Genomic DNA, 144,179 nt, shown 5'->3' on the forward strand with positions numbered 1-144,179 from the left:
CTTTCTCTGAGATAGGGTTATTTAAGTATTTGATTTCCTCTTCATTTAAGCTGGGCAACATATATTTTTTGTAAAATTCATCCATTTCCCTTAGATTATCAAATTTATTAGCATGCAGTTGGGCAATATAAGCCTGCATTGTTACATTAATTTCCTCCTCATTCATTGTGAATTCACCTTTTTCATTTATGATACTGTTAATTTGGTTTTCTACTTTCATTTTTTTAAATCAAATTAACCATGGGTTTATGAATTTTATTGTTTTTTTCATAAATCCAACTCTTGCTTTTATTTATTAGTTCAATAGTTTTCTTGATTTCAATTTTATTAATTTCTCTTTTAATTTTTAGAAATTCTAATTTGATATTTAATAGGGGGTTTTTAATTTGTTCTTTCTCTAATTTTTTTAGTTGCATGTTTAGTTCATTGATTTCCTCTTTCTCAAATTTATTCATGTAAGCATTTAAAGATATAATATATCCCCTGAGAACTGTCTAATCCATATCCCATAATTTTTGGTATGTTGTCTCATTATTGTCATTATCTAGGATGAAATCATTAATTCTTTCTATAATTTGTTTTTTGATCCATTCATTCTTTAAAACGAGATTATTTAATTTCCAGTTAGTTTTAGGTCTATCTCTCCCTGCTCCATTATTGCATGCTATCTTTATTGAAGGATGTATTCATTATATCTGCTTTTCTGCATTTGATTATTAGGATTTTATGCCCTAGTGTATCATCAGTTTTTGTGTAAGTGCCATGTACATCAGAAAAAAAGTATATTCTTTTCTATTCTCATTCAACTTTCTCCAAAGGTCTATCATGTATAGGTTTTCTAACATTCTGTTTACTTACTTAACTTCCCTCTTGTTTATTTTATGCTTATATTTATCTAAATTTGAGAGCAGGAGATTGAGATCTCCCACCAGTAGAGTTTTACTGTCTATATCTTCCTGTAACTCATTCAACTTATCCTCTAAAAATTTGTACGCTGTACCACTTGGTGCATACGTATTTAGTGTTGAGATTGCTTCATTGTCTAGAAGGATATAGTTTCCTTCTGTATCTCTTTTAATGTGATCTATTTTTGAAGCTGCTTTGTTTGAGATAAGGATTGTTACCCCTGCTTTTTTCACTTTAGCTGAATCAAAATATATGTTGCTCCAATGATTTACCTTTACTCTTTCTGTATCTGCTTCAAATGAGTTTCTTGTAAACAATACATTATAGGATTCTGTTTTTTAATTCACTCTGCTTTTTGCTTACATTTTATTGGATAGTTCATTCCATTCACATTCAAAGTTATAATTACTAACTATTGTCTCCATGCTATCTTCTGTCTGCTTATATTTTGCCCCTTTTTTCACTTTATCCATCTTCCACAGAGTTTTGTTTCTGAATATCACCACCTTCACTGCGTTTGCACTCTTGTTTCCAACCCTTTGCCCCTTTCTTTTCCTTTTCCTATTGCCTCTTCTTCCTTTTGTCACTCCCTCTTTTACTCTCTCCTCCCCCTTTCCCCTTTTAATGCTTGAAAGGTAAGATAAGTTTCTCAGCTTAACTGAGTATATGTGTATGTTTAGGACTAATCTACCAATGTTTAGGCATTATCTGATAAGAGTAAGATTCAAGCAGTTCTCATCTTCTCCTATTTTCTTCCCCTCTATTGCAACAGGTCCCTTGTTCCTCTTTGTGTAATGTTATTTGACCCATTCAATATCCTTCATCCTCCCATATCTTTATTTTACCCCGCCCCCCCTTTAAGGAGATGTTGTTTTCAAATCATTCTATCAGAGTCACAGAAAAGTCATGCATGTCCATCACTTCTGGCTAAGTATATTCTCTCTAATTGAGTTACAGTTCTCAAAAGTTATGGGTACCTTTCTCCCAGGTGGGGACAGCCAGTTTCATCTTATTGGATAGCAATTTTTTTTCTTTACCCCGTTTTTAATTTTTCATGTGTCTCTTGAGTTTCCTGTTTGACGTCCGAATTTTCTGTTAAGCTCTGTTCTGTTCAACAGGAAAATTTGGAAATCTCCTATTTTGTTAAATGTCCATTTATCCCCTGGAAGAAAAGCCTCACTTTTTGCTGGATAGTGGACTCTTGGACACATTCCAAGTTCTTTGGAATATAAAATTCCAGGTCCTTTGAACCCTTTATGTTGATGCAGTCAGGCCCTGAATAATCCTTACTGTGACTTCTTGGCATTTAAATTGTTTCTTTCTATCTGCTTGCAGGATTCTCTCTTTTATCTAATAGTTCTGGAATTTGGCTACAACATTTCTTTGTGTTTTCATTTTAGGATCTCTTTCCAGAGAGTGTTGATGTATTCTTTCAATCACTATGTTGCCCTCTGTTTTCATATCAGGGCAGTTTTCCATCACTAAATCATACAATATTAAGTACAGGATTTTTTCTCTTCAATGTTTTCAGGAAGCTGAATGATTCTTAGCTTGTCTCTCCTGTGCTGATGAGGTATTTTACATTTTCTTATTTTTTGATTTTGTGTAACAGATTATTGTTATTTCATGATATCATTAGTTTCCACTGATTCCATTCTTTTTGTTTTTGAGAAGAATTTTCTTCATTTACATTTTCCATTGACAAATTCTATTTTTGAATGAGTTTTCCATTTTCCAGAGTTAGTTTTGAGAGAATTATTTTCTTTTTGCATTTGCCCAATTGAGGATTTGAGAGAATTATTTTCTTTTTTATTTGTCCAATTGTATTTTCCAAGGATTTATTTTCTTGTTGTGAGATGCTAATTTTCTCTTGCACGGTCTTAATTTTCTCTTGAGTTTCTTTTCCCAATTTTTCCAAATGATTTTTAAACTCCTTCCTGATTTCTTCTTTGAAATCTTTTGAAATCTTTCAGACATATTCTCCTCAGAAGTTCTAGATGTCACTTGGTTAGGATCTGATACTTCAAAATTGTTTTCAATGGGCCCCTCTCTCTGCTGGCCTTTTTTTCATTTTCCTAGGCTTTTGTGTTGAGGGGAGGGACTGGCTCACAGATGTTTGTTTTTGAAAATCCTGGAGCCTTTACTCACTGGGTTTAGTAATTCCAAGTGGGCTGGTCAGTAGGGGGTACTGTTTGCTTTCTCTGGAGTATCTGTAGCCTTGATTGCAGGCCCTCTCCCTAGTCCTGGGGTGGGGGCAGTTGCTGATTGATACTGTCATCCTTGAATAATATGGGCTGGGCCCTGGGAGGAGGTAGTTAATCTCCCTATTCAGCTGGGGATGCTCTGCTGCCCACGCAAGAGCCTGGGGTTGGTGGGAGGGGGGCTGTTACTATGTTTTTTTCTGGGAAGAGGGCTCTGCTGAAGCTAAAGATCTCATGGCCCAAAACTGAGTGGATTGATGTCCAACTGTACTCTGCAAATCTGTGCTGAAACTTATCCTCCAACTTCATTGGGGCTCCCCAGACCTCTACTCCCACAGCCACAGCTTCCACTGCTAAGTCTCGTCTTATGGCTTTACCGTGATGCTGTCCCTGGGCTGGCTTTGTGCTATCCACTCCTGCTTCACCTACAGTCCCTTGAGACAGACCTTGTTGATAGATGTTCTTCTCCTAGCTTCTCTTTCTGGACTTTGTCAATCAAATTTATGTTAAGAGATTACTTTCATATTATTTCTGAAAGGAAACAGGAGACCTTAGCACAATGCCTGTCTTCCCTCTGTCATCTTGTCCAGAAGTCCTCTAAATCATTATTGATTAGAGAAATGCAGATGTAAACAACTATGAGATGTCACCTCACACCTACCTTGACTAATATGAGGAAAAGGGGAAAATGATCACTGTTAGACAGTTTGTGAGAGAATTGGGACATCGATGCATTGCTGGTGGAGTTGTGAATGGATTCAACCATTTTGGAGAGTACTATGGAACCATGACTGAAGAGCAATAAAAATGCCCATTCCCTTTGACCCAGCAATTCCAATTCTATAGGTCTATATCCAGTAGAAATCACAAAAAAATGGGAAAAGTCCCACATGTTCCAAAATATTCATAGCAGTTCTTTCTATAGTGGAAAAGATTTGTAAATCAATAGGGAATGGCTAAACAAGTTATGTTACATGAATACACTGGAATATTATTGGAAATTATAAATGCTCAGATTCAAGTGAAGCATGGTATGAGTTACAGAAGGGATCAGAACCAAGAGAACAAAGCACACATCAACATCAGCATGATCATCCTTGATGGAAACAGCTCCTCTTGGTAGTTCAGAGAGCTAGAACAACCCCATTAGAATGGCTATTGACAATGTTTTCTACTTCCAGAGTAAGAAAAACAAAACAAAATAAAAACAAAATCATACAAATAGACAAAAATCCTTGAAATACTGATGAACCCTTTATAGATTTTTATTTCCTATATATCTCTTTCCCTTTATCCTAATTCCTTAAACCAAAAATGACTGAACTGTAAACATGCTTATCAAAAATCAAAAAAAAGAAAGTCAAGGTGAGACTAGAGAACAGATGATAAGTTAAAAAGGCAAATACATAAAATATATAAATTCATGTGAGAATTAATACATGGAAGTTATTGAATCTCATAGACTATATTTTGTAATAAATATTTATAAAATTATTTTAAAATGGGAGTTTCATTAACTAAGCACTTATATAATCTGTTCTTATAGTTGTATGACCCATTTAATAACAGAGTACTTAGGAAAAATAAAATGGAAACCTGTAAATATATAATTTTGATTTTTTTAAAGATTCAACATTTTAATTTAAACTAATTCCTTAGATGAAATTATTTTAAAAATTTCAGGTGAAAATAAACCCAAAAATTTTATAAGAAAGAAGAAGTTTCTACTGATATACCTGAAACATTAAATCTAATTAGTCATGAGATATTTCCATTCCTAAACTCTAAAGGAATACAAAAAGTGAAATTGATTTTTAAAATTTCATCTAACAGTAAATAGATCCACTAGACTTTTGATTTCAATATTAAATTGACAATTATTTTCTTCCCTCTTATTCACCCCTTCACCATGTAGTTTTAAAGAGAAATTAGAACCATTAGATAAAACTAAAGTTATTAAAGGAAAGTATCTTCATTTTGTTACTTAATTTCTTATATTAAAATGTCATTCATTGAGGAGATAATTAGTTGAAATGTCAGAGAAATTTTTCATGCTGAATATCTTGCTGTACCAACCAAAGCTGCCTATAAAAATAAGAACCTTGAAACTAAAGTTACTATTCTTACATGTAACACATTTCATTTGTTGTTCAACTTCCATGCTTGTTTTCCTTCTTATCCCTTTGAGATGCTATTTTGCAAAGCTTTCATCAGTGCTTGTGACACAACATTTACTTCCCTCATCTCAGAATTAAATCCAGTCATTTAAGAGAAAACATTTTTCCCAGTACATCACAAATCAATTTTCAGTTTATCAACAGTGAATTCAACAGCTCCTCATCAAACTTGCATTGTTTGAGAACTTATTATGTTTTCTCTTTCAGAGGCTACACTGCATTTTATGTGTAATGAGTGATATGTTCTCAAACCCTAGTATATATATATATATATATATATATATATATAAATCATATCTATAACCCAAAAAGTCATAGTGAAGTTTAAATCTTTTTACAAGAATAAATTTACATTAAAACTTTTGGGAGACTTTGTATCTATGCCTCTATTGTTTAATAAAAGTTAAATTATGCAATTATTGTTATCAACAGAAATCTATTTTCTTTCTAGTATACTGCTATCCCCTAAAGAAAAAATAATTCTTATAACAATATACAGTCAATAAAAATAAATTCTATTCGCTGAACTTCTTCCAAAAAATACACTTCTCATTGTGCAAACTATTTATCACCTTGGTATATATTATGCTCTGTCAGTACTCATTGAATTAATAAGAGATTTTAATAATTTTATTGCTGTGGTTTATATTGTTTTTGTTATAAAATTGTTCTCATAGTTCTTCTCATTCATTGTATATCAGGTTATTGTCTTCCAAACTATTTATTTTTATAACATTGATTTAATACCTTATATGCATATATATATATATACATACATACATACACTGTGACATATGTTATATCCATAATGCATATATATATATCAAAATTTGTATATATATGATAACTAGCAGTACATATTAATATACTTTCTGTTTTTTCTTATTTCATATGTGATTACATTCTATAAAATTTTTACTGTCTAAAATGATAAATATCCTCATTCCTCATATCATAACAGTCTATCATAGAGAGATATTATCTATCCTCTTCCTTCCTCTTTCCCTCCCCCACCATCTTTCCCCCCCCCCATTTCTTTCTTCCTCTCTGATTTAGGAGTATAGAAAGAAATCTACATTTCCCAACAGCTGCACTGTTTATGTTTGACAACACCATCATCATGCCTCTCTGCAGGGTTTCCTGTCATCACCCTTTTTCATCTTCCTTTGATGTGTTCCCTTCTTCCATTAAATTGTGAGCTCCTAAGGGCAAGGATCTTTTTTCTTGCCCTTATTTGTATCTCCAGAGCTTAGCATAGCTTTAGCACAGATTAAGCATTTAATAAATGTTTTTCACATTTTATTATATCTTGTGAATAAAAGGTCAATATTCCTGAATTTCTTTCCTAAACTTCTTAAAGCCAATTTAGTGACTGTTTTACTTGGTTTGTTGGGTTGCTTCCCCCCCCCTTAATTGACAAGGGCTAGCCAAGACCTTGATAAGTCATTTTAAGACTGAAATAAAATGAGATGTTTGTAAAATATTTATCAGTTAACAAAAGTGAGCTTAGCCATAACAAAGAAAAGATATCCAAAAGGGCCTGATAAGAGCAGTTTGTAACTTCTATAGCCTTTTAGTTCAGGTTTGATACTGTGATGAAATGAGTTATTCATAAATCACAGAACATTTTAAAAAGGAAGTTTACTTAGTCAAAAGAGTAACGATACAGTGTTATCACAATGCTATGTAGCTTGTTTTGGTACTATACTATCTCTATCTGTGAACGTGTTTGGACAGTTCTTCAGAGTTTAATGACTTGACTCAAGTTTTTCCATTCATATTAGAAAAGGTAATAATTTGACTGATCAGACAATTAAATAGCAGAAAATGGAGAAATGTGTGCCTTCTTTGTAATATAGATTGACCTCATCAAGGCTTGCAATTGGTTTGTACTGCAATGAGTCTGAAATAAATTTAGCTATTCAGACAAATTTGAAATTATGAGCCTAAAAATTAACTAGAGTATTATCATATTGTGTTTGAATCATTGTGTATCAACAATAGAAAGGAAAAGAAAGATTGTTTGAAAATCAGATTTTAAGGCTGAAAAAGACATTAGAAACCACTGAATATACTTTCCTTGTATTATACAGAAGGAAACTGTGACCCCCCCCCAAATTAAATGACATGAAAAATGTCACACACAAGTTCTAGCATAGTTGGCACTAGATCTAATTGTTTTTGAATATAGAAATACTTCTCTTCTGACCAAATCAATCTGCTATTCTGGTAATCAGAAATTGTTTCCTGGTGTTAAGGATACTCTGAAAATGAAAATACAAGAAGACTATAAAACTATTTGGGCAATTTTGCAAAATGAGTATAGTAACAGACTGACAATTAGATCATAGAAGGCCTGTGTTACATGCTGACCTACAATGTGAAATCTATGTTAAACTTTCAATGCACTGAAGATATATAATAAATTGAAGATAAAAGTTGATACTTTATTTCCTTATCAGAAAATGTGTCAACTGACATAATGATAAACATAAAGCAAAAGTTATATGAAGATCAGCATCTTTTGTGATTAATAATGGATTGCCACATCAATATGTTGCTGTTTTTCAAATACCTTTATAACTTTCAGACATTGGGCAGCTAGGTGGTATAGTGTATAGAGCCCAGGCCTTGAGTTTAAATCTAGCCTCAGACACTTAATACTTGCCTAACTGTGTGACCTTGGGCAAGTCACTTAACCCCATTGCCTTAAATAATAATAAAAAAATAATTGAAACAATAAGTCCTAGACATGGACTTGTCTTAGATGAGACATTAATAATTCCATCAGCATTCTTATGTGCCATGGCAAGAAGGCCTTTATTCTAACTTGATCCTTGGACTTGTCTACAAACTGCATAGATAGGCTGGTGCCAGACTCTTTCTCTAAGGTTTTATGAAGTAGAAATTACAATAGGATAGTCAATAATTGACAAGTAAGGTATTGTGTTGATAAGGATAAGCAGGAGGAACATTACAGAGTCCAGTTTAAGGGTAACATCAATACATGTCAGAAATAACTTCTTTTTCTCTAATAAATAGACAAAAGATCTCAAAAGTATCTAAAAACCTAATGTATGTGGTGGGGGTTCTTGGAATTTATACAGTCAGGAAAGCAGAGAAATAAACCTTGGCCAATATTGCAAGCAACAAATTGAAAGGTTGAGCATGCTAATCGTATTAAATGTTTCAGGTATATTTATTTATATAGACTGTAACCAAGGAACTAATCTTAATGTCAAATTTCAATAAGACAAGTATGCATTTTTTTTAGATTATTTTTGCAAAGCAATGGGGTTAAGTGGCTTGCCCAAGTCCACACAGCTAGGTAATTATTAAATGTATGAGGCAGGATTTGAACTCAGGTGCTCTTGACTTCAGGGCCAGTGCTCTATTCTTTGTGCCACCTAGCCACCCTACAAGTATACATTCTTAAAATAATAGGCTCTAGAACTAGGGGGACTTCAAAGTTTATTTAGCTTATTAAATCATTTAAGAGATGAGGGAACTATGCCCTATAAAGGTGAAGTAATTTATAGGTCACTTTCATTTTAAGCAACAAAATTAGAATTTCAATCCAAGTTCTCTCAATTAAAATCATTGTTCAGTAAAGTCAAATTATATATGAAATTACTAATACCTCTTGAAAGTACTAAAACTGAAGAATTTTCAGAAAATGTTTTTCATAGGAAATTCTTAGTTTTATTATTTATGTCTTAGGTAACACAGTGGTTCAGAGAATAACTGATTCCATGGAAACAATGATAAAAATAAGATAAGAAACAAAATTGTTCAGAAGAAGCAATAACACTGAGAGTCAAGCTCACACCTTACCCAAAATTTTAGTTAGATTTTAACAATGTTTAAAATGTTATCAATTCCATTTTCTTAAAATAAAACAAAAAAACCCACAAGGATTCATAAGTTTATCAGTTCTTATTCATAAGAAAGAATCATTAGAAATTCATCTCCCATCTCCAATGAGAGGCATTTGCAACCTGCAAATGATACAAAAATGATAAAATTTATGAAGGGATCATAGCTATTTAGTAAAGTTGTGTTGTTTTAGTATAGTTGTAAAAGTATTTTAGCTTAAGGAGCTTTACAATAGGTGGAGTCAAGGTAGCAGAATAGTGAAGTACACAGTCAGATTGTCACAATGTCTCTTTGAAAAGAAAAAGCTAAATTTATACCTCACAATGATTTCTGAAGCAGATGAACCAACAAAAGGTGAGGCAAAACAATTTTCTAACCTTAGACAGCTTGGAAGTTCAGTAAGAAAGGTGTTTTTTTTTTGTAGATGGGTCTCAAAATACAATGTAGGAAATGGAGGCAGAGATTTCTGGAATGAGGCTATAGATAGAGTGGGTTGGTGGTTGGATAGCTGGTCAAAGGAGACTGAAAGGAAACCTTTGCTGGTAGTGGGTAAGAACCATTTATGTTTTTCATACATTGCTACAGAATGCATTCCCAGGACCAAAAGAAGTAACAGTATTTGTGGCATGAATACAGCAAAAGCCCAAGGTTACAATTCCAGGGGGAGGGCAGAAAATTTCTCTGTTATACTAGAACCAGAAAGTATCATTGAAACTGAAAGGGTGAACTAATTAATTCCTGAAATAGGCACTAATCTTAAAACCTGAAGGAATATTACAGTCAAAATCCGGGTTGCAAATGCTTAGAAACAATTCAATTATATTTGAGCCACAATACACATACGATTTAAAAACTTCCACATTAAAGGATCAGAGGGTTTGGAACATGATGTTCCAGAGTGTAAAGGATATTAAATTATATTCATATAATGTATACATATATATGTATGTATTATATATACAAAACTGAGTATAATGATTTGGGGGGAAATGGCTATTTTTGGAGTGAGAATTTTCAAAAGTTCCTTATGAAAAGTACAGAGTAGAATAGAAAATTTGACTTCCAAATGCAAGATTGAAGATAAATTCAAAAAAAAATAATTGTGAAAGAGAAATCATCACAAAATCAATAATTTAAATTTTTTACATCTTTGTATGGGAAGATGATAACTATATCTCTGATTACATTGATTGTGACAGTAAAGAAGAATATATATATCCAAAGGGTGCAAACATGAGAAGATCATGGTGAAATGTTTTTAAAAAATAAAATTAAGAGAGTGGGAAGTTAGTAGAGTCAAGATGACAGAGAAAACCCAGAAAATGCCTGAATTTTCTGCAGTTTCCCTCAGATTTAACATTAAATTAAGACTGTTAAACAGACTCTGAAATGGAAAAAAAAAAGGTTTTTTTTTTATCTTGAGATAATTTAGAAGAACATTAGAAAAGGTCTAGTTACAAAGTTCAGCTTTAAAGTTACAAAATAGGTTAAAAATGAATAAAATAAAGCAAAGAATCCTGACTATAGAAAGTTATTATGATGACAATGAAGATCAAAAGACAAATTCAGAAGAAACAACAATGTCAAAGTTCCTATAGATTTAACTCTCAGAGGAGAAAATGATTTGGTCTCAAGACCAAAGAGCCTTCTTGGAAGAGATTAAACTAATTTTAAAAAATTAATGAGAGAAATTTTAAAAAATATGAAAAAATAGTTATATGAAAGGGAGTCAACAATTTGGAAAAGAAAGGTCAAAAATAGAGTGAAGCAAATAATCCATTAAAAATGCAATTGTCCTAATGGGGGAAAAAATCACTGAAGAAAACAATTTCTTAAAAGGTAGAATTGACAAATGGCTTTAAAAAAAGCTCAACAGTTAACTGAAGTAAATAAGTCCTTAAAACATTGCTCTGGACAAGAGAAAACTAATGATTCTGAGACCTCAGTGATCACACAAAATCAAAAGAATGAAAAAGAGAAGCAGAAAATATATGAAATATCTAATTAGAAAAACAACTGACTTGGAAAATAGACCCAGGAGTGATGATTTAAGAATTATTCAGCTATCTGAAAGCTATGATGAAAAAAGGAGCCCAAAGAAAATCTTTCAAGAATTTTTTTAAGGAAAGCTTCCCTGATATACTTGAACAGAGCTTAAAATAAACAGTCATTGAAAGAATCCACACATCACCTTAATTTTTGGTTGATATTTTTATTTTTCCAATTACTTAATATGAAAGTTTTTCAGCACTCTTTTGCTTACATATTTATAAGATACAAATTTTAATGCCACCCTTCCTTCCCACCCCCTCCCCTCAATGGAAAAGAGTCCAATAAAAATTGTACATATACATTTGTCTGAGATATTTGCACGTTAGTCACTTTGTGTATGAGGAATTACAATTAGAACTAAGGGAATAGAAAGAATAGAATGGAAAGGAAGGAAAAACAAGAGAATTTCTAAAAAAGTGAACATAGTACCCATTCAGATTCTGTGTCCTCCCTCCCACCATGGCTGAGGATGACAGTGGTCGTAAAGTGACAGACCTTTTCTGATATTCTTCTAAACCCAGGTCTCACAGGGTTGTGCTAGATCTCTGAACTGATGAGAGGAACCGATTCCAACACAGTTAATCAATTAACAATTCACAGTTATTAATCTGTACAATATTTTCTTGGTTATTCTCCCTTCCCTCAGCATCAGATCCTTTTATTCATTCCATGCTACTCTAAAGTCCAATCATTCTTGATTTATTATAGTACAATAGTACACTATAGCATTCATATAACCATAGCTTGTTCACCTATTCCTCTATTGATGGGCTTGCCCTCAATTTCCAATTCTTTGTCACTACCAAAAGAGTTGTTATGAATATTTTTGAAAATGTGAGATTTTTCCTATTTTTATGACTTTTTGGATATAGGCTTAATAAACTGTATTACTGCATCAAAGGGAATGATCAGTATCATTGCTCTTTGGGTATAGTCACAGATTGTTCTCCAGAATGGTTGGATTTGTTCACAACTCTACCAACAATGCATCAGTGTCTGAATCTTCTCACAACCTCTCCAACATTGATCATTTTCCCTTTGTGTCATCTTAGCCAGTCTGATAGGTATGAGGTAGTACCTCATAGTTGATATAATTTGATTTTCTCTAACCAGTAGTAATATATAACATTTTAATAGGATTACATTTAGCTTTAATTTCATCTTTTGAAAACTCTGTTCATATTCTTTGACCATTTGCCAATTGGGGAATGACGTGTAACCACAAAAATTTAATTCAATTCTCTATAAATTTTAGAAATGAGACATTTAACAGAACCCTAGGCTGTGAAAATTGTTTTGTAGATTTATTTTTTCATTATAATTTTGGCAGCATTTGTTTTATTAGTGTAAAAGTTTTTTAAATTTAATATAGCAATATCATCCATTTTGTAATGTGAAATGTACTATATTTGTTGTTTATATCACTCCCCTTTCTATAGATCAAATAGAGAATTTCTTGATCTGTTGATTTATACATGGTACTGTCATTTGTGTTTAAATTGGTGCCCATTTTGACCTTACTATATCTCACACTCTATAGTGTGAGATGCAGATTGATACCTATTTTTTGTCAAATGATTTTCCAGTTTTTCCAGCAGTTTTTGTCAAATAGTGAGTTTTTATATCAGAAGCTAATGTCATTGAGTTGGTCAAATTATTATAGTCATTTGCTCAAGGCTATACAGCTAGGTAATTATTAGTACCTATCCTAATCCATTGGTCCATTACTCTATTTCTTAATCAGTACCAGGCAGTTTTGATGACTTCTGCATTACAGTTTTACAGGTTTGTTTTTGGTGCAGCTAGTCCACTTTTTCCTTTTGCATTTTTTATCAATTCCTTTGATATTGTTGATATTTTGTTGCTCCAATTAAATTTTGTTAGTATTTATTCTTGCACTATAAAATCATTTTTGGTAGAGTGATTGGGATGTCACTAAGCAATTCAGTTTGTGTAGAATTGTCATTTTAATGCTAATTTTAAAAAACTAATAAGCTTGAGCATTTGTCAGTTGGGGAATGACTTGTAACCTTATAAATTTGATTTAGTTCTTTAAATAGTTTAGAAATAATATCTTTATCAGTACCATGAGCTGTGAAAACTATTTCCCAGATTTTGTTTTCCTTCTAATCTTGACTACATTGGTTTAATAGTGGAAAAACATTTTTTAACTTAAAAAAAGCCAAAATCAATTTTGCATTTTATAATGTGCTCTATTTCTTTTTTTGTTACAAATGTCTCTTCCCTTTTCAAAGATCCAACAAAAAGAGTATTTCTTGATCAGGTTATAGGTCTATGGTATTGTCCTATATGTCTAAATCCTGTCCCCCTTTGACCTTACGTTGAATAAGATGTGAGAAATGGTCAATGCCTAGTTTTTGCCATATTTTTTCCAGTTTTCTCTGGAGGTCTGTCAAATAGTGATATCTTATCCCCAAAGTTAATGTCTTTTGGTTTGTTAAGCAATAGATTACTATAGTCATTTTGGACTTACTTTTGCACCTACTCTAATTCACTGGTGCTCATTACTTTATTTCCTATCCATTTCTAGGTAATTTTGATGACTGCCAATTTATAATATAGTTTTAGATTTGGTGCAGCTAGGTCATGTGGATTCATTTTAAATCCTACTACTTTCCTGAAGTTGTTAATATTTATCAAGTAGATTTTTATTTGAATTTAGAGATTTCTCCAAGTATACATCCTATCTGCAATGAGCTTTACTTCCTCATTGCCAATTCTAATTCATTCAATTTCTTTTTCTTCTTTTGTTGCTAAAGCTAACATTTCAAATTGAATAGTAATGGTGATAATAAGCATTCTTGTTTCACCTCCATTCTCATTGGAAATGCTCCTAGTTTACTTCCATTTTATGATGTTTAATGGTGGTTTTAGATACTGCTTATTATTTTAAAGAAAATTGAATTTATTCATATATTCTCTAATGTCCTTACTAGTATTTTGTCAAAGACTTTTTCAGCGTCTATTTAAATAATCATTTGATTTCTGTTTCTCCTGTTGCTAATATTTTCAATTATCTTGAATATTTTCCTAGCGTTGAGCCATTTCTGATTAGCTGGTATATGTCCTACTAGATCACAGTGTATTATTCTAGCAATAATTTGTTTTGGTCTTTTTGCTAAAATTTTATTTAAGATGTTTGCATCAATGTTCATGAGGGAAATTAGTCTTTAATTTGTTTTAGCTCTACCTAGTTTAGGAATCAACAACATATTAGTGTCATAAGAGGAATTTGGATGAATTTCTATTTTTTAAAAAAGTTTATGCAGAATAGGAATTATTTTTTAGTTTCCAATTAGATCTCGGTTTATCTTTCCATGGTCCTTCATTACGGGTAACTTTTATTGCAGCATGATCTGAGAAGTATTTATTATTTCTGCCTTTCTGCACTTGATTTTAAGTTTTTTGTCCCTAGTACATGGTCAATTTTGGTGTAGGTGCCATGTACTGCCGAAAAAAAATGTATATTATTTTTCCATCCCTGTTAAATTTTCTCCAGAGGTCTATCATCTCTAAGTTTTCCAAGATTTCATTCACCTTTTTAACATACTTCTTGTTTGTTATTAGATTTACTTGGTTTTGAGAGAGAGGGAGATTAAGGTCTCCTGTCAGTAAAGTTTTACTGTCAATGTCTCCTTGTAATTCATTTAATTTTTCCTCTAGAAATTTGGATGTTATACCACTAGGTGCATAGATGTTTAGTAATGATATAGCTTCATAACCAAAGATGTCTTTTAAGAAGATGTGGTTTCCTTCTTTATCTCTTTTAATGAGATTAATTTTTGCTTTTACTTTAACTGAGATTAGGATTGCTACCCCAGATTTTTTTTTTACTTCAACTGAGGCATAATATATTTTGCTCCAACCTTTTATATTTACCCTGTGTGTAATTCTCTGCTTCAAATATGTTTCTGGTAAACAACATATTGTAGGATTCTGTTTTTTAATCCCCTCTGCTATCCACTTCTGTTTTATGGGATATTTCGTTCCATTCACATTTACAGATATGATTACTAATTGTGTACTTCCCTCTATCCTATCTTTGTTCATTGATATTTTTGTCTTTCCTTTTCTCTTATTACTCCTCACCAACATTTTACTACTGTTCCCTTTTATTATTTTCTTAAAAATTTAACTTTCAGTTTATTTTCATTTATACCTTCGCTTCCCTTTCATCAGTCCCTACTTCCCTTAACTTTCCCTTTCACAGTTCATTCCTTCCCTATAGATTCCCAAGTGGGAAGTATCTTATTCCCTCTCTGGGCTAAATCTATTGTTTAGAATTTATTCAACATTCACAATCTCCTTTCTTTCCCTCTAAAATAATAAATCTTTGCATCTTTTCCTTTGGTATTATTTATCACTCTAATGCTATTAATCAGTTATCATCAATCAGTTTAATTAGTTGATAGTTTGATAAGCTCATATTGCTATCAAGGTATCACAAACTGCTTTCTTGATTACTTGATAAACAGCATAGACTGAAATTGCATCACATTTCAATTATATTCATTTTTTACCTTACCCCCCTTTTCAAGTATCTTTCTTTTTTCTTGCTTCATCTGAGTCCCGAAATTGAAGAACAAACTTTCAATTCAGATCTGGCTGTATCTACAGGAACCTTTGAAATTCTTCTGTTTCATTGATTATACATCTTTTCCCTTGGAAGAGGATGTTCAGTTTTTCTGGGTAGATGATTCTAGGTTGCATTCCAAGTTTTTGCCTTTTGGAATCATATTTGAATTGTTTTGTTCTAGCTATTTTCTTTCTGACTTGGGAGTTCTGGCATTTGGCTATAATATTCCTGGGGGCTATTTTTTTGGATCTCTTTCAGGAGGAGATAGGTGAATTCTCTCAATTTCAATTTTACCTTTTTACTTCTCAGATGTCAGGGCAGCATACTTTAAAAATGAAGCCAAGACTCTTTTCCTGAGCTTGACTTTCAGTTAGCCCAATAATTTTTAAGTTGATATTGTTTTTATTGTTTCTTGATTCCTCTCAAAGTCATAAGGTTCCTTTAGCTCCATTCTACATTTCAAATGTGTTTTCTTCAACATGTTTTGAATCTCCTTGACTAAGCTACTGACTTCATTTTCATGTTTTTTCCTGAATCTCTCTCATTTCTTTTCCCAATTTCCCCTTTAACTCCCTTGTTTGATTGTCAAAATCTTTTTTGAGCTCTGCCACAGCCTGAACCCAACCCCTATTTTTCTTGTAGACTTTGGATATTTTATCATCTTTGGAGTGTATAATTTGACCCTTCATGGGACCAAAGTAATTGTCTACTATCAGGTTCCTTTTTTCTTGTTTATTCATTTCCCCAGTTTTTGAATTGTTATTTGAACACCTCTGCGAGGACCTCAGTTCCTTCAAGGTCTTATGAAAGGCTCTGACTGCTCTCCTGGCCTGTTCTTTGGTCTGTGAATGACTATAAGTACACTCCTCTGCCCTGGAGCTGTGAGGAGTATCCCTGTTACACTATGGTAGTATGGAAGCTCAGGGTCTGAATATGGGCAAGGCACAAGTGTCCTGTCCCAGGTATAGAGGAGAGACACCGACAGTCTCCCCCATACCTGGGAACATCTGCCAGGCAACTCTATGCTTGGCAGTTCTGTGAGCCTGCTTCCATTTCCTGAGATCTGGGCTGTGGTGAAGGCCATGACTACACTGAAAGCCATGCTGGCCTGGACTCTGCACTCACTCTGGCAGAGGTTTCTCCCTCTGATCTTCGAAGTTGTGCTTTGTGTTCCCTAGATTGACAGGAAAGGAAACTGGTTCTGCTGCCACAAATTATTGTGTCCTGGGACCCAGGCATCCTACCTGCTATTTCCAGATTGCTGAAACTTTTTCACTCCTGCTGGTGATCCTGGTTGCACTGCTGCCTCCTCTACCCATTGGAACAGAGCCTTCCCACCCATGATCGTTCAGGTTACATTGGTCTCATGAATTGCCTCACCCGATCTTTCTGTGTGTTCTGCCTCTCAAAAATTTAGTTAGAGTCATAATTTTAAGGTTTTGGGAATATTTTGTAAGAGAGTTCCTGGGAAATGCTGTTCTCATGCTGCCATCTTGGCTCCTCCCCCCTCCTCCCCCCAAGTATCTTTCAAGTACACAAAATCCTCCTCATGAGCCAAAGTATCATCCAAAGTCATATCATTTCTTGAACTATTTGAACCACTCCCCCAGGTTTATTTTCTCTAACAAGTTACCTCCCCGCCCCCCACCTCCCTTACCCAGGGTAGGGTACTTAACTCCTTGTTAGGTAAATCAAGGCCTATTTTTCACACTTTACTCCCACCTCCCAAGGTCCTTAACCCCTTATTAAGTGAATCAAGGTCTATTTTCTCTACTACTTTACCCCCCCACAGGGTACTTAACACCTTGCTAAGTGAAGCATGGGTTAAGTCAAATCCTGTTCTAATTAACTGCAAGAATCTTAAAGATCTCAAAGTACTGGGAAGCAAATGATTCTAAGTTACAGAGACATTCACTCTGGTTCTCTAAGTTTATGATGCCCTAATTAGATAAGTGTTAATACAGTAGGATTAAAGTGGGTCAATGGATCATGAGACACTTAATTAAAGTTAACACTCCTACTTTTCTTCAGGTCTTTTTGTCTCAAACATAGTGTTGTCATCTTTGCCCTCTTCAAAGAAGAGCTAAGATCCAATTATACCCATATCCTTTAGGTTCATTCTTTTCAATCATATTTTAACTTTTATCCTAAGAAAAGCAAATTTCTAAAGAATTAGAAGTGTTGTATTTTCCCTTTTAGGATTGTATACAATTGGATGATCTTAACAAACATTTATTTTGTTTTGTTTTGTATTTTTCCTTCCCTTATTCATTTACATTTTTTTTGAGCAACTCTTGATTTGTGTTATTGGCAAGTGAATTCTCTGTTCAGTTCTGGTCTTGGCATCAGGAAATTCTGGAAGTCCTCTATTTCATTGAATATCCATCTTTTTCACTAATTGTATATGCTGAAATTTTCAGGGTAGTAATTAAAGCCATTGGAATTTTTATCCTTGGGTCTCTTTGTGGAGGGATTCTGTGGATTCTTTCAATGGTTATTTTGCTATCTTGTTCCTTACATTTGGACAATTTTCCCTTATAATTTCTTGCATGATGTTTTCCAGGTTCTTTTTTGATCCAGGATTTCTGGTAGTCTGATGATTCATAGATTGTCTCTCCAGATCATTTTTTTCCCCTAAAGGGTACTTTACATTTTCTTCAATTTTTCAACCTTTTTATTTTGTTTGATGGAATTTTGTAATCTTCTAGATTCATTGGTTTCTGTTTGTTCAATTAGAATTTTTAGGGTTTTTATTTTCTACAATTAGCTTCTGTGCTTTCTCTTCCTGTTGGTTATTTTTACTTTTAATGAACCTAATTTCATTGGTCAATTTTTCTTAATTTTCCTGCAGGACTTTTATTTCTTTTTTTACCCATTTTTCTTCTTCTTCTCTGGTATTTAAATTCTTTTTTAAGCTATTCGATGAGCTTTTGAACTTGAATTGAATCTATAGACTATTATGATATTCCCCCCGAGTGATTTTTCATCACTTTCTTCTTCAGACTTATCATTGTTATCATCTTTGTCTGTAAAGTTTTCTATAGTGAGTGCTCTTTTAGTTTGTTGTTTTAGCTCTGGTCCTGTGGTATAGGTGTTATAGATCCAAACTTTCTTTGCTGGGGCTGGGGTCTGATCCCTGGCTTGTCATTGGCAAAGATATGGCCTATACAATCTAGGCCTTGCCTTTGAAGAGTTTTTCCCCCTCCTTTATGTCCAGGTTCTTAGTTAACATAATCCCCCATCTGCTCACAAAAATAGAAAAATCTCAAGAAAAATAAAGTGAAAGAAAGAGATAAAAATGTATTTCAGTCTTTGTTCAGATACCATCAGCTCTGTCTCTGGGGTGCATAAAATTCTTTATCATAGAAAAGAAGTTGCTTCCATATTTTTTCCCATAGTTGTTATTGCTGATTACTACTCCTTCCATCCATTGCTCCCACTCCCATTTATTCTTTCTTTCTCCTTTCACTCTGTCCTTCAAACGTGTGCTGAGGTAAGACAAGTGGTGCAGTGAAGAGAGCACTGGCCCTGGGGTCCTCTTCTGTAGGGACACAGTTTATTTTATTGACTAACATCATTTCTTTACTGTTCACTTTTTAAAGTACCTCTTGAATCTTGTATTTGAAGATAAAATATTCTGTTCAACTCTGATTGAACATCTATTTTGTTACTCTTGAGGACTGTTTCACTTTTAGGAGGACTATACTTAGAAGGTCAGGGCAAAAACTGATTGTACTTGAGAAAGGAAAGATTAGTTGAAAGAGGGAATTATATTCTTACTCAGATTGGTTTAGAAATTTATTTTATACTATAGGATATTAGGAAAGGAAAGAGTAAAGAAAATGAAGGGGAGGTGTTGATAGAAGAGAGGGTAAAAAAGGGAGTATAGATGTAGGAGGGGAAAGAGGAAAGTAAAAGAAGAAAGTCTGTTAGAAGTGAAGACAGATTAAGAAAAATAATGGTCAGGAACATATCATTAATCAAAATTCATAAATCATATATTTATAGTTAAGTTATACCACACATCTTCCTTTCTAGTATCTTCCCTGGATACACAATCCTCATGAACCAAAGTATCTGGCAAAGTCAAATCATTTCATTAACCATTTATAATCCCCCAAACACATTCCCTTCAATTGTAACTAATCCATCAAACAAATAAAAATTGCTTTATGATCTTTTCATGGCCAATTCCTCTAAGTACACACTCTCCCTCCAGTGCTATAGTATTCCAATTCTAATATTACAACCCCCCCAACCAAAATATCACTGTCTCTCTCTGTGTTCTTATGACACTGCAACCATAGCACTACAACCCTACTTAGCACTGTCCCTCAGTTCCTATAGTACTCCGACTATAATTGCAGGATACTTCATTTATTTCTAAGAAGGCAGCAATTAATTCCATCAAAAATAAAGAACAAGTAAAGCATAGTGTGATGCAGAGTTTTTGGCTCAGTAAGTATGCTGATAAAACTCAGATTTATGCAGTAGTAACAATTCAAATTACTTTTATGATGCTCTGAAGCCTATTTATGTGCCAAAGACCTATGGTCCATCTCAACAACTCAGTACTGAGCCACACTGATTAATTGTTAGGGACTGCTGTGTGTGGGAGCACTGTAAATTATCATCTCCTGTTGCCTTTGAGCACCAGAAACTTGTTTTTACTAAGTGCCACGGGATTGGGAGTAGATTAGGGTGTGGGAACTTAAACACTTGTATTCTGGTGAATAAACAGAGCACTTGGAGTTCTTGATAGAGTACTTGTCTCCTGCCTCTCCAATGCTTGGGAAAGATTAAGGGGGTCCAGAAGTGGGACTCAACAATTAATGACAGGGATATGACCTTAGAAAGATGGGTTGAACACTTCTGAAGCATTCTTTATAGGCTTAAATCACTTAATGAAGAAGTCATTGACATTTTACCTCAAGTTGAGGTCAATTTTACCCTAAATGAATTTCCAACTGAAAGATTTTGAATGCAATTAGACTTCTTTCAAATGGCAAAGTACCTGATGCTAATTGTGTTCCACTGAGATATACAATGTGGACAGTCCATTGCTCATCCAAAGTTGACTGAAATTTTCTAGGTTGTATGGTATGATGAGGCTATCCCCCAAGAATTCAAGGATTCTTCCATTGTCCATCTCTCTAAAGGTAAAGAGAATAGATTTTTCCTGTGGCAATAAAAAGGATATTTCTGTTTTATCAGTGCTGGTAATATTCATGTCAAAATCCTTCTCAGTAGGTTGAAGTTTGACCTGGTAGATTGATGGTCACATCTCTAATAGCCGTGGCTTCAGAAATGGTGGTGGTACAATCAATAGGGTGTTTGCTGCCCAACAACTCCAGGAAAAATGTCAGAAGCAAAATAGATGTCTGTATACAACATTACCAGATCGGACTAAGGACTTTGATGTTGTCAGTTGTGAGGACTTGTTAAAAATAATGTGAAAATTTGATCTTCAGAGAAGGTCTTCAGTATTGTACATTAATTTCAAAATGACATGCTTGCCCAGGTTCTGGATGGTGGATGATACTCTAGAGATTTTCTGGTCACCAATGGAGTGAGACAAGGATGTGTTATTGCTCCCATGATTTTTAGCATGAAGTTTTCAATCATGTTGTCAAATACCTTCTCTGAGGATGAACATAGTATCTACATGTTTTCACATAGATGGTAAATTTCCATTTAATATATTTAAAATTTAATAATTAATTCACTTTTCTCAATTATATGAAAATATAAAATTTTAACATTCACTTAAAAAAATAGTATCAAAGTCTCCCTCCTTTACCCACCCCTGTTTCAAGAAAACAAACAATGCTGGAGTGATGGAATCCACAAAAAAAGCATAGTGGACCAATTTTCCAGCTTGAGATATCTTGGAGGGACTTAAGACAGTGTCTGTCTTCAACTTGAAAAGGCTACAAGCTAAAACCAAAATGGAGGGAGTTTTGGTGCATGATAATTATTTTGAAGATGATTATGCACTCAATGTAGTCTCTGAAACTGAGATGCAACAAAGGATTGGATTAATTTTCTGTTGCTTAGGCCAGTTTTGGGTAATAATTAACACCAAGAAAACACAGATACTTCATCAGTCAGCACTACACCATCCATATTTGGAACCAGTAGCTACAGCAAAAGGAGAAGTTTTGAGCACTGAAAAGTATCATTTTCAGAGAAGTACACATCAGCAATAAGACACACATTGCCAGAGCTAGCTCAGCATTTGGGAGGTTCTGAAAGCAAGAGTGAGAGAGAAGAAATATTAGACTGATTGTCAAACTGAAGGACTACAGAGCCATGTATTGTCTTCATTGTTGTATGCCTGGGAAATCTGAAAAGTCTGCCAAAACCATTGCAGGAAACTGAATTTCTTCCATTTAAATTTTCTTAGTAAATTTGAAGATCACTTACCAGGAGATGATACCAAACACTGAAGTTCTTTCTTGAATTGGACTAGCCAGCAATAAAACATTATTAGAGTGTGATTGCAATAGTTTGGGGACATTGTTAGAATGTCAGAAGTACACTTCGCAGAGAGACTATTTTATGGTGAACTCACACAGGTCAATAGCTCACAAGGAAGTCAGAAGAAGTGATACTTGGATACCTGATGGTCTTTCTTAAGAACTTAAGAATTAATTGTAACAGCATGGAAGATACTGGCACAAAAATGACCAAGGATGGCATACCCTAATCAGAGAGGGTGTTGTGCTCTCTAAGGAAAGCATAATTTAATCAATTCAAAGAAAATGTGACATATGTAAGTGTAGAGTAAGCATCCCAGGTGTTCACATGAATTATTTTTACCAGATTTGTGGTAGAGCATCCCAGACTCACATTGTTTGATTAGCCACATTTGGTCACACCATAATTTGCCTCAAATATAGTGATGTCATTTTGGTCTTCTTTGATAACAAAGGACTAGAACCAACTAACTAAGCAGCTCCAATTATGGCACTATAACTCTTGTTTATGAAAGGATTTTCAGAAACAAAGAAAAGAGAAGAAAAAATGGAAAAAAGAAATGAGAGCCATGTAAATTTATGAAATATGTGAAAAAATGACTGAAGAAATTCAACTCCCATAAAAGTAGAAATTACCAACCAGAGAAAAAAAGGGTAACACAAAAACATTAAAATGACTTACTACAAAAGGAATACAACTCATCACAAAGTAAAATTAACCAACTGGAAAAGAAAAGAACTCATTTAAAAGTAGAATCATCCAACTAGAAATGCAAACACAAAATCTAACTTAAGAAAATAAAACCCTAGAGATTAAAATTAGATGAATAGGAACCAATGACTCTATGAAGCACAGGAATTCATCAAACAAAATCAAAAGACTAAAAAAAACCCAGAAGAAAATGCAAAGTATCTTTTAGAAAAATCAAGTGACCTGTAAAATAGATCCAGGAGAGATAATTTATGAATTATTGCTCTACCAGAAAAGCTAGAACAAAAAAAGAGCCTGGAAAATATCTTTTAAAAATTTATCATGGAAAAATTTCCCTAATATCCTAGATCAATAATACAAAATAGTCCTTGAAAGAATCTGCAGAACACCTCCAGAACTAAAAACTCCAAATAATATCATAAACAAATTCCAGAATTCTCAAGAAAGGAAAAGATACTGCAGTAGTCAAAAATAGCAATTTAAATACCAAAGAAATGCAATCAGAATGACAAGAGACTTATCAGCTTCAAGAGTAAAGTCTCAGACCTTGGATTCATCCAAGACTCAGGAGATGAATAAAAAGGTAAACAGAAAGGGGAAAAATAGTTGTCAATTAGATATTACATGTAACTTTCGAAAATTGCATTTATTTTAAGGTGGTTAAAATATACTTATAGAGAGTGCAAATATATATATATACATATACATAAATATATACATTTACATATACACATAATACACACATATCTGGAGAGAGAGTAGTATAAGATGTTTGCAAAAATGTTGAACTTTTAGCCAATATCTAAACTAATGAGGATTGAATTTAATTGAAGGGACTGTATTTCAAGGATATAGGTATAAATGAGACACAAAGCAAAGTTGATTACAAAGGTGGTGTTTCCTATTGAAACAGAGGAAGGAAGAATACTTAGAATGTCTATCCATTATTAAATTATGAAGTGATCTTACTTTACTAAATACTTTGGTTAAATAGCATTATAATATAATAAGGACTGAGGGTGAGAGGTTATATGTAAGTAGATCAAGAAGTGATCTTGCATTATGTCAATTTTTTTTCAAGAGAGTTATTTTCTTTTCCATTTGACCAATTATTTTTTAAAGAGTTGTTTCCTTTAGACCAAGTGAATATATGAAAGGGTTAGTTTCTCCAGTCAATTTTTTGTGATTTCTTTTCTATGCTTTTGACATTCTCATACACACACACACACACACACACATATGTATATATATATATATACATATATACATATACATATATATGTATATATATATATCTTTTTCCAGTTTTCCTACTTGATTTTTTAAAATCACATTTGAACTCTTCTAGGAAGACTTCTGGAGCTTGAGATAAATTCACATTCCCCTCTGTGGTTTCATATGTAGGTATTTTTCCAGTATCCCATTCTGAGATGATGTTTTAATCTTTCTTATCACCAAATTAACTTGCTATGTTAGGATTTTACTATTTTGTTGCTGTTGTTGTTTCCTTGTTTCTTATTATGTTTGACCTAATTCATATATTTTAAAGTTGAACATTTTTCCTGGGCCCCTGGGGGTGGGGCTCATTGTCTAAAATGTCTTGGGCTGGGATTCAGGGACCTGCTCACCAAGCTTTTGCACACTCGGAGATCAGTTTTAGCAGTTTTTCCACTGAATTCAGTCATCTGACATTACTTGTGCCACTCTGTGCAGGGCTTCTCTATCTCTGAATTTATAGTCTATGTAGGTGTTGGAGCCATCCACCTAGTCTGCTATGTCATTGGTCTGCTGAACTAGAACTCAGACACTTCAGTTGATGGTTAAGAGCCTCTCATTGACTTTTCCTCCCCTACTCATGCTGGGCAGTACTCAGATCCTGTCAAAGTGTGACAGACACTGTCTTATCCCTCCAAGATATCTCAAGCTGGAAAATCGGTCCACTATGCTTTTTTTTTTTTAGATTCCATCACTCCAGCATTGTTTGTTTTCTTGAAGCAGGGGTGGGTAAAGGAGGGAGACTTTGATACTATTTTTAAATGAATATTAAAATTTCATATTTTCATATAATTGAGAAAAGTGAATTAAATATTAATGTTTAAATATATTAACTGGAAAATAGGAAGCTTTACACACAATTTAACATAGCAAGGATCCTAACTCCTAATTAAGGGCAAGTAAACTTGAATTTCTAATTTTTAATTATATGACAAATTTAAATGTGAAATTGTGATAGTAAAGTATAGCTGTACATTATCTAAAGGGCAATGCTCTTATAAGATCCTACTGACCAATCTTAATGGCACAGTAGATAGAGTGCCAGACATGGAATAAGGATGACTCATTTTTCTGATATCACATCTAGCCTCAGCTACTTACTAATTGTGTGACACTGGGCAAGTCCCTTAATCTTCATTGCCTTACTTTACTCAACTATAAATTGAACTGAAGATGAAAATACAAAATCACTCTATTACCTTTGCCAACAAAATAACAAATGCTGGACATAAAGAGGGGAAACTGCTGAAATAACTGAAAAACAAATACAAAATTAGCCCAAAATAGTATAAGTGAAAAGAAACCTTGCTCTTAACCTCTGGTTAAGAGAGTACAGTCTCCAGATCCCAGATATGGAAGTAATGTAAGTGATGGGATTCTTTCTCTTGACCCCATATCAAGAATTCTTTATTATTTCTGAAAGATATACTAATACTTTCTTCACAAATTTTGACTAAGTCAGAATTTATGGGGGTGGATGTTTGAAAAGTAAATGCATTGATGGAAACTTTAGACTTTTAGGGATGAAAATTTATGGCCTATCTTCAAACTCAGTAAATCATTAAAATTTATGTGCATATTGGTGGGGAAAAACTAGACCACAGGGAAACTAGAAAGATAATGCCAAAAGTAAAATATTTCAAAAGTTATCTCCATATTAAAGATACTGTTTATCCTTTATTCTTCAAAAATTTTCCAAGGAAGTTGAATGTTTAATTGGATAAGTAATCTAAATGTTCTTTGATGCCACTTGTGTTTAATATTTTTTATTGACCTCCATAATGATTAGTTTTAAAATAATTCAGGTCAGTAATTTAAATTCTACATATTTTCTTTGATTTGCATTCAATTCAAAGACTAATTAGCAAGTGTATTGACATATGGCATATTTCTTCTCAGATAAAATTCTATATATTGTTTTCATGAACCACCTAGTTCAGCATCACCACATAGATGTTGCTTTAAACTTTTGCAAATTTGGAGACATTTGAGAATATGATGATGATGATAATGATGATGATGTTCCACAATTAAGCAAATTATAACATGTAAGCATAGTTTTCTCTATAACAAATCATTCAGGACCTCATTTTTCTAATTGATTTATAGCTCACTCTGAATGTCCAAATGGTTTCTTAAGAATTATTTTATAGAATTGTGTTTATTCCATAAAATATTCCATATTTAGAGTTGTTTAGCATTGCAGTAATATACTGCCTTTAAATATATGTGTGGCTTATGTGTATGTGTTGACTCCTATGCCAAGGATTGTTTCTTTCCTTTTTTTCCCCCACTTCATCCTTTTGCCCCCAGTGACCAAAACAGTGCTGTTAATAGCTTGTTGAATATTTAGTTTGAAGGACAAGATTTCTGGAAGGAATAAACAAACAAAAGAAAACAGCAGGTGAATGAAATTTTTATAAAGAGTATTCTGAGATAAACCAAGTACTTCCATCCCCATTCCTGGTTTAGTGTAAGAGACTGAATGTCTTAAGAAAAGAGAAGCTTTGGGAATATGTCACAGTAATTACTGGTAGGCCAGTCTTATGCCAAGAATTGTCTTATGCCAAAAATGAATTTGTCTTTATTCAAGAGCCATGTTTTTTCTGATTGACAGACACTAGAAATTTAGTACCTTCTTATATTACTCAGTGAATTCGTATACCATCTTTTAAGTAACCAAGAAAAATATATTGAATATCTATTTGTTAAGCACAATTTTAGGGGGCAGATTTAGAAAGATAACAATGAAATAATGCTTTCCTTTAAGAACCTTCTATTTTATTATTTTTTACTAAATGTATGCATATATAAATGCATAGCATGTATACACACATATATATATAAATACACATTTATGTATATATACATTTATGTATGTATGTATATATATATATGTGTGTGTGTGTGTGTGTGTGTGTGTGTGTGTGTGTGTGTGTGTGTGTAAAAGAAGCAAGAAATTAAAGCCACACACCAGAGTTCTTCTGGTTACAGACTCATTCCTAGGATAAAGGAAAATCCATTCCATAAGTGAAGCACTGAAGCTAAACAGCTCCTGGGGTTTTTCCCTACCAAAGAAAAATGAAGCCTCTACTCTGACATTCACGATACAGATCCCACCAAGAAAAAGAGAATATTCAATGAAGTTTTCATTTGTAGACATCATGGAAGGTCTTCTGTGAATGTTTGTCTCTTTGGGGGGAAAGGGGAAGTAAAATCCAGGAGGTGGGAGAGTAGGGAAACACAGCAGGAAGCTTTCAGCTACAGTGTAATCAAGATCTCAACCATTTAATAATGATGGAGGTTGCAGCAGCTAGATAGCAGGCCAACAGAGAGGATCCCAACCCCAAACAAAGACTGAACCCTGAAAGCACTGGGGTAAAGGACAGGAGTGGGTCAGGAACAATCCTCTGTTAAGTCAGACCCTGGACATAAAGGAGGAAACAGACTTCTGCAAAGGAAAGGCTGGGCCTGCATAGGCAACATCTTTACCAACAACAAGTCAGGGAACAGACCTCAGCCCCAGCAAAATAAAAGTTTAGATCTATACTCCTTATATATCAGGATCAGAATTACAGCAACAAAAATGAACAAAAAAGATAAAAGAGTGCTCACTATAGAAAACTACTTCACAGAAGTGAAGATGACAGCAAAGCCATGTCTGAAGAAGAATGCTGTGAAAAATCACACACAGGAGAAATATCAAAACAGTCTATAAATTGGACTCAAATACAAAAGCTTATCAAAGAGCTTAAAAAGAATTTGAAAACCAAATAAGAGAGGAAGAAAAAACATGGAAAGATGAAATAAAAGTCATGCAGGGACATTGTGAAAAGTTGACCAGAGAATTCAGCACCTTTAAAAAGGAAGCACAATAGGTACTTGAAGAAAATAAAATCCTAAAACCTAGAATTGAAGAGTTAGAAACCAATGAATCTACAAGACCACAAAATTCCATCAAACAAAATGAAAAGACTAAAAAAGTCGAAGAAAATGTAAAGTGCTTTCTAGGGAAAATGAATGACCTGGAAAACAGATTCATGAGAGATAATCTACAGATTACTGGATGATTAGAAAGGCTGGGCAAATAAAAGAACCTGAAAAACATCATGCAGGAAGTTATAAGGTAAAACTACCCCAATGTACTAGAACAAAATAATATAGCAATTGAAAGAATCGACCAAAAACCTTCCAGAAAGAGGCCCCAGAATAAATTCCAAGGACTTAATAGGCAAATTCCAGCACCTTCAAATAAAAGAAAGAATATTGCAAGCAGCAAAAAGAAAACAGTTCAAATACAAAGATAATACAATCTGACTAGCACAGGTCCTATCAGCCTCAACACTGAAGGATCAGAAGAAGTGGAATAACATATTCCAGAGAGCTAAGGACCCGGGAATACAACCCAAAATGTACTATGCTGCAAAATCCAGCATATATTCTTAGGGAAAAAGATATATGTTCAATGAAATACAGGACTTTCAGAATTTCCTGACAAAAAGACCAGAACACATGACTTAAGAGTTACATTAGAAAAGGAAAATGAAAAAGGGGAATAAAAAAGCAAAATTGTTTGCCCCTAGCAAAACTGTTTTAGACAAATGGTCCCTAAAGGAGAAGATTTAACAATTCTAATTCCTTAGAACTTTCCTTCTTTAAGGAAAATTAGAAGGTAAAATATAATTGAAGAGAATAAGACTAACTGATGTGGGTATAATTGGGTCTTGTCTCTCAATTGAAGAGGTCCAAGATCACATCATTATATTTGATTCAAAAAGTCTTTAAAAAATCAGGGGTGTTAAATTAAGTGTCTCATTATACTTTGACTCACTTTAATCATAAGGTGCTAAGCACCTTGTCTAATGAGGGCATCATAAACTGCTAGGTCCTGAGAAGATGTCTCTGTTACTTACATTCATTTGTAAAATTCTCAGCAAGACCTGTAGAGCCTCCCAGTACTTCAACATACTTACAGTTAATTAGATCAGCTTCTGGCTCTTCACTTGATAAAGTCTTAAGTACCCTGGGTAGAGAAGGGGAGTAAATTGTGAAGCAAAATAGGCCTGAGGAAGGGGCACAAATAGTTCAAGAAATAATATGGCTTTGGCTGCTACTTTGACTTATAAGGAGGATTGTGTGTACTTGAAAGATACTTGAAAAGGGGGTAAGGTAAAAAATGATTATAATTATAATTTGATGCAATTCCAGTCAATGCTGCTTATCAAGCAATCAACTAAACAATCTGTAATGATATCTTGAGAATAGGAGCTTATCAAGCAATCAAATAATTGAACTGTGATTGATACCTGATTAATAATATTAGAGCACTAAGGGAAAAAGCACAAATATTTATAATTTTAGAGGGTAAGAAGGGAGAATGTGAATGCTGAGTAAGTTACATTCAATAGATTTGGTTCAGTGAGGGAATAAGTTATATTCCCATTTGGGTTTAAAAATCTAACAATCTACAAGGAAGGGGGACTAGGAATGGGAAAGATAAGGGAAGAAGGGACTGATAAAAAGGAAGGGAAGGTATAAGTGTAAATAAATTGAAAATTAAATTTCTAAATGAAAAGTCAAAGAGGAAAGGTAGTAAAATTTTGGTGAAGAGGAATAGGAGAAAAGGAAATAGATAAACATAAATGGAGAGAGATAACATGAAAAGAATTACAGAATTAGTCATTTTAACTGTAAATGTGATTGGGATGAACTGTCCCATGAAAGGGAAGCAGATAGAAGAATGGATTAAAAACCAGATTCCTACATTAGGTTGTTTATAAGAAACACATCTGAAGCAAAGAGATATACAAAGGGTAAAGGTAAAAGGATGGATTATGATTCAACTGAAGTAAAAAAAAAAAAATAATCAGACACAGTAAAAACAACAATCAATCTCATTGAAAGGGATAAGGAAGGAAACTGCTTCTTTTTAAAAGGCACCATTGGTAATGAAGCTATATCATTACTAAACATGTATCCACCAAGTGGTAAAAGCTGAGAGAATTACAAGGAGAAATAGACAGCAAAGAGACCTCAGTTTCCCCTCTCTCAGAACTAGATAAATCTAATAAGAAAATAAACAAGAAGGAATTAAGAAAGTGAATGAAATCTTAGAAAACTTAGAGATGATAGACTTCCAGAGAAAACTTAAGGAGATAGAAAAGAATATACCTTTTCTCAGCAATACATGGCACCTTCACCAAAACTGACAATGTAGTATAGCACAAAAAGCTTAAAATCAAATGCAGAAAGGCAGAGATAATAAATATATACTTCTCAGATCATGATGCAATGAAAATTATATTAAAAGGTTAGGGAAAGATAAACCAATAACTAATTGGAAATTAAATAACTTCATCTTAAATAATGGGTTGGATAAAATAGCAAATAATACAAATAATCAGCAATTGTACCCAAGAAAATGATAATAATAGGACATCATATCTAAATTTATGGGATTCAGCAAAGGCAGTATTGAGGGGAAACTTTATGTCTCTAATTGCCTATATGAATAAAATAGAGAAAGAGGAGATGAATGAATTGGGTATGCAACTTTAAAAAGTTTGAAAAAGAACAAGTTGAACAACCCCAATTAAATATCAAATTAAAAATTCTGAAAATCAAGGGAGAGATTACTAAAATGGACAGCAAGAAAACCATTGATCTCATAAATAAATCTAAGAGTTGGTTTTATGAAATTATCAGTATCAAAAAATGAAAAGGGTGAACGAACCACCAATGAGAAAGAAATTAAAGAGATAATTTGGAGTTACTTTGTACATCTATATGCCAATAAATTGGCCAACTTGAGTCAAATGGCTGAATATTTACAAAATGCAAACTGCAGATCAACAGAAGAGGAAATAAATTACTTAACCCCATTTCAGAAAAAGAAATTGAACAAACCATCAATAAACTCCCTAAGAAAAAAGTCTCCAGGTCCAGATGGATTTACAATTGAATTCTACCAAACATTTAAGGAACAATTAATTCCAATTCTATATGAATTATTTTAAAAAATAGGGGAGGAAGGAGTTCTGCCAAACTCCTTTTTATGACACCAACCTGGTGCTCATGAATAATCCAGGAAGATTCAAAACAAAGAAAATTATAGGTCAGTCTCCCTAAAGAATATTGATGCAAAAATCTTAAATAAAATTTTAGCAATGGGATGAAAGCAAGTTATTACCAAGATAATACAGCATGATCAGTTTGGATTTATATCAGGCAAGCAGGGATGTTTCAGCATTATGAAAACACTCAACATAATTAAACATATCAAGTAAAACTCGTGATTATCTCAAAAGTTGCTGAAAAAATCTTTGATAAAATACCACATGCATTCCTATAAAAAGCATTAGAAAGTTTAGGAATAAGTGAAGTTTTTCTTAAAAATAATAAATAATATCTATCTAAAAATTAACAAACATTATATTTAATGGGAATAGACTCAGAAAATTTCCAATAAATTCAGGGGTGAAAAAGGATATCCATTATCACCATTAATATTAAATATATTATTGGAAATGCTAGCAGTAGCAATAAGAGAAGAAAAAGAAATTGAAGCAATAAGAATTGGCAATGAGGAAGCAAAACTCTCATCCTTTGAATATGATATGATGGCTTATTTAGAGAATTGGAGAAAATCATCTAAAAAACTCCTTGAAATGATTAACAAATTCAGCAAAGTAGCAGGATATAAGATAAACCTACATAAATCATCAGCATTTGTAAATATGAACAACAATGTCCAAGAACTAGAGCTAGAAAGAGAAATTCCATTTAAAGTAACTGTAGACCACATTAAATACAAATCGAGAAACTAGAGGAACACAATTATAAGGCTCTCCTCACCCAAATAAAGTCAGATCTAAATAATTGGAAAAACGTCAAATGCTCATGGTTAGGTTGAGCTAATATAATAAAAAATGACAATTCTACCCAAATTAAATTACTTATCCAGTGCCATACCAATCAAAGTACCAAAAATCTACTTTACTGAGTTAGCAAAAATAGTAACAAAATTCATCTGGAACAAGGATAGGGCAAGAATAGCAAGGGAACTGATGGAAAAAAAATGTAAAGGTGGGTGGCCTAGCTCTACCAAATCTAAAACTGTACTATAAAACAGTAGTCATCAAAACTTCCTGGAACTTGTTAAGAAATATAGAAATGAATCAGTGGATTAGGATAAGTTCAAAAGAAAATTTAGTAAATGACAACAGCAATCTACTATTTAACAAATCCAAAGACATCAGTCTCTGGGATAAGACTAATTATTTGACAAAAATTTTGGGGAAAACAGTAAAATAGTATGGCAAAAAAGTAGGCATAGATGCACATCTCACATAATTTAATAAATGAGGTCAAAATGGGCACATGCTTCAGAAATAAAGGGCAATACCATAGATAAATTAATAGACCAAAACTACTCTGTCTGATCTATGAAAAAAGGGATAAATTTATGACCAAACAAAAATTAGAGCACATTAAAAACTGCAGAATGAATGATTTTGATTATATTAAATTACAAAGCTTTTGCACTAATAAAATCAATGCTGTCAAAATTAGAAGAAAAGCAGAAAGCTGTCAGACAATCTTCCCAAACAGGAGTTCTGATAAAAGTCTCATTTCTAAAACATTAAGATAATTGCATCAAATTTAAAAGATCATGAGTCATTCCCCAATTGATAAATGGTCCAAGAATATGAACCGACAGTTTTCAAATGAAACTAAAGCTATATAATATATAATCATATGGAAAGAAATGCTCCAAATCACTATTGATTAGAGGAATGCAAATTAAAACAACAATGAGGTATCATCTCACACCTATTTGATTAGCCCAGATGAGAAAAAGGGATGGCGATCAATTTTGGAGAGGTTGTGGGAGGATTGGGCCATGAATACATTGCTGGTGGAGATGTGAATGGATCCAGACTTTCTGGTGACCAATATGAAACTATCCCCAAAGAACAATAAAACTATTCAAACCCTTTGACTCAGCAATTTCAATTCTAGGACTATATACAGGAGAAATTTTTAAAAATGGGAAAAGTTCTACATGTTCCAAATAGCAGCTCTTTTTATAGTGGCAAAGAATTGGAAATTGAGGGGATGCCCATCAATTGGGGAATGGCTAAAGAAGCTATGGTACATGAATGCTATAGATTATTATTTTTCTATAAGCAACCATAAGTTGTCAGACTCTAGAGAAGCACGGAATTACTTATGGATCTGATGCTGAGAGATGGGAGATGAGACAAGAGAACAATTTTACTCATTAACAACTTTATGAGATGAACAACCTCGAGGGAAACAACTCCTCTCAACAGTCCAGAAAACTTGAACAACTGTGTTAGACTGGATCATTCCCAGCTAGGAAGAATAACAAAACAAAATAGCACACCCAGAAAAAAAAAAAACACCCCTACAGAATCTGATGATCACTTTATAAAAATTCTCTTTTATGTGTCTCTTTACCTTAATCCTAATTCCTTATGCCAAAAATTACTAATTTGTAAATATGTTTAACAAAATATCTATGAAAAATGCTAACCCGACTGTTCCCTACTGAGGGAAGGGGTTTGGGAAGGAAGGTTGGAGGTAAATTTTGTAACTTGGAATATGCGTGTACAAATGGATGAAAATAAAAAAAGTAAATAAAATAAAAAAACCCACTGAGATGTGAGTTGAGGACAGGATTGTATGAACCATATATTATGTTTTCCTTAGTTATTTCTTAGAAAATGTGTTCCTTTCACTAAATCTTTTCAATTTGGGAAGAAATATTATCCCTTTTCTAAGCCTAAGTTTTTCCTTTGAAGCTCAAGTTGGTGAAAGGCTGCATTAAAGTTATAACTTTTAAAATTGGAAAATATGTCAAGAAGAGTGACCCACTCATCCTACCTAAATAAAGAACAACTCTTGCCTACTGTTTCTTTATTCTTTCCAATCTCCGATCTGCCAAATAATTCTTCCTAACTAGATTTTACATGTAGGAGGTAGATATAACAGCACACATTCTACTATCACGATTTTTGCTGTCAAATGATAGTTAAAATGTAGGCTCACCTGATAAAAAATAAGCCTGGGATTAAAGGATCCTGACTGCCTTTTCTGCATTGTATTTTCTTTTCTGAACATGGATGATTGAATTGTGTTTCTGAGATGGGAATATCTTAAAGGCAGACTTATCTCTTAAAAGAATTTTGAGTCTCTTATATGGAGTTGAATCACTACAGTAATTTCTGCATTAAAGTAAATTAACATTAATCAACAATAGTCCTAGACTGGCTTGCCATAATACAGGTGTTTGAAAGTAATTGTTTGAATAATCCAAAGTATTCAACAAAATTCACTGCATTCCTATTATTTCCAGGGTCAAATATAAAATTCTCTACTTCACATTCAAACATTTTCTTAATCTAGCCTCTAAACTTTTCTAGTCACCTCCAGGTACTTTATGATACAGTAATATTAACCTTCTCGCTATTCCTGTAATGAGTCACTGGTGTTTATTTAAAAATAGAATGTCTATCAATTCCCTCAATGGTAATATTCTAATTTTGATATAAGAGAATATCATTGCAATCTGAGAACCACTCTGTTTATTATATAGTGTTTGATTTAGACATATGCTTACTTCATTTATTATCAAACTTTAGTAAATTAAACATTTGATATTCAAGTATAGTTTCTTTTTCTTTTTTTATCTCTTAATTCTATTTTTAATTCTCATTTTTGTATAAATGTGTTTTTTTACATTAATAAAATATTCCTGTTTAAGAGTAAACAAAATACACCGCTCCCATGAATATAGACTTGCTTGGGTGATAAAGTAAAGGGGAGAGAAAAAAATTAAAATTAAAAAAGAATAATAGTAATAATTGTAGGTATGGCCAGGTGGCACAATGGACTAAGCACCAGCCATGGAGCCATGAGTATCCGAGCCCACATCCAGCCCCGTAGACCCAACAATCACCCAGCCGTGTGACATGCAAGACACCCAATCCCCAATGCCCTGCAAAAACCTAAAAGAAGAAAAAAAAGACCCAAAATAAAATAAAACAGTAATAATAGTAGGGGTGGCTGGGTGACAGACAGAGCATTGGCCCTTGAGTCAGGAGCACCTGGGTCCAAATCCGGCCTCAGACACCCAAAGATCACCCTGCTATGTGGCCCCAGGCAGGCCACCCAGCCCCATTTGCCCTGCACCCTCCCCCAAATAATAATAATAAAAAATGTGCTTCAGTCTTTGTTCCAACACCAACAACTCTGTCCTGGGTGGATCGCATTCTTTATGGTAAGTCCATCGCAAAAGTTATTTCCATACTTTTCCAACGTTACCATTGCTGATCGCAACTCCCTCCTTTCTTATTTCTCCACTACCATGTACTATATTTTCTCTCTCCTTTCACTCTGACTCTGCTATAGGGTAGCTGCGTGGCACAGCAGACAGATCCCTGATCCTGGGGCCAAGAAGCCCTGAGCCCCCATACCACCCCTTAGGCCCAGAATCCACCTGGCCCTATGGTCCTAGACAGGCCTTCCAATCCCAGCCCCTTGCAAGAAGTAAAAAAGAAAATGTGTTATATCTGACCCCTGTCCCCCCATGGTCCATCCTCTCCTCCTTTATTCACATCCCCCCCCTCCCCCTGCTCCCCGCTCCTTCTTGCTTCAGATGTCTATAACCCATTGAGTATATTTGCTGTTTCCTCTCCTAGCTATCTCTGATGAGAGCAAAGGTTCCTTCATTCCCCATTGCCTCTCCCCTTCCACATCATTGCAATAGCTCATTGTCATAATAAAAAAATCTTATTATATAAAATATTTTGGCCTATTCCCCCTCTCCTTTTTCTTTCTCCCATTACATTTCCCTTTTTTCTATTGACTCCATTTTTACACCATATTTTCTCTTCAAATTCAGCTTTCTCCTGTGCTTCAACTATAAAAGCTCCTTCTACCTGCTCTATTAACTGAGAAGGTTCATATGAGTATTATCACTGTCATTTTTCTATGCAGGAATACATTCAGTTCAATTATTATTTCCCCCCCTCTCCTCCAATCTCCGTGCTTCACCTGAGTCCTGTATCTGAAGATCAAACCTTCTGTTCAGCTCTGGCCATTCCAGAAGGAACATTTGAAATTCCCCTGGTTCCTTGAAAGTCCATCTTTTTCCCTGGAAGAGGACATTCAGCCTTGCTGGGTAGTTCATTCTTGGCTCCATTCTAAGCTCTTTTGCCTTCCGGTATATTATATTCCAAGCCCTACGAGCTTCCAATGTAGCTGCTGCTAAGTCCTGTGTGATCCTGACTGCAGCTCCATGATATTTGAATTGTGTCCTTCTGGCTGCTTGTAATATTTTCTCTTTGACTTGGGAGTTCTGGAACTTGGCTATAATATTCCTAGGGGTTGATTTTTTGGGATCTCTTTCTATGGGGGATTGTTGGATTTTCTCCATTTCTATTTTGCCCTCTGCTTCTAGAATATCAGGGCAATTTTCCTGTAGTAATTCTTTGAAAATGATGTCAAGGCTCTTTTCCTGATCATGAATTTCAGGTATTCCAATAATTTTTAAATTATCTTTCCTAAATCTGTTTTCCATATCAGTTGTGTTTTCAATGAGATATTTCACATTTTCTTCTAATTTTTCATTTGTTTTTGTTTTGAAGCATTGTTTCCTGATTTCTGGTAAATTCATCAATCTCCCTGAATTCTATTCTTTGTCTGAAGGATTTGTTCTCCTCAGAGAGTTTTCTTATCTCTTTTTCCATCTGGACAATTTTGCTTTTTAAGGCATTCTTCTCCTCAATAACTTTTTGAACTGTTTTATCCATTTGACCCAAGCTGGTTTTTAGCATGCTATTTTCTTCAGCATCATTTTGGATTTCTTTGACTGAGCTGCTGACTTCATTTTCATGTTTTTCCTGCATCTCTCTCCTTTCTTTTCCCAGTTTTTCTTCCAACTCCTTCATTTGATTTTCAAAAGTCTTTTTTGATCTCTGTCATAGCCTGAACCCAATTTCTGTTTTGCTTGGAGTCTTTAGATGCAGGAGCTTGTACCTCCTCATCTTCAGATTGAGTATTTTGATCCTTCTTGGGCTCATGAGCAAAGTATTTCTCGATGGTCTTCCTCTTATTTATCTGCTTGCTCATTTTCCCAGCCTGAGCCTGGTTTTAGGGTGCTTCCTGAGCTTTTGGGACACTCCCACAAGGGTCTCAGTTTGTCAAGCTCTATCCTCCCTCCTGGTCTGTGAATGACCATAAGCACATTCTTCTGCCACGGGGCTGAGGTGTGGAGCAGGGGTGGGCCTGCTGTTCTATGGTAGGGCCTAGACTGCTATCAGGATCTCTATGTGGTCAGAGACCCAGAGTCCCAAGTATAGTTTCAATATCATACATAAAAACAAGTGAAGTAGTCATTATACCCTGTAGTTACATCCTGAACTATTAATAACTCTATTTGAGTATTAATACAGTAGAAGCAATCTTATTTGATTTTTTCTTTTCAATTTTATTACAAGAAACTAATGAAAGAATGAATGGAGCATCTGACTTGAAGTCTAGAACACAAGTTCAAATCCAGCATCAGATAGTTACTGACCATGTGATCCTGGGAAAAATCCCTTAGTCTCTATTTTCCTTAGTTTCCTCAACTATAAAATAAGTAAAAGATAACTCCTAAGGCACAAAGTAGAAGCTATATAAATGCTTGTTCTCATTCCTTGGTTATACTGATCTTTCTAGCAATATTTAGAGTTTTATTTTTCTTCTCTTTCATGACATTTTTTCTTAGCTTTCTAATAGATATTCACAAGATGCTTAGTCATAAGTTCCCAAGTAGCTCATATTTATGCATTGGGAGAAACAACTAAAAGGCAGGAATTCTTTTAAATATGTATCTAGTCCATGATGTTGGAGAGGGGAACACATCAATATTTGCCATTGTGATTTTTCCATCCACTGATAAATCAGAACTAAGGAATTAATTAAGCATTTATTATAGATAGACCATTTTACAGATATTGCAGTAAGTGCTGGAGATGCAAAGGCAGGCAAAAATAGTATCTGTTTTCAAGAAGCTTATATTCCTATTTTAGATACAATATGCAAATAACTAGGTGTGTATATGCTATATACAGATTAAATGGAAGGTAATATTGGATGTTCAGGCTTTATCAGTTAAGGGATCAAAAAGACCACTGGTAGAGTTTGCTATTGAAAATGAGTTCTGGTTGAAGCCTAGGATTCTAAAGGGTAGAAAAGAGGAGAGAGACTATTCCAAACATATGAAACAGTCAATACAAAGGCATGGAGATATAAGGTGGAATCATATGTGAGGAACAGCAAATAAGCAAATACCAACAAGATTTTAGAGAACATAAAAGTGAGTAAAGAATTAAAAAAAATAAACTGGAAAGGTAGAGCTGTCTGCTCTGTATTGTAAGAAGTCCAGGGTTGATTTACATTGTTGATGGAAAGAAAAGCCATCACCAGTGATCAATTGGATTAGAGACTTCCCTGGATTGAGTTGTTATTCCTAGATAACTGAAATTGAGTGCAAGATTGATCATGCACTGAAACCATTCCATATTGATCAAATCTTCAGAAACTTGTACTCGCTAAGTACTTTCTTGAGAATAGTCACTATGAGAATTCAATGATTTAAATGTGACTGAATAAAGATAATCTAATTTTTTTTTCTTTTGCTATGCAATGGGGTTAAGTGACTTGCTCAAGGTCACACAGTTTGTTAATTATTAAGTGTCTGAGGCCAAATTTGAAATCAGGTGCTACTGACTCCAGGGCCAATGCTCTAACCACTGCACCACATAACTTCCCAAGAGAAGTTTTAAAAAGTTATTGTCATCTCCTTAGAAGTAAAGAAAATCAATTTGACTGACTATTCAAACAGGTAGGATTTTTAAATTCCCAGTGACATATAAGAAGCTTCCAAGTTAGTTTTCAAGAGGAAAATATGATCCTGTGAAAATATTAAAATGTTCATAAAATGTTTACTACTTTTATTTCCTTCTCTGTGATTCCCCCTTCAATTTACTTTTTCATTTGACTCACAGAACTGCTTATTTTTGAAACTTTATTTTAAAAAGTTAGATGAAAAAGAGGAATATATTACATTTCTGTTAACTCCATCACCTGGATTTCTGTATTCCATAGTCACATAGCTATTTGCCTGGTCATGAGAGACTATGACTTTGCCTGATGATTCCAAAATAAAAAAGAAAGAAACTTCATCACAGGGAATTGAAGTGTGAGACCTATTGAATTTCTCATTTCTATTACTCTTCCATATTGATATCAAATCAAAAATTCCCAAATGATTATTAATATTGCTTTGAAGTACAAACAGGGTTAATGTGCTCTTATGCAGACAGTCTGAGGAATATTCTTCACATAGTTCATTATAAAAATAGTTACATATCACCTGCAAGACAACTGAATAATTTTCCCTTACTTTGCTATTTAAACTTTTAAAACTCTGATAGAAAAATCTAAATCCTTTCTTTTTAATGTTTCTTCTCTAAGCCATTTTGCAGGTATGACCAACAAAATTATTTCTAACTGGTTGTTTATTTTGAAATGACAACACTTATTTGGAAATAGGGTTAGATATGACATAGAACTTTAAATAAAAAAATCTAAGAATAAATTACTTTTCAAGGACTCCATTTTTCTGAGACCTAGGTAGAGGTTAAGAGACTCAACATAAATTAAATCTTTGAAAACTTATTAAATAACATGCTAATAAACCATTTTAATGAGTCAGAAATGTTATCATAAAACAATAATTATTAATTTGAAAATCTCTCCCAACTTTAATCTTAAGCATAAAACAAACATAATTTAATATTAAAGTTCTTTAAGACTGTATTGTTTAATTGGTATAACCAATACCATCACAGTTAGTTTCTAGGAAAGTTTTCTGAGTTATTGTGACCAAAAATGTCATTAGCTAGGAGTCAATTGCCTGGTGATAAACTTCTATAAATTCTGTTCAACTACACTTCAATCAATAGATACATAGCTTGTCACCATATCTTTATTCAAAAAGTTCTTAGCCTTGAGGACAAAAATTGACAAAAGCAAAATAAAACAAAACAAAACAAACAACTTCTACCAGCAGAGTTCAAGAATCTATGGTTATGTCATCCACACAGTGAGGCATTAGGACATAACTTTAGTGAACTATTGTGAAAATTAAATCTAATAATAAACATTTAAATAATGAATTCTTTATTCTGTCTTTTAGGATAGAATGATGGGGAACAAGTGCTGCCTGTTTTATATTGCAGTGATATTTTGTAACATATCATGCTTGTTTTGCAAGCCTGTACACTAAGAGAAGATGAGCATCTTTTATCAATCAAACTATTAATCAATCTATTTAGCTTATAAGTATCCTTCCTTCTTTCTCTGTCTCTCTGTCTCTCTATTCTCTCTCTCTCTCTGTTCTCATACAGACATGAAATTCTAAGGGGGAAAAAAGTCTTAGTAGTATAGTTTAGAAGTCATTTTATTTGCAAAATATTGTTAAACTCATTAATCTAAATCCGGGAGTTTAAATGCAGTCCTAACTAATTTAAACCACTCAAGGCAGGATTTTCCTAAGTGTTCTTTTGCTTATCAACATCCTCCTTTTTACATGGTTTGAATTTTATCTGTATTTTTTTGTTTATTCTTTAGTTTTCTTTCCTTCTCTAGTTTCCTTTCTTCCTCTTGCTGAACACAAAATTCATTATTATCTATTTATTGTTTTTAAATATTGATGCTGACATTTATGTTTATAAAATACTACTTCAGGTTAAAGTGCTAATCAGCCAGAACTGGATTTTATTCTTAGTAATAGTAGGGAAGTTATAAGTATTTAGAATAAACTTTAGAACTTTGGACATATTGTCTTCAAAAGAATTTGTGTAATTGTTAATATCATGCATCATTCTTGGCACATTTAGAAATACATATTTTATTTTACTACTTGCATAAGTCCAATTTTAGTTCAACTTTTAAAAAGTTATGATTTTTTGCTGCCAGGAAAATTGGTAAAAAAATCATAAATATTATTGCTTTACTGCATTGAACCCATAGTATACCAAAATGAGCCTTTTCAATTTTTTTTTAAAGTTTTTGCAAGGCAAATGGGGTTAAGTGGCTTGCCCAATGCCACACAGCTAGGTAATTATTAAGTGTCTGAGGCCAGATTTGAACTCAGGTACTCCTGACTCCAGGGCCAGTGTTCTATCCACTGCACACCTAGCCACCCCCAAAATTATTTTAAAGAACTATTAAGAAAATTTAACCTCTTCCTATTTCTACCAAGATTGGCTAAGGGTATACATATAGCACAGAATGAAGTGCTTTAAAATAACATATTTGAGTATAATAAGGTTCCAGAGAAAAGCATCACTACTGCAGTTATTTAAGGACAGTGAGACAAATTTATGGTTTTCTGTGTTGGTGCTTTGCTCAAAACCTCTCAGTCCTGTAGAAGGAAGATTGAGTCACTGCCTTTGCTGTTTTATGTGTCAGGTATAACATAGCAGGGGGTGAAATGAATTCATCTTTCTGTCTTCAAGTAAACTGAAAGCAATTTCAGTCTTCCCATGTGGTCACTTGAGGTGCTTGTCATGTTCAAGCTAATGATATCAGGCACCCTCAGGTTGTTTAAGTATTCATGAAGTAATTAAATTCTCATTAACATATAAATAAAAGAAAACTGAAAACAAGTTTAGCAGGCACCTAACATCTGTTCTAATGCTTTTAAGTATTAAAATGTGCCACACACAGAAGGAAAAGTGCATTCTGTTGAGGGAAGTATTTTGCATAGATTATTTATAGAAAGTGTAATTAAACTGATTTGGCATATTAAAGAAAGTTAAAGGCAGAACATTATTTAGGTAGTTTGTTGGTCTCTGTCACCTAAATAAGGAATTAAATATAGAAATGGGAGAAGTAAATTTAGTTTGTGTTGGTTTTGTGATTCAGATAAAAATAATTGAAAATCCTTCCTTTCCAGACGTAGTCAGGTTAAAACTGTGTTTCTATAGGCAGACTTCCAACTTTGCAGCTGTAACCCACAGGCCCTTCCATTCTGAGTTATAAAATTATTTGAATGTTTTGACCAAACAATTCTTCTCACTCATGACCCATGAATTAACCTAATTCACACAAATCCAGTAATTATTTTCTTTGGTATCCTGTATATAGTACAATATACAGTTTGACTAGATGGAAAACCCTATTTATGGAAAAGGAATTGGCCTTTCCCAATAAATCTGTCCAATCTACATCATGCAACACAAATATTGCCTCTGTTCCTCCCATGCTGTGAACACTCATTTTAGCTTTCTGTTGTCATGAAAACTAGAAAACTTCTTCATATCGTGGCTTTTCATTGTTTCACTCTGGTTATGCCAAGAAAAATCAAAACTTCATGAATCATTTTCTTAAACAATTCAAAATAAGAAATGAAAGGAAAAACTTATAAACCAGTTGAACTCCTTTGCTTTATCAGAAATGAGACAATTAAAACAAATTTTCTTTCAATTTTCTGACAATATTCTCCCCCAAATTCCTTTAAAAACAATACTTTCAAACAAAAAAGAGAAAAAACAAAACTATAGGCTCTATTCATGAATTCCCTTTTTCCTTCTATTAGTTACCTCATTATTATTTCTGAATTTATGAAAATTTACATTACTAGGGAAACTGTCCAATTTATGCCATAAATGACATATTTGCTTATATGATTTATGACTCTTCATTTGATTCATGGCCCTCCCATTAATATTAATGTGTACATCAATGAAAATCTTACTGGAGCACACCATAAGATAAATTTTAATCTTATTTATATGAACAACACTAACTATGTCTTTCATCCAAATTATGCAATAAGGAATTATTCTTCTAAAAGTCTTCAAAGAGAGTGAGGACTATGTATGGGGCATACCCAGAATGGGTTTTGGAAAGTAAATGAAAGGAAAAGAAGGAAACTCCAAAAAAAAAAAAAAGAAAGTCATAGCTTTCTTCTATTGCCTTTGAAGGAAAAGTAATTGACTAAATGTTATTGAAGTCAGCTATATAACAACACAGTCTAATATTTTAAGTACATTTATGTATATTAAATTTTATGAGTATATACATTTCATTGCTCTCACTGGAACTGAATTCTATGTGAAGTTATACAAAACCCAGTTATGAAAAGCTTGCTAACATTAATACTTTGCAAACATGGGTTTAGAAGTATTTTACAAAAAAATCAATTCTTTCTTTTCCTTGCACCCATGAATTTTGTATTAACCCCAACTATATAAAGCTAAATACCATGAAAGAAAATAATTTAATGTGCCATCAAATAAAACTAACTATATTGACGATTAAAATATCACTGAAAAGTAGTTGCCATTTGTGATATCCCTAGGTGGTAGCCTTTATGACATCAAAATACTGGATGAGAAATGCAGAAATTAATCAATCATCCCAGGTCATAGGATTATAGGATCATAGTATTAGAGATGATTCTTTTCGGCTAAACAGATGACACAGACTTTCAGGTTTTTTCCTAAATTGGTGATCTGATTGCATCGATAAATGATTTAGCTTAATTTTCTAGGTTACTACCAAACAAGTGAGAAGAAAATGATATTTTTTCTTAAACAAGAAATACTATTTTTTTTCTTTCTTAGGGTAATTTCAAAGGAAACAGGTTGCATTGTATGCAACTACATAAAAGCAATATTATTTTTAAAGATAACATAAAATTAGAGTTTAACAATATGGTAGACCCTTTCCTCTTAAAATATCACCTAGACTCATCCATTACTTTCAATCCAGTATGTTTCTTTTTTATTGATATTGTATTTTACATTTTCAGTTATGAAAATTTTTCATCATTCATCCACTAGAATATTTAATTTACAAAATTTTCTTCTTCCAGCTTCCCTTTCCAAATTTATGCTCTGAGCCACAGATAATCTAGTCATTATTGTACATATACATTGTGTTTGACATGTTTACATATTAGTCATTTTGTGTATGAGGATACAGGAATAAGGGAAAAGAAGTAAAACCATGGGTTAAGAAGGAAAAACATAAGAGAATTTTTTTTAAGTGAACATAGTGTTCTTTCATATTTTGAAGTATTTTTTTCCTTCTGGGTGAGGATGGCATTGCCCATAAAAGGTCTCAAAGTGTTTTCCTTATTCTCTGAACTGCTAAGAGGAACTGCATCCAATATAGTTGATCAACTCACAATGTTGTTGTTAATGTGTAAAATGTTCTCTTTGTTCTGCTCCTTCACTCAGCCTCAATTTGTGTAATACTTTCCATACTTCCCTAGTGTCCAATCATTCAAAGTTTCTTATAGAGCAATAGTTTTCCATAATAATCATATATCATAACTTTTTCAGTCATTCCCCAATTTATGCGCATCTCCTTGATTTTTCATTCTTTAGCACTATAAATAGAGCTGCCACAAATATTTTTGAGCTGCAGGATGTTTTGCAATTTTTATGATTTCTTTTATATATAGATCTATTATTGGTATTGCTAGGCCAAAGGGTATGATCAGTTTTTAATGCTTTTTGGGCCTAGTTCCTTATTGCACTCTGGAATGGTTGGATCACTTCACAATCCCACTAACAATAAATTAATATCCCAAACCTCCCACAACCTCTCCTATATATTGATTGATTTTCCTTTTTGTCATCTTAGCCAGTCTTATAGATGTGAACTGGTACCTCAGAGTTGTTTTAATTTTTCTAATCAATAATAATTTGAAGCATTTTTCATAAGATAGTATGTATAGATTTTTTATTTATAAAAAAATGATCTGTGCATATCCTTTGACCATTTATCAATTTAGGAATGACTTGCAACCTTATAAATTTGATTCAATCCTCTATATATTTTAGAAATGAGGCCTTTATCAGAAATGTGAAAATTGTTTCTCAGTTTTTTGTTTTCCTTCTAATCTTGGCTGCATTGTATTTATTATTTAATGGAATAAGATCAGGATTGAGAGTGGGGAGAACTGGATAATTACTTTCTGTGTGACTCTGGAAAGAATATGACTTCTCTGATGATCTTTAATCTATATGGGTAAAATAGGGATCTCCATACCACATTATCTTCATCGTTGCTGCCCTACTCTTTTGCCTACTTCTCTTTTCAGGCACCCTAGATGGCACTGACAACTACACTTGCCTCAGATGGAATCATGTTTTTCTTATCATCTTTGGATCAAGAAATTCGTTACAGTTTGTAACCATCTCCCTACAATGCCACCCTGCAATGCTTTTTCATCTTTTTATGTATTGTCTTTCCCAATTAAAATATAAAGTTACTGAGGTAAGAAACTGTGTAACAATGTTTTGAAGAACAACATCAGGGAGGTGATGCCATGCCAAGCACACTAATTGGTTACTGTGAGAGGGTACTGTGCTAAATCACCAGTCTCATTTTTTATTCCAGTGCCATCTGGGTCTAATGGCCACATATGAATCAGGATGATGGGAGATGGCCTGGATGTGAGCAATCAGATTTCCGTGACTTGCCCAAGTTCACACAGCTAGAAAGTGGCAAATATCTGGGGCTGGATTCAAACTTTCATCCTCCTGAATCCAAGGCCAATGCTCTATCTACTGTACCACCCAGCTGCCTCTCAGGAGCTGTCTATCTTTCAATTATATCTCCGACATTTAGCATAGTGGCTATCATGTAGTGAACACTTTCTAAATTTTATCTAATTTATCTATCTAGCATTCATCATTTTTCAGCATCAAAATTATATCACTGTTTCAAGTTACAATTAAGTTTCCTATGTATAATTTTTATGGCAATTATATTCTGTTCCTTATTATATAAATTATATTCTACTTTCTACAATTAGATAATTGTTATATTGTAACTTACAATTGTTAAAATGTAAGGTCTAGGAAGAGAGAAAATCAAATCTTTTTTTTTAAAACATCTCTCAACTCCCAACCAATCTCTCAACAATGGTTCTGACATGTTTTCTGAGGATGAGAGTGGTAGTGACAATGATGATAAAGATGGTCAATTTATTATTGATACTTGCTTTGTTGGTTGGTGCTTGTCCTTTGTAATTGAAGACCAAAAGACATCATTATGTTAGAGACAAATTACAGTATATCAGATGATGATTGATCAGACCAATATGAGCTTGGAATGGCACAGATCAGACACAAATAGTACATATAAACACCTGAGGTATTTACTCAAGATTTAAGTAGCTCATCTTTCCTTTGAATTGCTTCAATTCTTGCTCATAGAACACAACACTTTCTCCATGGAGGGTACACTATGGTGGGAGGTACTGTGCCAGTGCCTCCCATGCTCCACAATTTGTAAACTTCCTAAGAAAGAACTTCATGGTCTCCTTGTATCACTTCTTTTGACTCTCTTATGAGCACTAGTCCTGTGTGAGTTCTCATAAAATAATCCTTTTGGCAAGTGTACTTTCAGGAATTCTAATATTTTAACCTATTGTAGTTTTATTCTCTGTAGTCGCTTTTGAATATTTGATAGTTTAACTCAAGAAAGGACATCAGTGACTGGTATTTTCTCTTTCCAAGTGATCTTCAAAATCTAAGGCAATTAAAATGGAAACAATTAAGTTTCCTGGCATGACTACCCAGGTTTCACAGCAATGAGGTCAGCACAATGGCTCTGGAAACCTTCAGTTTGGTAGTCAGTCTAAAACACCTTCTCTCCTACACTATCTTTCAAAGCATTCCAAATACTTGGCTATTTCTGAGAATGTGTGTGTGTGTGTGTCAACTTCATTTACAATGTGTACCTACCTAGAGAAGAGTACACTGCCAAGGGAAGTTAACTTATCTACAGTATTCAAAAAATTCACCATTTTCTAAAATTAATGGTTCCACATATGGATGGTGTGTGCTGGCTGATGGAGCACCTGTGTTTCTTGTTGTTAATTATTAGATCAAAATTAGCACAAACAGCAGAGAATCAGTGTATACTTCACTGCATCTCAGCTTTAGAGGCTTCATTGAGGGCACAATTATCTACAAATACCAAAGACCATGTCCCAACTCACCTTTCACTTTAGTCTTGACATGCAGTCATTTGAAGTTGAAGAATTTATCATCAGTACAGTAACTGACATTAATGTCATGTTAATCCTTATTGCAGTGGTTTATAACATGACTGAAAACCTCATGCTAAAAAAGCATGAAGCAAGGACACTTCCTTGTCTCAGTCCATTGGTGACTGGGAAATCATGAGAGCTTTGTCCACTATCCAGAACCCAGGCAAACATGACTTCATGAAATTGAGGTACAATATTGATAAACTTCTTCAGACAACTAAATTTTGATATAATTTTCCATGAGCCTTTATGATTGGCCAGTCTCAAAGACCTTAGTCAGATCTCCAAGTAGTGTATACAGACTACTGTTCTGTTTCTTGAATTTTTCCTAGAGTTGTCAGGCAGCAAATACCATATTGAATATTCCTCAACCCTTTCTGAAGCCACACTGCCTCTCAAGTAAATGACCATCTTCCAGGTGAAAATTAAGCCTATTTGAGGACTGTGACAAGAGACTTACCAGCAATGACTAAAAGAAATAACCCTGTTATTGGCACAGGACAATCTATTCCCTTTACCTTTATAAAGATGGATGATAGAAGCATTCTTGAATTCTTCAGGGATAATCTCTTTTATATCATATAACCTGGAAAATTTTAATCAATTTTTAAATGAGCAGTAGACACCCCCCCCTTGTAAATCTCAGCTAGAAAAGAAACAGTACCAGGTACTTTGTCACATGAAAGGAGCTTAATAGCATTCAAAACCTCTTCTCCAGCTGTAGCTTCAGCTAGGGATTGATTGACTTTAACTTGAGGTAAACAGCCAGTGGCTTCTGCATTGGTAGATTATGGTCTTCTGTTAAGAATAATATGTAAATTATCAGTCCATCTCTCTAGGAACATGTCCCTATCATTAATTCATGTGGCTCCATCAGCACAGAATAGTTGAGATGCACCATATGTTTTGACTCATAAATAGCCTTCAGGGCATCACAAATGCATTTTTGATTGTTACTATCTACATAAAACTGAATTTAATCTGCCTTCTTACTGAGCCAAGAGTCCTCCATTTCTCTGCGTTTCACTTGTATTTTACTATTGATGGAATTAAATGCTTTCTTTGTATTAGATGAACTATCCTGCTGGTAAACACTGTGGAGTTCTCGTTTTTCATTTAGTAGATTCTGTACTTCCCCAATCATTTTCATCATCCAGTCTTGCTGTTTTCCAGTGTTCTGGCCTAGATGAGCAAATGCAGAGCTATGCACCAGATCTCTGAAAATTGCTCATTCCTTTTCTGCTTCACTGTTGACAACTGTGTAATAGCTCAGTTTTTCCTCCAAGTTAGAAGTTGGCAACAAACTCTTCCTGCTCAGAGAGGCACTAATCTCTTGACATTAATTCTCCTAGAAATCATTTTGTTTTGGAGCCACTGCTTTGGTTGAATGTGGATATTTAGTTTAGAGAGGATGAGTCTGTGATCAGTCCAGCACTCTACACCACACATTGCCTTTGTCACTCTCACATCCTGTCTGTCTCATCTCTTTATAAGGACATAGTTAATTAGATGCCAGTGTTTGCAATAAGGGCGCATCTAATAATATAAAAAACTTCTGTTTTATTGCATTTAGATAAAAGGAAGATACTGTTTGTTATGAGAAGGTCATGAGATGCACAAGTCTTCAGGAGTAGGTAGTTATTGTTGTTGCTGTTTTCAAATTCCTTCTTCCCAAGGCCTCCCTGCCATGTCTGGTGGTCTAAATCTATTCTAGCATTAAAGTCACCCAGAATATAGTCTTTTCCTTTATTGCTACAGTGATGATAAGGGTCTCTAAGTCTTTATAAAGTTTTTCTTTGATTCATCAAGTTTTGTCATGGGGGAAGCATAGGCACTGATGATGATGGCATGGCATTTTCCTGGAAGTGGGGATCTCATTGTCATTAACCTATCATACACTTCTATATCTAGATCTACAAGTTTTAATCACAAAATCGCTGTGCTGCCCTTCACTGTGGTCATTCCAGAAAATTGTTTATTCAACACCAACTTTTGTAAGCTGACCTTTATTTACCAGTTTTCAGGGTTATTAAGGGTTATTAAGATATGATAACTGTTGAGTTTTCTTACAACAAGAACTGAGTGTCTTTCAGGTCCATTGGATCTTGTGTTGTCTATGAATATGTTCAAGTTCCATGAACCAATGGTGAGAGGAATCTTCTTTGAAAAAGCTTTTGGCTATTTTGTGTGTGTGTGTGTTTCTACTGCAATGGTGGTCTCCCCACCTGCCAGGTAATGAGACCAAGTTTGAATAAGCAGACAATTTTTAGGGTACCTTTTATAGCCTCTTTCTCACACTCAGAGTTGAGCAGTGCAATGCATTAAAGGGTTGTAAAAGGACAACCCAGGGGGCTGCTGAATTGCTTTCAGTGGGGAAGTGATCCTTTGACCTGAGGGCTGCCTGAAGATAGAGTCAATACAGTTGCCATTGTATCCACACTGTATGTTACCAAAGGATTTTAAGACAAGAATAGTAAAGTGGTATGGGCAATGTCTTTTGATGCATGCATAAATAACTACATGAAGTCATTGGCCCACTCTTTTTTCTAAAGTCATGATGGTCCAGTAGCATGACAGAGTCAAGACAATTGGTGATGCTTCTAGGTGCAGCAGATAACCTTACTGTCTTTGATGTCTAACCAAGCTTTAAGTATTCTGCAATGACCGCTTCAGCTGCCTTCATGACCATTGGAATGATGTGTTCTCTAGGGGCAGCTAGGTGGCATAGTGGATAGAGCACTAACCCCCGAAATCAGGAGGACATGAGTTCAAATCCAATCTCAGACACTTAATAATTGCCTAGCTGTGTGTCCTTAGGCAAGTCACTTAACCCAGTGCCTTAAATAAATAAATTAAAAAAAAAAGGAATGATGTTCTCATCCTCTCATTCCACCAGTGGAAGTCTTCACACTCTAACCATTAACCTGGTTTAGCCCCTCTGTTGAAATAATTTACTAGAATGGGAAAATTATGTATTCTATAGCTTCTTAGTGCCATAGGTGAGAGTTAGGTAGTTCAAATGGACATCAAATTAGAAAGCAGCCCTCAAAAAGATTCAGCAGCCCTCACACCAGAGGTACTAGACATTTTGAACAAAATCTACACTCCTTAATGACACACAAATAGACAGTTAAGGCCTATAAGTTTTAAATATAGATATCAAGATGTCTGTAGAATTTAATGTCTAAAACTGTCATTTTAAATTCCTCTTTTGTAAGACAAAAATAGATTCTTTTTTAAAATAGTGTTTTCTTTTTTCCAAATACATGTAATGAGAAATTGTAAAGTCCATTTAAAATGAAAAGAGTTCAATATACAGTGAAGGGAGCAGAACCAAGAGAACATTGTACACGTCAGCAACAACATTGTAAGTTAATCAACTATGATGTATGCAACTCCTCTCAACAGTTGAAAGATGTAGGACAACCCTGGGAGACCTGTGATGTGCAATACTGTCCACATCCAGAGGAAAAATAAAATAAAATGAAACAAGCAAACAAAAAACCGCCCACAAGCCTGAATGGATACTATGTTTACCTTTTTAAGACTTCACTTATGTTTTCTCATTCCATGGTTATCCTTCTTTTCCTTTATCTTAATTCTTCAAAGACAAAATGACTAATATATAAATATGTCAAAGATAAAAATACATACATTATTTTTACCAGGCTGTTTGTCACCAAGGGGAGGTAGTGGGAAGAGAGGTTGGGAGAAAAATGTATAACATAAATATTCAAATGGATGAATATGATAAAACTTTCATAACATATTAAATAAAATATCAATTAAAAAATAAGAAAATAATTCAATATATTCTTTCTTCTTCCATCTCTTGCCTTTTCTCTCCCTAAAAATGATAAGAATTTTAAATCTGCTACACATGTACAGCCATGTAAACCATTTCTGCTTTAATCATTTTGTGAAAAAAGAAACATGCTAAAAGAAATAAAATAGAAAAAGATAAAGAAAATGAAAATAGTATGATTTGATCTGTTTTCAGAATCCAGAGTTCTTTTTATCTTTTTAAAAAAATTTTATTTAAGGAAATGGATTTAAGTGATTTGCGCAAGGTAACAGAGCTAGGTAACTTTTAAGTGTCTGAGGCTGGATTTGAATTTAGGTTCCCCTGATTCTGGGGCCAGTGCTCTATCCACTGTGCCATCAAGCTGGCCCACTTCTTTTTTTAAAATAGCATTGTCCATCATGAGTAATTTGGAATTGTCTTAGATCCTTGTATTGTTGAAAATAGCTAAGTAATTCACAGTAAAACATCATGCAATATTGCTGTTATTATGTACAAAGATATTCTGTTTCTTTTCAATTCAGTTTGCATCTATCTAAGTCTTTTCAGGTTTTTCTGAAACAAAAGTAGTTTATTAAAGATATAGGCAAAAGGTGGTGATCAAAACATCTCTTTATTGTGCAGAAACAAACTTTATTTTAATTTAGGAATAAAGATTGCATTCTATGTTACAGGAATAGCCTTAAAAGACTTGATGAAGTAAATGATTCAGAAAGGCAACCAAATGTACTCAGTAAGACTTTCCTCTCATGGGAATTTTTCTGTTCCTTTATGAAAGCTATTTGCTTTTTTTTTTGAAAAAAAACAAACAATAATGACCTAGCTTCTGCATTTATCTTTAAATTTAAATTCAATTTAATATTTACATATAAGTCAAGTGACAGAACACTGTTGAGTAATGCATCAATATGAAATGCAAGATTACAGTGAGTGAATTCTAATGATCTTTATTCATTAGCCATATTTCACATGATTTTGAAATTAAGAAAAGATTACAGTACTTAAAGAAAAATAAATCTCTATTTGGTCAATAAAAAGATATCTGAGGCATAAGATTTATCTTAGAGGAATACATGTATGTTAGGGGGAAATATGAATTTCCTGTTCAAATTTGGTAGAAATAAATAATTTCAAAATTTTCTCTTAAAATTCAAAATCTTGGCATTTTAGGCATTGATTGCCTCTTCAACATTTTCTTAATGTACCATGATCTACAGCCCAAGCATGAACTGAATAAAATCAGAGAATAATATAAGGTTTTCGTTATATTACCTACACTTAATGATTTCAAAGTGATTTTGATAACAGGGCAAGATGTGAAAGGTACAGAGGTATAAGTATGTGAATTTAATTTGAGGAAGATTCCCTCTTCCATATTGTAAATTTAAAATGGATGCTGAATAAAACAAAAATATGTCTTTTAGGTGCTATTAAAGGAAAGTAAAATCTCATCAGAGACCTCATCAAAGGTCAAATTCTTGGGTCTATAAAAGTAAATTTCAATTATGTTGGACACATTCATAGCAATTTCTTCCACATTATATATAATCCTTGTCTATTTAGACCAAGGAGGGGAAAAAAAAACAACTGTTTTTGTGTGCTTTATTAGGCTGCTTTCAGATGAGAATATTTGAATGCGATGAGATGAAATGAAATATGTGTATGTATATGTGTGAGTGTGTGTGTGTGTGTGTGTGTGAGAGAGAGAGAGAGAGAGAGAACATATATATATATATGTATATATACATATATATATATATATATATTCATAAAATTTGGTCTCAGACACTTGTGTGACCTTGGGCAAGTCACTTAAATCTGATTGTCTCACATCCAGGGTCATTTCCAGTCTTCCTGACTCATACCTGGCCACTGGACCCAGATGGTTCTAGAAGAGAAAATGAGGTCGATAACTAAGCACAGCATCCCCCTCACTTAAATTCTATTCACATGCTTGTCTAGGTATCACCTCCCTGATGTCATGATCTTCTTTGAAAATGAAGGTTATCATTATTATTATTATCATCATCATCATCATCATCATTATTATACACATATATCCATAGTAAATGCATATTTACAGAAAAATGAAACATTCAGCAATTTAATTTTAGCTGTATAATGCGATGGTTTATTTTATAATATTTAAATAGCTAAATTTTCATTGAGAGACAGTATGGTATGGTGGATAGAGGCCTATATTTGTAGGATAGAAGACTTAACTTTGAGTTGCTTTATTTTTTAATGAAATGTATGGCACTTAACATGATTACTTTTTGTATATCTCTATATGAACTGGATAAAATTTAAAGAACCTTATAAAATGATTTCATACCAGGATTTCCCTATGCCTATGAAATCATGAACCTAGATTAATCTATCACACATTTATATTATTTGTTTTATTACCATTAATTTCATATTTAATTTTAATATTGCAAATTATTGATATTTTCAAATGAATTAAATCCTATAATCTATGATACTTTTAGGTTAGTTATTTTGATTTTACAGTCATAGTACTTCATAAATAAAAAACCATAATTCCTGCTCATTAAAAAGCATTTTAAATAAATTATTACATTATCCTAACAATAAAATAAATATAAATTCACTTTATATTTAATTTAAAAAATTGCTTAGTCACTACAGGATTCTATTCAGTGCAATGAAACAAACTGAAGCAAAACTTTTCCAATGTCAAAGTGATTTCATGATTATTAAAGTTGTTGTTGTATATATCATACAGACATATATATATATATAATTGATAATATGGTATATATATATGCATACATATAATGTGTATTAAGTTATAAGCTACCCATTTTTAAAATGATCATCACAGTGTATACTGAACATTTTAGTTGAATCAATCATGTGAAAATTAGAATGGTTTGTGACTGAAATGAACAGATGGCACCAGAACATGATCCATTCACTTTGTGCATATAGATGCAGTCTATGCCAGCCAGTTGTAGAAGCACACTGACTTTTTCACACCACTAGGGAACAGTTTAGTGCTTATAAAAATATATTGATACTGAGTCATATTTTCCCAGTGGCTAATTATTCACTGGTTGAAGGTTAAATTTTGTGGAAGCTGTATTGGCTCTTAAGAGTTTCAGAACCTTTTATAATGTTGCTTTTGTAAATGCAAAAAGGTTAATTGATGAAAGTGTGATGTACTCACTATAGTGGTCTAAATAAATAAATGTGAGGTGGACACTGAGATCATATGGTTCATTCTGGAGAATTCTGGAGTATGAAACTATGCCAAAAGAGCAATAAAAGTCATTATACCTTTTGATCCAGTCCAATTCTAGACCTATATCCAGAAGAAATCATAAAAAAATAGAATGACTTACAGGATCTGATGCTGAGAAAAGGGAGTAGAGCCAAAAGAACAATGTTCACATTAGCAACAACTTTGTGAGATGATCAACCTTGATGGATACAACTGCTCTCAATTGTTCAGAGATCTAGTACAGCCATATTAGACCAACTATGGACAATACTTTCCTCATCCAGATGAAGAAAAATAAAACAAAACAAACAAACAAAAAAGCCCTTCAGAATCTGATGAACATTATTCACTTTTAAAAAAAATTTATTTAATTAAGGTAATGGGGTTAAGAGTGACTTGCTGGGGCAGCTAGGTGTTGCAGTGGATGGAGCAACAGCCCTGGAGTCAGGAGTACCTGAGTTCAAATCCGGTCTCAGACACTTAATAATTACCTAGCTGTGTGGCCTTGGGCAAGCCACTTAACTCCAATTGCCTTGCCATAAAAAAAAAAAACATAAAAAAGAGTGACTTGCCCGAGGTCATACAGCTAGGCAATTATTATTATTATTATTATTATTATTATTATTATTATTATTATTATTATTATTTTGTGTCTTAGGTCAGATTTGAACTCAGGTCCTCCTATCTCCAGGGCTGGTACTCTATCTACTGTGCCACCTAGATGTCCCTATATTCACTTTTTAAAAATATTTCTTATGTATTTCTTTCCCTCAATTCTAATTCCTCGTACTGAAAATGACTAACCTATAAACATGTTTAACACAAATGTGTTTTTACAATATTCACCTGACTGTCATTGAAGGAAGGAGGATGTGAAGAAATGGTAGAAGGAAATTTTGTAATTTAAAAATATACATATGCAAAATATGTATGTTGAAAAACTTTTATAACATGTATTTGGAAAAATAAAATTTCAATTAAAAAAAGCAAAATAACATACCCAGTGGAATGAAAAAAAAGACCATATGGTTCACTTTAAAAATCTATCATTAATGTACCATTTTAAATAGATACCAATCCAACCATAGACCTTCATGTGGATACCACAGATGAGTGGTACAACTGAGCACTTGGTTTTGTTATTGTTTGCTACAATTTTGCTTTCTCTTATGCCAGAAGATAAAATCATTTTAAACTATGAAAAAGTGGAGGTTTTAACTTTTAGATGTCTTGTATGCCTAAAAAAGCTGGACTGTCTTATCAGTGTCATGGCAGAAAACAATCACTCCTAAAAAGATTCTAAAGATCACCTGGCAGGATAATAAAGCAGACACTGAAGTTCTTTCTCAATCTAAACTGCCAAGCATTCAAAAGTTACTATATAATAGTTCAATTATAAGTAGATGGTCATGTTGTTACTTGTCAAAAAGACTATTTCATTTATTTATCATATATATATGTATATGTACAAATATATATATATATATACATATATATATATATATATATATATATATGATTTCTCTTGACTTGTGTATACATTAAGAATTGAAAACCTTTGTTTACAATAGATTTTTTTCTTTTTGAAGAACATATGTTATGTTGTCCTGGCACATATATAAAGTTTACTTTTTATTTTAATGTTGACATGCAATAAATATGACATTGCTTATTGCCTAGGTAAGCTAGATGGCTCAATGGATAGAATTTCAGATTCAGGGTCATGAAAATCAGAGTTCAAATTTGCCTTCAGACACTTACTAGTTGTGTGACCCTTGCAAGTTACTTGACCCTCTTTTGCTTCAGTTTCCTCATGTTTTAAATGAATTGGAGAAATGGCAAATCTTTCTAGAATCTTTGCCTAGAAAACTGCAAATGGATTCGTGAAGAATCAGACATGATTTAAGTGACTCAACAATATTCTACCCCGTCTTTGAAATGTGTTGGAAGGGAAAAATCCCCAGTAAGTCACCTGTAATGTGTAAATATGATATAGAATTATAAACTATCATTATTATGGTTGATAGGATATTTGTTGGGTTTTTTAACCCAAAAAGTTATATACAATCAATACCTATGATCAATTGCAGAAGAACCAATTATGTTTCACTAGGGAAAAAAATCAATACTATGGAAAATGTATGACTTTTCATCTGTTATGGAAATCAGTAATTCTAGTGGAAAAACGAAATTAAATATTAATAAATGAACATAATATTGAAATCATTTACTATGCATTAATATTCAAATATTATACAAGAAATTAAGAATAAGTATAAATTTGGTTACATATATGATTTATCTTTACATTTATTTACAGAAAAAATAAAATCTTTTTTATTTTCATCTGACAGAGAGTACAGTTTTCAATACTGTTAATAAATTCACTGTGCCAAAAGTCTTAGTGCAGTTTTACAATTCTTATTTATAATAATAATATTGTAAAATAAATAGCAAAGATTTGAGCTTCACTAAGACATTTTGGCATCCTGTATAACTATTATTTTTCGTTAAAAGCCAATGAGGAGATACTTATTAGACAACTGCAGATTTCAAGGTCCAGATTTGTAAACAATGACTGCAAAGAGAGAGATATAGCACAGGCCTAGCTCTTCCCAGACAACTTTTCACTCTAGTTTTTGAGTGAGATCAGAAAGAATTTCAGCCATCACACAATGTATATTTGCCAAATGGGGAACAAATTACTAGAGAAGCCAAATTGAAAACACATACACACATGTATACATACATTCATATATACGTATAGATTCATTTATATAAGGGAATGTTAATTATCTGGGGAATGATTGAACAAGTTATGGTATATGAATATGATTTAGTGTGATTGTTCTGTAAGAATTCAAGGGCAAACAGATTTAAGAAATGCCTAGAATGTCTTGCATGAACTCATGCTAATTGAGGTGAGCAGAAATAGGAGAACTTATACACATTAACAGCAACATTGAGTGATGATCAGCAATATTGGATTTAGCTCCTCTCAGCAGTTCAGTGGCCAAAGATAGTTCTAACCTATATATACTAAAATGTTCACAGCAATATTTTTCTTTTAACTGCAAAAATCTAGAAATAGATTTGGGGCAACTGCCCATTGATTAGAGAATGACTGAAATATCATGATGCATGAATGTAATGAAATAAAGAAATTAGGAAGGTGAAGAATTCAAATCATCATGAGAAGACTGATATGAACTAATGCAAAGTAAATAGAACAAGAAAAACAGTAAAATGAAATATTGCAACCATGATTGTTCCTAGAGAAGAGTTGAATAATTTTTTTCCCTTCTTTATTCCTTCATTATAGAAGCATGGGACTGAAGTTTTACATTGTTAGACAGTATAATGTACGCTGCTGAGTTTTGTTAAAATTCAATTTCCCTCCCTTTTTATGTGATGTGTTATGAGTAAAGGTATGGGGTAGGGGACACGTCCATAAATTAATGTAACAAAAGAAAAAAGGCATAAATATATGTGCAAATGCATATGCAAATATATGCATATATATGCCTATATAGAAATACACTTGCATATATAAGTACAAGCATAAGTGTGTGCATGTGTGCATACACATTTTGAGCATTTATACATACACATGCAAACATATAATGTATATATATATGCATATATAAATATATAATATGATTGAAAACATTTAAAAATGTAACCATCTTCACATAGTTTATAAATAACACATGCCACATAAGATGAGCTTTAAAATTTAGTCATATTTGTTGTTCTCATAATGTGATACAACCTGATATTATAGAGATAACAACATTTATGGTTGGTTCTGTTTTTAAATGTTTTATAGCAAGTGATTATGCAACATGTACATTTATCTTCATATTACCATGACAATTTATTTGCAAATCACTGAAAAAATGAATCTAATTTGCATTATTTCTTTGGTAAAATAATCATTATATGCTTTGTTCTTATAATGTACACATTAATATGCATATTTAAGTTTTCAAAAAAATCTAGATTCTTTGTAATTGTAAAGTCATAAAATTGATGAAGGAAAACTGTGATAATTGTTTAGTTCTTGTCTTAACTTTTTGAATATCTATGAATTTTTCAGGATGGCTTCTTTTACTGCTGCAAATCAAAGCTTCTCCATGATTTCATGAGTTGCTGTGACTGAAAAATTTATCCCCTTAGGGCTAATCTTTGAGGGATAAACTTTCCAAGTATAGGTATCTGATAATAGACATGGAGATTTTCACTGTATCTATTTATTTTCTGATAATTTTCATGAATTTTTCCAGATACTATATTTTTAATGATAGTAAAGATTATAACCTAATGTCACATAGGGATATTCATTGTTTCTTTTTTTGAGGATATTAATTTTTTTAGACATACTGAAGAGTTTATTAAGAATTAGACCTACTCAAGAGTTTATTAAGAATTTAGTTTCATGTGGAATAAATAGAATTCTACAAGGATGAGAAAAAGTGAACTCCCTACATTTGGGAGAATATGATCAGATTCAGTAAGCTTTCTCAGCTTCTATACTTCACCTTTACAAGACTCTTCTTATCTGTACCCAATCTCATCTCTTCCTCCTCCCCTTTTATTAAAGAATAAAAATGTTACTATTACTTGCCAAGCTGAAAACTTTTACCTCTATTCTTTAAACCCTTCCATCCTTCTCTAGTGAACTGATCCATCAAACATTTCATTTCACCAAATGTAATCCAAGTTAATTCAATTCCATCAATTTATTCATGTGCAATGTTTAAGATCCTGTGTTAGGTTTGGATATTCAAAGATAGATAAAATAATTTATGTATTCAAGGACCGTATACTCAAAAATGTAACAAGCAAGCACATAACCACTTGAGGGATGCAGAAATGCTAACTGTATGATACAGTACTATTCTAACATCTTTAAACATATCTTATTTTATAATCAAAATAATTTTATGAGGATGGTGTTGTTACAACCTCTTTACATTTGGGAACACTGAAACTAATAGAAGCTGTGACATACCCATGATCAGACAGATAAGTTTCTAAGGCTTGTTTTGAACTCAGGTCTTCCTGACCCCAAACCCGGTGTTCTATGTCATATAACAGTTCTAGTAGTTCATTTTGGGTGGAAGTAAATTCAACTAAGAGTCATTTATTAAGGATTTTCCATGTGGCAGACATTAAATTTTAAGAAAGGCAAAAATCAGTCTCTACCTATTCTAAAGGGATAGAAAATATGGAAAGGAAAAAAAAAACCTCTGCATCATTTACAGGGAAATTGAAGGTGATCTTATAAGTAAAATATTAGCATTGAGAAAGGTGGAAAATGCTGTTTTGAAAAAAACAAAATAGAATCTTTAGTGAGCCAGGAAATATTGAGGAGAAAAAAACATCCAAAAAATAGAGGAAAAGCTGTAAAAAAGCACAAATTTAAGAGTCATTTTAAGAGTAAATTTAAGTAATATTCTGTTTCAGAAACCACATGGAGTCCACCCTTGATGAATCATAAACTATTTGGATGAGCATAATGTATAAGTAGATTGAATGAATAAGAAAGGGACAGATAATTAAAGAAAGAATGAAGGATAAATGTTTATTTTTATAGTATTGGAGGATACCTAGATAAGCAAAAATGAAGATATTTCTGCCCTGATGGATTTTACATTATAATGAAGGATGATATGACATAGAATGGAACTGAAAATAACAATGTGACTGAAGTTCTGAAAATTAGGAACGGAGTTGGAAGGATCATGAAGTTGGCTGACCTGAGCCCCTAAAAAAGTTGAGGCTCCAGGAGACCTCACCAATGGGAGAAGGAGGGTTATCCTGGCAGAGAGATATTATAACAAAAGAGAGTCAGGTCGGGATATTTATTACAGGGTGAGGAGAACCCTAATTCTGAGACAGAAGCTGAGAAATAGTTTTGAAGTCTGAAAAGATATCAACAGAGACAGGAGAGCAAGGAAGACCAATTTACCTGACCAACTCTGGAAAATAGAGGACCTAGAAGAAATTGGTATTTAGAGGAAAAGGAAAATGCCCTGGTGCTGGGATGCTTCAGGACAGGGCTTTAGAGTGGTTGCATCTTCTAGTGCAAGGGGTCCCTAGGTTCTGAGGGAAGTTCAAGGATAAAATAGAAGCTGAGACATGATACTGAAGTGGAGAGAGTGAAGGAGAAGAAAGAAGGAAATGAATGGAGAGTTTTGAAAGACAAATATTTTATATTTTACCCTATCAGTAACTAGGATCCAATGTAATTGATTGCGTTTGGAGGTAACATGTTCAGACCTGGACTTTATAAAAATTCGGTAGAATGGGGAATGTTTTAGAGTGAAGAAGGATGATGTAGTAAGACTAATCAGAAAGTATTACCATATTTCAATCAAGGTAGAGGCTGTATCAGAGGAAGGAAGGATGTATATTATGTATATTGAAAAATTCTTGCAAAAATACTGTTTTTATGTTTCATGAAAAAATCTCCATCTTAACTTTCATCTTAAAATCAACAATACCCATCATTTAATTACATGGCATTTAATTCATTTTCTATTTTGCAGTTTTTTTTCTTGTGTTCTACCATTTCGAAGTTGATAAATTTGCTTCACTCGATGTATTTTCTCTGAGAATTCCAGGAAGTTTGATATATAATTCTTCTTTTCTTTGGTCATACGTTAATTTAGTACCCTCTCTTAAAATTAAGTGCTGTTAAAATTTAATAAATATTAACAAATTAAAATGCAAACAATATTTTAGAATGCATTTTAAAAACCAAAAAAATACATATGCAGTGATTTCTCTTCAAACTCAATTGTCCTTAATTATAAATGAATGACAAAATAGTCCTTTTTTAAAAAACATCACATTCATAAAGTGATTGTCAGATGATCAATAATAGTTTTCCTGAATGTAAAAATATTTTAGTTCTTAAAACACTATTGACTGTCTTTGACAGTCATTTTCTTCTTTCATGACATTATATTTAAATGTGACAAAGTATGTAAAAAATAATTGTTTTATCTATTGTTTTATTCTTATTATTGCTTTCTCAGCTACTCAAGCTTTAAAATGAAATAACAGAATATCCCAAATATGGATTTGAACCAAATTATGGAGTAGCAGGGAAAAAAACTTATTTATTCAAAATTTATCTATTTCATAAAGTCTCATCTAATGCTAACTAAAAGTAATTTCCTTCTCTTTTTGATAATTGAAAATGATAAATTTATACTTCCTTTAACCACCTTTTAAATTTAAAAAATTAGTGATATTTTATTTTTTGAAATACATGTTATAAAAGTTTTTTTGCATCCATATGTATATGTACATGTACATGTATATGTATATATATATATATATATATATATATATATATATGTATTTAAATTACTATATTTCCTTCCATCCTTGCTTCCCACACCCCTCTTCTCAGTGGCAGTCAGGTTAATATCTCATTTATACATTTGTGTAAAACATACTTACAGATTAATTATTAGAATAATAATTAGAAAGAAAGACATGTGGTATTTTTTTAAAGTGATTGTGGGGGCAGCTGGGTGGCACAGTGGATACAGCACCGGCCCTGGAGTCAGGAGTACCTGAGTTGAAATCCATCCTCCGACATTTAATAATTACCTAGCTGTGTAGTCCTGGGCAAGTCATTTGCCTTGCAAAAACCTAAAAATAAAAATAAAAAATAAAAAGTTGTTGTGGTCATCAAAATTTGAAGGGATCTTTTGTTTGTTTTATTTGTTTTATTTTATTTTGTTTTGTTTTTCTTCTTCTGCATGGGATTAACATTATCCATAATCGATCTAATAACTCTCTGAACTGCTGAGAGGAGCTGCTTCCATCAGGGTTGATCATCTCACAATGTTGTTAATGTGTACAATGTTCTCTTGGTGATGCTCCCTTTGCTCAGTAACAGGTCCAGTAATTAATTCTATGCTTCTCTAGAGTCTAAATACTTATGGTTTCCTTTATTTTGATATTTTATTTTTCCAAGTATATGTTTTAAAAATTTTCAACATTCATTCATATACATATGTATATTTTTAAGGTACAAAATTTCCTTCCCCTCTTCCTTCCCATTCCCCTCCCTTCATGGGTGAATAGTCAGGTTAATATTGTACATACACATTATATTAAATATATTTACAGATTAGTCATTTTTGGTATGAATAATTACAATTGAGGGAAAGAAATACATAAGATATATTTTTAAAAACATGGTTGTGGTGTTCATCAGATTAAGGATGTTTTTGCTTCATTTTGTTTTGTTTTTCTTCCCTGGTTGGGGATAACTTTGTCCACAGTTGGTCTAATATAGTTGTCCTAATTCTCTGGACTGTTGAGAGGAGTTGCTTCATTCTGTGCTTCTCCAGAGGGTGACCATTTATAGTTTCATATAGAACAATAATATTCCATAGTATTCATGAACTTGTTTAGCCATTCCCCAATAGATGGGCATACTCTCAAATTCCAATTCTTTGCCATTATAAAATGCTATGAATACTTTGGAACATATGATTTCCTCTTGATATAGGCCTAGAATGGCAGGGTCTAAGGGAATGCTCAGTTTCATTGCAGTTTGGGCAATAGTGCTCTCCAGAATGGTTAGTTAGATTAGTTCATGACTCCACCAGCAATGCATTATTGTCCCAATCCTCCCACAACCTCTCCAACATTGATCATTTTCCCTTTTTTGTCACCATAGTCAATCTGATAGATGTGAAGTGATAATTCATAATTGTTTTAATTTATATTTTACTAGTTAAGAACTCTTTTTATCATATGATTGTTTCATATGATTTTTTCATATGATTGTTTATAACTTTAATTTCTTAATTTGAAAACTGTCTATTCATATCCTTTGACCATTTATTAATTGGGTAATGACTTGTAACCTTATAAATTTGTCACAACTCTGTATATATTTTAGAAATGAGATCTTTATTTTTCCCCAGTTTTCTGCTTTCCTTCTAATTTTGGCAATATTGGTTTTATTAGTGCAAAAGCTTTTTAATTTAATATATAGTCAAAATCATGCATTTTGCAATTTATAATGTATTGTATTCCTTATTTGGTCATAAATTTGTCCCCTTTCCACAGATTTGGTAGATAATTTCTAGGACTATTAATTTATTAATTTATCTATGGTGATACTATTTTGGGATAGTATGTGATATGTGGTCTATGCCTGGTTTTTCCATACTATTTTCCAGTTTTCCCACCAATTTTTGTCAAAAAACTGAGCTCTTTCCCAGAAGCTAATGTCTTTGAGTTTCTCAAATGATAGATTACTACAGTCATTTACCACCATTTCTTTTGGATCTATCCTAATCCACCGGTCCACTATTTTTTTTCTTAACCAGTACCAGGCAGTTGTGATGACTGCCACTTTATAATATAGTTTTAGATCTGGCAGAGCTAGGCCACCTTCCTTTGCATTTTTTCATCAGTTCCCTTGATATTCGTTTGTTGCTCCAGATGAATTTTGTTACTATTTTTCTTAACTTGGTAAAATAATTTTCTGGCACTGAATAAGTGATTTAATTTTGGTAGAATTGTTATTTTTAGTATATTAGTTCAACCTAACCATGAGCAATTGATATGCTTCCAGTTATTTAGCTCTGATCTGGGTGAGAAGGGCTTTGCAACCTTTAAACATTTTAACATCAGACCAGTTGTTATTGGGTTTGATTTATATCACATTTCCTTTATGAAACTGTGAACTCTATAAGGGCAAAAATCATGTCTTAATTTCCTGTTAAATCCTTCTAGTAGCTATTCTTATTTTTTTATTCATAAAAGGTACTAAAATGAATGTGTGTGATATAATAGGGATTAAAACAACAATAAACTCAAAGGATGATAGATAAATATATCTGAACAAGTTTGGCCACTTATTTGGAAGTAAGTCTAAATTTGATTCTACAAATGTACTTACATATTTAATGATTTAATGCAAAAGTCTTGATCCAAATAATTCATTGTACCATCAGGTGAAAAGGAAGAGTAACCTGTCTTTAAGAAATACCACAGCTGGGGAGAGAGAGAGAGAGAGAGAGAGAGAGAGAGAGAGAGAGAGAGAGAGAGAGAGAGAGACTGAGGGTGGGGAGGGTGGGGAGGGTGGGTAAGAGTTCCTTTTCTGTTACTTTAGGATCAGATTCTCACCATTATCACAACTTTCCATCCCTGGAAGTTTTATATTAAATTATTTACACCAGCACCACAAGTGTGGACTATTAATGATTTTTTAAAAACTTTTTTCAATCATTTCTATTTTAAGCAAAATGTTCTTTTCTCTATAGTTAAAGGTCATGTTATAACTCTTGCCTCATCTAAAAGAAATATTTAATGATTTTAGGATTCATTGGCTTTGTTGTGAAAAGTTTGAATTTCAACCAGACTTCGAAAGTTAGGAATAACTAGATGGAACTCTAATTGAATTGATGAATATTGTGTAGTAGAATGCATATAGAATTAAGAATTAACATGAATGATTGTGGCTTAGATTTCATAACAATGCACAAGTACTGGTCAATGAATTATTTTCACATATCTTTATAAAACCCAGCTAAATTTTAGTGAGGTAACTTTCTTTTTATGTATTTTAAAGCATATGTGACATTTTCTAGAATGTATTCCTCAAATTGTTTTGACATTATGACACAACTTTTGTTTTTCATAGTATAAATTATCTTCTAATTATGCCTGGGAAATAAAAAATTCTCAATAGAAGGACATGATACATAGAATTATTGTTTAACATAACCTTTTATTCACCACATTTTAATCAATCTAAGTGTTTAGATTCCACTTTTGCATAATGTTATGCTATGTTAAAGGTTTATTAAGAAAGTGGAGCTAGTATGGAACATCCATGATCATCATGAATAAGGCTACTTGATTTGCTCAATAGGTTTCAATGGAACCTGAATTAAACTCATTGTGGTCTGGATATCCCCTTGTGAGAAGGATAAAATTTGGAACTGCCATTTAATGCAAGTTATCTTAGTTTCATGCGTATATTTTGTAAAGGAACATGAAAGTAATATATTTAATCATCCAGAAAACATCTCTCAGTTTCACTTTGAGCTTTCTAAATTAGTACAGAATTCAATATCTTCATTAAGGTCGTAACATTTTATTTTATCATCAATTTTATCTTATTCTCTTCATAATTTGAGCCCCAGAATTAGTCTCCAATTTTGGTCAATGTTACTTCAGCAGAAGCACCTTAATTCTATCAAATATGTACTTAGGACCCCATAATCCTATCTCAATATAGATTAAGATCTAAATAAATATTTTTGTTTTCCAATTACCATTATTCCATATTTTTGAAAATTCCTTAGCAAGTTATTCCCAGCATGTTTAGAGAGGGTCATCATATCTCAGTCCTTCATTTAAGAAGATGTTCCTAATTTCATTATTTCCTTTGGCCAGTATTTCTGCTGTTTTTTTTTAATTATTGTCTGTTTAAGGGAAACAATGTTTAAGGAGAAAGGGAGTAAATCCATTGTACAGAGTAAACTTTTCATGAAGAAATAATGTTCATTACACTTTTCTCCAAGTACATTTGTTCCCATGGGAACAGATAGCAACTATTCTTTCATAATTTAGTACTTTTTAAAGTAACTTTTCATAATTTAGAATTTGTATTATCAATAAAAGTATACCTTTGCATTTCATAATATATAACTCTGGTCCATAAGACAAAAGAACTTCTTTTAGGCAATCTTCCAAATTTAGAATATGTTTGCTCATTTCACCATAATGATGATGAAGCTGATTTTAAGAAGAAAATTCTGTTTTATAGCTAGTTCTTTAAGGCTGGCTAAGAGCAAATCCACTGGAGTTAGAAACCACCTTGTGACTTATACTTTCTTAAGCTAAATAAAATTGTTTTTGGTGATCCCTTGATAACTTTGACACTCAATATCAGCTGAAGTGGAAAACTTGTGGCTCAAATTTTATAATACCATAAAGAAGAAATTGGGTCATATTGACTGGGGTTATTAAGGGCATAATTGAAAGCTGAGCAGGAGTAATGTTTGACTCGACTGAGGCCTTATTGAGATGTTAGGTCAATGATATGGTGATAGGGAGCTGTAAAAGAATGAAATAGGATTTTCAAATTGCAATTGAAGATTGTAACTTGGCTTACCCAGAGAACTTTCCTTAGAACATCTAATAGAGACAAATTTTAATAGTTAACTAGAGAAAGAAATTAAATTCAGGTAACAGATTGCTTTATAGTGTAAACATGAATATGTTCTGATCCCTTGTTACTCCATGTTGCTCATCTCACTTTTACTTATTTTTAATTACATTAACAAATAGGTTTTCCACTAATGTTCTACTTCTAGTCACATGTTTAACTGTGTTTAAGCAAAATTACTTTAACATCAATGTGTAGAATTGACAGGAGTGGAGAGACTTGAGATAGGGAGACTAATTGGAAAATGTTGTGATAATTGGGGTGAGACATTTTGAGGGCCTAACTACAGCACTATATAGTTGTATGAGAGGAGATAATAGATCAGATATGAGATACTGGAAAGGTAGACACAACAAGATTTAGCAAGAGATGATTGGAGAGCAATTGTAAGAATAATGCTGAAGTCATGAACCTGAGAGATTGGGAGGATAATATTCCCTTTGATTCAAAAAGGGAAGTTTGGGGGGGGAGGCAGAATTTGGGAGAGAGATAATTATTTACATTTTGGAAATGTTGATTTAGTTGTCTCTGAGACTTTCAATTTGGAATATCTGGTGGGTAATTTGTAAAGATAGAAGAGAAAGTTTAATAAATGTTATACCTACATATAAAACCATGTATAAATACAAATCATAGGAATATATTTGTGTATGTTTCTATAATATATATTATATATGTAAAAATGACATGAGATGATAGAAATATAGTGGATAGTAGACTGGTGGATAGACTAAAAAAACAAATTTGAGTCATTCACCTAGAGAAGACACTTAACCTCAAGACAATTGAAAAAATTTCCAAGAAAGCAAATTAAAAAAATGAAATGAGAAAAGTGCCTACAATAGAATCTTGGGAAACATTATTACAAATATTATATAATTTGAATTATTTTGATTTCTTTTTTGTGATTAGAAATATAATATAATAGGTTTGGCCTAAAAGTAACCTCAAAGGTCATTGAGTCCTCCATTATATATTTTTTTTTTAGTTTTGAATGTTGTTTTTTCAATTACATGCAAAAATTGTTTTCAACCTTCACCTATTTTTTTAGCATTTAAGTTCCACATTTTCTACCTCCCTCCTTCCCCCACATTCTCCAAGACAGCAAGTAATAGGAAATAGTTTATATATTTATAATTAAATATAAATATACTTTTAATATAATAGGGGCAACTAGGTGGTATAGTGGATAGAGTCCAGGCCTTGGAATCAGAAAGACCTGAGTTCAAATCCAGCCTCAGATATTTGATACTTACTAGTGAGACCTAGGCTAGGTCACTTAAGCTGATTGCCCTAAAAAAACCCAATAATTTTTAAAAAAATAAATATATTTAATAGTTTATATATATATATATATGTATATATATATATATATATATATCAGGTTGCTAAAGAATAATCAGAACTAAAATTTTAAAAAAATGAGAAAAAGAAGAAAAAATACAAAACAAGGTTTTAAAAGTAAAAATAGCATGTTTTTGTCTGTATTCAGAATCTTTAATATTTTCTCTGGATACAGATAGCATTTCCATTACTAGTCTTTTAGAATTGTACTCGGCAACTGAAATGTTGAGAGAAGTTAAGTTCATCAAAGTGGATCATCAACCAATGTTGTGCATAATGTTCTCTTAGTTCTGCTCACTTCACTCAGCATCACTTCATGGAAATCTTTCTAGGTTTTTCTGAAGTCTGCCCACTTATGATTTCTTACAAAACAATAGTACTCCTTCATATTCAAATTCCATAATTTATTTAGTCATTAAACAATTGATGGCCATTCTCTCATTTTACAATTCTTGTCCACCTCAAAAAGAGTTGTTATAAATATTTTTAGACTTGTGGTCTTTCCCCTTTTTTTTGATCTATGCAGACATAGCAGTGGTATTTCTGGATAAAATGTTATGCATAGTTTGCCTTTGGGGCATATTTCCAAATTGTCCTCCAGAAAAATTGGATCAATTCACAACTCCACCAATTGTGTATTTATGTCCCAATTTACCATATTCTCTCCAAAACTGACCATCTCCCTTTTTTTGGTATTTTTAACCAATCTAATAGATGTGAGGTTACACCTCAGAGTTGATTTAGTTTGCATTTCTCTAATCAACAATGAAATTCCATTATTTTATAAAGGAAGTAGCTAAGGTTACAAAAGGTTAAGTTACTTAACCAACAACATACATGTAGTATAAACTTTTAACACCCATCATCTAGACAATTAATCAGTGTTTTGCTGTCAATATAAAATATATTATTGTTCAATCCTCAGAGCACTCACAATATACTTTTTGTATTGCCAAAACATACAGGGAATCTATGAGAAATCATACTGACTTGTAATGGATAAACCTTGCCCCACCCCAATGGCAGCACATGCTGAGTCTACTTTCACTCTCTAACTACTTCTGCCTAATGTGTTCAAACTGAATATGATACAAAAGACACTAATCAGGCAAATGTATTCTGTCTTAGCTGATAACACATAAAGTAATAACTGCTATGAAATTCCAGGTGAAAGGAAGGTACTCTGAAGTGTACAGTTGCCTTTCTCCCTTCCTCTATAGTCTTTCTTGCTCATAGTTAACTGAGGATTGGAGATGAAATGAACTAGGCTATGATATCGCAATCTTACAAAAAAGTCAGGATGCAAGTACTGTATTCCATTCCAGTTTGTTAGAAGCTGACATAGATGAGGTATTATTGTACAACTTGAGGGACAATATACTTGACTAGGCCTTTTAATATATTGAATCAAGGTGACATGCTCCTTTGTCTATAGGATAGGGACCATTTGGAAGTGCACCCTCTGAGGAAAATACTTTGTAATAACCACTTTATGATGGAGCTTGCTTTCTCTAAGATCTGAGTTGATTTAGGGGAGATTCTCCCAATCCTCCCCATTAAAGGAATGTAAAAAAAGTATGCATTTCTTGTTTTATCTATTCCAGAAATGTCCTTTGTAAAAGCTAACTGATAATTGGTTGTATCCTATTGTTGTGTTAATCACCAGTGATAGCAATAATGATTATGGCTATTTACATTGCCTTCTGCAAATATTATCTCATTTTATCCTCACAACAATGCTGGGAGGTAGGTATTACTATTATTTTCATTTTTTAATTGACAAAACTGAGATATGCAGAGGTTAAATAACTTGTCCAAAGTCACACAATTAGCAAGTGAAAGTTATGAGCCCAAGGAACTGACAGTAATAATCCCAATCTTTCAAACATACCACTAGAATTTAGAGAGGGATACCAAATACCCTATCAGATTTTCTAGGGAGAGAATTAAGATAAGGAACCTCAGAATTCAAAGCTAGCATGAGGGGCATGGATTATCCATTATAAGTCAGTATGATTTCTCAGTAAATTCCCTGTATATTTTGACAATACAGAAGTAGAGTCTGGGAACTTACTTGCCAATATGAGTAGAAATTGGGAGGAAAAAAAAAACATTGTTTTAAAAGATTACTGAGTCAATCTATTGTTTGGTTTCTGCTGGGACCTGAATTGTCTATAAGAGTGAGAGCTGAGGGAAAAAAAAAAAAAAACCCAATAACTTATAAATAATACCAGGTGATAAAAGTTGGAGTAGGTTTGATTGGATTTTACAGAAATTATTCTATGTCATGTTTGAATCTCAAATTATGACCTACATTAATAAAAATGTATTTACTTTCCAATGCAAAACATCTTATTTTTACTATGCACAGTTTAGGCCAATAACTGACCTAAAAATGGGAAGGAATGTTCCCAAGTTCTTATTTTTGTTTTGGAATTATCAGTACAGTGTTTCCAGTGTAATTATTTTCATTTTTTTCCAACTACTCTCTATAATTAGATGTTATTAGAATATATATATAGATTAGAATGTAATAATAGTTTCTTCAAACTGCTGTGACTAAGTCTCAGGCCCTTCAATATAAATTTTCTATTGAAACTTTTCATTGTGTCTGATCTGATTTGAATTAGAAATAATGCCACCTAAAAATGGGATGCTCTATTTCCTGTTCCATTTATTGCATTTAGAAAGGGAGAATCAATAAAATTTCTATGAAGACTCAAAGATACTTTACAGAAATATAATGGCAGCTTTTACATAAGGAGTACTTTTAAGAACCATTACACCCTCTAAGTATGTTGGAGTGGTATTTTCTGAAGATGTCATACTAATCTTGTTCGATGAGTGTACTTCTTCATTTTAATCATCCTACCTGAACTTTCACAGCATTCAGATTGTCACCTACAGTTTTAATGGCTCATTGATTTTTGAAGTCATATTAGTTTCCTCTTTTGCATTTCTATCGGACTAACTGTGGGGGGTAATAAAAATTAGTGCAGTAAAAGAAGCAGCTGGCAATGAATTTATCATTCTCTCTCTCTCTCTCTCTCTCTCTCTCTCTCCCCCCCTTTCTCCTTTTCTCCCTCCTTCTCTTCCTCCTCTCCTCTCTGTTTCTCTGTTTATGTCTGTCTCTTTTTGACTCTGTCTCACTGTCTCTGTCTCTCTGTCTCTCTGCCTCAGTCTCTTTCTATGTCTGTCTCTGCCTATTTCTGTCTGTCTCTCTGTCTCTGTCTCTGTCTCTGTCTCTCTCTCTCTCTCTCTCTCTCTCTCTCTCTCCTTATTTCTCTTTAACTCTCTATGTATCTCTTCCTTCTCCTTCCTTCACTTTCATTTACATTACAGAATTGCATACTCCTTAACAAATTGCTGGTAAGTAAAGAAAACAGAAGAGTCGATTAGAGATATCTTAGGGCCAAAGAAAGCTAGAATGTCAAGGACACATTGTCTAGAGAATTTTATTGAGAAGATATCAGGATTAAAGTGAAAAGGATATGGGCAATGCTGTCCTTCAACTTTCCCTGAAATACAGAATGATTATCCCACATGAAAATCTGTTCATTTTCAACTCTTTAGATTTTTGGAAGACTACATACATATACACTTCTTAAAATTTCCTCTGTCCTTACACTTTATCCTTATTCTCATTTGCTGTTTTGATTAAAACTATATTTGATGAAGCTATCTTGCTTAGCAATGGAGTACATTTTTAAAAGTTCCAATTATATATTTAAGGTTTCTATAATTCATTTACTGAAGACAGATATTGAGGTTTGACTTGTATTTAATTTTAATATTACATTTTGATATATTCCTCAAGGAAGAGGTTTAGAGATCACTGAGAAATGCAAATATATAATGATCTAATGGTTTTATCTTGAAAAAGAGAGGTAGCAAAATAGTAAAGTCAGCATGAGAGACTAGGAAGATCCCTGGATTCAAAAACAAAGGATTTCAGTCTGGATCCTGTTTCTGCTACTATAACTTGTGTGAAATTGAACAAATGGTTTATCTTTGACTTTAGTTTCTTCAACTTTAAAATGACAGTTGTGGAATACTTTTGCCTGACATTTGATCCTATGATATCTACTCTACTTTCTTTCACCTGACCCCACCAAAATGATAAAAGGCCATCAAAGACTAAGGTCCCTTATATTCTCATTTCTTTGGTTTTTGAGACAAATCATTAAACTTTATTGAAAAAAGGTAGAAGGCATTATATACATATATATGACATTTATTTATCTTAATATATTAAAAACTAAAAGATTTAAGGAATAGACAATTTTCAGATATTATTATTTAAGAAATCAGCAATATTTATTGAGCAACTACAGGGAGAAATGGAATTCAAGGTCAGAGAAAATGTTTAGAAAGAGTTGTCAAGGGACGACTAGGTGGCGCAGTGAATAGAGCACCAGTCCTGGAATCAGGAGTACCTGAGTTTAAATCCGTCCTCAGACACATAATAATTATCTAGCTGTGTGGCCTTGGACAAGCCACTTAACCCCCATTTGCCTTGCAAAAAAAACCTAAAAAAAGAGTTGTTGAACATGATATCTAACACCTGAAACAAACCTGAACAAGATGGAAAATATAATTGGAAAAGTTTTAAGAAAATAATCAAAAATACATTGAGACTTAGATAATGTTAATTTATGATTTTCTAAAGCAATTTACATTTTCAAGCATTCTTATTTTGTGAAAATAAGTTCTTTTTGAATTTAAAAGCACAGATCTAGAGTAAATTTTATTTCATTTAGACAGTGATACTAGCAATAGTTTATAGATTGCAACCAAATGAATTTTTTCTACAGATTAAATTTTTATCTTGTTTTCCCTATGAAGTAGGATGGAATCTTTCCTCTTGATTGCATAATTTTCCTTTAAAAAGTGTGACAATTAAGCTGTTTGGCATTATTCCTGACTCTTAATATATGACTGAACCACCTCGTTTTCCCACCATGTGTGCCCTTGCTAATATTTCATATAATTTCCTGTGGTCATTACAAATTTCAAGAAGGAATAGCAATCTCAATTGATACTTATATCATCAATATGTATAACTCAATTCATACTTATATCATCAATACAGTCCCTTTGCCAATGAATCAACACCCTTCTCTTTCTTCATTTTCCATATTAATCAGTAATATTTTATGACCTCTCATAAATAATATATAATTGACCCAAATAAATAAATAAGTTCAATAGGATCTCATAATTTTTGTAAGTATGACTCTGAAATCATGGATATATTTGAAATTCTTAGCAACAAAATAGTATAATTATAAATTATTTTAAGAAAAGATTGGAATGTATGTCATGGAACACTATCGTTCTATTAGAAATCAGGAGGGATGTGAATTCAGGGAAGCCTGGAGGGATTTGCATAAACTGATGCTGAGTGAGATGAGCAGAACCAGAAAAACACTATTTACCCTAACAGCAACATGGAAGCAATGATCAACCTTGATGGACTCGCTCATTCCATCAGTGCAACAATCAGGGACAACTTGGGGCTCTTTGCAATGGAGAATACCATCTGTAACCAGAGAAAGAATTGTGGAGTTTGAACAAAGACCAAGGACTATTACCTTAAATTTAGAATTCTGATCTTCCTATCTCTTATACTTTATGTTTCTTCCTTAAGGATATGATTTCTCTCTCATCACACTGAATTTGGATCAATGTATACCATGGAAACAATGTAAAGACTGGCAAATTGCCTTCTGTGGGGGGTGGGGGAGGGAAGTAAGATCAGGGGGAGAATTATAAAACTCAAAATAAATAAAATCTTTAAATAAAAAACAAAAAATTTGAAGATTAAAAGACAAGGAATAGAGGATATAGATAATAAAATCTTGTTTAATAAGACCTCAAGTGAGAGATGACCAAATGATGAATAAGGAATTAAGTTAATAGATATGAAAATGGGGAAGGATTTTGAATATTTTATAGAAGGAAGTAGCAGGTCTTTTTGAGTACCTATAGACGATTAAAGGTGGCAAAGAAATCATCAAGGTTGTGGACCTATTATTCTTCAGTTTTTCCAATTTTGCTTCTCTTTATTTTAGCTCTGAGAAAGAAGTGATAAGGATGCTCTAGCATTTCTGTCACTGGCCTTTGTACTCAATGTCTGACCATACTAATCACAAGTATGACAGGATAAAAAACTGAAAATTCTGCTGTCCTCTCCATAAGTTCCCATTGCTGTGGGATCATCTTTATGGTGGCTCAGTCAAATAACATTTTTGTTCAAACTGAGCCATCTTATCTCTGATTGCCACATACCAGCATACTGTGACTACTGTCACTTCCCAACAATCAGTACCAATATTACTTTGTTTCCAATTGTGAAGCATCTTGTCTTCAGGGGTTTGAACTGCACTTTTTAGAGGATCATTTCCCTGTTCACATAAACTGTATAGCTATTGCCTTTTGCTGTGTATTTTCAAGGATGAAAATAGTAGAAATATAGAATAATTTCAACTAAAAATGTCTTTAGAGAGTAGTTTATGCTTGTAATTCTAGAGATAGGAAAATTGAAACTTTTGAAGGTAAAATAACTTAACTAAAGTCAGATAGCTAATTAGTTGAAAAAGTAGGTTTTAATTAAAATCAAGTCAACAATCATTTATTATTTATTCACTTACTTAGGACTATTGAGAGTTTCCAAAGGAAAGTAAAAATGTAGTCCCTGTCCTCAAGGAACTTGCATTCTGATAGTAGTGAGATCTTGGTAAAACTGAGAAGACACAGTATATAAACACAGTTATCCCTTCCACTTGGCATTTTTTCCCTGTTGTATGTTTGGTATATCACAGGTTGACAAAAGAAACTAAATGGGAAATTTTGGTGAATATTTTAGAAATTGCAGATGAAAAATAATCAAGCAGGCAACATAAGATCTATGAAAAAATACTTAACCCAGAAAAAGTTTAGAAACTCAGAAATGCATATATATGTATATATATATATATATATGTATTGCATAGTATCACTATATATTTTATCTTTTAGTACCATAATAATTCAAATTTCTCTGTTACAAAGGGAAGGTCAAAATATTTTATACAGATTTTTTCAGATCATGGAGGTGACATGTCACTCACTCTCACAATGCAGAAGGGATAACTGTAGAGGAAATTGACTCGGGGATGGAAGACAATAGCAGCTAATTGAATTTTAGTTTAAACCTTAGGAAAAAAGAATAATAGGTAAAGTGGCTAAACATTCAAAATACAACTGAAAATCTGAGGAAAATGCAGAGCTTAAAGGAGGACTGCAATATGCAAAGTATAGCCAACAGAATTTGTATCTGAAAATATTTGGATAACAAAAGGTTTAGATGGAAGTAAAATTGAAGAAGAGTGGAAATACAAACTATGTCCAAATGTTGAAGAACTTTAAATGGCTGAAACCTGACTTTTCTTTTGCTCCCATGGATTAAATGAAACCACTAGATTTCGTTCAAGGAAAGTGAAATGGTATTGCCTATGCTTTAGAAAACATAAACACAGCACTTGATGAAATGATTATTTGGAGTTAGGAGAGATATGAGGCAGAAAGAACAGTTAACTATTTTAATAGTTAATAGAAGATATGATGAGGGTCTGAAATATGATAATGGAAAGAATCTTATTTACATAAGAGATGTTATGAAGGTTGAAGCATCAAGACATGGTGACAGATTGTATACGTGGGTTGAATATGAAGGAGAATCTGAAGATGACACCTAGTCATGAACTGAGCTGACAGGGAAAATGATAGTATCCTTGATAATAGCAATGATGTTTGGTGGAATAAAAGAGTTGTACAGAAGCAATGATTTCTAATTTGAATATGAGGCATTTTTAGAATCCTATCGAACTTCTTATTTGAAATGTCTAAATGATATTTGATGATGTAGGACTATGATTCAAGAAAGAAGAAATCTAATGATATTCATACTGATAATAATTGAACCTATGGGAGCTGTTGAAATAACAAAGAATGATGGTATAGTTTGAAAAGAGAATGTATGACGAACCAGAATCCTACAATATACTGCTTGCAAGAAACATATTTGTAGCAGAGAGAGACACATAGAGTCAAGGTAAAAGGCTAGAAAAGCTTATGTCATCCTTCAGTTACAAAGAAGGAGTAGTAATCCTTATCTCAGATAAAGCAATTGCAAAAATAGAGCTCATTAAAAAGGGATAAGAAAAAACTATATCCTCCCCAAAAATGCCATTGACAATGAACTAATTTCAGTACTAAACATGTATCCACCAAATGGTATAGTCTTCAGATTCTTAGAGGAGAAAACATACTGACAGCAAAGGCATACACAGGAATTCATATACAGCAAAATTGTACTAGTGGGGACTTCAACTTCCCTCTCTCAGGATTAGAGAAATCTGACCACAAAATAAACAAGAAGCAAGTTAAGAAAATGAATAGAATGTTAGAATAGAATAGCTAGACATGATAGACATCTGGATAAAACAGAATGGAGACAGGAAAGGAATACATACATACATACATACATACATATGTATATGTATGTATATATATATATATATATATATATATATATATTCTATTAATGGCACTTCACAAAAAAATGACCATATATTAGGGAATAAAAACCTCATAATGAAATGCAGAAAGGCATAAATATAAAATACTTTTAGAGCTTGATGCAATAAAATTTCATGCAATAAAGGACCATGCAAAGATAGATGTACAATTAATTGTAAACTAAATAATCTAATTTTAAAGAATGAGTGAGTCAAATAACAAATTAGGGAAATAATAATTTCATCCAAGACAATGATGATAAGGAGACAGCATACTAAAATTTGTGGGATACAGCCAAAATATCTATTTAGGGAAACATTATTTCCCTAAATGTTTGCATGAATAAAATGGAGAAAGAGGAGATCAATGAATTAGACATGCAACTAAAAAGCTAGAGAAAGGACAAATAAAAAATGATCAATTAAATACCAAATTAGAAATTTTAAAAATTAAAGGAGAAATTAATAAAATCAAATGTAAGAACACTATTGGATTATTAAATAAACTTAAGTTAACTTTATGAAAAAATACAAAAAAAATTATTGATTAAAAAATGAATAACAAAAAACAATTACCAGTACCAAAAATGATAAAGGTGAATCATCAATGAAAAAGAAATTATAATACAAATTTGAAACTATTTTTGCCCAACTCTACAACAATAAATTTGGCAATTTAGGTGAAATGGATGAATATTTACAAAAAAAGAAGCTGCACATGTTAAAAGAAAAAAGAAACTAAACAGTTATATGACTCCATCTCAGAAATAGAAATTGAACAATCCATCAATGAACTAAGAAAAGAATTGTTATTGCCATATGGATTCACTAATGAATTCTAACAAACATTCAAGTAGCAACTAGTTCCAATTCTATATGAACAGTTTGAAAAAATAGGAGTTTTGTTAGATTTCTTTTATGACATCAATATGATGCTGATACCGAAACTAGGAAGAGTCAAAAGAGAGGGGAAAAGTAGAGAACAATTTCCCTAAATTTTTAAATAGCAAAGCTGTTATTGCAACTTAACACTAGTATAATACACTATGATCAAGTAAGATCTATACCAGGAGTGCAGAGTTGGTTCAGTATTAGGAAAAGTATCATTGTAATTTACAGTATCATAAATAAACCTAACAGAAATTATATGATCATTTCAATAGAGGCTGAGAAAGCTTTTGACAAAATACAACAGCCTTTCCTATTAACACTATTCCTATAAAGACTACAGAGCATAGCAATAAATGGAGCATTTCTTAAAAGGATAAACAGAATCTGTCTAAAAGCACTATTAAGCTTCTATGGAACGGGGATAAGTAGAAACATTCCCAATAAGATCAGGAGTGAAACAAGGATGAAGGTTATCATCACTATCTTTTAATATTGTATTAGAAATATTAGCTTTAGCAGAGAAGAAAAAAGATAAGGAATTACAAAAGATAATAAAGAAAACAAAACTCTCACTCTTTGCAGATAATATGATGATACTTAGAGAACCCTAGAAAATCATATAAAAACTACTTGAAATAGTTATTCACTTTAGCAAAGCTGCAGGATATAAAATAAATACACATAAATCATCAGCATTTCTTTATATTATTAGCAAAACACAACAAGAAATAGAAAGAGAAATTTCTTTTAAAGTCACTGTAGACAACATAAAATACTTAGAAAATCTACCTGCCAGACCAAACTCAAAAACTAATTGAAATAAAACAAAACAAAACTGTAAAACACTTTACACACAGATAAAATCAGGTCTAATTAACCAGACAAATGTCAATTGCTGATGGGTAGACCAAACTAATATAATAAAAATAACAATTCTATCTATATTAAATTACTTATTCAATGCCATACCAATAAAAATTCATATGGAAGAGCTAAAGGTCAAGAATATCAAGGGAAGTAATAAAAAATGCAAAGGAATGTGGTCTATCTATACCAGATCTAAAATTATATTATAAAGCATCAGTCACCAAACTGTTTTGATACTAGCTAAGAAATAGAGTGATGGATCAATGAAATAGATTAATTAGTAAATTGCAATAGTAATCTCCTGTTTCATAAACCCAAAGAATGCAGCTTTTGGGATAAGAACTCACTCTTTGACAAAAATTTCTGGGGAAACTAGAGGACAGAATGAAAGAAATTTGGCATAGACCAACATCTCACACACTATACTAAGATAAAGTCAAAATGGGTGCAGGAATTAGACATATAAAAGAAGATATCATAAACTAATTAAGATACAAATGGATAAAAAAATAAATTTAAAAAAAGAAAGGTAAACTGAGGGGGGGAGCCAATTAAGAGAGCCAAGAAGAGTTTACCTGTAAGATCTATGGAAACAGGAGCAGTTTGTGATCAAAGAAGAGAACAGAGAACATTATATAATGCAAAAATGGATAATTTTGATTACATTAAATTGAAAAAGTTTTGCACAAATAAAATCAATGCAGCCATGATTCAAATGGAATGCAATAATTAAAAAACAATGACAAAAATATCCTGACAAAGGATCTATTTCTAAAATATACAGAGAACTGATTCAAATTTTTAAGAATTTGTCATTCCTTAATTGATAACTGACCAGAAGTTATGAAAAGGCAACACAGATGAAGAAAATAAGTTATCTATAGCCATATAAAAAGAAGCTCTATGTCATTATTGATGAGCGAAATATAAATGAAAATAACTCTAAAATGCTACCTTATACTATAAGTTTGACAAAAAAGGAAAATTATCAAATTGGAAGGTATTTGTGAAAAATGAAACACTAAGTCATCATTGTTTGAGTTGTGAACTGATCCAACTATTCTGGAGAGCAATTTATATATATATCCCCAAAAGTCATTAAAACTGTGCATACCCTTTGAGCCAGTAATACCAATCTATGTCTATAATGCAAAGAGATCATGAAAAAGGGTAAAAATAATTCACAATACAGAAATATTTATAACAGCTCCTTTTGCAGTAGCAAAGAATTGGAAATTAAGGGAATGTCCTTCAATTGGAGAATGAATGAACAAATTGTGATATTTGAATTGTGGTATTGCTCTTTAAGAAATTGTGAGGGACAGCACTACATAATAAGCCTGGCAAGAGTTGCATAAATTGATGCTGAAAGAAGTGAGCAGAACCAGAAGAAGATTATATATACACTAACTTAAACATTGGGTGATGATCTGCTATAATGGACTTGGTCAAATAAGCAGTACAATAATGAAAGACATTTCCAAAAGACTTGTGATAGAAAATATGATCCAGATCTGTGGAATTTAAATGCAGACCAAAATTTAGTAACTTCAATTTCTAAAAGCTGTCTTATATATTTTCCCCTCATATTTTTTTCCAATTTGATTTGATTCTCCTTTCACAATGTGATTAATATGGATCTATTTTAACATGGTTATACATGTATAACCTATTATTAGACTGTTTTCTGTCAAGGTGAAGGAGGAGGAAAAGGGGGAGGGAGTACAATGTAATATTCAAAACTTTGCAAAAATGATTATTGAAAATTGCCATTGTATATAGTTGAAAAATAAAGGTACAAAATATTTTTAAATCTTCATATCAAAATATTGATAATTTTAGAACAGTAGAAATCAAAGAAAAGAGGATGCTTGGATAAACTTTTTGAGAAGTCCTAAGTGATTCAAAAGGAAATATTGAGGTTATGTAAGTGCATTGAACATAGATTTCTTCATTTATCATTATGAAGACTCAGTCATTTTGATTATGGAAGCACTAAATCTAAGCATTAAGCTAAGCCCTGCATGAGTTGAATATAAAATCTTCTGACCTCCACATAAGTCCCTGGCTTTCCTTAAAGCATGCCTATAGAAGACCTTATCTGATGTCTTCAGATGATTCTCCTTGCCCCAAAAACACTTAACTTGTATTTGATTTGTGTCTCTGATTGTGTGTATAAATGTACAAAAATGTAATATATATACACATATCTAAAATTAATTTAAATTTATGCATAAAAATTTAAACTATTCACTGTAGAAAAGAAATGAGATAATCTTCACAATCAGCAGTTCTGATAAAGGTCTCATATTTAAAATATAGAGAGAATTGCATCAAATTTATATGGTCACAAGTTATTCCCCAATTGATAAGTGGTCAAAGAATATAAACAGATAGTTTTCAATTGAAGAAATTAAAACTATATATAAGCATATGAAAAAGGCTCCAAATCACTATTGTTTAGAGAAATGCAAATTAAAACAATAATAAGATATCATCTCACACCTATTAGATTAGCCCAGATGAAAAAAAAGGAAAGATGATCAATGTTGGAGAGGTTGTGGTTAGACTGGGACAATGATGCATTTCTGGTGGAGTTCTGAACAGATCCAACCTTTCTGGAGAGCAATATGGAACTATATGCCAAAGAGCAATAAAACTGTTCAAACCCTTTGACTCAGCAATTCCAATTCTAGGACTATATCCAGAAGAAATGTTTAAAAAATGCAAAAAATCCTAAGTGTTCCAAAATATTCATAGCAGCTCTTTTTGTAATGGCAAAGAACTGGAAATTGAGGGGATGTACCTCAAGTACATTAATACTATGGAATATTATTATTATATAAGAAACCATAAATGGTCAGACTCTAAAGAAGCATGGAATGACTTACAGGATCTGATGCTGAGCAAAAGGAGGAGAGCCAAGAGAACAATGCAAACATCAACAACATTATGAGATGAACAACCTTGATAGAAGCAACAATTCTCAGCAGTCCAGAGGGCTAGGACAACTGTATTTGACAGATTATGGACTATATTATCCCCAGGTAGAGGAAGAAAAAAAAAATGAAACAGAGAAAAAACCACCCCTACCAAATCTGATGAATACCTCATAAAAATTATCTCTTATGTATTTCTTTCCCTTAATCCTAATTACTCATGGCAAACATTACTAATGAATAAATTTGTTTAAGAAAATATGTATCTAAAATGGTAACCTGACTGTTCCCAATTGAGGGGAGGGGATGGGAAGGGAGCATGGAGGGAACTTTGTAACTTGGAAATACACATGTATAAATGGATGAAAATAAATAAATAAAAATATCCAAAAAAAAAGAGAAAAAAAATGAGATGGAGATTATAATATAGTTATTTATATATTTATCTCTCTATCTAGATATCTGGGAAGGAATAAGCAAAGAGAGGGGAAAAAAAAGAAAGTCCTGACATCAAGGAGCACACTCCATCTTTCGCAGTGGTACCAAAGAAATCTCCCAAGTGCATTAAATATCCCTCAGTGGGGTGCCCATTATATAATGGCTTTCTTATCCTGACATTCTAGTTTCTAATGGTTTGACTGAAACCTCCTCTTATAGTTTTGTGTCATGTTCGTCTTTACATAATATATATTCTAGTCAAACTGAACTACTTGTTTTTTCCTGCTTCCTCCACTTCCATAGCTTCACTAAGGAAAGTTACCTTTACCTAAAACAATGCTCTACATCACTATTTAATCATACCCAATTCCCCTTCCCCCACCCCAGCCACCTTTGCCCCAAGGTGAAAATGTTTTTTTGTATTTCAGATTTCTCATATTTCAATGCCTATATCACTTGCATTTGTTACTCTTGCTTTTTATTTATTTGCCTGCAATTTTCTTATCTTAGATTATAAGGTCCTTGAGGGTTCAGTTTTCTGTATTTTAATCTACCTCTTTATCCATAGTGGATAAAACAATGTATTGCGAATATCAAGCATTTAAGAAATCTTAGTTCATGAATGTTATAAACTTTGGTCCTAATGAGTATTTTACACATGATCTTTCTCTTTCAGTGATAACCCTTATTTAATCCAAGGTATTTGTTGATACATTTTAGTTCGGACTTTATTTGGATCTACAAATTCAAAGTGATTCTTTCAATATCAAAGTTCTCTGGTAAAACAAACTCTTACATTCTTAAAAGATGAAAACTCAAAAGCTAATAGCTTTAATTAGCTTATTGTGCTGGCGGAATAGTATCATATTGGTTTCCTGATGTCTAAATCTTCCCAAGTCCAAAGTCCATCCACTTATGTGGCAATCCTCTTGCAGTTAAATTTTTCCCAACGTAGCCAATCACATTGAAGAGTTTGTGAAAATTGGACTTTCCAGCAATTTTGTTCTCTATCAAAAAAAAAACAAAACAAAACAAAGCAAAACTGAATGAAAAGTAATCAAGCCTTCAAAGACTGAGCTAAATAGCCACATACCATATTTCCCCATGTATAAGATGCACCTTTTCTAAAAAAATTGGCATCTAAAAACTAGGAGTGTTTTATGCAGGGGTTATAGATTGTTTTCCTTGCATTTGCTGCTTTTTCATGTTTGTTGTCTTTACATTTGTTACCAGTATATTGTTTTTCATTCGTTTCCAGTATATCAAGTTATGTTTTGCCACATTCTGCCCAGAAATGGCTCAGAAAAGACTTTTATACAGTGCTGAATTCAAATTTAAAATGATCCGGTTTGCAAAAATAAATGGAAATGGTGCTGATGAATGTCAGTTTGATCCTCCTCCAACTGAGAAAACAATCTGTGATGACTATAAGAAGAAACCCTACCACCCCAGCAGAAGAAAGCCATGAGAAGAATATCAGCCAAATGGCCTGAGTTAGAGAGGGAATTGAAGAGATAGAGATGGATGGAAGAGCAAATGGCCCTTGGAATTCCGGTGTCCACAGGTTCAGCAGGAGACCAGAAGAATTGCTGATGAAAAAGAAGTGACTGATTTCAAAGGAGTTCACAACTGGTGCTTCAGGTTCATGAACGGGAAAAGACTGAGGGTGCATCCATGCATCAGAGTCAACCCAAAATATGCCTGAAAGCTATGAGCAGACAATCCATGAATTTCATGATGAATAAAACTTGAGTTCAATAACTTTATACTTTTTTTTTCAAATTTTAGGCCCAAAAATAAAGGTGCATCTTATACATGGGGAAATATGATAACTAAACTAGGAACAGCAAACAAGTGCACCTGAAAGAGAATACCATTGCTGAACCAGTCTAGATTGGCTGACTGGACTATCAACTTCCTGTTGCCCTGATTCGAGAGGATACTTGCCCCTATCAGAATATTGACAAGCTTTAAACAACTATTTGAGACATCTCTTTTACCACATGCAGACAAGATGTTTTAGAAAATTAAGGAGTTGTTTAACCACAAGTGCCATTACTTGATGGGATCTCACAAGTAGACTCTCTCCACTAATCACAGTCACTGAAGTCTTTGCATTGTGGCATAACTAAGGCTTCTAACACATTTTTCTCAGTCTAATAAAATCTAGATAAAAAACTAAGTCCTGCAATGGTATAGTCTTTGAAGACTGGTTGCAGTATATTGATAGGAATTGCTTATAAGGATAAGGGACAAGCTAAGTATAACTTTGATTCAAGAAGGAAAGTTAAGGGAGAATAGGCATATTGATTAAAAGGTGATTTCAGAATATCATGGGGAAAAGGAAAGGAAGAATAGCATCAGAAACTGAAATCTGGAAGAAAACTTCTAGACCAATCTCCACTTTGGAAGCTGAAGCCCAGGGAAGAAGTTTAAATGACTTTAAATTTAATATATGAGTCAGCAATTGAATACTCTTCTTTTTACTTCATTTCTTTTTACTGCATCATATTATATCTTATATAATATCTTGTCTCAGCCAGTAGGCAATGATAAAATGCAAAAGTCTCAAAAGATTTCCTTCTTATACATGAATTCTGTTCTACAAATACAGTAAGATAGGCAAAACCTTTCTAATGTTCAGTCTACAAAATATGGGGCTAGATTTCACAGCAGTCCTATTTCCTTTCATGGTTAGATCATTCTGGATCATTGCCCCAGGTTTTTTTTTCTTCCTGACAAAGAATTACAGAATTTCCAAAAAAGTATAAACTGATTTTTCTCAGGTTCAAATCAAATGGGATTGAATCAAAATAGAACACAAGTTCATACAATGGGGAATGAAATATAGTAAATTTAATTTTTCTGTGTCTGACTTCCAAAAAGCGTTAACTAGCCGACACATTTTCTCTTTACTGAATGGTTGCATTTGAATGAAAGAGATATGCTATAAACCCCAGGATGGGGGCAAATCTTAGACCTTCCAGATGCAGAGGCAACATGTGATCCATGAACACATGGTTATTTTTTTTTCTTTCCTGCTTTTAAGTGGAGGATTTTGAGAGCATAGAAAACATTAGAGACAACTATGTCCCTGTGAGTTTTGAACAGAATTGTGAGCCATCAGAAGGCCAAGAGCTGTAATCTTTGCCAGAGCCTGTGACCAGATGAATTGAACTGAAAAATAAAACTATGACCCAGACAAATAGTGGATTCACCCCGCCCCTAAAGGCAATAGGGTGATACTTTCCTTCTACTTTCCCCAATTCAGAAGTGAACTTAGGCAAATGTTTGTACCAATTATTCTGAGTCCATTTTCCATAGCGACTGAAATTGCATAGGAGAGAGTATATTTCTTGGGATATGTGACTATGTTTGTGCAGCTATGGGTGTGTATGTGTGTATGCATGTGTGTTTTGGAGAGAGATTGAGACATTTTAGCTTCCATTTTTCTTATATGTTCTCAGTAAATTGCCCTGGGTAAAAAATAATCGATTTTGATTGTCTAAGTGATACTAAGGGACACTAATCACGGAAAGATATTGACCAACTAAAGGTGATACAACTAATGAGTCATTTACATTGGGGAAATGCACTGTATCATTATGACTGCATTTGTGAAGAATCATTTTGATCCCTCAAGAAATACCTGTTAGACCCCTAAGGATGATACATAGATTTTTCTAGATTCATTTTCTGGGAACTTATCAGGGATTGAAATAAGGTACCCTATATTTTATACAGATTATATGGTTAAATTTAACTGTATACAGACAATATTAACTAAATATAATTGTAATTATCTTTGCCTTATGATTTTTTCTAATCACAATTCTCAATATTTTTCCAAGATAAGATTATTTGAAAAGCATAGAAAAGCATGATGGGGAAGAACTAATTTCCTTTCTATATGAGACAATGAGAATAAATGTGAACAATTAAATATCACGTTCTTCTTGATTTATGTTTTATGGGAATCCCTCTATCATACATTTCTTGGAAAAAAACACAATATTCTATCAGATTCATTGAAAGAGGAATTAATCACAAAATTCAGGGCTATTGCTCTACCAAAGGGTAATGTGCTCCCAGTCCAGAGGTATCCCAATGTCTGCTGGTGTATGTGGCATCCTAGGTTATCATTTCCTGGAAATTCTATGGAACATCTCATACATCTACACCTGTGGAGAATGTAAAATTCTTTCCTTTTGAAGTCTAGTCTTTCTTCTTTATTTATTAGTTTTTTTAGTTTTTTTTTTTTTTTTTGCAAGTCAATGGGGTTAAATGGCTTGCCCAAGGCCACACACAGCTAGGTAATTATTAAGTGTCTGAGGTCAGATTTGAACTCAGGTACTCCTGAATCCACAGCCGGTGCTCTTTACACTGAGCCACCTAGCCGCCCCAAGTCTAGTCTTTCTTGAAAAAGGTCTATTTCATTGTATTGTCTTAGGAATCATAATTTGTGTTTTGGATATTCATATTTTAACTTCCTTTTAATAATCTTTGCTTAATGTTTAGTCTTTGTGTGCTTTGTTCTTATGGAAACACTCATTATATTGTGAAATAGTTCATGTGACTTTCCATTGTTTTCTGAATTCCTAATTTGTTATATAAGAATATCTTAATTCATTTATATACATTTTGTTCAACAAATCTTTATGATCATCTCTTTATTACCACAAAAGGGTTTCTATAAATATTTTGTTATATATTGGTATTTTGTTTCTTTCTTTGACTTTTGAAGAAAGTGCATTAGAAGGATAAATTACTTGAGTCAAATTTCCAAAGGGTTCCAATGAAATTTCCATGAAGATAATGCACTAAGCTGTGCAGCTTTAGGAACAGTATGAGCAATTAGTTATGAAAGTATATAAACAGCTTAGACTTAGATATATAGTAATTATTGGCATGGAGTAGTGGATGGGGGAAGGAAAAATAGATAAGCATAGATAGATCATCATTTATTCTTTCATTTTTGATACTTGATTCCTATAGTAAAGTCATAATGTCTACGCAGTATTTCATGGGTACTCATAGGTAGTAATCATGACAATAAAAATGTAATGAATTAATAAAAATTTAATTGGGTCATTTTAGCACTATAAGTAACATTTATGAATATTTAAAACATATAGCTGTTCAAGAATGTGTGAAGCTCTCCACTATATTGCACACTCTGTAAGAGGTAGGATCTTGTCTTTTCTAATTTTGTAGAAGTAGTTTATCTTCCCTGGGCTTTACATTTAGCATATAATTAATTCATCTGTCCCCAACATGCTAAATTGATTTTCCTAAATTCAGTCCCCTTTTTAACCTCCTCCATCAATGAATGGCAATGAAACCCCATTCTATCTTGGACTAAATTTAACGTCATGTAAGGAAATAACAACATATAAATCTAATAGAATAATTTTGAGCTCTAAGAAATGATGAAAGGGAGAATTTCTGACTTTCATGAATTAATCCAATAGAAGTGATTAGAAATAGGATATTTAACAACAAGAACATTATAAAAACAAAAAAATTCTGAAAGATGGGAACCCTGATAATGCAAGACCAAACATGATTTCAAAAGATAAAAATGATTCTATAGTTCCTTCCTTTCTTTTTTCCTTTCCTTAACTTTAGTCATTGGTTAAAAGTAGGAGGAAAAAATAGAATAATTATTAATTTAAAATTAAAAAAATAATTCAACCCACTTTTGATAGAGGAAAGGTGAATTCAAGGTAATGGATGAAACAAACCTTTTGGGATTTAAATGATATGTTTATGTATTTTTCTTTGTCTTTCCCCCTTCTTTTCCCCCTTTTCTCAGGTGGAAAACAATGGGGAAAAAGAAAATGAGAAAAAATAAATACTTGCTAATTGAATATATATATATATATATATATATATATATATATGCACTGTATAACAATGTTTGACACCATCTGAGGTTTTCTTGGCAAATATATGGCAGCAGTTTGCCATTTCCTTCTCCAGCTCATTTTATAAATGAGGAAATTGAGGCAAAAAGGGTTAAGTAACTTGTGAAGATTCAGTTGGTAAGTGTCTGAGCTCATATTTGAACTCATGAAGCTGAAACTTCCTGATTCCAGGTTTATCATTTTTTCCCCTCTGCCCTCCAGCTGTCCCAATGCTTCTCATAGGTATTAGCAAATAGCAAGTACATTATATAGGCTTATTTATTAAATGATAAAAGTTCAATATAAAAGAAGTGATTGTTGCTACTTTGTGTTTATTGTCAAAATAAATGACTGAGCAGTAACATTTATTTTTAGTGAATTTTGATGGCTTAAGTTAGCACTAGATTACTATATCCATTAGCAAAAGAAATGTACTTTTTGTAAGCTTACAATTAAACAGTCTCAATTCTATGTTCACTTATAAAAGACAGGAAAAAAGGGTTTAGGTATTTTTCCTGTTTTATTTCAAACAAGAGTAAAATGTGTATTTTTTTTTTTTGATTTGTGTTGTTTTGGTTTTTCTTACAAGGCAATGGAGTTAAGTGGCTTTCTCAAGGCCACACAGCTAGGTAATCATTAAGTGTCTGAGGTCAGATTTGAACTCAGGTACTCCTGACTCCACAGCTGGTGCACTATCCACTGCACCACCTAGCTGCCGCTTAAAGTGTGTATTTAAAATAAAATTGTTTTTGGACAGAGTCATCAGGCTTTCTTCTGAGACAGGTTTAAACCTGCTTTTTTTTAAAGAATAAGTTCAGAAGTCACCAAGTTAAAAAAAAAAACCATTGCCACCCCTCAAAATAATAAACAAAAATACACACACACACATACACACACACACACAAACACACAAACTTCCCTCTTTCAACCTATGCGAAGAATAATTGAATCAAAACCACCAATGCTTATGGAAAAGGCAAGAGAATTGACTTGCCCTTAAATCTGCATTCATGATTCTTAGATTTACATTCATGATTCTTGTGTGTTATTAGATGAAAGTCTCCCCTTTCTAGAAAATAAACACCATATAGATGAATTTTCTTCCTTGTAAAGGCAAGTACTATTTCATTTCTGTTTTTGTTTCTTTAGTATTTAACACAGTACCTGTAACATAGTATTTATTCAATAAATACTTGTTCATTCATTCATTCATTTGTTCATGAATTTATTTGTTTTATTCTTATTTTTTGTAGGATATTCCTTTTTCAATTAGAAAGTGTTTTCAGGGTATCATTATAGTTCTATGCTGAATCAAGTCACTCTCAGTTCCCTTATTAATTTCTTATATCTTCAGAAATACTTTAAGAAATTTTGTAATTTTATTTTATCTTAATCTAGCCAATGGAGTACTAGTTTACTAACTGCAGTGATAGCAAGAAAAATTATGATAGAATATATATCATAACAAAGCTTTGGCTAAATAGCCATAGTGATATATATATATATATATATATATATATATATGGAAATTAGTCAATAAAGGAAAATAATAGTGATTTAGAATACCAGAAAATAAGAACCTTAGAAATAAATGACTATTCTATTAGAGGGTGTATTATTTTTTGACACATGGGAGCATTATAACTATCAATTCAGTGTTTTGGGTGTGTGTGTGTGTGTGTGTGTGTGTGTGTGTGTGAGAGAGAGAGAGAGAGAGAGAGCAGTGAGACAGAGATGGAGTTAAAGAGACACAAAGACAACCAACATAGAGAAAGATAATAAGAAAGCAAGCGAGCGAGAGAGAGAGAGAGAGAGAGAGAGAGAGAGAGAGAGAGAGAGTTCATAAACCTAGGTATAACCAGTGTACCTGAAGATAGGAATTAAGAAATGAACAGATAAGTTTGCACTATGGAGACAGGCAGTTAAGATAATTAAACACTGTCAGTGGATTTATCAAGTTATTTTACTGGGATTATCAATATCTGTCATTTAAATAAAATTAATCTATATATGTGGTACAAAATATAGTTGAATTAATTCTTCTCAAGAAAAAAACGTACTGTTCTCAGTTTTAATTTAAGGTGCACTTAATGGATATCAAACTGAGCTTCTCTTTAAAGATTACATTCATCTAATTGACAAAAGTGCTGTTCTTTATAGTCATCACAGTGTGATTCAATTTACTGGGAAAGGCAGGAAGCCATTATAAAGAATTTCACAGTGGGATTGAAGACTTATTCCCAAACAATCAGTATCTATATTTGTAACCTGTGTGGGATCTAAGTAAAAGTTCCATAAAAAGGGGTAAATGATAGATAAAAAAAATTGAACCAATATATAATTTATTATGATATAATTGCTTTCAATTATAACTATCTATTTAAGAAACTGTATACCCTCCCCCCCAAAAAAATTACTATTGGTCAGTTCAAAAGTTAAAAACCAGTTTTCAATTCAAGTTTTACAATCAACTTTTCTTTTTGTTTTTTTTTGAATGAAATAAAAATTTGAGTGGATTAGGCCACTTTGAATAAGCCAATGCCCTATACCACTACAGAACATAATTTCCTTTGTTACTTTCATGATATAATTGTTGGAAGGTTGAGTGGACATTGGGAGGTTACATGAATATTATAGGGTCGAATAGGAACTATGTGTCAGGGTGAGGCTAGAATCCAGGTCTTCATAAAGCAGAGGAAAAACTCAATTCTCTATACCAATTTGACTCTCATTTTGTAAGATAGGTGGCACATTGGATATAGTACTTGATTTATAATTTGGAAGATCTTATTTTGAATATTTCTAGACACTTGTGAGTTATGGGATCTTAGACAAGTTAATTGCCATCTGTAACCTTTTACATATGTAAAATAGTTAAAATAACAGCACCTAACTCATAGAGCTGATTTGAGGAACATTTATAATAGACTTTTAAAATTTTCAAGCATTTTCTAAATGTTGCTATTGTTATTATATTATGATATGCATAGAAGACTTATAAGAAACACATATGAGCCTGATAAGAATGACTATATGAATGTTGGTGGTCCCACATATGAATCTGATGGGACCACCAAGAACAAATGGGTAGGATAAAAACTCTTCAAGAGGAACTAATTGCAAAGTAACTGGATAAAGATGAAAAGAGTTTCAGAGAATACTAAATCTCCATATTCAAGAATTTCATCTACAAGTCTTTTCAAATTCAGGTGGCTCAGGGGATAGAGTGTCTGGCTTGGAGTCAGACATACTCATTTTCTTGACTTCAAATCAGTTCTCAGATGCTTCCTGTGTGATCCTGAGCAAGTCACTTAAACCTAATTGCCTCAGTTTCCTCATCTGTAAAATGAACTGAAGAAGGAAATGATAATCCACTCCAGCATTGTTGCCAAGAAAATTCTAACTAGTTTCATGATGAATTGGGTGACTCAAAGTACTGAATAACAATAGCAATGTTGCATCACCTGCTATCAACAAGCTTTCATTCTAAGGGAATTAAAAGCTCCACTGCCTACATTCCCAAGAGAATGGAAGAAATAGAAAAGAAGAAGATAAGTATCAAAGTATCATGTCCCCAGTATACAACTTTTTGAGTTAGAGAGTTTGAGTGGGGTAATTTCATAAGTGTATGGCAGGGCAGAGTTCCTTATAAGTAAATTTGATACACAGATAGAGATGCACACATTTCTAATTTATATGCTTTTGATATGCTTAAAGAATTGCTTGGGAATTCCTGGACAGAGTCCAGTTGTTAGTGAGAAGTTAGAGAGGAGCTGGAAGTTTTCCAGAAATAACTGTAAATGAAGCCTCTAAATAGGTCCTAAACAACAGAACCCTCAAAAATAGTGAAACAACTTTACAACTCAAGGTATTTTGAGGGGACTTCAGGAAAAGGTCTGTCTCATGCAGGAGTAGTTCCCAGTGTAACCTGGGATGTGGGAAGTCAACAAGAGGCTCTTTGCCACAGCAAAGTTTGGGAATGTGGGTGCAATAGGTTTGAACCAGGTCTTGCTACACTAACTCAGGGAACAAACCACAAGCAGCTGAGATACGAGAGCAGAAAGTCAAGGATCAATTCCCCAGTCCCCAACACAAAAAGCTAGAGATTGTACTCCCTGTGCCCCAGAAGCAGAGTTCAACTTTCAAAATTAGCATAAAAACAAAAAGAGTATTAATCATAGAAAGTTATTATGGTGACAAGAAAGATCAAAATAGCATTTCAAAGAAAACAGTGATAAAATAGCTATGTGAAACCTAAAATGGGAAGATAAATTGGTCTCAAATCCAAAAAGTCAAGTTGGAAAGTTCAAAAAGGATTTTTAAAAAGTAAAGAAAAGAGGAAGAAGAAACATTGAGAAAAGAAATAAAAATCATGAAGAACTATGAAAAACTGGAAAAGGAACCAAAAACAATTGTTTGAAGAAAACAAGATCTTTAAAATTAAAATGTAAACAACTGGATGAGGAAAACAACTCCTTTAAAAGAAAAATTAAGCAACTGGTAAAACAGATAAAAAGGCTAACTGAAGAAAATAGATATCTAAAACTTAAAATTGGAAAGATGAAGACTAAAGTCTCCATTAGACACCAAGATTCCATCAAAGAAAACCAAAAAATGAGAAAAATAGAAAAATATGTAAAGAACCTCTAAGGAATGATGACTGAGCTAGAAAAAAGATCCAGTAGAAGTAATTAACAAATTACTGCAGAAGCTCAGTGGCACAGTGGATAGAGGATAAGCATTGGAGTCAAGAGGACCTGAGTTCAAATCTAACCTCTAACCCTCATTACTTACACAGCTGGGTGACCTTGAGCAAGTCACATAACTGCATTGCCGAGCACAAATCCAAAAAAAATGCACAAATTATAGATTTAGTTGAAAGTCACAATCAAAAGTGCCTGGACAATGTCTTTCCAGAAATTATCAGGGGGAAAGAAAGGGGAGGGGGTGGATATAGGAGGGCAAATACACTGAAAGGAGTGGTATTCAGAAACAAAATACTGGAGAATACAGATGGGGGGAAAGGGAAAAATCTAAACAGAGGGAAGATAGCATGGAGGGCAATAAAGAGTTAGTTGTTATAACTTTGAATGTGAATGGGATGAACTCTCCCTTAAAATGTAATTGAATAGCAGAGTGGATTAAAAACCAGTATCCTACAATATGTTGCTTACAAGAAACTAATTTGAAACAGATACATATAGAGTAAAGATAAAAGGGTGGAGTAAAATATATTTTGCTTCAGCTGAAGTGAAAAAAGCAGGGGTAGCAATCCTTATCTCAGACAAAGCAGTTACAAAAATAGTGTTAAAAGAGATAAGGAAGGAAACTATATCCTCCTAAAAATTACCATGGACAATAAAGTGATATCAATAATGAATATATATGCACCCAATCATATAACATCCAAATTCTTAGAGGAGAAGCTGAGAGAACTACAGGAAGACATACTCAGTAAAACTCTACTACTGGGAGACCTCAACCTCCCACTTTCAGATCTATATAAATCGAATCATAAAATAAACAAGAAAGAAGTTAAGGAGGTAAATCGATTGTTAGAAAAACTAGACATGATATAATTATGGGGGGGGAATGAATGGGGATAGAAAGGAATATACCTTTTTCTCTGCAATATGTGGCACTTATACGAAAATTGACCATGTACTAGGAAATCAAAACCTAATGATCAACTGCAGAAAGGCAGAAATAGTGAATACATCTTTCTCAGATCACAATGCAATAAAAGTAATATGCAATATTGGGCCAAGGAGATATAGACCCAGAAGTAATAGGAAACTGAATAACCTCATTTTAAAGAATGAGTGTATCAAGCAACAAATTATAGAAAGAATCAATTATTTTATCCTAGCTAATGACAGTAATAAAAGAACATACCAAAACTTATGGGATTCAATCAAATCAGCTTCCAGGTTATATATTATAGCTTTAAATGCTTACATGAATAAATTAGAGAAAGAAGAAATCAATGAACTAAAGATGCAACTAAAAAACTGGAGAAATAGCAAATTAAAAATCCCCAGTTAAATACCAAATTAGAAATTCTAAAAATTAAAGGAGAAATTAATAAAATTGAAAAACTAAACAACTCTTGAATTAATAAATAAAAGCAAAAGTTGGTTTAATGAAAAAACCAATAAAATTGATAAATCTCTGATCAATTTGATTAAAAAAAGAAGAAAACCAAATTGCTAGTATCATAAATGAAAAAGATGAACTCACCATCAATGAGGAGGAAATTAAAGTAATAATTCAGAATTATTTTGTCCAACTCTCTGTCAATAAATTTGACAATCTAAATGAAATAGATCAATATTTACAAAAATATAAGTTGCCCAGGTTAAATGAAGAGGATATTAAATACCTAAACAACCCTATCTCACAAAAAGAAATTCAACAAGCCATCATTGAACACCATAAGAAAAAATCCCTAGGGCCTAGATTTCACAAGTCAATTCTACCAAACATTTAAAGAACAATTGGTTCTATATAAACTCTTTGGAAAAATAGGGGAAGACAGAACTCTGCCTAACTTTTTTCTATGAAACCAATATGGTGTTGATACCTAAACCAGGAAGAGTTATAACAGAGAAAGAAAATTATGGACCTATCTCCCTGATGAATATAGATGCAAAAATCTTAAATAAAATCTTAGCAAAATGATTACAACAAGTTATCATTGGAATAATACATTTTGACCAAGTAGGAATCATGCAGGAATGCAGGGTTGGTTCAATATTAGGAAAACTGTAAGTATAACCAATTATATCAACAACAAACCTATCAGAAATTATATGATCATACCAATAGATGTTGAAAAAGCTTTTGAAAAATACAGCACCCATGGACTACCTAGAGAATCCCAATAAATCATCCAAAAACTAGTGGAAACAATCAGCAAATTTAGCAAAGTTGCAGGATATAAATGAAAACCTCATAGATCCTCAACTTTCCTATATATGACTAACAAGATACAACAGAAAGAAAAATAAAGAGAAATCCTATTCAAAGTAACCTCAGACAATAAAATACCTGGGAGTCTATTTGCCAAGGCAGACTCAGAAACTTTTTTGAAAACAATTATAAAACTCTTCTCAAACAAATTAAATCAGATTTAAATAACTGGGCAAACATCAACTGTTCATGGATAGGTAGAGATAATATAATAAAAATGACAATTCTACCTAAACTGTTTAGTGTCATACCAACAAAAATTCCAAAAAATTATGAGTTAGAAAAAGTTGTAAGTAATTCATATGGAGAAATAAAAAGTGAAGAATTTCCAGGGTCTTAATGAAAAAAAGTACAAAAGAAGCAGGCTTAGTCCTACAGGATGTAAAATTATATTATAAACATCAGTCATCAAAACTGTCTGGTATTGGCTAAGAAATAGAGTGGTGGACCAGTGGAATAGACTAGGTGCAATTGCATGAAATGATTACAGCAATCTGCTGTTTGATAAATGCAAAGAGTCCAGCTATTGGGATAAAACCTCTCTCTTTGATAAAAAAAAATGCTGGGAAAATTGAAAGTTGGAATGGAAGAAACTTAGATTAGACCAACATCTCACACCCTATTCCAAGATAAGATCTAAATGTATGCAAGATTTAGACATAAAAAAAATACTATAGGCAAATTAGAAGACCAAGGACTACTTTACTTTTCAGATATATGGAAAGGCAAGCAGTTTATGACTAAGGAAGAGATGGAGAACATCACTAAAAACAAACAAGGTGATTTTGATTACATTAAATTAAAAAGCTTTTGCAAAGACAAAACCACTGTAACCAAGATCAAAAGAAATGTATTAAACTAGTAAATAATCTTTATAACTAATGTTTCTGACAAAAGAATCATTTCTAAAATATACAGAGAACTGAGTCATATTTAAAAAAAAATTCCCCAATTGACAAATGGTCAAAGGATATGCAAAGATAATTTACAGATGAGGAGATCAAAACAATCCATAGTCATATGAAAAATTGCTCCAAATCATTACTTAATAGAGAAATGCAAATTAAAGCTTCTCTGAGGTACCACCTCTCACCTGGCCAATATGACCAGAAAGCATAATGAACATTGTTGAAAGGGTTGTGGGAAATCTGGTACACTATTACATTGTTGGTGGAGCTGTGAACTCATCCAACCTTTTTGGAGAGAAACTTGAAACTATGCCCAAAGGGCAACAAAAATGTGCATACCCTTTGATCCATCAATACTACTACTGGGTCTATACCCTGAGGAGTTGATGAAAAAGGGTAAAAACATCACTTGTACAAAAATATTCATAGCAGTCCTGTTTGTGGTGGCAAAGAGTTGGAAATTAAGTAAATGTCCTTCAATTGGGGAATGGCTTAGGAAAATGTGGTATATGTATGTCATGGAACACTATTATTTTATTTGAAACTGTGAGGGATAGGAATTCAGGGAAGCCTGGAAAGGCTTCAATGCACTGATGCTGAGAAGAGCAGAACCAGAAAAACACTGTATACTCTAACAGCAACATGGGGGCAATGATTAACTTTGATGGACTTGCTCATTCTATCAGTGCAGCAACCAGGGAAAATTTGGGGCTCTCTGCTATGGAGTATATCATCTGTATCCAGAGAAACAACTGTGGAGTTTTAACAAAAACCAAGGACTATTATTTTAAATTTAGGGAAAAAAACCTGGTATCTTATTGTCTGATCTTGTTATGATTCTTCCTTAAGGATATGATTTCTCTCTCATCACACTCAATTTGGATCAATGTAAACCATGGAAACAATGTAAAGACTGACACATTGCCTTCTGTGGGGGTTGGGGGAGAGGGAAGTAAGATTAGGAGAAAAATTGTAAAACTCAAAATAAATAAAATCTTTAATTATAAAATAACAGTATTTAAATAACAGTATTTAAAATAACAGTATTTAAAAAAATAAAATATATCAAGAAAGTATAAAAAAAATCAAGAAAATATTCTAGAAGAAGATATAGTCTTTGAAAGAATCATCAATCACTCGCAGAAAGAGATCCCTAAATAAAAACTCCAAAGAACATTATAGCCACATTTCAGAATTATAAGCTAATGGAGAATAGACTACAAGCTGCCCAAAAGAAACAATTTAAATATCAAGTAGTCACAGTCAGGATTTCACAGTACTTATCAGCTTCAATATTAAAGAATAAGGATCTCATATTTCAGAGGATAAAGGAGCTAGGATTACAACCAGGAATCAACCCCATGGAAAATTCAGAATAATTTTTTAAGGGGAAAAGGTGATCAAAAGATCAGAACTGAACAGAAAACTTGATCTTCAAATAAAATATCCAAGAGTTGCATAAAAAAGGTAAAAGAAGAAAATAGTCAATATGACTAAATTGTTTATATGCCAGAGCAGATAGAGGGGAAGGTAATACTTACAACTCTTGAGAATTGCATTTCTAGTCAGACAATCAAGAGAAACATAGTTAGACAGAGGGTGTGCCTTGAATTGATTATGATGTCATCATACTTAGAAGTCTTGAGAATTATATTTATATTAGGATAGTTGAAAGGAGCACAATTAGATAAAGGATGTGTATAAATTGATTATGATGTCATGGTAATAATAACTCAAGAATTATATTAATATTAGAAGTTAGAAGAAACATTCTTAGCCAGAGTGTGTAGGTATAATGTGATGAAAATGTGATGATACTTTTTTATTTTTAATAAAGATTTTATTTATTTTTGAATTTTACAATTTTACCCCCATTCTTGCTTCCCTCCCCCACCCCCAACAGAGGGCATTCTGTTAGTTTTCACATTGGTTCCATGTTATACATTGATCTCAGAATGTGATGACAGGGAAATCATATTCTTAAGGAAGAAAAGTAAAGTGTGAGATAGTAAAATTACATAATAATATTACATTTTTTTGTAATTTGACAATAATAGTCTCTTGTTTTTGTTCAAGTCCATACTTCTTTCTCTGGATATGGATGTTATTCTCCATTGCAGATAGCCCAAAACTGTCCCTGGTTGTGGCATTGAAGGGATGAGCAAATCCATCAAGGCTAATCATCAGCCCCAAGTTGCTGTTAGGGTGTACAATGTTTTTATGGTTTCGCTTGTCTCACTCAGCATCAGTTCATGCAAATGTTTCCAGGCTTCCCTGAATTCCCATCCCTCCTGGTTTCTAATAAAACAATAGTGTTCCATGATAAACATGTAACACAGTTTGTTAAGCCATTCCCCGATTGAAGGACATTCACTTAATTTCCAATTTTTTGCCACCACCAACAGAGCTACTATAAATAATTTTGTACAAGTGATGTTTTTACCCTTTTTCATAATCTCTTCGGGGTATAGACACAGCAGTGGAATTGTTGGGTCAAAGGGTATGCACATTTTTGTTGCCCTTTGGGCATAGTCCCAAATTACTTTCCAGAAAGGTTGGATGAGTTCACAACTCAACCAACAATGTATTAGTGTTCCAGATTACCCTCATTCCTTCCAACATTGGCCATTGTGCTTTCTGGTCATATTGTTCAGTCTGAGAGGTGTGAGGTGATATCTCAGAGAAGCTTTAATTTGCATTTCTCTAATAAGTAATGATTTGGAGCAATTTTTCATAGGACTATGGATTGCTTTGATTTCCTCAGCTGTAAATTGCTTTTATATATCCTTTGACCATTTGTCAATTGGGAAGTGGCTTGTTTATTTGAAAATTTGACTCAGTTCTCTGTATATTTTAGAAATGAGTCCTTTGTCAGAAATATTAGTTACAAAAATTGTTTCCTAATTTACTATATTTCTTTTGACCTTGGTTATATTGATTTTGTCTGTGGGAAGGATTTTTAATTTAATGTAATCAAAATCATCTAGTTTGTTTTTAGTGATGTTCTCTATCTCTTCCTTGGTCATAAACTGCTTCCCTTTCTATAGATCTGACAGATGAACTAGTCCTATCCTGTAAAATTAAATCCAGGTTTTTTTTTCTTTTCAATATTTTTCAGGAAGTTCAATAATTCTCAGATTCTCCCTTCTTAATCATTTCTCGATGTCAGTGGTTTTGCTGATGAGGTATTGTTTTTTCTATTTTTTGATCTTTTGTTTTTTTTAACACAATCTTGTTGTCCCATAAAGTCATTAGTTTACATCGATTCCATTCAATTTTTTTTAGAGAAGAAGATTTTTCCTCATTTATCTTTTGCAACTCCTTTTCCTGTTGGCCCATTCTGTTTTTGAAGGACTTTTCTATTTGCCCAAATGTAGTTTTGAGAAAATCAATTCCTTTTTGCATTTGCCCAATTGAGGATTTGAGAGAATCATTTTCTTTTTTCATTTGCCCAATTGAAGATCTAAGAGAGTTATTCTCATTTTGTATTTGTCCAATTGTATTTTGCAAGGCTTTATTTTCTTGTTTCATGATGTTAATTTTCTCTTGCAACATTTAATTTTCTCTTGACTTTCTTTTCCCAATTTTTTCCAATTGCTTTTTATACTTTTTCCTGATTATCTCAAGGAAGTCTTTCTGGGCTGGAGACCAATTCATATTCCCCTTAGCAGTGCTAGATCTCTCTGGGTTAGAATCTGTCTCTTCTAAGTATTACTCCATGGGGTCTCCTTTTCTCTGACCTTTTTTCATCTTGTGTTGGGGCAGGGACTGGCTCTCAGAGGTTTGCTTTTGAAGATTCTAGAGGCTTTGTTCACTTGGCTTAGTAAATACAGGGACCAGCCAGTAAGGGGTGCTGGTTGCTTTCTCTGTAGTGAGGCCCTCAGCAGCAGGGTCTGAGTTGACCTTGAATACTGTGCTGGGCCCTGGAGGAGGGAGTTAATCTCATTCTGTTTAGTGAATTCTGTTGCCTTGAGGGGGTGGTGGTGTTGGGCAATTGTTTATTGTTTACTCTAGGCAAAGGACTTTGCTGAATGTGTGAAAGGAGCTCAGGAACCCAGCCCAGTTGGTTTTTCTTCAGGTGTGCTCTGAGACTCTGTGCTGGAACTTACCCTACTGCAGCTCTTCTCTACCTGGACAAAGACTATGCAACTAAAGTTGGATCTCTAACCCCCCACTCAACGAAGTCTCTATGGCTGAGGCTGGCCCTCTGACTTCCCCCATTTTCCCAGCTGCCATCCCCTGCTCTGATCTCCCTTTTCACCCACTGTCCCCTGAGACAGACCTAATCGGTAAGTGTTCTTTTCCTAGATTCTCTTTCTTGATTTTCTTGATTAAATATCTATTAAGATGTTTCTCTCATGTTATTTCGGAGGGGAAAGAGAGAGCACCTATCACAGTGCCTGTCTTCTCTTAGCCATCTTAGCCAGACATGTGATGATACTCTTGAGAATTATATTTGTATTGGGACAGTTGACAGGAATATACTTAGGCAGAGGGGGAGGATATAAGACAGGTTAAAAAATAAATATAGGAAATATAGGAAAAGAAGATTATACTGTGAAAAGAAGCCAGAGAGAAATGAAGAGGCATAAAGGATCTATTCTATAGAGGGAAAGAAGGAAGGTTTTGAGCACTGAGTAAATCTTATACTCAATAGACTGACTCAAAGAGGAAATAACCTACATTCATAATTAGGTCTATAAATTTATTCTTCTCTACAGGGAAGTAGGAGAGGAAAGGGGAAAGAAAGAAGAAGGAGGTACTGATAGAAGGGAGGGAGATGAGGGATCAAAAGCAAAATCTGTTGAAGAGGGAGAAGGTGAAAGAAGAAAAGTACAGAAAAGGGGAAATATAGGATTAAATTAGGTTCAGAAGAAACAATAGTAAATGATTTTAGTAATCCACTATTTGATACACCCAAAGACTGGAGTTTCTAGGATATGAAATTGTTATATATGAGAAAAACTGCTACAAAAAACAGAAAAGAGTCTGGGAGTAATCAAGCATAGCATACAAGTGGACTGCATCCTGTGTCCATTTAAACTCATCAAAAGACCAATGGAATCAAGATTAGAAGCAAAGCAGAAACCTGAGAAACATTCTCATCTAGTGTTTTGATAAAGGATTTATTTCTAAAATATGTAGAGAACAGAATCAAATTTTTTTAAAAATAAATGTCATATAGACTTCTAGGGCAGAGTCAAGATGGCAGCATAAAGCTAACCTAATCCGGGAGCCTTTTCTTACCAAAGTAAAAGGCAGCCTCTCCTCTGACATTCACACTACAGATCCCATCAAGAAAAATAGAAGATTCAAAGAAGTTTTCAACTGTAGACTTCTTGGAGGATCTTTAGTGAATATCTGTCTCTTTGGGGGAAAAGAGGAAGGAAAGTTTAGGAGACAGGAGAACAGGGAAAGCCAACAGGAAGCTTTTAGCGACAGTACAATCCAGGTCCCAACAGCCTAATAATAATAGAGGTCCTGGCAGGTAGAGAGCAAGCCTGCAGGGAGTATCTTAACCCCAAACAAAGACTGAACTCTGAGAGCACTAGGGTAAAGGACAGGAGTGGGTCACGTACAATCCTCTGTTAAGTCAGAACCTGGGATATAAAGGAGGAAACAGACCTCTGCAAAGGCAAGGATGGGACTGCATAGGCAACATCCTGACCAATGAGCCAGGGATCAGACTACAGTCCCAACAATATAAAAGCTTGGAACTCCACTCCATATATTCAGGAGGCAGAACTACAACCACAAAAATCACCCAAAAAACTAAATGAGTGCTCACTATAGAAAAATACTTCACAGATAAAGATGGCAGCAATGCCATGTATAAAGAAGAAAGCTGTAAAAAATAACACAGGAAAAGTATCAGAACAGTCTATAAATTGGTCTCAAATACAAAAGCTCATTGAAGAGCTTAAAAATAATTTGAAAACCAAAAAAGAGAGGAAGAAGAAAAAATGGAAAAAAATGAAGGTCGTGCAGGAAAATTGTGACAAGTTGACCAAAGAATTTGATTCCATTGAAAGTAAAAATAGCCAACTCTAAAAAGGAAACACAGAAGATAATTGAAGAAAATAAAATCTTTAAAATTAGAATTAAACAGAGACTAATGAATCTACAAAATTATAAGATTCATCAAATGGAAAAAAAAGATTGAAAAAATTGAAGAAAATGTAAAGTACCTTCTAGAGAAAATGAATGACCTGGAAAACAGATCCAGAAGAGATAATCTATGAATCAGTAGACTACTAGAAAGCCTGGATCAACAGAAGAACCTGAAAAACATCATGCAGGAAATTATAAGGAAAACTGCCCCAATCTACTAGAACAATTAACAATATAACAATTGAAAGAATCCGCAGAAACCTTACAGAAAGAGACTCCAGTATAAAAACTTCAAGGGCTGTAAAAGTCAAATTTCATAACCCTCAAAAAAAAAAGAGACTATTCCAAGCAACAAAAAGAAAACAATTCAACTACACAGTAAACAAAATCAGACTAACACATGACCTATCATCTTTCAGAGAGCTGAGGATCTGGGATTATAACCCAAAATATACTATCCTTAGAATTTCAGTATATACTGTCAGTGAAAAAAAATAAATGTTCAATGACATACAGGACTTCCATAATTTCCTGACAGAAAGACCAGAACTGAACAGAGAATTCAATGACCAAATGCAGAACTGAAGAGAAAGGTAAATGAAAAAGGGGACTGAAAAAACAAAATCATTTTAAACAAATGTTATTCCCTAAAAAGGGAGATATAACAATTCTAATTCTTTAGAGCTTTTCTTCTCTAAAGAAAACTAGAGGGTAGCATTTAATTGAAGAGAATGAACCTAAAGGATAAAACCCAGGAAGATAAAGATAAAGTAAGCTTCAAACAAGGGTGTTGACTTTAACCTAAGTGTCTCATTAAACTTTGACTCACTTTAATCACAAGGTACTAAGCAATTTATCAAATGAGGGCATCATAAACTGTGAGGTGCTGAGATACACTATTACTTACAATCATTTGTAAAGTTTTCAATGAGACCTCCAGAGTCTCCCAGTACTTAGAGATATTCAAGACTCTTACAGTTAATTAGATCAGCATCAGATACTTCACTTAACAAAGGGTTAAGTACCCTGGGTGATGAGGGAGGTGTAAAGTGTGATAGAAAATAGGCCTGGGGGGCAGGTGAACAAATAAATCAAGAAATAATATGGTTTGGATGATGCTTTGGTTTGTGAGGAAGGATTGTATGTACTTGGAAGGTACTTGGAAAGGGGGTAAAGTAAAAAATGATTATGAATATAATTTCATGCAGTTTAAGTCAATCTTGCCTATCAAGCAATCAAGCAGACAATCTGTGATGTTATCTTGATAACAATAGGAGTTTATCAAACAATCAAATAATCCAATGTGATTGATGATACCTGTTTAATAATATTAGAGCACCAAGGGAAGAGGTACAAAGATTATAATTTTAGAGGGAAAACAGGGAGAATGTGAATGCTGAGTAAATTCTATTCAATATATTTATCCCAGTGAGGGAATAAGATACTACCCACTTGGGGTTAAAAATCTAACTTAATCTACAGTGGGGGGGGGGGGGGCAGGGAATGGAAAAGATAAGGGAAGAAGGGAAGGTACAAGTGCAAATAAACTGTAAGTTAAATTTCTAAAAGAAAAGTCAAAGGGGAAAGATAGTAAAATTTTGGTGAGGAGGAATAAGAGAAAGGAAAGAGATGAATATAGATGGAAAAAGATAGCATGGAGGGAAAAAGAGAATTTGGTAATCTTAACTGTAAAGGTGAATGGGATGAACTGTCCCATAAAACATAAGTGGAGAGCAGAATGGATTAAAAGCCAGAATCCTACAATATGTTATTTACAAGAAACAAATTTGAAGCAGAGAAATGCACAGAATGTAAAGGTAAAAAGATGGGGCAAAATAAATTGTGCCTAAGCAGAAGTAAAACATTCAGGGTTAGTGATCCTAATCTCAGACAAAGTAGAAGCAAAAATCAATCCCATTAAAAGGGATAAGGAAGGAAACTGCATCTTCTTAAAAGTCACCATTGGAAATTAAGCTACATCATTCCTAAACATGTATACACCAAGTGGTAGAACATCCAGATCCCTAAAGGAAAAGCTGAATGAAATACAAATAGAAATATACAGCAAAATTTTAATAATGGAAGACTTCAATCTCCCTCTCTCAGAACTAGATAAATCTAACAACAAAATAAACAAGAAGGAAGCTAAGAATGTGAATGAAATCTTAGAAAACTTAGATATGATAAGCCTCTGGAGAAAACTTAATGGATATAGAAAAGACTATACCTTTTTCTTGACAGTACATGACACCTACACCAAAACTGGTCATATTCCAGGGAATAAAAACATTACAATTGATTGCAGAAAGGCAGATAAATTAAATGCATACCTTTCAGACCATGAGGCAATAAAATTTACATGTAATAAGGGTCACAGGAAGATAGAAAACTTCTTGGAAACTAAATAACTTTCCCATTTATTATGATTTATGCTGGATATAGAGCTAGAATTTAAATTGCTGGGTCAGTTTTATTGCTCTTAGCACATAGTTCCATATTGCTCTCTGGAATGGTTATATCAGTTCACAACTCCACCAAAAATGCATTAATGTCCCCTCTCTAACATTGGTTATTTTTCCTCAGAGTTGCTTTAATTTACATTTCTCTCATCAATAACGATTTGGACCATTTTTTTCACATGATTATATATAGCTTTAATTTCTTCATTTAAAAACTTGTAGTCATATCCTTTGATCATTTACCAATTGAGGAATGACTTGTAACCTTCTAAGTTTGATGCAATCTCTATAGATTTTAGAAATGAGACCTTTATCAGAACTCCTAGTTGTGAAGATTGTTTTCCAACTTTCTGCTTTCCTTCTCATTTTGGTAGCATTAAATTTATTATTGCAAAAACTTTTTAATTCAATACAGTCAAAATCATGCTTTTCTTGTTAGGGCAAAAATTTATCCTGTTTTCCATATATGTGATAGTGTATTTCTTGGTCTATGAGTTTATCAATGGTATTGTCCTTTGTGTCTAAATCCTGTACTCATTTTGACTTATTTTGATATTGAATGTGAGATGTCAGTCTATGCCTAGTTTTTGTCATACTATTTTCCACTTTTCCCATCAACTTTGTCAAATAATGGGTTCTTATCCCAGAAACTGTCTTGGGGTTGGCTAAACAGTAGATTACTATAATCATTTACTTCTGTTTCTTTTGAACCTATCCTAACCCACTGATCCATTACTCAATTTTTTAACCAGTACTTGGTAGTTTTGATGACTGCTGCTTTATAGTATACTTTTAGGCTTGGTTGAGCTAGGCAACCTTCCTTTACATTTGTTTTTATCCGTTTTCTTGCTTTTCTTGACCTGTTGTTGTTACTGTTTTTTCCCAGTTCAGTAAAATAATTATTTGGTAGTTTGATTAGTATGGCACTGTATAAGTAATTTAATTTGGGTAGAATTATCATTTTTATTTTATTACCTCCACTTTACCATGAGAAATTGACATTTTTACAATTATTTAGATCTGATGTTATTTGGGTGAGAAGTTCTTTTTAATTGTGTTCATATTGGAAGGTAGAATCTCAAGAATTTAATGTTGTCTACAGTTTCTTTAAATGTATTTTTTTCTGTCTCTTGCTCTTGGGGTTTGTTGTTCATATACAAATGTATTGATGATTTATGTTCTTTTAATATCCTGATACTTTGCTGAATTTGTTAGTTTTTAACGGGAATTTTCTGATGATCTTCTCAGGTTCTCTAAGTAAACCATCATATTATCTACAAAGAGTGAAAGCTTTGCTTCCTCATTGACAGTTCTGATTCCTTCAATTTCTTTTTCTTCTCTTATTACTAACTATTACTTACTATTGAATAGTAATAGTGATAATGGGCATTCTTGTTTCACCCAATCTTATTGGAAATGCTCCTAGTTTATTCCCATTATATTTAATAATTTTTGATGGTTTTTGATAGATATTCTTTATTATTTTAAGGAGAACTCCATTTATTACTAAAATTTCTATTGTTTTTAATGGGGATGATATTGCATTTTATCACAGTTTTTTTCAGCAGCTATGGAAATAATCATTTGATTTCTCTTGGTTTTGCTATTGATATGTTCATTTATATTGAATGTTTTCCTAATATTGAACTTACCTGGTATAAATGTTATCTGATCATGGTGTATTATCCTAGTAATTGCTTGCTGTAATCTCAATGCTAAAATTTTATTTATGATTTTTGCATCAATGTTTATTAGGGAGATAAGTCTATAGTTCTTTTTGTGTTGGTTCTTACTGTTTGAATATCAGCACCATGTTTATATAAAATAGGAATGAATTTTTCCTTTAATATTGATATTTTACTTGAAAATCTATCTGGACCTAGAGACTTTTTCTTAAGAAATTTACTGATAGCATCTTCAATTTCTTTTTTGTCAAATAGAGTTATTTTATTTTCTTTCCTCTTCTTTTAATTTGGGCATTTTGTATTTTTTGGAAATATGCATCTAGTCCTGTCTTTTGTCCTGGTGATCCCAGGGTTCAGACTTTGTCGGGGTCGGGACACTTCCTACTGTATTGCTGTTTAGTTGCTGGAACTACTGGGACCTGGACTGCACTGTGGTTAGAAGCGTCCCAAAGCAGACTTCCCTGTTTTCTTGCCTTGTTCGACTTTACTTCTCATTTTCGCCTAAAGAGACAGAACTTCATCAAAAATCCTCCATAATGTTTACTAATTAAAACTTCTTTGGATCCTCTCTTTATTTTGGTGGGGTCTGTTGCTTTAATGTCAATGCAGAGGCTTCATTTATCTTAGGAAAAGTTCCTGGAGCCTGTTAGGCTGCCATTTTTACAATGCCCAGGAAGCCCCCCAATGTTTCAATATCACTCTTTATGTCTAAATCATGTACTCATTTCAAACTTATATTGGTATGGGGGTGAGATGTTTGTTTATTTTTAATTTCTACCTTACTATTTTCCTGTTTTCCCACCAGTTTTTGTCAGATAGAGAATTCTTAGCCAAGAAATTTGAGTCTTTGAATTTATCAAACAACCATTTACTCTAGTTATTTACTACTGTTTTACTGTCCCATTTTGCTATTTCTCAACCAATTCCTAATGGTTTTGATGATTGGTTTTAGTTCTGCTATAGCTAGTTTACCTTTCTTTGCATTTTTTTCGTTAATTCCTTTGATGTTCTTGACCATCCAGATGAATTTCATTATTTTTCCAGTTCTGTAAAAAATGAAAATTTTATTGATATGGCACGGAATTAAATAAATTAGGTAGAATTTTCATTTTTATTATATTTGCTCATCCTACCTGTAAGGAAATTATATTTTTCCAATTACTTAGATCTTTATTTGTGAAGTGTTTTGCAGTTGTGTTCCTATAGATTCCGGATTTGTTTTATCATGGAGATTCCCAAATATTGTCAACAGTTATTTTAAATGGAAATTTCTTTCTTTCTTTTTCTTGCTGTTGGGGTTTTTAGACAATATAAAGAAATGCTAATTTATATATACATATATATGTATATATAAATTAATTCATTGTTTGCCACTGTGCTAAATTTTAATTATTTCAAGTATTTCAAATTGTTTATCTATGCTTCTTTAAATATGTTTGTCCTTAATACTTTTTAAAATTTTATTTATTTATTTTTCATCCATATGCACATGTATATTTTAAGTTACAAAATTTCCTTCCAACCTCTCTTCCCTGCCCCCTCCCCTCAGCACAAATGCTGAGCACCAAATGGTCAGTTTAGCATTATGCATACATATTTTGATAAACATGTTTACAGTTTAGTAATTTTTGGTATGAGGAATTAAGATTAAGGGAAAGAGATACATAATAGATAATTTTTATGAAGTATTCATCAGATTCTGAAGGGCTTTGTGTGTTTGTGTGTGTGTGTGTGTGTGTGTGTGTGTGTGTGTGTGTGTGTGTGTTGTTTTGCTTTGTTTTTCTTCCTCTGGATGGGGAGATAACATTGTCCATAAGGCAATCTAATACAATTGCCCTAACTCTCTGGACTGCTAAGAAGATTTGCTTCCATCAAAGTTGTTCATCTCACAATGATGATGCTGAAGTGTACATTATTCTCTTGGTTCTACTCCTTTTGTTCAACATCAGCTCTCGTAAGTTGTCTAGAGTGCAGCCATTTATGATTTCTTAGTATTCCATAGTATTCATGCACAGTAACTTGTTCAGCCATTTTCCAATTGATGGGCATCCCCTTAATTTCCAGTTCTTTGCTACTACAAAGAGAACTGCTATGAATATTTTGGAGAATGTATGATTTTTCCTTTCTATTATAATTTCCTCCGCATGTAGACCTAAAATTGGATTTGCTGGGTCAAAGGGTATGAAAAGTTTTATTGCTTTCCATAAAAGTCATCCTTAATTTTTGAAGAGGACCATTACATCAGGAAGATGATTTCCTGACAAGCACATGAATTGTATTTGAGTGAAGGAGTGTTGTACTAAGTCACTAACCTCACATTCTCCTTCAGACTCATCTGGGTCCAGTGGACAGATGTGAATCAGGATGACTGGAGATGTCCCTGGATGTGAAGCAATCAGATTTAAATGATTTACCCAGAGTCACAAAGATATTTAAAGTGAAGTAACAGAGGCCAAATTCAAACTTCCATCTTTTTGACTCCAAGACTTATGTTCTATCTATTGTACTTAAGTATAAAAAAAATTATTTTTTGCATCATAGAATATATTTGGTAGGACTGCTTTGCAAATTTTTTCAACTAAATTTTATAGTACTGGACTTGTTCTTTAATTCTTTTTTGTAATATTTTTGTGAATCATCTGGTGTACAGATTATTTTCAATAATTCTTTGATTGTTCAATTCAATTTTCTAAGATTTTATTAATTAATATTTTGGTTCATTTTCTATTAATTCATATTTGGCAGAAATTTAATACTTCTTAATTTTATTGACATATATTTAGGCAAAAGAATTTTTAATTACTTTAACATCATGTTCTTTGGTTGTTAATGCACCCTTTTTATTTTTTATATTGGTAGTTAGTTCTTTTCTACTTTTTTAAATCAAATTGAGCAGAGGTTTATTTTATTGCTTCTCTTTCATAAAACTATATTTTAGTTTTATTAATTCAGTTTTTATATTCACTTTTATTTATCTCTTCTCTGATTTTAAAAATTCTATTTTGGTATTTATTTATTTGGGTCTTTTTTAGGTATAGGCCCACATTACTGATTTTATCTTTCTTTTTTAACTATAAATGACATTTAACTATAAATGATAGCTCATTGCCTATAGCTGCTGCATCTTTGCTATTTCCATCTTTATGTCCCAAATCCAGTGTTACTTAGACTTTCTCTTGCTGCTCACTAATTCCCAAACCAAGGTCCACAAACTTTCCATTCATTTTTCCATATCTTTCTAGCACTGGAAATTTTTTAATTACTCTGACTTTTTTTTAGTTATGCCACTAAGAATTCAATTTGATATGATTTTTAAAGTTGTTTAGATGGACTCAAAGGAAGTGTTCAACAAAAGTGCTTATATCATTTTACTCTATTGTTTCTATTCTACACAATGAGTGTATAACTTTGGGAGTGTTTGAATGCAGGTCTTCCTGAATTTAAGATCTGTCTCTCAATCCTATCCTAAGCAAATAGAAATGAAGATATTTAAAGTTAATTGAACTATTATTAGTCTAATTTTAGATACTTAAGTATATACATAATCAAAACCAGTTATCTAAAATCAGATTAATTAATAAAACTCAGATTTAAGAAAAAGTTTTTCATGAAGGTCTGATATGTGGCATCATATGGTACTTGAATATTTTTAAAAATTCAATAACTATATATACTTAAAATTATCTGAAGAAAATAATTTGTGTGTGTATGTGTGTAGGTAAAAGGGCTGAAAAGACCTCTAGAAGAATAGTTCCTGAGCTGTAATTTAAAGAAAATCTATGATTACAAGAATGACAGTTAATGAAAGTGAACATTTCAGAATTAGAGGATAAACATTACAAATTACTATATGATGGACTCAAAGGAGGAAACAATAAGTATTTTCAACTCCATTATAGAATCAATTCTATATAGCTAAATCCAAGAGAAAATCAAGGAATTATAGTATGCCAATCTAAACCTTGGTGCAAGCATAAATAAAATACTTGATCTGTACTCAGGAAGATTCATCTTTAAAAGTTCAAATCTGGTCTCAGACATTAACTGATTGTTTCACCCTGGACAAGTTATTTAAACCTGCTTGCCTCAGTTTCCTCATCTGAAAGATGAACTGGATAAGAAAATGGTAATTTCATTGTCTTTGTCTAAAACAAAATAAACCAAACCAAATCAAAGGGGAAAATGGGGACATGAAGAGTTAAGATGATTAAAAATGACTGAAAAACAACAAATCTTAACCTCAAAATGTCACTGTTTCCTCATCCTTAAATAAGGTCACAGAGAAGGAAAGGGGTATGCTATACAATATCTATAGGGACTTCTAAATCTCAATCTAAGATTTTATAATCCTTGAACTGCTCAGATTCTTGTGATAATTACCCCACACTATTTATCTATTGGAACAAATCATGGCAAATAATGAAGTATTTTATTGTTGTTGTTAGATGTGTCTTTTAAACAAATAACAACATTGATTCTGTTATTCTAAACACTTCTCCAAAATAATTTTGATCTTTCAATTCAATTATTTTATAGCAATGTACATGAGTTAATTAGTTAAGTAGTCAGAGGTCCTAATATAAAAAGCAAGATTAGTACTGATTTCAAAAAGATACTAAGAAGCAATAGAACAAATTGCAAAATCAAATTCAGTTTAATTTTTATAACTATTTTTGTAAACAGGTCTTGTATAATGATTAATGTCTGCTCTTTAGCTTTGTCATGGGAATAAGTTTGAAACATGTCTTTAAAAAGGCGTTGATTTGAAAGGGAATATTCATTTAAAGATTTAATAGAGTGAGATTCACCAAGCAAAGGTTCACATGGAAGTAATTCATGCTTTTATTTATGCCGTTAACAGATGCATCCACAGGCTGAAACTGAAAGCCTCAGAATGCTGTTTTGACATTAAAGAGCAACAGATTCAACTGCAATGTGTTAATTTGTTTTCACATATGCTTCATTGTTTTTTTTTGTCTAAAATTACAAAGATTTTCTGTGTCTAAACTTGTGAAATGGCTTGAGATTTTTTTTCTTGCATTCTTAGCGACTGACTTTTTGTTATTAGCAGCAATACATGTTATCACTGACCCAGATCACAATGTAGTTCATTTTTCTTAGGGTATTAATTTTCAGAAATATGGAAATTCCATTTGAAAGGATTATTCTAAGAGTAGGAAGGACATAATGAAATAGCAGGTATCCCCAAATATCTCACCCATTTGAATTCCATGATGGTAACACAATAACTTGCAAATTAGCAAAGTACATTCTTGCAAATGATAATTCATCTATATGCAACATTTAATTTAAAAACATATGACATATATTCTTTGCCATAGTCCTTTATTTCCCAATATATCTCCACTCTGAGAGCAATCATTAAAAAATAAAAAAATTAGCAAAACAAAATGACAATTCCAAAAAAGGCAGCCATCATATGCAATTTGAGAAGTGTTTTCTCATATCTCCTTTATGAGATTTTTATATTTAACTAATTATTTTATAGTATTGAGTTTCAATTGCTTAGATGTTCTTGTTTTTAAATTACACTGTTGTCCCAGTTGATAAATGGTCAAAGGATATGAATAGACAAGTTTTCAAATGAAGCAATTAAAGCTTTCTCTCTCTCTCTTTCTCTCTCTCTCTCTCTCTCTCTCTCTCTATATATATATATATATATATATATATGTAAATAATCATATAAAAATAAAAATGCTCCAAATCATTATTGATTAGAGAATTGAAAATTAAAACAACAATGAGGTATCAATCATCTCATACCTATTACATTAGCCCAGATGAGAAAAAAGGGAAGATGATCCATGTTGGATAGATTGTGGAAGGATTGGGACATTGATGCATTACTGGTGGAGTTGTGAATGAATCCAGAACAATATAGAACTATGCCCAAAGAGTAATAAAACTGTTCATATGCTCCATCCACTGTGCCACCTGGCCATACCTATAATTATTACTATTATTTTTTTAATTTTAATTTTTTTCTCTCCCCTTTACTTTATCACTTAAGTGAGTCTATATTTTTTTGGGAGAGGGGATATTTTGTTTACTCTTAAACAAGAATATTTTATTAATGTATAAAACCACATTATTTGTACAAAATGAGAATAACTAAATATTAAATAACCAAACAAATAAATAAATAGCTGTTCATACCCTTTGAACCAGTAATTCCAATCCATTCAGAAGAAATTACAAAAAAGGGAAAAGTCATACATGTTCCAAAATATTCATAGCTTCATAGCAACTCTTTCTGTAGTGCCAAAGAATTGGAAATTGAGGAGATGTCCATCAATTGGGCAATGGCTAAACAAGTTATAGTCTAAGAATACTATGGAATACTATTGTTCTAAAAGAAGCCATAAACTAGAGAAGCACAGAATGTTTTAAGGGATTTGATGCTGAGTTAATGCAGTAGAGCAAAGAGAACAATGGTCACATTAACAACATTGTGAGTTGATCAACCTTCATGGAAACAGCTCCTCTCAGCATTACAGAGCTAGGACAACTGTATTATACTAGCAATGGACAATGTTGACCTCATCCAGATGAAGAAAAAGAAAACAAAACAACCCTTCAAGAATCTGAACACTTTGTAAAAGTTATCTCTTATGTATCTCTTTTCCTTAATTGTATTATTTTCTCAGATTGAAAATAACTAATCTGTAAATAAGTATATGAAAAATATGTATGATACATAAAAAGATGTATGTACAAGGTGGGGGGTTGAGAAGGGTGGATGGAAAGAAATTTTGTAACTTAAAAATATACATTTGTACATGGATGAAAATAAATAAATAAATGGAATTTAAGAAAATAAATTGCAGAAGACGGAAAGCTTCCCACTTTCCGATTTCATGTTCAGCTTAGGGTTTCTGTCTTTGGCCCTGCTTCCAAATGCAGTCTGAGAGCTTGCTCACATAAACTTGATTTTCCTTGTGTGACAATGCTTATTAAGTGCAAGTTTGGCTGGGCTTTCAGACACTAGAAATTTTTTGAGCAAGGCCCCAATAACTTCTTGGACAGTGTTGGTACTGTTCATGAGAAGTGTATTCATGCAGCCATCATTATTGGCGGAATTCTCATCTGGGTTCCGAGAAGTCCATGCAGTGACAGGTCTGCACAAATCTATCTGAGCTTTGATGAAACCAGTATTAATCCCACTGGAATTCAAGGTCATCATTCAAGGTCAACAGCTAAATTGTAGTTGTGAACCTTCTGTTTGATTTCATCTTTGCTGAGACAATTGTTGGTTCCTTTTCTTTCTAAGCATCTCTCTGGCTAAGGTGAAACTTGCCTTGGGGAGGTCTACTGAAGAAGGAGGTCGGGGCAGTGAAGAAGTCCTCCGTGTCCTCCTCCAGGCTGCTGTAACCACTGCTCATACTGCTGGTCCAGTGGCCTTGGCAGGGGTAACAGGGAACTCTCGCCCGCTGGAGCCCCTGGGGTGCAGTGCAGGGAGAGTTGAGCTCTCACTCTCACTCTTCTGGAGCTACAGAATTTCTTGCAGAACCTGGACAAGGAAGAAGATGAATAGCAGCAGAACCTCCAGAGGCACTGTACAACTTACAACACAAACTGGAAGAAACAGGGAAGCTGAATCAAACAGCAATCTTGTATCACTCAGGAATAGTGCAGGCTATTTGAAAAAACTAAATAAAAATTTAAAAAGCAGGAAACTCAAAGCACGCTCAGTACAATCGACAAGGAAAGTGCTAGATGAGCTGGTTTCCAGGGTACAGGGTACATCTCCCCAACTTTTAGATTCAATCCCATCACCTGACCCCAGTGACCCATTGTAGAGACCTGCAAGCTGATCATGCTATGATACCGCCCTAGTATCTTCTGTTGGTGGGTGGTATCACCCCCTCCCCGCCCCCCCCCCAACTGTTAATCTGTGGTAGATAGCTAATAGAACCATAAGATGCTTTGGAAAATGAAGGATAGAGTGTGGTTTTCTCCTATACTTTGTTCTTTTTTTCTAACGATTTTATGACTCTTAGGCCACGAATGTACAGATTGGTTTTTAATAGCTGAAAGAAAAATCCAATCTGAACTGTTTTAAGCATCAAACTGTTTTTTCCTGTTGTTAAAGTTTATAATTTTGCATGAAAGCAGTCCTGTATAACAGAAGTCTTAAGGAACCTAGAAAATTTTGAGAAAGTGTTGAAGGATTTGCCCAAGTTTAGTGATTTGCCCAAGATCTCATCCTTCATAGGTAACAGCTTGGCCAGCAAAAAAACAGGGATCAGACCACAGTCCCAGCAAAATAAAAGCTTGGATCTACATGCCATGAAACCCGGGAGCAAAAACTAAAACAGCAAAGATGAACAAAAAATTAAAAGAGCGTTCACTATAGAAAACTACTTTATAGACAAAGATGACAGGAAAGAGAAGAGTAAGTTAGAAAGAAGGCATGAACAGAGATGGTGATCTTTTGGTGGCCAGCAATAGAATTTTGAAGAGTTTGATTAGAATGTATAACAGGATGTGGAATTTTAAAACAATACATTTTTAAGTTGTAAGATGTTATACACACACACACACACACACACACACACACACACACACTCATATATATGTATATACATATATATAGGAGAGATTTGGGAGAGCAACTAATGCAAGGGAGCAAAGAAAATGCCAAATCCCTCCTGAGGTTGCCATGAAAACTGAGCGTGGATCGCTTTTATAAACCTTGGCCTTTGTCTAAGTAGAACAGCATCCTCAGGCAATTTGGGATGCTCTGCTTGAATCCCCTTGGTGTGGAATGTTAGAGCTGTTTGGGGCAACATCTATAAAGAAATAGACCTAAACCTGTGCAGTTCACAGGAATTGTGAACATTTTGTGATGCACCTTTTCATTTTAGAAATGGTTGCCATTGTGCAGCTTCTGAGTATGTTTCCTAGGAAGATCTATCTTTGTTTTCAGCAGGAAAAAACTAGAGGAAATGAACTATTTTACCTGGTTTCTCATGAAAAGAAATAGTCAGGTCAGAGGCATCATCTGATTATTTTCTAGCCTCATAAGACTAAAAATGCTTACTCCAATTGTAACTTCTCTTCTTCCTACTCTTTCCTTTCTTATTCCTTTTTTCCCTTTCCTCTCTTCTTTGGAGTCTGTGATATTCCAGTGCAGAACCAATGTGTTATGATGCCAAGTTCTCCTCTCCCATTCAAAGGGGAAAAGTATGGGGTTTTTTTGACCTCCAATGTAACTGCACTCTTACAGAAACAATTATTTAAACAACCAATGTTTGTTCCAAGCAACCAAAGAGAGGAATGGGTGGGCAATAAAAGCCTTCAGTTTCCAATCAGTTTTGGGAAATTTCTCACTCTTTAGTAGACTTAGCAAATATATGGTTTATTCCAGTGGAAACATGAAAAAATTAAATAAAAATTGCTTTAGCTCCCAAAGACCCATGATGCCATTTTTAATCTAGACATAATTTATATATTTTAATTTTATTTTTATTTAAGGCAATGGGGTTAGGTGACTTACCCAAGGTCATACAGCTAGGCAATTAAGTGTTTGAGACTGGATTTGAACTCAGGTCCTCCTGACTTCGGGGCTAGTGCTCTATCCACTGAGCCACTTAGCTGCCCCTCTAGACCTAATTTATGATCAATTTCCAAGTAATTGTTAATACTTTAGTGACACCTCTTTTGAAACTCTATAATGGTTCAGTCCTGTGCCTCTTCATCTGCAAGCTGTGCCTTGGTACTTCCTTTTCTCATTTCCAGATTTTCAGGCTGAATGATGAAGAACAACCATTTTTGTCCATTTATGGGTTATTCAGTACTACATAAGTAACAGACATAATCATATGTTCTGAAACTTTTAAGGAAGAGTTTTTTTTAATGAAGAATGATATAAAATATGTTTGCCACACCATGTCTTTTTAGTCTGCATGAATCTATGTAGTTCATGAATGAGGTTTTCAACAGACACTTTATTGTAATATTCAGGGAATGTTGTTATTTTTCTTTTATTATACAGACCACAGCATGGGTTTGAGTGTTATCTTAGCAACCACCACCTGGGTTTTGACTAACCTGTTCCAGTTCAATGAGAAGTTTATATTTCTGACTTTTCCTATTTGAATGTTCTTGGTATCTAATAGTGGTAGCTGAAGGATATATGTGAATTATCTTTTTTTTTTACTTGAAGTAAATTATCTTTAAAACTAGGCATCCTCATTTTATATTATCCAGAAAACTCAATGGTTGTCATATGTGCACTACAAGTCATGGTATGGAAAACACTATATTGAAACATGCAGGTCTAGAAAGACCAATTTTGTTATGTCCTCTATTCCCCCCCCCCCTCCCCAGCCAAAACCAGTTACTGCAGCAGATTTTAAATGTTTAATAAAAGAAAAAAATTTTAAGGTCAGATCTAGCTAAAGAAATGGTTTGAGTATGTTTTTTATCAATTGTTATATTAAATGACCTAAGCTTTGCTGTGGTGTTGTTGATGTTCTATGCATAATGGTATAGGAAAGAGGTTGAAATGAGGTGGTGGTAATCCACACAAGCATTTTAAATTGTAAAATTAAAAAAATGTTTATTTTTTAAAAGTTATACTATTTATAATTTTGATAAGTTTAATTTTATTTGATAAGGAAAATATTTCCCCCTTAAAATTGTTTCTGAAATGGCAAATTTTGGTTCCTCTTATTAAAGCTGCAGTTGTTGTTTGTTTAATAAACAAATAAATTGCAGATACTTCTGGAGCTGAACCAAGATGGCTTCACGAAGGTAACATGCTCCTGGAGCCTTTCCCTACCAAAGCTAAATGAAGCCTCAACTCTGACATTCACACTAAAGATTCCACCAAGAAAAAGAGAAGATTCAAAGAAGTATTCAACTGTAGACATTGTGGAGAATCTTCAGTGAAGCTCCATCTCTTTGGGAGAAAAGGGGGAGTAATGTCCAAGAAACAGGAAAATGGAGAAAGGCAGACATTTAGCTACAATGCAATCCAGGTACTGACAGCTTAATAGTAATAGATGTCCCAGCAGCTACATAGCAAACAAGAAGAGAGGATCCAAACCCTAAGCAAAGTCTGAAGCCTGAAAACACCAGGGTAAAAGACAGGACTGGGTTGGGAACAATCCTCTTTAAGTCAGAACCTGGACATAAAGGAGGAAAGAAAAATCTCTGCAAAGGCAAGGCCTAGACAGAATAGGCAAGAGCTGGCCAACAACAAACAAAGGATCAGAACCCAGTCCCAGCAAAATAAACTCTTGGATCTATACACCATGAAACCCAGGAGCAGAACTAAAACAGCAAAGATGAATGGAAAAAAAAGCCAAAAAAGTGCTCACTATAGAAAACTACTTTACAGATAAAGATGACAGCTATGCTTGGTCTGAAGTAGAAAGCAGCATAAAAATCACGCACTGGGGAAGTATCAAAACAATCTATGAATCGGACTCAAGTACAAAGGCTCATCAAAGAGTTTAAAAAAGAATTTAAAAACCAAAGAGAGGAAGAAGAAAAATGGAAAAAAGAATTGAAAGTCATACAAGAAAATTGTGAGAAGTTGATCAAAGAAATCAACTCTGTTAAAAGTAAAAATAACGAAACAGCAAAGAAAACACAGAAGTTAATTGAAGAAAATAATATCCTAAAAATTAGAATTGAACAATTAGCAATCAATGAATCTACAAGATTACAAGATTCCATCAAACAAAATGTAAAAAAAGCTGAAAAAAATTGAAGAAAATATAAAGTACATTCTAGAAAAACTGACCGTACTAGAAAATAGATCCGGGGAGACAACATATGAATCATTGGATTACTAGAAAACTTGGACCAACATCATGCAGGAAATGATAAGAGAAAATTTCCTAAATCTACCAGAACAAGATAACAATATGAGAATTGAAAGAATTCACAGAACCCCTCCAGAATGAGACCCTAGCATAAAAACTCCAAGGGTTAAAATAGTCAAATTCCAGAACCATCAAATAAAGTAGAGAATTTTACAAGCAGCAAAAAAAGAAAACAATTCAAATACTAAGGTAAAAAATTCTATTAACAGAAGACCTATCAGCCTCAACATTGAAGGATTCATATTGGAATATGGAATAACATATTTCAGAGAGCTAAGGACCTGGTGTTAAAATCTAGAATGTACTACCCTGAAGAATTCAGCATATACTGTCAGGGAAAAGAGATGGATGTTTAATTAAATAGAGGACTTCCAGAATTTCCTGACACAAAGACAAGAACTGAACAGAGAATTCAATTGCCAAATATATGACTGAAGAGTTGCATAAAAAAGATAAATGAAAAGGGGACAGAAAAGCAAAACTTTTAAACAAATTTTGGTTGACTATCAAATTTTATACTACCCTAAAAGGGAAGATATAAAATGTAAAATTCTTTGGAACTTTACCTCTCTAATGATAATTAGAGCATAGATTATAATCAAAGAGAATGAGCCTAAAGGATATGTGTACGATTGCATCTTGTCTCTTAATTGAAGAGGTCCAAGATGTCAGCACTATGTTTGAGACAAAAAGCCCTGAAAATAAACAGGGATGTTAACTTTATCTTCAGTGTTTCATTATACTTTGATTCACTTTAATCACAAGGTGCTAAGCACTTTGTCTAAAGAGGACATCATAAACTGGAATGACCTAAAACAGTCACTATGTTACTTACAAATCATTGGTAAAGTTCTCAGGTGAAACCTCCAGGGTCTCCCAGTACTTAGAGGTCTTCAAGATTCTTTCAAGTAATTAATTAGATCAGGGTTTTAATTAACCTGTGCTTCACTTAATAAGAAGTTAAGTAAAGGGGGGAGAAAAGAGGCCTATTTTCAATTAACAAGGCGTTAAGTACATTGGGTAGGGAGGGAAGGAGGCAAAGTATGAAAGAAAATAGGCCTGGGGGAGGGGTAAAAATAGTTCAAGAAATGATATGACTTTGGATGATACTTTGGTTCCGGAGGAAGATTGTGTGTAATTGAATGATATTTGGAAAAAGGGGTAAGGCAAAATTATTATAATTAAAATTGATGCAATTTGAGTCAATGCTATTTATCAAGCAATCAAATAAACAATCTGTGATATCTTGATAACAAAAAGCTTATCAAACATTTTAATTCAACTGTGAATGATGACACTTGATTTTTATTATTAAAGCAATAAATAACTGCAAGGGAAGAGGCATGAAGATTATAATTTTAGAGGGGAAAGAAGGGAAAATATGAATGCTGAGTAAATTCTATTCAACACATTGAGCCCAATGAGGGAATAAGATACATTCCCACTTGTATTTAAAAATCTAACTTAATCTACAGGGAAGGGGGAACTGGGAAAGGGAAATATATTGGAAGAAGGAACTGATAAAAGGGAAAGGGAGGTATAAGTGAAATTAAACTGAAAGTCAAATTTTTAAAAGAAAAGTCAAAGGGGAAAGGTAATAAAATTTTGGTGAAGAGGAATAAGAGAAAAGGAAAGAGAAAAGTATAAATGGAGAAAGAGCATAGAGGGAAATACAAAATTAGTAATCTTAACTGTAAATGTGAATGGAATGAACCGTCCCATAAAACATAAGTGGATAGCAGAATGGATTAAAAGAACAGAATTCTACAATATGTTGTTTATAAGAAACACATTTGAAGTAGAGAAATACACACAGAATAAAGGTAAAAGGTTGAAGCAAAATATATTTTGCTTCAGCATAAGTAAAAAAATCTGGGGTAGTGAAACTAATCTCGGACAGTCAAAATTTAATCACATTAAAAGGGATAAGGAAGGAAACTAGATCTTCTTAAAAGAAACTATTGGAAATGAAGCTATATCATTACTAAACATGTATGCACATGTTTATTGGTAGAGCATCCAGATTCCTAGGGGAAAAGTTGAAATTATTACAAGGAGAAATAGAGAGCAAAATATTAATAATGGGAGACCTCAATCTCCCTCTCTCAGAACTAGATAAATCTAGCAGCCAAATAAATTAGCAGGAAGTTAAGAAAGTGAATGAAATTGTGGAAAACTTAGATATGATAGACCTCTGGAGAAAACTTAATGGGGATAGAAAAGAATATAATTTGTTCTCAATAGTACAAGGCAACTTCGCCAAAATTAACCATATCCTAACAAAAACGTTAAAATCAAATGCAGAAAGACGGAAATAATAGATACACACTTTTCAGTCTACAATGCAATAAAAATTACATGTAATAAATGTTCAGGGAAAGATAAACCAACAACTAATTGGAAATTAAATAACTTTATCTCAAATAATGTGTGGATCAAACAGCAAATAAAAGAAATAGTCAATACTTATATCCAAGAAAATGATAGTAATGAGGCATCATAACAAAATTTATGGGATGCAACCAAGGCAGTTTTGAGGGAAAACTTTATATCTCTAAATGCCTGTATAAATAAAATAGTGAAAGAGGAGATCAATGAATTGAATATGCAATTTAAAAAGCTATAAAGAGAACGGATTCAAGATGTCTAAATAAGCAAAATTAGAAATTCTGAAAATCAAGGGAGAGATTAATAAAATGGAAAGCCAAAAAAAAGATCTCATAAATAAAACTGAGTTGGTTTTATGAAAAAAGTCAATAAAATAGATAAAACTTTGGTTAATCTGATTTAAAAAAGAAATAAAATAACCAAATTACCAAAATCAAAAATGAAAGGGGTGAACTAACCTTCAATGAGGAGGAAAATAAAGAGATAATTCAGAGCTACCTTTCCAAACTGTATACCAATAAATTGTATAACTTGAGTGACATGGATGAATATTTACAAAAACACAAACTGCCAAAATTAACAGAAGAGGAAATAAATTTTTTATATAATCCCATTTCAGAAAAAAGAAATTGAAGAAACCATCAATAATCTCCCTAAGAATAAGTCTCCAGCTCCAGATGGATTTACAAGTGAATTTTACCAAACATTTAATTCCTATTGTATATAAACTATTTTAAAAAGAGGAGAGAAATAAGTTCTGCCAAACTCCTTTTATGACAACAACATGACACTGATACCTAAACCAAGAAGATCCAAAACACACAAAATTTTACACCAATCTCCTTAATGAGTATTGATGCAAAAATCTTAAATAAAATTTTAGCAATGAGACTACAGCTAGTTAATACCAGCTCAATATACTATGATCAAGTTGGATTTATACTAGGCAAACAGGGATGTTCCTACATTCGAAAAATACTCAACATCATTAAACAAGTCAATAGGATAATCAACAGACATCATATGATCAACTCAATAGATGCTGAAAAAGCCTTTGTTAAAATTCACCACCCATTCGTACATTAAAAACACTAGAAAGTTTAGGAATAAATGAAATTTTTCTTGAAATAATAAATAGCATCTATATAAAATCATCAACACATACTATATTTAATGAAATAAAGTCAGAACATTTCCAAAAAATTCAGGGATAAAACAAGAATGTCCATTATCACCATTACTATTCAATATAGTTTTGGAAATTCTAGAAGTAGGAATAAGAGAAGAAAAAAGAAATTGAAGGAATTAGAATTGGCAATGAGAAAACAAAACTTTCACTCTTTGCAGATGATATGAGGGTATACCTAGAGAACCCAGGAAGATCATCTAAAAAAACTCCTTGAAATAATTAATTCAGCAAAGTAGCAGGACGTAAATTAAATCCACATTAATCATTAGCATTTCTATATATGAAAAACATAGTATAAGAAATAGAAAGAGAAATTCCATTTAAAACAACTGTAGACAACATTAAATGCTTGGGAAACTTCTTCCCAGGATAATCCCAGAAACTGTATGAACACAATTATAAAATTCTCTTCAACCAAATAAAGTCAAATCTAAAAACTGGAAAAATGTCAAATGCTCCTGTTAAGTTGAGCTAATGCAATAAAAATGACAATTCTCCCCAAATTAAATTACTTATTCAGTGCCATACCAATCAAACTATCAAATAACTACTTTACTGAGCTAGAAAAATAGAACAAAATTAATCTGGAGCAACTAAAATGCAAGGGAGGGGGGTGTCTAGGTGGTACAGTGGATAGAGCACCAACCCTGGATTCAGGAGTACTTGAGTTCAAGTCTGGCCTCAGACACATAATCATTACTTAACTTTGTGTCCTTAGGAAAGCCACTTAACCCCATTGCCTTGCAAAAAGCTAAAAAAATTAGAAAGGGAACTGATGAAAAAATTTTAAAGAAAGGTGATCTAGCTCCACCAGATCTAAAACTACATTATAAAGCAGCACTCATCAAAACTGCCTGGTACTGGTTAAGAAATAGAGTATTGGATCATTGGATTAGCATAGGTTCAAAAGAAACTGCAGTAAATGACTACAACAATCTACTATTTGACAAACCCAAAGACATTAGCCTCTGGGATAAAAACTCACTGTTTGACAGAAATTGTTGGGAAAACTGGAAAAGAGTATATCAAAAACTAGGCATAGATCCACATCTCACATCCTATACCAAAATAAGGTTAAAATGGTTATAGGACTTAGACGTAAAGAGTGATACCATAGATAAATTGATAGAGAAAAATATTCTATTTACCTAATCTATGGAAAAGGGATAAATTTATGACAATTCAAGAATTAGAGCATGTTATAAGCTGCAAAATGAATGATTTTGACTATATTAAATTAAAAAGCTTTTGCACTAATAAAATCAATGCTGCCAAAATTAGAAGAAAAACAGAAACCTGGGAAATAATCTTTATAACTAGGAGTTGTGATAAAGGTCTCATTTCTAAAATATATAAAAAATTGCATCAAATTTATAAGATCACAAGTCATTCCCCAATTGATAAATAGAGGATATGAACAGACAGTTTTCAAATGAACAAATTAAAATTATATATTGTCATATGAAAAAATGCTCCAAATCACTATTGATTAAAAAATACAAGTTAAAACAACGAGGTATCATCTCACACCTATTAGATTAGCCTAGATAAGAAAAAGGGAAAGATGATTATTCATTGTTGTGCAAGGATTAGGATACTGATGCATTGCTGTTTGAGTTGTGAATGGATCCAAATTTTAGAAAAAAACAATATGAAACTATTACTAGAGTAAGAAAATGTTCACAAACTTTTATCCAGTTATTCCAATTCTAGGACTATATCCAGAAGAAATTGTAAAAAATGGGAAAAGTCCTACATATTCCAAAATATTCATAACAGCTTTTTTTTTTGCAGTGGCAAAGAATTGGAAATTGAGGGGCTGCCCATCTATTTAGGAGTGGCTAAATAAGTTATGGTCCATGAATAGTATGGAATACTATTCTATAAGAAACAATAAATGGTTGGACTCTAGAGAAGCATGGAATGACTTAAGGAATCTGATGCTGAGTGAAAGGAATAGAGCTAAGAAAACAATGTACACATCAGCAATGTTATGAGATGAACAACCTTGATCGAAGCAACCCCTTTCAACAATCCAGAAAGTTAGGACAACTGTATTTGACTGGTTAAGTGGCTTGCCCCAGGCCATGCGGTCAGGTAATTATTAAATGTCTGAGGTCACATCTGAACTCAGGTCCTCCTAACTTTGGGGCTGGTGTTCTATCCACTGCACCACTGAGCTACCTTAAAAGTTTCCCTTTTTATCATTGATTTAGGCCAAACTATTTTGTGCTCTTATTTGTAACTAATTTTTGAAAAATGTTTATTATTAATAATATTCACTGGTATAATTCCTCCATGGAAACTGGATTGTTCAGTTGAGTTCTAGTTCTAGATTCCCAATGTATCTGAACTGCCACTGGAGACTGCAGAGAAAGGCAGTAAAATTTCTGAGAGGTGAAAAATTACTAATGTTTTCCTTTCGCTTAGGGAATCAGGCTATACTAATTTATATATATATATATATATATATATATATATATATATATATATATATATATAAGTATATATATATATATACATGCATATTTGTTTTTATGTAGTAATAAATTCAAATTAATTTCATTCTTGGTATGGTAAAATTGATTCTGATGTGTTAATAAAGGTTTGCAGTGTTCATAACTTCAAAATTGTAGAATGCTAAATGATTGGGCAATGACTGCATAACAATTGGATTAATATTTTTATCAATTATAATAATTGTAATAAAAGATTGATTATGTTCAACAACACACATCTTGTTACTTCATGTATGTAGCTAGGGTTCATTTCATTAAAACCTAACCAGTGAGTAAATTTAATCAATTAATTCAGTGACAGAAAAAAATAAGTATTGGGGATAAAGGGAAAATAATGGGATCATAGTCTTAAATGTGAGAGTTTTAGATGTTACTGGATTTAGAACTGAAAGGGATCTATTACATGTCTATCCAGACATATAATCTAATCATTTGATTTGAGAAATGAGAAAAATGAGAGTCAAAGAAGGGAAATGAATTGACCATGTTTGTATAGACATCAGCTTGGCAAGCTAATATTCATAATTGTATCCTCAGGTTCAAAACCTATCATTGACCATATTTCAAGCTAAGTATTTGGTATAATGACAAGGATAATTGTCAATTGTGTTTTAGATCACTTTTGTGAACCACAGAAACCTGTAGTCAGTGTGGAATAAAAGTACTATAAATCTAATTTTCTTGTGATATCTCTTTTTAGAGTAATTATATACTCCAGGTTTTGAGGAAACAAAAAGATCTTTTTTTTGCCCTGAAGCTATTTTGCTTATTCCTTGAATCTCTCAGTTGTATCTTCTAAAAATATATTCTCTTACCTGTCAAGATAAACCCAAGAAATATATGAACACAATTGTAAAACACTTTTGTTCTCACAAATTCAGATCTAAACGATTGAAAAAATATCAGTTGTTCATGTGTAGGCCAAGTCAATGTAATAAAAAGTGACAATTTCTTCTCATGTAATTCACTTATTCAGTGACATATCAATCAAGGTGAGTGTATTAAACTGTCAGATTTCTCACAGGGTCTTTTCCCCCCTGACCTTCTCTTCCCTCCTCCTGCCTTACCAGACAAACAATTCTTAGTAAGAAAGTTAAGGAATATTTCTCAGAATGTATCTCATCTTAACCCCTGGCCATATGTCCATCTGGCAGCTGGGTCTCAAGGGGAAAATATGTTTTCATTTAAACTTGTTTATTTGCTCCACAATTCACTGCTTTGAATTCTATTTCATGCCTAGATTTTAAGACCACATTCTCAGCCAATAAGAACAAGGTCAGCTGTGGACTAAGGTTGCATTAGGGACCTTATGTATTGCTTCTGCTGTTTGTACTTAGGGTCTCCCTTTTACTATTTGCTTGGAAGTGATGCCTGCTTCTTATAAGAAACAAATAAAACATTTTCTTTGCACTTTTAGAGGTCTCCAAAAATTATTGGATGGGCTATGTACCACACAAAGGTACCAAAAATTGTGTGATAGTGCTAGAAAAAAATAACAAAAGTTCATCAGGAAGAGCAAAAAGTCAAGAATATTAAGGGAAGTAAAGAAAAAAATACAGAGTGGTCTAGCAATAGTAGACTCCAAATCATATTATAAAATAGTAATCATAAAAAAACTACCTGATGCTTGCTAAGAAATAGAGTGGTGGATCACTGTAATAAACTAAATTCATGAAGGGCAGCTAGGTGGCAAAGTGAATAAAGCACCAGCCCTGGAATCAGGAGGACCTGAGTTCAATTCTGTCCTCAGACACTTAATAATTGCCTAACTGTTTGACCTTGGGCAAATCATTTAACCCCTTTGCTTTAAATAAATAAAGTCAAAAAGATAAATTAGATACACAATACACACTAGTAAATGAATATAGTGACCTAGTGTATTCCAAAGACCTTTGGAATAACAATTTATCACTATTTTACAAAATTTGCTGCAAAAACTGAAAAAGTAAGTTAATCATAAGAGTATGTAATAGTCTGTTTTCCTTTCAGATACGTGGAAAAAAGGAAGAATTCACTTGCAAACAAGAGATAGATAACATTGTAAAATGAAAAATAGATACTCTTGATTATATTAAATTAAAAAAACTTTTGCATAAAAAAACCAAAGCACTGGATTTTAATAAAGCCTGGAAAATCTTGAATGAATTGATGCTGACTGAAATAAGCAGAACTAGAACATTTTACAAACTAACACTAAGACAGGGTGATGGTCAACCATGATGGACTTGTTTGTTCATTTCAGCGGTAAAATAATCAAAGACAATTTTAAAAGACTTTTGATGGAAAATGTAATATATATCCAGAGAAGCAACTGTGGAATTTAATTGAAGACTAAAGTTTATTATCTTTAATTTTTAAAAGTTGTATTATGTATTATATAATTTTTTCCCTCAAATGTTTTGTCTTCAGTTTGGATCTGATTCTTTAATCCTTTAGGGAAAGGACCTGCTTGTCCACAATATGTATAGCAACCTTTTTTTTTTTTTGACGGCAGATAATTACAAGTTGAGGGGATGGTCATCAGTTGGGAAATGGCTGATGGTATATGAATAAGAATGAGCACTATTTTTCGGTAAGAAATCACAAGCAGGAAGACTTCAAAAATGGTTACAAAGACTTACATGAACTGATGCTGACTGAAGTAAGCAGAACAAGGACATTGTACACATTAAGAGATAATCAACTTTGATGGCCTCAGGTCCTCCCAGCATTTCAGTGATCAAGAACAATTCTAAAAGACTTGTGATGGAAAATTGTATCCTCACTCACAGATTTAGGAATTTGAAAGCAGAGCAAAACATACTATGTCCACTTTTTCAACCTTGATTTATGTCTTTTCTTTTTTACCCCGTGTTTTGTTTTTCTTTTTGTTCTAATTCTTATTTCACAACATGACTCATAGGCACATGTTAGACATGATTGTGTATATTTAACTTATATCAGAGTATTCACTATCATGGGGAGAGGGGAGGGAAGGGAGGATAGTAGAAAAGTGTGAAACTCAAAAACTGACAGAAAGGGGAATGTTAAAAATTATCTGCATGATAACTGGAAAAATTAAAAACTATTTAAAAACAAATAATAAAATTGTTGAATATAATTGGGAAAAAATAAAATGCTATTTAAAAAAAGAAATCAAGTTATTTAATGTTATGTTGTTTTCTTTTAGTTCCTGACCTTATTTTGATTAATGATGTTTAATACCAAAAAAATCTGATCATATCTATATTCCAGGTTTAGACTTATGTTGAGAAGGTCTGGTCTTGCTTTGTTTGACATTTGGAAACCATTGCTTAAAAAATCTATATATTCAGAAAAGTGAAAAAATAAAATAAAAATACATTATTTCCAAAAGTTTAGCATGTTTATGAAAACATTAATCTTATCTTAATATCATCTAAAATAGGAGAAAGATTTGAGGCAAGTCATTCAGAAATTGAAAGTTAAGCCTTCCCAACACAATTTGTTTTAACTATTTTCTAACAGAGCATGTCAAATTAAAATAGTATAAGCAATGTTTATTATTGCAAAGGTTTTTTTTAAAAAATTATTTAATGTAATGGGGTTAAGTGACTTGCCCAAGGTCACACAGCTAGTAATTATTAAGTGTCTGAGAAGGGATTTGAACTTAGATCATCCTGACTGCAGGACTACTTTGCTGTCCCCTCAAGAGTTTATTTTTTTTTAAATCAATAAATTTAATTAAGGGGAGAAAAGGACCAGAGAATTTAGAAGCAGAGAATTTGTCAGGGAGAAGACAGATATTGGTAGCAAGGGCCATGAGAATTGAAGAAGAAAGAGGAAAGGAAAAGAAGGAAATAAAGGTATGAGAGCAGATATAGAAGATAAAACTCAAAAGGCAGAGACAAGACGTATGTCTAGAAAACTTAAGAACCACTTATGGTCATTTAGTGCTGAGTGAGTAGGAGAAAGATGCTAATGAGATACTTAATGCCTTTCCTTTAACTAGCAGCAGATGGAATCAGCCTGAAGCTGTGAAAATAGCCTAGGGCAATCCAATAAATGGGAAAGGACAGCAAGGGATGCTTAGAGGAGTATCTGAAATTGAAGTCAGTAAAATGGTTTAAAATGCTTTTTTTTTACTTCCCTTAAATCTCCTTTTTAAAACATTGACATCTTTTGATATCAGGAGTATCTATTCCTATATATATATATATATATATATATATATATATATATATATATATATATATATATATATATATATGTATATATGGTTTTCCCAATGATTATAGTTTTATCTGCTTATTTTACGATATTGTGACAAATGAAAAAATCTGAGGAACATAGTTTTGGGGGCAATTACTAATAAATGTATTATTAAATATGACTAGTAAATAATAGATTAAGCTTAGTGACTTTCTCTGCAAACCAAAGTTAAACTTTAGTATCCTCCTCCCTTGAACTTTAAATCTCCTTAGAAAGTGGGTGTTTCAGACAGGAGAATGTCAACTCTGATTGACTAAAAATTAATGAGAGAATTATTATTATAATGAGAGGTATGATTATTCTAAGGTGATACAGGGGAGTGGATCATATTACTCTTTGACAGAAATTCATCTCAATACCTAGACCATAATATCTCTAGCAGTCTATACAAATTTTGATTCTACCAAGACCAATTCAGTACTTGGTTAATGGACTACATTTCATCCAAATAAGGCTTTTAACCCTTTAATCAAATTTAAGTTTTGCTGGTAAAGGTGAGATGGTACCCAAGACTGAAGAGAATGGTAACTCAGTCTTATCATCAACCCTGTCCCATAGAAGCAACTTTGACATGGACTCTTTTTTTTTTTTAGGTTTTTGCAAGGCAAATGGGGTTAAGTGGCTTACCCAAGGCCACACAGCTAGGTAATTATAAGTGTCTGAGACCGGATTTGAACCCAGGTCCTCCTGACTCCAGGGCCGGTGCTTTATCCACTGCACCACCTAGCCGCCCCGACATGGACTCTTAATGAAGGAATATAAAGGGGAAAAAAAAATTCCTCAATCCCCTGCTCTATTAAACAATGATTATTAATAATCATTTTTGTCAATACAAAAAAAGACAAAATAAAAATGATAAATTCTTCTAAGTCCTTTCTATATGTCCGCTATCTTTCTGAATGTTTGGGCAGGTTTCAGTCTTCATTTCATTTCCAATTGAAATATTCCAAAATATTTAAATTTAAAAGCAGATTAAAGGGGCAGCTAGGTGGCGCAGTGGATAAAACACCGGCCCTGGAGTCAGGAGGACCTGGGTTCAAACCCGGTCTCAGACACTTAATAATTACCTAGCTGTGTGGCCTTGGGCAAGCCACTTAACCCCATTTGCCTTGCAAAAACCTAAAAAAAAAGCAGATTAAGATATACAAGGAAGACAGCTTTCAATTGAAACATATATACATATATATATATATATATATATATATATATATATATATATATATATATAGTGGGCAGTTTACATATAGAAATATTATTTTGAAGTATTCAAATATTCTTTTTAGTTGATTTAAGAGATTTTTAGCTATATTTTTCTGTGAAAATAAATATGATTTTGACAAAGTTTTTGATTTCCTATTCAGAAAATGTTTTTCTTTCAAAATATATCTTAAGTTTTTTATTTTTTCTTTTTTTAAAAAGAATTTTGAACTTTATAATTTTCCCCCAATCTTTTTCCCTCCCCCACCCCCACAGAAGGCAGTCTGTTAGTCTTTATATTGTTTCCATGGTATGCAGTAGTCTAAGTTGAATGTGATTAGAGAGAAATCATATCCTTAAGGAAGAAACATAAAAATAAAGAGATAGCAAAATTACATAATAAGATAAGTTTTTAAATTTGGTCTTTGGTCAAACTCCACAATTCTTTATCTGGATATAGATGGTATTCTCCTTTGCAGATTCCCAAAAAGTGTGCCTGATTGTTGCACTGATGGAATGAGCAAGACCATTAAGGTTCAACATCACCTCCATTTTGTAGTTAGGAGGTACAATGTTCTTTTGGTTCTGCTCATCTCCCTCAGCATCAAGTCATGCAAATACTTCTAGGCTTTCTTGAATTTCCATTCTTCCTGGTTTCTAATAGACCAATAGTCTTGCATAGCTTATATATATCACAGTTTGTTAAGCCATTCCGAAATTGAAGGACATTCACTTAATTTCCCATTTTTTGCCACCACAAACAAGGCTGCTATAAATATTTTTGTAAAAGGGTTATTTTTACCCTTTTTCATAATCTCTTCAAAGTATAGACCCAGCAGTGGCATTGCTGTATCAAAGGGTATGCATATTTTTGTTGCCTTTTGGGCATAATTTCAAATTGCTCTCCTAAAAGCCTGGATAGGTTCACAGCTCCACTAAAAATGTATTAGTGTCCTAGATTTCCTACATCCCTTCCAACATTAATCATTGTCTTTTTTGGTTTTTATATTGGCCAGTCTGAGAGGTATGAGGTGGAACCTCAGATATGCTTTAATTTGCATTTCCCTATTAGATACTTAGAGCATATGACTATGGATCACTTTGATTTCCTCATTTGTAAATTGCCTTTGCATATCCTTTGACTATTTGTCAATTGGGGAATGGCTTGGTTTTAAAGGTTTGATTCAGTTCTCTGCATATTTTAGAAATTAGACCTTTGTCAGAAATATTAGCTGCAAAAATTTCCCAATTTACTATATTTCTTTTGATCTTGGTTACAGTGGTTTTGTCAGTGCCAAATATTTTTAATTTAATGTAATCAAAATTATCTAGCTTGCTTTTAGTGATGTTCTCCATCTCTTCCTTGGTCATAAACTGCTTCCCTTTCTATAGACCTGGAAGGTAAACTATTCCTTGATCTCGTTTGCTTATAATATTTTTTTTATGTCTAAATACTGTATCCATTTTGATCTTTTCTTGGTAGAGAGTGTGAGGTGTTGTTAATCCAAGTTTCTTCCATTCTAACTTCTAATTTTTCCAACAGTTTTTATTGAAGAGAGTGTTTTTATCCCAATTATTAGACTCTGGGTTTATCAAACAGCAGATTACTATAATTATTTCCTGCTATTGCACCTAGTCTATTCCACTGATCCACCACTCTAATTTCTCAGCCAATACCAGAAAGTTTTGATGACTGATGCTTTATAATATAATTTTAGATCAGGTAGGGAAAAGCCATCTTGTTTTGAACTTTTTCTCATTAAATCACAGGAGATTCTCAACTTTTTATTTCTCCATTTGAATTTACTTACAATTTTTTATAAGTCATTACAGAACTTTATTGGAAGTTTGATTGGTAAGGCACTAAACAAGTAATTTAATTTTGATAGAATTGTCATTTTTATTATATTACCTCGTCCTATCCATGAGCACTTGAAATTTGTTCAGTTATTTAGATCTGATTTTATTTGTGTGAGAAGTGTTGTAATTGTTTTCAAAAAGTTTCTGAGTCTGCTTTGACAGGTAGACACCAAGGTATTTTATATTGTCTGAAGTTATTTTGAATGGGATTTCTCTTTCTAGCTGTTTCTGCTGCATTTTGCTAGTCATATATAGAAATGTTGAGGATTTATGAGGGTTTATTTTATGTCCTATTATGCTGCTAAATTTTCTACTTATATTTAGTAGTTTTTTAGATGATTTTTTGGGATTCTTCTAGGTATACCATCATGCCATCTGCAAAGAGAGAGTTTTCTCTCTTCATTCCCAATTCTAACTACTTCAATTTCTTTTTCTTCTATTATTACTGAAGCTAAAATTTCTAAAATGATATTGAATAGTAGTGGTGATAATGAGCCTCCTTGTTTCAGGCCTGATATTATTGGCAATGACTCTAGCCTCTCCCCATTGAATATAATGCTTGTTGATGGTTTCAGATAGGTACTGTTTATTATTCTACGAAAAAAAAAATTATTCCTACACTTTCTATTGTTTTTAGTAGAAATGGGTGCTGTATTTTGTCCAAAATCTTTTCAGCATCTACTAATATAATCATATGATTTCTGATAGGATTATTATTGATATAATTAATTATACCAACCATTTTCCTAATATTGAACCAACTCTGCATTCCTGAGATAAATCCTACTTGGTCAAAATGTATTATCCTAGGGATAACTTGTAGTGGTTTTGCTAAGATTTTATTGAAAATTTTTGAATCTATATTCATCAGGGAGATATATCTATAATTTTCTTTCTCTTTTAACTCTTCCTTGTTTAGTAGCAGCAGCAGCACCATATTGGTGTCATAGAAAGAGTCAGGCAGAGTTCAGTCTTCACCCATTTTCCCAAAATGTTTATATAGAATTGGAACCAGTTTTTCCCCAAATGTTTGATAGAATTCACTTGTGAATACATCTGGTCCTGGAGAATTTTTCTTAGGGAGTACAATAATACTTTGTTAAATTACTTTTTCTGAGAAAAGGGTTATTTAGGCATTTAATTTCCTTTTCCTTTAACCTGGGCATCTTATATGTTTAGAAATATTCATCCATTTAACTTACATTATAAATTCTATTTGAATAGAGTTGGGCCAAATAATTCCAAATTATTACTTTATTTTCCTCCTCACTGGTGGGGAGCTCCCCTTTTTCATGTATCATCCTAGCAATTTGGTTTTCTTCTTTCTTTTTTTAATCAAATTGATCAAATCTTTATCAAATATGGTGATTTTTTTCATAAAAGCAACCCTTAGTTTTATTTATTAGTTCAATAGTTTTCTTACTTTCAATTTTTTACTTTATCCTTTCATTTTTAGATTTTCTATATTTGTATTTAATTAAGGGTTCTTAAGTTGTTCTTTATCTGATTTTTTATGTACATATTTAGTTCATTGATTTCCTCTTTCACAAATTTATTCATGAAAGCATTTAAAGACATAATATATCCCCTGACCTTTGTCTTGGCTTTATCCCATGGGTTTTGATAAGTTGTTTCATTATTGTTATTATGTAGGATGAAATAATTTATTCTTTCTATAATTAGTTATTTGGTCCACTCATTCTTTAAAATGAGGTTATTTAATTTCCCATTAGTTTTGGGTCTATATCTCCCTGGTCCAATATTGCATGTGATTTTTGTTACATTATGATCTGAGAAAGATGTATTGACTATTTCTGCCTTTCTAGATTAATTATTAGGTTTTTATGCCCTAGTACATGGTCAGTTATTTTTTTTAGGTTTTTGCAAGGCAAACGGGGTTAAGTGACTTGCCTAAGGCCACACAGCTAGGTAATTATTAAGTGTCTGAGACCAGATTTGAACCCAGGTACTCCTGACTCCAGGGCTGGTGCTTTATCCACTATGCCCCCTAGCTGCCCCTATGGTCAATTTTTGCATGAGTGCCATGTACTATAAGAAAGAATTTACCTTTCTATCCCCATTCAGCTTCCTTTATAATGTATCATGTCTAAGTTTTCTAGCAATCTTTTTATCTCCTTACACACTTTTTGGTTTATTTTTATGGTTAGATTTATCTAAATCTGAGAGTGGGAGGTTTAGGTCTCCCACTAGTAGAGTTTTGCTGTCTCTGTCTTCTTGTGACTCTGTCATCTTATCCTCTAAGTATCTGGATGTTATACAATTGGGTGCATATATATATTTAGTATTGAAATTACTTTATTGTCTATGGTACGTTTGAGAAGCATATAGTTTCATTCCTTATCCCTTTTAACACTATCTATTTTTGCAGCTGCTTTGTCTGAGATAAGAATTGCTACCCCTGCTATTCCACTTCAGCTGAAACAAAATATATTTTGCTCCCACTTTTTACCTTTACTCTATATGTATTAACCTGCTTCAAATGAGCAGCATATTATAGGATTCTGGTTTTTAATCTACTCTGCAATTTGCTTACATTTTAAGGGAGAGTTCATCCCATTAACATGAAAAGTTATAATTACTAACTCTTTATTGTCCTCCATGTTATCTTCCCCCATTTGCATTTTCCCCTTTTTTCCATTATCCTGATTTCCCAGTATTTTTTTCTGACTACCACCACCTTCAGTTTATTTGCCCTCCCATATCCAACTCACCTCCTCTTTTTTTCCCCATTTTCCTTTCCCCTTTCTTCCTTCCCTTCCTTCTAGTGGTTCCCCTTTTCCTTCCCCCTCCCCTTTCCCCCTTTTAATACTTGAAAGGTAAGATAAGTTTTTTAACTCAACTAAGTGTATATATATGTTAACTTTAAGGCAGATCTGATGAGAGTAAAATGCTGGGGGTCCTCACATCTTCCCTTCTTCCTCTTTATTGAAATAGATACTTTGTACCTTGTAATGTAATTAGATTTACCCCATTCAGTCTCTTTCATTCTCCCATCTCTTTACTATACCCTTTTTAAAAGAGGTATTGTTTTCAAATCATTCTATCTGAGTAAAAGAAAAGAAATGAGTGCCCATCATTTATGGCTAAGTATATTCTCTCTAATAGAATTACAATTATTGAGAATTAGTAGTGTCTTTCTCCCAGGTAGGGATATAGCCAGTTTGATCTTATTGGATAGCAAAGTTTTTCCCTTTTTTTAAAACTCTTCCCATTTTTTTAACCTTTTCATGTGTCTCTTGAGCATTCTGTTTACTGTCCAAATTTTCTATTTAGCTCTGGAATTTTCATCAGGAAAAGTTGGGAGTCTTCTATTTCATTAAATGTCCTGCTTTTGCCCTGTAAGAGAAGGCTGTTATGAAGGATAATGAATTTTTGACTATGTTCTAAGCTCCCTTGGTTTTCAGAATATCACATTCCAGGGCCTTTGATCCCTTAATGTTGATGCAGCCAGGTCTCTGCAATCCTCGCTATGGCTCCTTGGTATCTCAATTTTTCTTTATGGCTTCTTGCAGGATTTTCTCTTATATCTGATAGCTCTAGAATTTGGCAAAATATTCCTTGGCATTTTCATTTTGGGATCACTTTCCAGAGGGGATATGTGTATTCTTTCAATAACTATGTTGCCCTTTGGTTTCATGACATCAAGGCAGTTTTCCAACAGTAAATCCTGCAATATTAAATGCAGGGTATTTTTTCCTTTTCAATGTTTTCAGGAAGACCAATAATTCTTAGGTGATCTCTTCTCAGTGTACTCTCAAGGTCAGTGGTTTTGATGCTGAGATATTTTACATTTTCTTCTATTTTTTTTTTTGGTTTTGTTTAACAGTTTCTTGTTGTCTTATGAAGTCATTAGTTTCCCCACATTCCATTCTTTATTTCATTTTTTTGAAGAAAGATTTTATTTTGAGTTTTACAATTTTTCCACCATTCTTGCTTCCCTCCCCCTCACACACACAGAAGGCAATTTGTTAGTGTTTACATTGGTTCCATGTTATACATTGATCTCAGCTGAATTTGATGACAGAGAAATCATGTCCTTAAGGAAGAAATATTAAGTATGAGATAGTAAAATTATATTATAATATGATGGGTTTTTTTTTTAATTTGATGGCAATAGTCTTGGGTCTTTGTTCAAAGTCCATAAATCTTTTTCTGAATGCAGATGGTCTATTGCAGATAACTCAAAATTTTCCCTGGTTGTTGCACCGTCCATCAGGGTTGATCATCACCCCCATGTGCAAAAGATTTTTAATTTAAAGTAGTCAAAATTACCTAGTCTGTTTTGAATGATGTTCTCTATCTCATCCTTGTCCATAAACTGCTTCTATTTCCATAGATCAAACAGGTAACCTACTCCCTGATCTTCTAGTTTGCTTATAACATTGTTTTTTTATGTCTAAATCTTATCCATAATCTTATCTTGGTATAGGGTTTGAGGTGTTGGTCTAATGTAAGTTTCTTCCATACTAACTTCCAATTTTCCCAAGTTTTTATCAAAGAGAGTTTTTATTCCAATAGCTGGACTCTTGCTTAATCAGAGAGCAGATTACTATAACCATTTCCTGCTACTGAACCTAGTCTATTCCACTGATAGATGACTCTTTCTTAGCCAATACCAGACAGTTTTGAGGTACTGATGCTTTATAATAAAATTTTAGATCTGGTAAGGCTAAGTCACTTTCTTTTACACTTTTTTCATTGAATCCCTGGAAATTCTTGGACATTTTTATTTATCCATATAAATTTACTTACAACTTTTTCTAACTCATTAAAGTAATTTTTTGGAATTTTGATTGGTATGGCACTAAACAAATAGTTTAATTTTGATATAATTGTCATTTTTATTATATTAGCTCTACCTATGCATGAACAGTTGATGTTTGCCCAGGTATTTAAATCTGATTTTATTTGTGTGAGAGGAGTTTTTAATTGTTTTGAAAAAGTTTTTGAATCTGCCTTGGCAAGTAGACACCCAGGCATTTTCTTTTCTCTGTGGTTACTGTGAATGAGATTTTTCTTTCTAGCAGTTTCTGCTATATCTTGCTAGTCATATATAGAAATGTTGAGGAATAACGAGGGTTTATATTATATCCTGCTACTTTGCTAAAATTGCTAATTATTTCTAGTAGTTTTTTAGATGACTTTTTTGGGATTCTCTAAGTATACCATCATGTCATCTGCAAAAGAGTAAGAGTTTTGTCTCCTCCTTCCCTATTCTAGTTCCTTCAATTTCTTTTTTTTCTCTTATTGTTGAGGCTAACATAGTGAATAGTAGTGGTGATAATGGGCATCTTTGTTTCACCGGGAATGCTTCTCTAGCCTATCTCCATTCCATATAATGCCTGTTCATGATTTAATATAGATTCTGCTTGTCATTCTAAGGAACAAACCATTTATTCCTACACTCTCTAATGTTTTAGTAGGAATGGATGTGGTATTTTATCAAAAGCTTTTTATGCATCTGTTGATATGATTATATGATTTCTCATAGGTATGTTATTGATACAATTAATTATACTAGCAGTTTTCCTAATATTGAACCAGCACTGCATTCCTGGGATAAATTCTACTTGATCATAATGTATTATCCTAATGAATAACTTGTATCATTTTGCTAAAATTTTAATTAAGATTTTTTCATCTATATTCATCAGGGAGATAGGTCTATAATTTTCTTTCTCTGTTTTCACTCTTCCTGGTTTAAGTATCTGCACAATATTGATGTCATATAAAGAGCTGGGCAGAATTCTGTCTTCACCTATTTTTCCAGAGAGTTTATATAAAATTGGAACTAATTGCTCCTTATATGTTTGATAGAATTCACTTATGAATCCTTCTGGCCCTGGAGATTTTTTCTTAGGGAGTTCAATTATGGCTTGTTGAATTTATTTTTCAAGAGAAGCTTGTTTAAGTTATTAATTTTCTCTTCATTTAATCTGGGAAACATATTTTTCTAAATATTGATCCATTTCACTTAGATTGTCAAATTTATTGGCACAGAGATGGGCAAAATAATTCTGAATTATTAATTTAACTTCTTCCTCATTGGTAGTGAGTTCCCCTTCTTCATTTATGATACTAGCAATTTGGCTTTCTTCTTTCTTGTTTGTATTCAGATTGAACAGAGATCTATCAATTATATTTTTTTTTCATAAAACCAGCTCTTGGTTTTATTTATTAGTTCAATAGTTTTCTTGCTTTCTATTTTATTAATTTCTCCTTTAATTTTTATATTTTTCTAATTTGGTTTTTAATTGGGGGTTTTTATTTTGCTTTTACTCTAATTATTTAGCTGCATATTTAGTTCATTGATTTCTTCTTTCTCTAATTTCTTCATGCAAGCATTTAAAGATATAATATATCCCCTCACTGCTGCCTTGAGTATATCCCATAGGGTTTGGTATGTTTTATCATTATTGTCATTATCTCAGATGAAATAATTCTTCCTATAATTTGTTGCTTGGTCCACTCATTCTTTAAAATGAGGTTATTTAATTTCCAATTAGTTCTGGTTCTATATCTCCCTGGCCCAGTATTGCATATGATTTTTATTGCATTATCATCTGAGAAAGATGTGTTCACTATTTCTGCCTTTCTGCAATTGATCACTAGGTTTCTATGTCCTAGTACATGGTCAATTTTTTGTGTAAGTGTCATGTACTGTAGAACAAAATGCATATTCTTTTCTATCCCCATTCAATTTCCTCCATAGGTCTATCATATCTAGGTTTACTAACAATCTATTTACCTCTTTAACTTATTTCCTGTTTATTTTAGGATTCAATTTATCTAAATCGGAGAGCAGGAGGTTGAGTTATTCCACTAGTAGAGTTTTCCTTTCTATGTCTTTCTGTAGCTCTTTCAACTTCTCCTCTAAGAATTTGGATGCTCTTCCATTGAGCACATATATATTTAGTATTGAAATTACTTTATTGTCTATGGTACATCTTAGGAGGATATAGTTTCTTTCTTTATTTCTTTTAATGCTTTTAATCTTTTTCAGCTTCTTTGTCTGAGATACAAATTTCTAACCCCTGCTTTTCCACTTCAACTGAAACAAAATATATTTTGCTCCAACCTTTTATCTTTACTCTATATGTATCTTTCTGCTTCAAATGAGTTTCTTGTAATTAGCATATTGTAGGATTCTGGTTTTTAATCTACTCTGTTATTCACTTACTTTTAAAGGGAGAGATCATCCCATTCCCATACAAAATTATAACTACTAACTCTTCATTGCCTCCATGCTATCTTCCTTCCGTTTGTAGTTTTCCCTTTTCCCCCCTTTATCCACATTCCCCAGTATTTTGTTTCTCAAAACCTCTACCTTCAGTGTGCTTGCCCTCTTAAATAGACCCCTCCCTTTTCCCCCTTTCCCTTTTCCCTTTCTTCTCTTCCTTCTGTTAGTTCCCCTTTTTTCTCCCCCTTCTCATACCTGTACCCATCCCCCTTCCGCTTTTCCCCTGTTAATGCTTGAAAGGTAAGATAACTTTCTTAACTTGATTAAGTGTGTCTAAATTAACTTTAAACCAAGTCTGATGAGAAGATTTAGATGGTTCTCACCCCTTCCCTCCTTCCCTTCTTCCCCTCAATTACAGTAGATCTTTTGTCCCCCTTGATGTATTGAGATTTTCTCCATTCAATCTCCCTCCAACCTCCCTTCTCCTTACTACCCCACTTTTTAAGGAGGTATTATTTTTAAATCATTCTATTTATGTCACAGAAAAGGTATTGAGTGTCCATAACTTCTGGCTATGTATATTCTGTCTAATAGAGTTACAATTCTCAATAATTATGAGCCTCTTTCTCCCAAGTGGGTATATAGCCAGTTTCGTCTTATTGTACAGCAGTTTTATTTCTTTTTTTTTAACCTTTTTTTTAACCTTTTCATGTGTCTCTTTAGGCTCCTGTTTGATGTCCAAATTTTCTCTTTAGCTCTGGTCTTTTCATTATTAAATCTTGGATGTCTCCCATTTCATTAAATTTCCATCTTTTTCCCTGGAAGAGAAGGCTCATCTTTTCTGTGTGTGGATTCTTGGCTGCATTCCAAGTTCTCTTGGTCTTCGGAATGTCTCATTCCATGCCCTTTGATCACTTAATGTTGCTGGGGCCAATCGTGCATAATCCTTAATGTGGCTCCTTGGTATTTAAATTTTTTCTTTCTGTCTTCTTGCAGGACTTTTTTTCTTTTATCTGATAGTCTTGAAGTTTGTCCACAATATTCATTGGTGTTTTCATTTTAGGATCTCTTTCTGGAGGGGATCGATGTATTCTTTCAATAACTATCTTGCTGTCTGCTTCTATGATATCAGGGCAATTTTCCATCACTAAATCTTGTAATATTAAATCCAAGTTTTATTTTTCTCTACAATATTCTCAGGAAGGCCAATAATTTTCAGATTCTCCCTTATTGGAAGGTTTTTTGAGGTCAGTGGTTTTGCTGATGAGGCATTTTACAATTTTTTTTCTATTTTTTCAATCATTTGCTTTTGTTTAACACAATCTTGTTCTCTCATGAAGTCATTAGTTTCCACCAATTCCATTCTTTTTTTAAGAGGAGACTTTTCTTCATTTATCTTTTGCAACTCCTTTTCCAGTTGGTCCATTCTATTTTTGAAGGACTTTTCTATTTGCTCAGATGTAATTTTGAGAGAATCATTTCCTTTTTTGCATTTGCCCAATTGAGGATCTGTGAGAGTTATTTTCATGTTGTATTTATCCGATTTTTTTTCCCCAAGGATTTGTTTTCTTGTTGTGAGATGTTAATTTTCTCTTACATCATGTTAATTTTCTTTTGAGTTTCTTTTCCCAATTTTTTCCAATTGATTTTTAAACTCCTTCCTGATTTCCTTCAAGGAAGTCTTTCTGGTTGGAGACCAATTCATATTCTCCTCCGCAGTGCTAGATCTCTCTGGGTTTGAATCTGGCCCTGCTAAGTATTTCTCCATGGGCTCCCCTGTTCTCTGGCCTTTTTCCATCTTGTGTTGGGTGGGGAGGGAACTGGCTCTCAGAAATTTGCTTTTGTATATCCTAGAGGCTTTCTTCACTTGGCTTAGTAATTGCAAGGGCCAGCCAGTGGGGGTGGTGGTTTCTTTCTCTGGAGTATGATCTTCAGCAGCAGGGTCTGAGTTGACCTTGAAAACTCCCCCTCTCTGGGGAAGGGACTTAATCTCTTTTTGTTGAGTGAGCTCTGTTGCCCTGAGGGGGTGGTGGTGGGGGTTGTTTATTGTTTGTTCTGGGTGCAGGGCACAGTTGAAATTGTGGAGCTCAGGACCCTGGCCCAACTGTTTTTTTTCTCCAGGTGTGCCCTGAGACTCTGCTGAAACTCACCTTCCTGTACCTCTTCTCCCCCTGGCCAAAGACTATGCAAATAAAGTTGGATCTCATAACCCCCAAGTCTCTATGGCTGAGGATGGCCCTCTGGCTTCCCCCAGCTGTTGTCCCCTGCTCTGATCTCCCTTTTCACCCACTGTTCCCTGAGACAAACCTTCATGGTAAGTGTTCTCCTAGATTCTCTTTCTGGGTTTTGTTGATTAAATTTCTGTTAACAGGTTTCTCTCATGTTATTTCTGAGGGGAAAGAGAGAGCACTTTTCACAGTGCCTGTCTTCTCTCAGCCATCTTGGCCAGACATGTGATGATACTCTTGAGGATCTGAGAATTGAGGGTTGACAGGAATATACTTAGATGGAGTGGAAGGATATAAGGTTAAAAAATAAACATAGGAAAAGAGGATTATTCCAGGAGAAGAAGCCAGAGGCAAAAGAAGAGGCATAAAGAACCTATTCTATAGAGGGAAAGAAGGAAGGTTGTGAGCACTGAGTAAATCTTACACTCAATAGATTGACTCAAAGAGGAAGTAACCTACATTCATAATTTGGTCTAGAAATTTATTATTCTCTACAGGAAGTAGGAGAGGAAAGGGGAAAGAAAGAAGAAGGAGGTACTGATAGAAGGGAAGGAGGTAAGGATCAAAAGCAATGAGAATATATTATAGAACTTTTGGATTATTTGTTATACCTTGGGAAATTTGAAGGGTAGATTACAGATGATATCTCTGTTTCCCTTCTTGATGTCATTATTCTACTTCATGAGTAATGTTTAGTCAATATAGCCTCTATGCTTCTTTTTCCAAAGTAATATATTTCAAAGTAATAAAGAACCAACTGTCTCAAACAGAGGCTACTGTTTTGCCCACATTCATTCACTATGAAGAGAATCCAGATTCTCAGAATTATGACTCTTGTGCCTGAAAAACACAGTAAGTGGGGACTGCTAAATGAGAATTCTAGACTTTATTAGTTGACTATGTTTCTCAAGAAGTTTACTTCTGAAAATATATCATTCATGTAGAAAATACATTTTTCACCTTAAAGGCAATGAGAAATACTCTTTTCATTAAAAAAAAACATAAAACTTTTAGGGTAGGTAGGTTGCACAGTGGATAGAGCAATGTCCCTGGACTCAGGAGGACCAGAGATCAAATTAGGGCTCAGACCCTTAATAATTGTCCAGCTGTGTGACCTGGGCAAGTCACTTAGCCCCATTGCCCTGAATTTAAAAAAAAGCTTTTGGGGGCAGTTAGGTGGCACAGTGTATAGAGCACTGGACCTGGAGTTAGGAGTATCTGAGTTCAAATCCAGCCTCAGACACTTAATAATTCCCTAGCTGCGGTGACCTTGGACAAGCCACTTAACCCTATTTGCCTTGAAAAAACCTAAAAAAAATAAAAAATCTTCCACTCAACTTGCTACATTAATATCTTGTTAATTTTATAAATAATCTTTTAGTTCTATTCCATCACATTGTTTTTTTTTTCAAATTAAGTTGAAAGATAAAAGATTCATATTTTCAACAGATTGGTGAAGTTTTACTCTGATAATTGTTAGCAAATCTGTATTTGTAGAATATCTGTAGACCAAGGACAAAATTCTTGTTCTTCCCTTGGAGCTATTAAAAATAAAGAAAAAATGGGTGAGTTTGAGACAGTTAGGTGTTGCAGTAGTTAGAGCACCAGCCCTGGAGTCAGGAGAACCTGAGTTCAAATTAGTTCTCAGACTCTTTATAATTGCCTAGCCATGTGATCTTGGTTAAGTCACTTTAACCCTATTGTATTAAATAAATATTTTTTTAAAAAGAAAAAATAAATGCCTTAGTTAAATGAGAAGACCAAATTAAATCCTCAACATATATTAAATGTGAATATCTACTAAATGATACATTCAAGGACAATAATTACCTGACAATTGAACATAGACTTGTGTGATTTTTGCTTAACAATTTTAAAGGAAGTTTTTCCTTACACCAATAGTAAATTTATTCTTTTTGTAAATCTCTTTCTCTAGAACCTAGTTTTACTCTTTGAGATCAGACAGAATACTTCTAGTTATTTCCTTATGCAATCATTTTTTTTTTGGAATGCCAATGGGTTAAGTAACTTGTCCACAGTCACAAAGCTAGGTAATTATTAAGTATCTGAAACTGCATTTGAACTCAGATCTTCCTGTCTCTAGGACTTGTATACTTTCAACTGTGCCACCTGACTACCCTCTCTAATGCAGCCTACAAAAATCTCTGAGCATGATGACCATTTATCTTCTATTACATCTTATACTACCTCACCTACCACAACCCAGTTTTTCTCTTTTCTACATTGTAATCTTCAGTTCCTATTTTGACATTGAATTTTGGAATAATTTCCATTTGAAACTTCTCCATCATATCTTTGCATGAATAAACTGTAATGCTTAAACATATAATAATCCAGAAGTGTAAATTGACTTTCATCAAAAAAGTCTGCTTTATATTTGAAATATTTCCTTGTGGAAACAAGGATAATTATTATTTTGACTGTATTTCAAAACCCTTGTTTCTTAATCTTCATTTTGTTTCATGTCCAAACACCACCTAATTTTTTTTTTTTATTTTATAAATGTATTCCTAATCCCTAAAATTCTATTATAAAATTAGTTTGGAAATGATTTTTGATGACTATGTACTCCCTCAGCTAAACATATGAACAAACTTCATTCCAAAAAGTGTAACTAAAACCCCTCAAATTCATTGTGGTTCTCAAAATCGGATGAAAAAAAGAAGAAAACAAGATAACAAATCATCGTGAGACTTTTCAATTTAAATGGTTAGAAAGTATGTCATTTATAATGTTAAATATGTTCAGGAAATAAGTAAAAAAAATCTAAGTCCTTATATTTAGAGACATTTGGGAAATTGATGGAATGTTTCCATTTCCACCTAAACATTGATATTCTAAAGACATAGGCACAGTAAAGATATTTCCTGACAGTGGTGATAAAGGCACTCTAAAATTAGTTTCTTAAAAGAGTTTTTCCTTCTAGATACTAAATTGAAATAATCATGGAGTTACTTAAATTGTCTTGAATGAACAAATATATCACATATCTACCTTATATGAAATGACATTTTTAGGAACCTGCACTAATAGCTTCATTTATGTTATATGTGCTCTGGCTACTGATCTCTGCAAATATGCTTTACTCTTAGAAAAGCCAAGTTATCTTAATGTATTCATTGTTTGCTCTTGGGAAAGTTTTAGGTAATATGGCGATCATAATTATTGCTTAAATAATTCATTTACTCTGATCAAGTCCAAACTCCTCACAAACACTTAACCTTTAAAAGAGTTTCTTGGCTAAAGGTTGTTTCATATATACAAACTGTTTTGATGAAAACAAAAGAAAAATCAAAAGAGCTGTATAGATGTGCTGGAAAATCTTTTCATTTTCCATGGGCATTTTTTTTAGAAAAAAAATCTTTCTTAAAAATAAAAATTTTGGTGAGGTTAGTACAAGATAATTAGACATTACAATTTTCACTATTAAAGATTTACCAATAAGAAAACTGAATCACTCACACTGTGACTAAAGCAACTTCTGTAACCCCCATTCATTTTATTTTATTTTATTTTATTTTATTTTATTTTATTTTATTTTATTTTATTTTATTTTATTTTATTTTATTTTATTTTATTATTTTATTTTTTAGGTTTTTGCAAGGCAAATGGGGTTAAGTGGCTTGCCCAAGGCCACCCAGCTAGGTAATTATTAAGTGTCTGAGACCGGATTTGAACCCAGGTACTCCTGACTGCAGGGCCAGTGCT

The 144,179-nt window shown here is 32.9% G+C and overlaps 1 pseudogene; it reads right to left on the reverse strand.

Annotated features, from left to right (window-relative positions):
• Nucleotides 1-3,230: 3,230 nt before the first annotated feature.
• Nucleotides 3,231-113,183, reverse strand: LOC141492189 (ras association domain-containing protein 3 pseudogene; annotated as a pseudogene).
• Between the last annotated feature and the right edge of the window lie 30,996 nt (nucleotides 113,184-144,179).

This window comes from Macrotis lagotis, chromosome 6 (assembly GCF_037893015.1).
Source record: "Macrotis lagotis isolate mMagLag1 chromosome 6, bilby.v1.9.chrom.fasta, whole genome shotgun sequence".
NCBI classification, from domain to species: Eukaryota; Metazoa; Chordata; class Mammalia; order Peramelemorphia; family Peramelidae; genus Macrotis; species Macrotis lagotis.